Raw genomic sequence first — 131,443 nt, 5'->3', positions numbered from 1 at the left:
ATAAGAACAATTTATTAATTTAAATAAAGTAAAATGGAATAAAAAATTAAAAGGCTGTTAAAACCAAACCAAAACAAAACATAAAACGAAAACCCCACATCTACACAAGACCTGAACCACATTCACAGCTCCTAGCAATAGGACCATGCTGGTTTCAACATTCCAAGAACATTCAAATTTTTCAAAATTCCCAAATGCCACTGTAATTAGCCTAGAAAATGGAAGATGTGGGATAGTATAGGTGTGATTGCTAATAGCTCCCACCAGATGGCTCCCGAGGTTCAGAGGTGTTGCAGAGCCAAGCAGGCAGACAGGATTAGGCGCATGACCAGTGGTTCCATCACCTCACAAGCCATTAATACAAAGTACAACAAAATTATAACCTCAGGCCAGGCACCAAAGGTCATAAACACCACATCAGGGAACACATACTGCAATAAACTATGACATAACACAACTCTGACAACGAGGGCAATAGTCCTGAGACCAAATTAGGCTTGCATATGCAAGTAAGTAATATTGTTAATCCCTTTCCTAAGAGTATTTATTGTGAAGCGCAGATCCCCGCTACCTTCTAGGAAAATTTCTGACTTGCCAAGCTATCATGAAAAATTTGAAAATTCCATTACATTTGTGGCCTTAAAATCTGATCTGTGTGGATGAGATTTTACATCAGCTTCATCTACAAAGAGCTAAGGAAGTTATTTTATTATGAAAGGCATAGTTGCACAGGAAAAGTAATGCTAATGATTGAAAAAAAGTCATAGGTTTTACAGAGTATAACATGAACATCATAGCAACTATTTTACATGAGAATGAAGTAAAATGATGTTTTTCACTACAAAAAAAATAATTAAACTTATTACAAAGAAAAAAAAATAAAAAAGGGCAATTAAGTACCATGCAGTCATTCACACAAATTGACTGTTTTCTTCAGCTCAGCCTTCCTCCTCTCTGTCAGAATGATTATGTTACTCAGGTATTAATCAGGTATTTGTTAAAGATTTGATCTTTTTCTTCCATATTTAATGAACAATCATCTGGCACTGGTTGCACTCCTTTCTTGTAATATTGATGTTAGGGGACAAAGAGAAAAAAAATTCCAAACCATATTTTTGTGCATCTAGTTTTTAAAATAGTGTTCTGTTGTGCTGAGGTTTTTTTGTTTGGATTTGGATGGGTGTAAGAAGGAAAGATTGACCTTTGCCTTGTCAATCAAAACCTGGAAATCTCCTTGCAGCTTTCTCACTTCGTCCAATGAAAGTCCTCCTTGACTTAAAGAGCCAAGATATTTCTCTTGCTCATTTATAAAGTACAGTTTTATCTGCATAAAAATGCAAAAAAAAAAAAAAATTGTCTCCCCATTCATTAAATCAAATATACACTATTCACAGACATAGGGCATAGAAATTAGATAGTTTGTTGAAGTAAGTTAATATACTTAATATATTACCTCATATAGTTCTCTCTTTAAAAATTCTATCTCCTTATATTACAACTGAATTGGGCCAGCTTGACACATTGACCTGATGACAATAATTTGTTTTGCATGCTTAAAAATTGCTCATATTAATATTAACAGCCCTGCACACATAATTGTCTCTGAGTAGCACTATATGATAAACAGCTATATACATAATGTCACATAAATTCAGCTATTTAAACAGAGAAAAAAATGTTTAACGCTGTAGTTTGTTTAATAAATTCCTAAAAGTAATGATGACCTGGTCACAATCTTCCTCTGATTTTCATGCTTCTCCAAGACTCCCCAGCTGCCAAAGGCATTTATTGGACAACAGCAATAGTCCATGGACTTCCTCATCTACTTGATTATACAATTTGGTTACAAACTCCATCGTATCTCTTTTAAATGGGGAGGAAAGGTCAACAGAATTTATCTGATGTGGACTTTGTCAGAGAGTAAACTGCATCCTTCAGGAGGCATCAATCCCTATTTTTTTAATTAATATCACCACAAACAAGCCAATAACTACAAAATATATTACTTTATTCAACTTGTCAAATTAAAAAGTACCTCCTCAGAACCACATTCATTACTATGCATAATACATTCATTATTATGAATATCACACTTTCATTTGTTAAGATGCAACAGAAAGAAGTTCACCTGTTCAATTGTCACTCAGAATAAAATCAAGAAAGCAACTTAGTTCACCCAAAACATCTTGGTCTGTTCAGGACACGACCTCAACCCATAAATTTCAGGTAAATTCCATGATGCTAAAATAACTCCTACTAGAATTAATGCCCATTTATGGAAGTAAATTTAAGTTTTACATAAATTCATTCATTCCAAAACATAACTACAATTTATTATTTCCAAATACCTTAGAATATCTCCTCTTAAAATGAAAAATAATAATTACAATATCTTCAGGCAGCTTTAGCTGAATTTAAATACTCGTTAACATCATGAAAAAATGTCATATTAAGAACTACATATGTCTCTTAAGATGCATCTTACTTATCAGTATTACTACTATTTTTAATACTAGTTTTCTGTAAACACCACTGTTACTGACACCTTAATAACTACTTTACTTTTCTTGAAACAGTAGATACTAATAACCAACACTTCCACCCAGACCTACATGTATTTAATAACACAGGGATGCCATATAATGCAATGAGTAATACAAAGGATGTTAAAAATTGTTTAATAAAACATGCAGCAAGTCTTCTCTGAGTATATCATGTTTGTGTTTTTTCAATGTCATACACTCCCACACTGTGATAAGAAAAGCTGTACTGAATATTTGCACTATCCAGTGTTCACAAGCCTCTTTAGAAAGCCACTCTTGCACTTCAAAAATAAGTATTTTAATAAAATGCGAAATTTTAAATAAAGATTGTAAACTAATAATTACATGGATATCTCCAAGACTTTATTTCTCTTTTCACCTACCAATTATATAACCATACGGACACAGTCCTGAGTAATGTGCTCTAAGGGAACCTGCTTGAGCAGGGAGGTTGGACTAGATGACTTCCAGAGCTCCCTTTTAGCCTAGTCAGTCTTTTTGGGATTCTGTAATATAGTTACATATTCACCTATTCCTGCTAGTTGCTTTGGAGATAATTTATTCATTAGACTATGATCTATGCTTATGCAATGGCACAAGAACAGACAAATTCCATTTCAGATCAGAAGAAAATGTTCTTTCTTCCTTAAAAAGAAGAGGAAGAAAAAGGTGTAAATCCAGGAATTTCACTCTGTATATTAATAATAAGACTCCAATTAATTCATGCTATTCATCTCAACAACAATTACTAGCGTATTTCAAACATTTCTGATTCTGTAAGCATTCTAAACTTATTTAAGTCTCCTCACATACTGGTTATATAAATCAGTGAAGAGTCTCTGAAAGTCCGTTGCTCTGACATTGATCCAGCCACACATTAACTAGTGGGAAATTCAGGGCATGGAGTTTACTGCTTAGGAGACTTAAACTGCTGACCTGAGGCTTTGATTTTTTTTTTCATGTACTGCCTCTTCATTTGGCCTGACCATCTACTGGGAATTTTACTGGTTGTTTACAATGTCACTCATCACTGATGCAACAGCCTTCCAGAAGAAACATGCAGAAGTCTTTGTGCCCTTTAAAATCTATCCTTCTCCAAGTGCACCAGCATCCTCCTTTCTTACCAGGCTAATTCAACAGTTTCTAGATCCTGTATCAATCTTGATGTCCCTGTTGCAATAGGTACTAACACTAGAGGGTGACAGCTACCTGGAGCATAATGGAAGATAATGCTGGCCACTCCAAGCAGGCTGTGATGACACCAAGGCATTTGTAAATCACAATAAGCTACTGAATAAGGAGAATATTCTGTAAAAAACGTTCTATTTCATCATCAAGAGAAGCCTCTTTTTGACCTCTGAATGCAGGGAGACAAAGTTAACCCAGTTTTCACAGAGAAGGAAGAGACTGAAATCTGCCTGCAGCTCTGCAGTTCTAAAATCAGTATCTCAGAGTAAGGCAATAAATACTTCAGATTTCACAGACAACATACAACTCCCACAGTAGCTGAGGAATCTTGCTATGTTTCTGCAGGCAAGAGACAGATTATCGAAAATACATTATATAAGCAGCACCTGCAGAAAACCAGGCCCAAGAATGTCTGTATCCTTCGTGGAAATCTTGGCAAAGATAACAGTTTCCCATTAAGAGGAAATACCAAAGAAGAAATAATGGCACTTCATACTGCGTCCATCCATAGAAAGAAACAATGAAAACTGAATAGCTAGACAGAATTTTAACTCCTAATGAACCCTTGCTCCTACTGTTTATGCTGGCTAACCAGAATTCTGAAAAAAACCTAGAAGTTGGGCAAAAATAAGATATCTAGTCAGGTCTCACAAAGATGTCACATTTCTGAACATTTTCATTCCAACAATAGTCTCTTATGCACTAACTAGAACCAAAAACTACATCTGCAGTACTTTACTTCATCTCTCTTTCTTTTTTTCAATAACCATTCATCCCTCACTTACATCGCTGTATTAGTTAACTAATATTTTCCTCTAACATTTACTTAACTTGGTTGATTTGGCTCACGTGCACAACAGGATGTGGCTCCCTTACGTTAAGAGTACTGACAGAGAGAGAGCTCATCTTTCCTGATCTACAGCTGTGTGTTTTAGCTGGCACAGGAATATTTGAGTGGGTGTGGTTTTCAAACTCGAGGAAGAAAATGCTTTTTCATATTCAGTAGCCATATTAACTTCTCCAAGCAGTGCACAGAGCTCAATTTCCAAGCTACTAGACAGTCTGGGGTACTGCTTCTGTCCCAGGCAGCAGAGCAGCTATATTTACTGGTGCTCCACAGTCTTATCCTCATATTCTTGGTACAAAGAACACTAAACCAGTGACACTGAGAGACAGAGGACAGGTGAAGGACTGAAAGAATTTTTCCTGAAATATTAATAAGGCAAATCAAAGAACACAAAGAATCACAGCTCCTCCCTGACTGCCATATTTTGCTGTCTCTGGGTTTTTTTGGGAACCTGTGGAATGAACTGTCTTCTCATCTAGGCAGTGGGACAGACATTGAATAATCTGATACACTGGCTGATTGCCTTGAACTAATTTGGCCAGAAAAACTTGTTCCAAGTTCCATGTTCATGTTCCAAGGATCAAAGAGAGAAAGAACAGATAGGTTGTGCAGGCTTACAAGATTCCCAAACTCAGAGCTGGTGGCAAGCCCAAAAACAAATGCTGAAAACATTTGCAAGGGAAAAAACTCAGAAAGTTTTATAGTTCATGATCCATGTCTTTTATTTTGTCTGAAAGCATATGGTCTAGGCTTAGGCTGTTAATAAATGTTTATAGCCACTAATAAATGTTTATAGCCACTCACCAACAACTTACTAAAAAAGCTATATTCCTACTTACACTGTCAGCAAAAGACATCCAATGACATGTCAAGTTTAAAAAGTTCTCTTCAGCCAGATTCTGCTTTTAAAGGTAACACCTGTTTATGGCTTTGTTCTGCATGACAAACAATACACACTTCAAATAGTTCCACACAACTTTCCTAATATAATTTATGTATTAACATATCCATTCTTTTTCCTCTCATTTGACATACACGTGATTTTTAACACCTATTTCCAATTACTTTATTGCTTCATCATACTGGGAAATTAATCTTAAGTAAATCCTAATAACATAATGCTTTATCCAGAGAGTTTAAAGTTTGTTTGTAATGTTGCACATTTATGGCATCTCCTAATGCTCTTTGTATTCAAGTGAGAGCAATGAGTCACAGAATTACGGGATCATATGGAGTGGAAAGGACCAGAGGACTAAGTGCCATGGTCCAGTTGTTTCTTGAACACATCCAGGGATGCCAGGGATGGTGACTCTACCACCCCCCTGGGCAGTCCATTCCAATATTTAACAACTCTTTCAAGGAATAACTTCCTCCTGATGTCCAGCCTGAACCTCCAATGATGCAGCTTGAAGCCCCTTATCCTGTTGCTGGCTGCCTGTGAGGAAAGAGTGGCCTGGATACAACCTCCTTTCAGGCAGCTGTAGAGAGCCATAAGGTTCCCCTGAGCTTCCTTTTCTCCAGACTAAACAACCCACACTCCATCAGATGTTCCTTATATGACTTCCCTCCATACCCTTCATCAGCTCCACTGCTCCAGCACCTCAATGACTTCCATGGAGTGAGGGGCCCAAAACTGCACATAGGATTTGAGATGCAGCCTCACCAGTGCTGAGTACAGGAGGATTATCACTGTCCTGGTCCTGCTGGCCACACTATTTATGATCTTGACCTTCTTGTCCACCTGGGCACAAATTTAGCCTGCTGCCAACCAGCAGCCCCAGGTCCTTTTCCACTGGGCAGCTTTCCAGTCACTCTTCACCCAGCCCATGAAGCTACATGGGTTGTTGTGATCAAGCATTTGGTCTTCTTGAACCTCATAAAATTGGCCTCAGTCTATCAATCCAGCCCATCCAAATCCCTCTGTAGATCCTTGCTACCCTCCAGCAGATCAACACTCCCACCCAACTTGATGTAATTTGTGAACTCACTGAGAGTGCACTTCATCCAGGTCATCAGTAAAGATATTAAAAAGGACTGGCCCCATACTGAGCCTCAGGGAACCCCACTAGTAACCACCCACCAGCTGGATGTGGAACCACTCACCACACCTCTCTGGGCCTGGCCATCCAGCCAGTTCTTAACCCAGAAAAGAGTGCACCTGTGTAAACCACGGGCTGTCAGTATTTCGAGGAGTATGATATGGGAAACACTATCAAAGGCTTTGCTGCAGTTCAGGCAGACAACATCCACAGCCTTTCCCCCATCCACCAGGTGAGTCACCCGGGATCAGATTGGTTAGGAAGGACCTGCTCCTCCTAAACCAATGCTGGCTGGGCCTGAGCCTTTGGCTGTCATGTATGTGCTGTGTGATCACACTCAAGATGATCTGTTCCATAACCCTCCTGGCCCTCAGGGTCAGGCTGACAGGCCTGTAGTTCCCTGGATCCTGCTTCTGGCCCTTCTTGAGGGTAGGCATCACGTTGGCCAACCTCCAGTTGTCTGGGACCTCCTGATTAACCAGGACTGATTACAAATGGACAGGACCAGGAATCTTCCAACAGCTCCTTCAGTATCCTTGGATGAATCCCATCTGGTCCCATAGACTTATGAGTATCTAAGTGGCTCAGCAGCTCACCACATTCAGGTGGAATTTTTTGTGCATTCGTTTCTGCCCATTGCATCTTGTCCTATCAGCTGGCACCACTGACAAGAGCCTGGCTCCATCTTCTGGCACTCCTCACTTAAATACTGATAGACATAATGAGGTCTCCTCTCAATCACTTCTTTTTTAAGGGTGAACAGGCCCAGCTCCTCAGCCTTACTTTGTAAGAAAGATTCTCCAGAGCCTCAATCAACTTTGTAGCTCTCCCCTGGAACTCTCCAGGAGCTCCATGACTTGTCCTGAGGAGCGCAGAAGTGGACACAGCATATGGCCTCACCAGGGCTGAGTAGAGGGGCAGGATCATCTCCTTGACCTGCTGGCAATGCTCTTCCTAATGCACCCTAGGATCCCATTGGCCTTCTTGGCCACAAGGTCTCACTGCTGCCTCATGAACAGCTTGTTGTCCAACAGGACCCCAAGTCTTTTTCCATAGAGCTGCTTTCCAGCAGTCTGGCCCCCAGCCTGTACTGGTGGCCATGGTTATTCCTCCCCAGGTGCAGGACCCTAAATTTGCCCTTGTTGAATTTCTGTAGGTTCTTCTCTGCCCATCCCCCCAGCCTATCAAGGTCCCTCTGAAGGGCTGCACAGATCTCTGGGGTGTCAGACACTCCTCACAGCTTTGGGTCATCAGTGAACTTGCTGAGGAGGCATCTGTGCCTTCATCCAAATCACTGATGAACAAACAACACTGGGCCCAGTATAGAACCCTGGGGGATACCACTAATGGCAGGCCTCCAACTAGTTCCTGTACCACTGATCGATCATGACCGTCTAGGATCTGCTGTTCAGCCAGTAATTAATTCACCACTTCCAGGTCAGGCTGGAAGTAGTGAGTTCTCCAGTCCAGCCTTCCAGATGTTTCACAGAAGAGTGAGCTTGGTCTGGCACTGTAATGATCTGATGAGTTTTACAAGTCCCATTTTAAAGTCAGAAAACTGGACCACAGGAAGCAGAGTGACCCAGGATTGTGTCCCCCAGAACATTTTACAGCACACAGAGCATGCCAGAATTTGTTAATTTAGTCATCATTTCTAGTTTAAAATATAATGGGATGGATGGTGTTATTTGTGTGGAAACACAGACCATAAAGAACACCTGTTCAGGAAGCAATCATCTCTAAGTTGCTAAGATTCAGGATCTCTCTTCCTTAAAGTGGAGCAAACAGTATCCTGAGAGTGGTGGCTGCCTCATAGAGAGTCACAGGAAAAGATAAGAATTTCTTTAGCTCACTTTCCCACTAGCTCGCTCATCTGGAAGTGGGAGGAAAAAGGAGACAATCACAGATTTTCCAATTCCTTTTGGCACATTGTACTTATTTCCATTGGCATGCATGCCAAAGAATTCCACACACAGCTGGAGTGTACTGATTGGAGATAATCATACAAGATTATGCCAGCCACATATTTCAGTGAAAACCTTTATAGACAGATACCAAGTACTAGTCAGAGAAACACTTGCTAGTGTTGCTACACAAACTTAGCCTTTCTCTAAGCACAGTGTTTCAGGTACTTCTGACCCCTTGGATCCATCTCCTCATCAGCTGCATCTCAGAGCCTACATTGATCTTAGAGTTAATTGTAATTCTGTGTCTTTGCTAGCAACAGTCTTTTTTGAACCTTAAAACTAGGCTGGACCTTGAGATAATATTTTCCAAAATAAAGGTCCTTTGAGGCAAAAGAAATAGTTTGATTTGTTTTCTAGAGTTAAATCTTAAGTATTTTTACAGCTATTTCAGCACATACTTTGAATCTGAAAATGAACAAAATAGAAATAGTATTTGAGAGAGAAAATTAGATTTTGATTCCCTTTTTCAATCCACTTAGCCTCCATTCTACAAGGATGTGTAGTTGCTTCTACCTGCTAGCACCAAAAAGCAGAAAAAACACTCTATCAAATACAATTCACTTGAATAAGATTCACTCACTGCCACAAGAATTCTCTATGTGTCAAAGCAGTAGGAATTAAACTTGGTTCACCAGCTGATTAAAGCTCAAAGGCTAATAAGACAAATAAGGTGTTAAGTTCAGTCTTCATAGCAAGACATTTGTTGAACTCAAAAAAAGGTTCAAAATGTTTACATTCTCTCCTGAACGATCTACTAAACTTAAACTTGTCCCCCATGCTGAACTGATTTTGAACAGAGGGCTCGCAGAGGATAACCACTGAACCAAGTATTGGTATACCTAGACTGTTTCTCAACAGGCATGACAGACAGATTTTTTAAACTTGCTACATGTCGTCTTCCCCATTGTGTACCAGATGAAGGCGAAAGCTGCTGAGCTTCCCTGTGACCCCACAGAAGATCAATACAGATATTCTTTGCATTTTTACTTAATAGCAATTTGCTTATGCATAAAAGAAGAGCCTGAATTTTCTTCATGGCAAATATTGTACAGCAAAAATATACACTGAATCAGGCTTGAATTCACTATTTATGTGACAACAAGTTATATGGACTGAACACTAACAGTGTTTTGTGAATTATGGGAATATAGCAATAGAATTGCAATACAAGGCAAGTCAAACCACCTGACCAATCAACGAATTTATTATTTAAAGCTTTCTCTTTAATAGCAATGTCTTTTGATACTGCCAGCACTTTCTTTTCCTTTCAAACTTTTTTCTGGCATTATTTTACTTGCACACTTCATGCACAAACTTTAGAGAGTAAAAAAGCACACACTTTTCTCCAACAAATATTTGTAAATGCATCTATTCTTGTATTCCAAATTTGAAATGCATATAAAATATTGTTGATTAGCTATCTTTATTTACTGAAATACCACCCAATCCAAGCCTTTCTCAAAAAACTGTATGCAAGTAACACGGTTGTATTGTTCATTAAGTCATACCTGTTTGTTAAGCCAAATGCAAAGTTCCCTAAGTAATAAAACACAATGGCTATAATTGAAGTGTGAAAATCTCAGTTTTCTTTTTTAAAAGTGAGAAGCAACCTGTTGAATATATTCAGTTCTAAAGCTGAGGAAAAAAGGCAGAAGGAAGGATGGTGTGTTGCACCTTCGCTCAGAACTGACCCACAGGGACCAAGTTACTCTTGAAGAATACAAATGTTTATTTGTATTTATTTTGTTTTTCTCTTATAGGAGAATGGAAACCTGGATACAAAATGCAGGATTTATCAAATGCTACCTGAACATCTTGATTACTTATCCTGATCACGAAATTATCACCTACATCCATCAAAACACTTTTTGCTGTCTCAAGGTCTTTTTCAAGGGCACACACATCTGCTATCACTTCCCTGACTGCACTTACATTCAACATACCTTTATGCTTCGACAGCTGTCAACACTTGTCTTTGGAGCTTGGGTTTGGGGAAGCATCTTGAGACCTGCTCCATCCAGATTCCAATGCAAAAAACAATTGCATAAATGGCACTTTGTCAAGACAATGCAAAGCACTGATATCCATGTCACTCTAAATTTTTTTTGACATGTCTTTCAGCTTACACCTTCTTTATGTAGTTTTATAAACACTATGTGCTCCCAGGAACATTCCTCATTACCAATCACACACACCTCCACTAGATTAGAGTAACTGCTTCCAAATACTGCAAAATGCTCTTCTACTGCTTCATGATGAATGCTGAGATAACTTTCTCAGTTACAAAAAAACTCAAAACAAACAACCAAAAAAAATGCACCACAGACAAACAAAAACAAGATAGCAACAACAATACAGCAAACAGCTGTTCCACTGCCTGGCCAGGAGATAAAAGATCTGTTGGGGAATGGATAGTAGGGGGCAGGCTAAAGCTAGGGGAAGACTAAAGGAAAAGGGATAGAGAAAGGGGAGTGTGAAAAAGACAGGGCAGGAAAAAGTTTAGTGGGAAGGGAAGGATAAAAGAATCAGTTTGGCCTTGAAATGCAAATGTATTTGAAATGCAAACGCATTTGAAATGCATCAGCATTTGCAGACCTCTGATACCCATGTGCATTAAACATGGCCTCAGGTGGGAATGATAAAAAAATCTTTCCATTATCCAAGAGCAATATAGCAATCAGAAAATGGAAGATAGCAGTTTCCACTATCACCAAGCCTGTGATTTTTTTCCAGTTTACAATGATGACTAATATTAAGGCACAAGGTGGCGAGTTGGATTTTATACTATCAAAATATGACAAACTTTAATCTGAAAAATTTGGCCAGCCTTTTAAACCAGTTATCCAGTCTACAATCTGAGCAATTTGGGTATACATCAGTTTTTCTTTTATGTGAAGGCACCAAAGTTAATCAAATTTATTTTACATTTTTTTAAGCTAGAAGCTTGATGTGAGAAATATATAGAAATATATAGAAATTATATAGAAATAAAACAAATCCAAAGCACATCTGTAATCTACCATTGAAAATTTAGTTATTCTAAAATTCTGTTAGTATTCTTCTACAGTCTCAACAAACACTATTTGCACATAAGACTTCCCTTGCACATCTAAGTAACAGAGGTAACTGCACTTTTAAACTCTTTAAACTATGTAACATGTTACATCTACATGTATCAATTTTCATTTGGTCAGGGACAGCTAAACTTCACCCTTCATCAAAATTTTTACTCTTTTATTATGACATAAAAGTACCAGACACATAACATCCTCTTTAAGTGTCAATGGTATGGAACAGAAACAGATCTGACTCACAATATAGACTCAGTCTAAAAATATACATCAAATTGGTCTATGAAGTTTTACTTTTTAGAAAAGGAAATTAAAATTTTCTTTAAGACTATTCATACTGTTTACAGTATTTTTTTAAGAATTCAGCAAAGTCAAACCTGCTGGCAAAACCAGGATGCAAGGTTACCATTCAGGAATCAAAGGTACATTATCATGTAAGAAATAAATGTCTGGGAGTTTTTAAAAAAACCTGTTGCAAACCAGCACATGGAATTATCTTATACTAAAATTAAGATACTTCCTCTCCACACCAAGTGTGTGAATGAATAAGTAATATATATTTACCTCTTACAGTTTCCAGCCTAATATCTTATTCCATTAATCTGATTTTTCACAATATAGATACCTCTGTTTGGTCTTTCATGCTTTTGCCACTCATTACTTACCACTTAAGATTACTTCAAGGCACAAAATGTTTCGGGTTTTTTAGATCACACCCATTTGTTTGTCAGTAACTGGACATATTCATTTTGCAATACAAAAATCTACAAATTCTGGCAGGTTTTGGTTAGTCCTTTGAGTTAATCTATATATACTAAATCTTAAAACTCTGTTGTAATTTAACAGTTCAAACTTTTAGTTTGTTTTTAAAAGCATATTCTATAGTTACTTTCCAAGTAATTAGAAGACACTAAAAATAAAAGATATATTTGAATGAAAGTAATCACATACATAGGTTATAAAGGTTATAAAAACTGAAAAATCCTAATGAAAAGGGGGTGTAAAAGTTGGGAGGAAAGTGATTATCTCATAACTGCATCAGTTCAGAATCCAGAATGAAGCACTGTGATCAATAAACTTCATTATTATCAAGTTTCAGCAAGACAAGGAGAGTTTAGAACATGCCATGGAATGCAAAAGCTTCAGGCAGAGCAGAAATTCTTTCAGTGCAGAAAAGTCTTGTGTGTCAAAAGCAACTCTGGTGTTTTACTGACAGCTTAGTAAATTATTAACACACTGGTCTGCTGCTTAAAAATATATTATCTATTTTTACTAGTTGAAGGTGTGTGATCTGCAGCTTCAAAAGAGGTAGCTCTGACTCAGCTGAAACCTGTGGGCATGAGATGTAATGAACAGATAATCTGCCAAAGCAGAAGAGAGATTAAAATGAAAATAGCCAGGTTATAGAATATTGAAAAACCAAGACAGGGCATGCTCTGATTTTTTGATTTTCACAGTTCGAACATAAGAACTAATAGCCTTGAATCTGTATGTTAAACTTGAGGGTGTCCAAAGAAGAGCAATGAAATTGTTTAAAGGTCTTGAGATCAAGTCTGATGAGCGAGTGAGGGAGCTGGGGTTGTTCAGCCTGGAGAAAAGGAGGTGCAGGGAAGATCTTAATCACTGAGCCAGTCAGGTCTGGTACTTTTTCCAGATATGAAATTATAGGATGACAGGAAACATCATCAAGTTGCACCAGAGGAGGTTTGGATTGAATATTAGGAAAAATTTCCTCACTGAAAGGGTTCTCAAGCCCTGGAACAGGCTCCCCAAGGAAGTCAGTGGTGGAGTTGCTGTCTCTGGAGGTATTTCCAAGACCCACAGGTGTGGTGAGCCGGGACATGCTTTAGTGGAGTGGCAGTATTAGTTTATGGAAAGGCCGAGTCTTAAAGATCTTTTCCACTCAAAATGATCCATCTGTCCAAAGGGAAAAAAGTTAATGTTATTAACTAGCAGTTGGTAAGCAATGTTTTTTGCAGAACACAGAATGGTAATTCCCCAAAGCATACCTTTCAGGGGCTTACATTGTGAAAAGAACTTTGTTTTCTATAGTGATGGCAGCATAAAAATTGTAGGTCACATTGTACGTGCAAGTGGTACCATAATCATGGCATGTAGCTCTACTTGAATATTATAATTGGAGTCCATTTCTCCATCAGGCACTTGGAGCATGGCAGAAAGGTGTGCCTTTTTATTTTTTTTCCCAAACAAAAGGCCATCATACCATAGTGCAAACAGCTTCCTAAATATTTCACATGAAACTGTAGCTGTCAGTGAAGTAAGACCTCGAGAAAGCCTAACAATTCGGAGCGAACACAGTTGTGTTCAGGACTATAGGGAGCGCGATTTAAACAGTCAGTGATCTTTGGAAAGCCCTTGGAAAACACTGTTTAGTGAAATTGCTAAACCGGAACACAGGGGCGGTTTGAGCCCTGCCAGCCCTTTCTCTATCAGAGCTTTGTAGGTCTGAAACCCTGCCAGCTGGGACAAGACTGTTTCCTAAAACTTGTTAATCCCAACCCTTCCAGGGCCCTTCTCGCGGAAACTGGCGCGGAGCAGCCGGAGAGCCCGAGCGGGCTGCGGTCAGAAGCCCCCGCGCAGCGGGACTCGCCGGGCCGGCGCTGCGAGGCCGCAGAGCAGCGGGCCGCGCGGCGGGAGCCGGCCGGGCCCCGACCCAGAGGAGGCCCTCGCCCCCGGGCGGAACCGCAGCGGCGCGCAGCGCCGGGGAGAGGCGCAGACTCCCGAACAGCCCAGCCCTGCCCCTGCCCGCGCTCCCGGAGCCCAGCGCAATCCGACCCGGACAGAATCCCGCCTCTCTGGCCCAACGGCCCGTCCCGGGATACAGTCCCGGCTATCTGTAAAGCTTCACGTCTTTGAAAGAGCACATTTTGGTGAGCAGCAGGTCCAGTAACGCTTCTAACCCAACGTAATCTAATTTTATCCTACAGTTTGGACAGGAGCATTCTTGCTGGATTAAGAATTAGCTGGATAGCTGGGCCCAGAGAGTGGTGGTGAATGGTGCTGCATCTGGCTGGTGGCCAGTTACCAGTGGTGTCCCTCAGGGGTCTGTGCTGGGACCAGTTCTGTTCAATTTCTTTATTGATGACATGGATGAGGGGATTGAGTCTTTCATTGGTAACTTTGCAGACGACACACTGGGAGCATGTGTCGATCTGTTGGAATGCAGGAGGACTCTGCAGAGAGACGGGGGATGGTTGAATGGATGGGCAAAGTCCAATAGGATGAGGTTTAATACATCCAATCTAATCTAATCTAATCTAATCTAATCTAATCTAATCTAATCTAATCTAATCTAATCTAATCTAATCTAATCTAATCTAATCTAATCTAATCTAATCTAATCTAATCTAATCTAATCTAATCTAATCTAATCTAATCTAATCTAATCTAATAATTTTTTTCATGCAGTCTCCTGTAGTAAAATTCTAATTGTTTGCAAGCAAACTGAAACATTAACTCGTAAAGCTACTCAAAAAGAGTTTCTCTGAAACTATCGGTCCATGGATTGCTAACACATGCTGTACTCTGTACTTGTCAAGGGATCTCACTGTCTAGGCTTCCCAATTGCTCAATACATATTTATATATGTATTCAATAAATCATTAAAAGTGAGCCTAACTAAAAAGTCCAATAAAGTGAAAGAAAATACTGACAATGAGGATGTAGAACTAAGTTCATTGTTTGCAGAAAAGCCTAAGTATTCATTTCTTTACATAATCTAGATGTAGGTAGTTTCTTAAAGCACAGCTGCTTCTTATTTACCTATTCAAGGAGGTTTGAACATGAATGTAACATGAAGTGGACTCGGAGCTCAGGTGGGTCAGGTGAATGCTTGAAATGTGCCACTATTTCCTCATTAGATATGGCAGAAATGTAGTCAAGAGCCTGTATTCTCTCATGACAGCTATTTAAGTTGATAATTTGCACAAAGTACTTCTGGGTGTTCAGTCTCAGTCTTCTTTTTTTTCTGACCCTGCTGTACAAAGATTCCTACAAACTGTCACAACATCTGATTTACTGGTCACTGGCTATTCAAATTCATCATTCCATTCCTCCAAACTGGTAGTGTTGCTAACAGCTATAGGTATTAGGAATCCTGGTGAAATCTAGAAAAAAGGGCCTATTGGTCACACTCAGTGACTCCCAGAAAAGTAACTGCTTGTCTCTTCATATATTTACCACATGTATACCAAAACTACCATTATTTTCCTTCATAATAGATTGTATTTTCTTCTAGGCCTGTCCAGAGTGTGTCCAGATCCAACACTGAAGGACAAATTCATTCAGATTGCTTTTCAGATGGGAATCACCAAATGATTTGGAAATCCTAGAAGATATTAATTACATGTTTCGAGGTATGCAGGAGGGTAAAAGAGGGGAAGACAGCCACCTCTTCCTTTTCCACCTTATGAAGTTAGTTGTCTAGAAGGGCAGTCCTTGCATGGGAAGATATATCAGAGGTTAAACTATCTCTGTACTCCTAACTATTTCATATTAGAATTAATGATCATTCTAATATTAAGCATGAGCAAAACCAGTTTCTGGTAATTTCAAAATTGCCATTTAAAAAAATTCTAAATGTTTTACAGTGCTAGCCTGTTAAAGAAATAAACATTCACAACAAAAGGTTGTCACCTAATGATTTGTATAAGAATTAGAATTTCTTTTAAAAGTATTTGTTACAAAACAAGAAAGAATTATGAAATGTAAAAATTGGATTAAGATCAGTAAAAAGACTTGCAGCACTGGAAAAAATATTATCTTCTGTCCAAATTAGGTCTGTTTATGTACCCATATGGTAATCCTTATGTATAGTCTCAATATTTTGCAAAATCTTTTCTAAGTGTAATAAATAAATGATTTTCTAAATCACTTACCAAAGCAACATGATTCCACCAAAGTGATACAATTTATTGCCAAACTTCTCATTATGATTCACTATTAAAACATTTCTATAAAGACATTAGCAGAACAACTTGACTTATTTAAAAATATAGGAAGTAAGTTGACACCTTTTGGAAAGTACACACAAGTATCTCCAAACAATAGCACTCCAAAGAGTGACAATTTAAGGCACGTGATTATTTTGCAACCTTTGTTACATAAATCTCTGACTAGACCATGTATTTGTAAAACATAATTTCATATATTTCAATAACTAGGTTCACAGCTCAGAGACACAGAATTCACCTCAATGCAGGCAACATTTCTCGGTTTTTTTAACATTGCTAGATCATAATGCAGCATAATAAACATTGTTAAAAAGAACTTTATTCATGGAGCAAAGTATGTAGAAGGAACATAAAATATTTCTTCATTTCATGTTTTTGCAAGAAGGTAGGCCATAGTTACTTACTAAATAAATAGCAACTGTGGAATGCCAAGCTTTCCTTTTTCTGACAGAGTGTGTCACAAAAAAAATTTAGACAGAATTTCAGAATTTTCAGGGAAGTAAGAACTGAACTGGCTTCATCAGAGGTGAATGAATTGTCAACTGATCATTCTAATCTAATGAACCAGGGCAAAAATAGCTGATACTTACAGCTGTATGCTCAGCAGCTCTGAATTTATATTGTGTCTATTTATTAATTGCCCTTGATAAAAAAAGGAATTATAATCCACTATTATGAGTATTATGAGCTATGAGTACATTCTCAAATGTGGAAACTGGGGACATGAAAGTTTTTTCATCACATTTCAAACTGAGAAATTACAACAAAAAAACCCCATGCTGTAGAATCAATTCTACTAGAAAACCTCTTCCAGGGGCAGAAGAGCATCAGGAATTATGCAAGATATTCCCGGGAAAGGTCTCTTCACTATCAGAATGGCCCATTTTATCTTCATTTGTTCAGCTGTAGTGATGCAACATATAGGAAGTACCTAAGACCCTTGAAACAGAGGTAAGCCCTTTGTATATAGGGTCTTTCCATTTCTGTCGTTCGAAATGGTGTGATATTCCTCTGTTTTATAATACTACATCCCACAGCCCTCTCGGAAACATACAGGGTCCTGCTGACTTTTCACAGAGACTGCTATGTTTGTAAATACGGTGATGTCTCTGGATCCTCTTTTCTTTAGCCTAAAAGCTTACAAGAACAACAAAAATATATAATGTGATTTTCAAAATTGCATACTCTTGTCTGTGCAACAGTTATGTGGTAAAAACTCCCATCTGCTGATGACAACTTAAAAATGTTTCTTTGAGGTTCCTACCTTCGAGGTATACCTTTGAGGTGTACAAAAACAGATTGGTGATGGTCTAACACCAAGCATGCAGAAAACAGTCCACAGTGTGGTTATCTGCAGCACAGCAATGACCTCTGTATGACACCAATAAGAAATGAAAGTTTTATTTAAAAGCCAACACCTGATGAACATTTTGCCAATTTTGGTGTTGGTACTTCAGCATTATGCTACAAGACAGAAGGGTAGATTTTTGGCACATTGCACTTTGCCTGTAGTAACATTTGGGATCAGTCATGGTCCTTTTACATATCTATGCTAATTACTAAAATACTTGTTCCAATTACAATATCTAGAATAGCATTAATATGCTCCACTTCATCAAAATAGTATGTTCACATGTACTCAGTTTTGCAAAATTTATATTACTGAATATTATTTAATATTATAATTATTATTTATATTATTGAATTTTAACAAGAGTAGCTCTGGGTGATGAAGCTTTCCCGTTAGGGACACTGATTTGAATCATTGCCTACGATGACAGCCAGACAGGCAGCTGCTTTTGGCAGCTGATACCAAAAGAACCACTTCTCTCTGAGTCTAGTCTCTAGAGGTGTACATTTTGTATCTGTCTAGATTTGTATCTCGTATTTGCCATCACATCTCTGCAATTTGCACCAGCCTAACCTACAGATTTTGGATACAGGACAAAGATAGAAAAAGGATGTGGGCATGATTTTTTACTCATCTTCTTGGGTGTCTGGGTAAATCTCAATTTTGATATCTGACACAGAATCATCTCAAACCCATTCAAAATCTGGGTAGGTAGAGTGAAACAATCATTAATTTCTATAGATAAAGTAAAATTTACCACATAAAGCCACTGTCCAGGATCCGGTCTTAAACAATTCAGATACCTTCCTGAAGGTGACAGCTCATTTACAAATGGTTTACACTGATATTAAATAGAAAGTAGGAACACATTAGGACCACAGAAGTTGCTAAGCACTCTCCTTCTATTTAATATCATAGAACCTTTACCATTTATTCCACTGAAGATTTCAAGCCAAAATTTCAAGACTGAAATCATCCAAGGCAAAATGGCCAGAGGACTATACATGTAGTATTATACATCTGTGAGGTCTCAGTTTTCACTTTTATTTAGTCTTCATCTGAATTGGCTTTCACTGATGTCTCTGTCTTCAAGGTGATGTAGATCTAATTCATATGCAGTAAGTGTCTAGTGCAATCATAACTATCATTTGACAGAAAACCACATACAAAATTAAAGGACATTCCTAATACAAGTAGGTATATACATGCACAGTAGCCAAACTGCCTCTGTACAATACTTTAAACCATCAGCATCCTGAGTCTTTGTGGCACTTAAATCATGTGGCAAAATGCAGAACATCATCTGAGAGACCACCATCCTGATCAGCTATTGAAAGTGATACATAAATTAACAGGATAATCTAACAGTATTTGGAAGGTGTCTTCCAAAGCAGCAGTAAAAATGACAAATATTTACACTTCTGTCTGAATGAGGCTATTTAAAATAGAGCAGCTTAATTAAGAATATGAAATTAATTGCTTCTGACCATGCAAATTAAAATTCTGAGCTAATTCTGGATGTTCTTTCATTCCAGTGCTACAGAGTTGAGGGAGTGAAGTTGGAGGAAGGAAATGGCCCTCCTGGAGTACTTGATTAAATTTCAAGATTCCAGGACTTTCCTCGCCCTGGAAAGTTTTACATGAGAGTCAGTATTCCACAATTACTCAGTGACACAAATATTCAAGAGCAGGAAAATATTTTTCTGTAGCTTGCATTTATAAAAGGCACTGATCCATTTCAATCAGAGTAGACTTAGCAAGGAAGAGGCTAACCATTGGCTTCTTCTACTTTAATTTCATATAGCATAAATGCTTAATTCCATTACTGAAGCAGCAAATGCAGCCTATTCCTTTAAATGTATTTATGGCATAATAAACCATCTCCATGTCAAAAAACATCAAGGATTTACCATTTGAAAAGATTCTTGGTTTAGCCCTCCAAAAATAATAGATTATTTGTAACAGTCTATGTGAAAAAAAAACAAGGAGTCATAATTCCCTCTCGCTATGAACCCTTTCATTATGAATAAAAACTTAAAAATGTAAGTGCAGCAGAAAAGCTCAAGTGTTTCTGACATCACAGGACCCCACTCCCTTTCCATCTGAAGCCATCCTAGAGCAGATCCTATGAACCAATAGGTTGCTCTCTATTTTTACAAACACCCTTCGTTCATCTTCTTCTTTCAATTAAGTCCTGACTCACAACTGTGTTTCCTCCTGTTCCAAGGAATGTGGAGGGACATGGCAAGATGCTGGAAGAGATGCCAGCTTCTGAAGCTTAGGGTGATGCAGGGGTTTTGGCCTGTGGAAAGAACGTCGACTTTGTACACGTCTCGCTGCAGCAGACCTGTAATTCCCTTCTATATCAAGCAACATTTTCTTCTCTTGGGGCTCCTTCATGTAAGAGTCTTCCAGCCCTTCAAACATAAGCAGAGTATTCTCTTCTTGTGAATTCTCTGACTTGAAGCTAACTTCAGAACAATAACCTGAGTTTACTGTCTCTTTGTTATTCATATCTGTACCTGATTCCCAGAAGAGATCAGGTACATTTGGGTCACATGAAGCAATGTATTCAGAGACAGCAGAAAGAGATATATTCCCTCTGTTTTCCAGTGAAGAATAGTTTTGTGTCCAAGGCATTTGAAGACAAGAGGGGAAGAAGTGGAGGGGATTCACTGAAACACTTCCGTTTTGGTTTAGTTGATCATCTGAAGAGGAGTATTCTGTCATTTCAACATCGTGGTCCATATCACCTAGAGAGCATAATTAAATAGAAACATTTGTTTTCTATTTGTACACAGTTTATCTGTTAGTATGCTGGCTATTGGGCTTTGCTTTTGGCTATTTTTATGAAAATCTTATGAAAGTGAGTGGTTCAAGTTTTAGGATTTTTTCGTGAAGAACTCTACTCTGTATCCAATTCTATCTTGGACAACCTGAAGTGAGATAAATAAATTTCTTATCCTTGCTAAATGTCAGGCAAAACTTAGTTCAGTGTTTAGATGAACAACTGCCTGTTTCAGATAGTTAGGAGATGGAGCCATCGTCTGGTCACTAAGGTGTATGTTTAAACAGTCCTCAGCAAAGAAATATTTCAGAAATTTTTGAAACAAATTGTACTCTTTCAATCAAGTAGCAGAGGGTTTCACTCCAGGAAATCAATCTCTTATTGATCAGAACATATGATCAGTTTTCTGTATGCATTAGCTATCTAGAGAAACTTAACATTTCCACTCCTGGCTTCCAGTTTCTATTGTTTTTTAAAACCTTTTAATTGAAATTTTAGTATCATTCTTCTATTGGGAGAATTTTGTTAAGGAGATCATTCAGAGGACTGTTTCAGACAGTAATCAAGGTGTATGTTTATTAGCTTGGGAAATCTAACTTAGCAAAACACTTATTAAGAAACACAGTAGTCAAAAATCCAGTGATTTTGACACATCAAAGATACCCAAAAATTAACATACACATACCACTTCCTAATAATAAAGTGAATTATAAATAAAGCAATTTGATGGAGGAAAAGAACAAAGGCTTGCAAGAAAATGTTCTGCAGGTCATATGTTAATATTCTGTGACAATGTTCTCAGTGGTGAAGAAAAAGAGAAGAGAATTTTAATGTGGGTAAGTGTCAAGGTGATATGTTCCTTTTGGAATGCTGCTCATTGCTCACATTTTCAATCAGGATATTGGTCTGTAATTCACAGTCCTTTAACGAATCCAGTGTTTATTTTAAAACATCATTTAAAAAATAAACAAAGATGCATAATTAAGAAAGTACTGAAACCAAACACAGACCTACAGACCACTCCACTAAAGAAAGTGATGTGCTTCCTCAAATTACCCTTGAACTAACTTATCTTCTGAAGCGACAGAAGCCAGTACAGAAGAAAAATGGAACTACCTTTTCTACTCCTTCTTAAGAGGTTTGAAATTCTTCTTATGTCAAAATTAGCAGTATTCACTCTTGGCCTGAGGTGTTTGTCTGAACAAAGTTTCATCAAACAGCTACAGAAGACTTTCAACTTACTTTTTTTGTTGATGACAGAGGTCATTAAGACATATATTTGTGACCATGGATTCCACAAAAGTGTATTCATGATGACACTGACTTTTGTGTTTCATTGCACAATCCCTGAAGTGCCCTGTGTTCTATTCAATTACATCTGAACTGTGGACCTGACCCACCTCATTTGAAGCACTACCTGACTTGATTATAAAAATGAAAACTGATTTTATGGCATGGAAAATGTCCACACAGTAGAAGTTAAAGGACAACTGGGATATTAATTTAAACTCAGAGCCAATTTAATTTTAAGCCTCTAACACATTAGAAGCAACAAATTATTTGCTGCATCAGAAAGCTAAGCCTTTCTCTACTTTCAAAATAAGGCATGGATTAAGGCAAATTCACAGTTTAAGAATAAAGCTCTAAATGGAATTCTGCTTCTCCACAATTCTGTTCTGTAATTATCCCCACAAGGAGAATCTGATGCATTTTAGCAAATACAATTCATTTTAAACTCCTTTCTTATGTAATTTAATGGTACATCAGTAGTGTCACCGAATAGTTGCATTGTAGCAGTGGGGCATTTTTCTTCCTGGACACTGGATAAGTAATCTGGAAAAATGTTCAGAGCTAAATCAAGGCTTCTTAGCAACAGAGTCAAAAAATTTTATTCCTTTTAGGGAATTCTGTTACCAATTTTATCATCTAGTACTAACTAACCAGGAAACCTGAAGCCTTTTGAAAATGTATGCCCAATATTCTGTACTTGGAATACTATTTTCTTGGCACTTAAAATATTCAAGTGAAAACAAAGAGAAGGACCCTTATCTGCTGTAAAAGTAGCAAGGCATTGGACCCCAAATAGTTGAACAGCTCTTCTGCAGAAGGAAAATGGAAAAGTGTTTTGTTAATTAAGTCAGAGGTAAATAAAAGACATTTAGCTGTACAAAGAAATCAGGAAAGAAAGACATTTTCTGAAAGAAGAAAAAACAGAAGAGTAAGTTTATTTCTCAGGATTGATAAGAAGTCTGGTTAAAAAACAAAGGTGACAATAATCTTTTAAAATATTACATATGTGTTGATTCTGGGAGAAAAGATCTGGGTCGGTCCTCTGGGCCATCTGCTAGCAGGAAGGAATCTGTTGATTTATTGCTGAGCCGGATTGGAGTGAGCCGTCTGAAGTTGTCTGGAGAATATGGGAGCTGCACTCGGGCCCTTTGTGAGGGTACCACAGTGTCTTCACCAGATAACCATGGTGTGAACTTCATGTAGATGCTTTGGTCATCATCAGCTGAAAATACTGGGTTATCAATTCCTAAAAAAAAAATTCACTAGTGACAAATAAAAGTAATCAAAATAATTTTTTGATAATACAGCAAGATGCTTTGTAAAAGGAGAAAGGCTGTTGGAAAAAATTGGCTGATACACTGGTATGTGTGTGACTAAGTCAATACACAGACCATTGCACACACATATATACCTTGGTTATAGCTAGACATATACTGGATTTCAGTAAAGAGAAAAATTGGTTGTCACATCAAATTTGCAATTATGTTAGGGATATCTTGAGACAAAAAATAAAATCAATAAAAAAATAATCAGTCCACAAGTGTTAAGCAATAGAAAAAAAAAAAAATAAAGCACAGCATAAAATAACTGCAGCAAATTCAAATCAAATAAATTAAAAAATGTGAAAAAGCCAAATTTCACCACTCCAGAAACAGATGAGTGTGAGGTAGCTATGTCAGGCCACAAAACAGTCAAAAGTAAGATACGGGAACCTGTTCATACAGTTACCAAGTTTGACAAGCTTTTACATAAACATTTTGCATCTTACCATCCACTTATTTCTAGGTGTCTTTATACATACTCAAACATAGAATTTGTCATGAAACAGTGTCATGCATAAATTGCATTTAAGGGTGTCTGCCACAAGAGTATGGACACAAGGGTTTTTCTTCGCTGTAGGTACCAATTACACATGAAGCAAACATTGGCATGCTGAAAAAACTTAAACACAGAAGGGCTAAAGAGAAATACTAAATTTTATAACTCCATAAGTCATATGATATGGTTTCTGTTATATATAGTTATAAGCTTCCAATCTAATATTTTGGAGTCTTTTAGGGCTGGAAATCAAGGGCATTGAGTGTTCCAGAAATGCTGCAATCTGCCCTTTTCAGTGACTTCTATAAGCCTGTGAGGATCTGACAGGATTGTGAACATAAAAGTTAAAATTATGCCTGAAATAACAACAAAATTTATCACAGCAAAGTTCCAATGCAAGTGAAGGTCTTGTGAGGTAAGACAATTCTAAAATAACTTTTTCTGCTGCTAGAAATAATTAGTGACTTTAAAACTGGTTTAGGTAGTCATGTTCACCACTGCTGTCAGTTTCAAATGTGATGCTCTCCATACCTCCAGATATCCACAAATCTGTATATTAACATTAATGTTAAGCAAATATATTTTCAGATTGAACACATAAAATCACTCCATCAAAAAAAAAAAAAAAAACCAAAAAAAAAAAACAACCAAACAAAAAAACCCCAGGCTAACATCAGCATTTCTAGTACATTTTGTTATATTTGAGGGGGGGAAAAAAATCTTTGTAGTAATAAATATTTTTACCAGCAGGAGCATCTGTGAAATTTTGTTTCGTCACATTAGCCAGGAAATCAACTCCTTTGCCTAGATGCAAAGTCTCATAATCATTATTTTCTTCTGATTCAGAAAACTCCATATCTAGGGGGAAAGGAAAAAAATGCAATTTCATTAGAGATTTGTATCAGTTCTGGTAGAAAATGCTATTTCCTGCTGGTTTGATGCTGTCATGGTTATCAAAAATACATCTTTAACAAGGATTTTCATTACTTGACACAGGTCAGCATTAGTATAATGACTAGTTTCAAACCTAATGAGGTCATTGCTGCTTTTACTGCAGTAGAATAAGTTTTGCAATAGTTGCTAAACCACTTGCTAAGTCTGTCTTCCAATTAAATTTTTTTGGTGTTAAGTAGATGATGACATCTCTATGCAGAGTTCTTTAATAAGGCAATATTGAATGACCTACTAATGAGTATTCGGAAGGCTCTTACCAAGCAAAGTAGCTCTAGAATATTACACCTGGGGAGCCAACCTGTACTGCTCCTCTCAGTCAAACAAAAATAACACTCAGTAAACGATTCAAAGGAGGTGCATAAGGAAAAATATATTTGCTTGGAGCTACTGAGAAAAGATTAAATCCCTCTCTATTTTACTTGAGTTGTCTTTGAGATCAAGGAGTTACAGGCATAAACAGAGGGAAGAACACAAATCAAAGTTAGTTCAGTGGCTTTTAACTACATTTCAGTTTTGAAGTGACACGTATAATTTAAAATTGTATAACGAACATGTTAGCAATATACAAACATCTTGCAATGCCTAACACCAGTGCCAAAAAAATGCTTAAAACAGGAAATAATTTTGGGCTTTATATGCAAAATCAGCTTTTGCTAGGGGTAATCCCCAAGCTAGTCAGCTTCCAATTACACTTCCAAGCCTGATCCATGTGATAGATCTGTTCACGGAGGGTGAAGCAATTCTAGAACTGACCTCTGACTATGTGTTCCTTCCAAAGCTATGCCTTCCTTGAGTTATATCGTGCTTGCTTAGCCTCAACTCTGATTCAGACCCTTCTAAAACAGTGGACTTTAACTCAGATAAGAATGCAATCTCAGCTACTGAATTTTATATGGCTGGTGTCTTAGGTAGACATATCCTGCTGTGATTAAAAAAATTATCAGCTCTGTGTACCTTATCCGAACAGAAGCTGAAATTTCATTTCTATTTTAGCCCCTGCATTGTTTTGTTTACAGAATATAAATGTGATACTTTTAAAATGTAAGCAAAAAGGCCAACTAAAATTTTGTTCGTCATCCAGATTTCTAAAAAACCAACTTCTAAACACTACATTTAAACTTGAAGCAGATCACCACTCCAAGTTCTGAACTATAACTAGAAGTCCCTTTTTACTGTCAGATTTGCTATGGCATATCACAATATCTTTTAGTGATGCTTTACTGGCAATGTAGCTGGTAAAATTCAGTTAATGAAAACAGTCTCTTTTTACCTTTTTCCTTCAAAGCAAAGTCTTGTACTGGACTTTCTGAAGGAATGTTTCCATTTGGTATGACACTGCTATTTCTCTGAAAAGAAAGCAAAAAGTGACCAAAAATGCTAATGTCATCAGATAGCAATGGCAGTGATACCCTTTGAAATGACGAGCTCGGCAGAATAAGCCTAAAATCCATTGTAATCTTTGTTTGAGACTCAATATGGATACCACTAATTTCCCACCTACACCTGAAGTGTGTAGAGACAGGGTAAAAAGAGAAACTTTGGCTCTTTTTATACTGTGTGTTCTCTCTTAGTTTCACACAAATTTAGTTGAATGCTCCATGCTATCCTGCTACCTCTATCCTGCAAAATCTCCCCACAGTGTGTGTAGTAGCATGGTTCAGGGTCTGCTGTTTTTCAAGTGACCAGAAATCTCTCACCCAGAAGAACAGTCCCAAAGCATAGAGAAGTGCAGAATGTGAGAAGAAGCCCCTTGAGTTATCTCCTAGTTTTATCGCTTCTTGCTTAGGTGCTCTAAATTCATGAAGTTCTATAGGACAGAGATAAGTGCAGGGCATAGGACCCTTCAGAGTCCTCCCTACCCTTCCCACCCATTAGTTTGTGCAATAGGTGGCTACATCTGGGTCCTTGTGAAAGTATTTTTACCCTTTTTTGGCCCCGGTCTCGTTTGTGGATTTTATTGAGCTTCTTGGAATGGTTTATTCCTAGTTTGGTACTCTTGAAAGATTCTAAGCGTTTCCTCATTGTCCTATGGAAAATCTCCTTGTCTTGTTTGTCATCTTCACTGTGCATGATCTCATGACGACTGTACAGGTGTTTGTGCTGTGGCCAGGAAGGGAAGACAATATTCATTTACTTAGAAATACAGGTGAAAGCCCTGAATCAATGAATTCAGTCAGTGTCACAAAAATGTAAACAACTCCGTAAGAAAGGATGAACTAAAGATTAGGCTGTAGGCATTAATAAAACTCCCATTTTTCTTTTTTCTTCATGAAACAAGTCCAGGATTCTTAAGTGTGTAAGAGTGGACTGTCATTCAAAGTAAGCTTCTCCCCTGTAAGTGTCTGAATCCCTTCAGTTGATACACTTCATTTAATCGTGATCAGAACCTTTCCTGGACACAGTTCTGCATTCCACTGGCCCCAGTGATTTCAAAGGCACTAGTTCTTTTAAAAAGCCATGTTCTTAAATGAAAAATCTCACAAAGAGCCTATCTTCCTCAAGGGTGCAGATTTTGCAGTGAGTTCTCTCCTTTTGAGTTTCACTCGCAAATTTTGGTTCCTATTTCCTCTTAGTTTTAGATTGGAAAACAGTCCAACGCTAGCCTCTTGCTCTCACCTCCTGCCTGGGTTTATACAGATACTGCTGCAGGGTGTGATGAGCGAGGGTATCTTCTGTGTCCCGGATGCTTTTCCTTCTCTGCTCTAAAGCTTGCATGTCAAGGCAAACTGGTCCAGCTTTTTCTCTCCTGAAGAAAAACACAAACAGTGGTTTTTAAAATCAGTGATTACTGAAAAGGAAAAAAACAGGAAGATGAGGAATGAAAAGGAGAAAACAGGAGGAAGTTAAAAAAAAAAAAAAGGAAGAGTAAGAACTGGCTAAATGACAATGACTGAGTAAATGCCTAATGGGAAATGTGGGAAGATCATTGGTTTTTGTCTTTCAGGGGGATGTAGCATTAATTAATTTCACAGTTTACATGACACATGGACTGTTCAGTAACAGATTCATCAAAAAGTTAAGGAAGGGGCAATTTTTTTCCTTCCTTCTCTCCTTATTCTTCTGGAGCAAACACAGAAATAACATCTAGGCCTGTATATAACAGTTGGTGAACCAAAGACAAATGAAACAACTCTAGTGTGGATGTCTGCTTCATCTTACCAACCTTTACTGAAAAAAACTGTGTGTAAAATATGACGTTACAAATCCATATATACACATTTTCTGTGGAAGAAAATATTAATTAAAGATCAAAAAAGTAGTGACTGATGCCCCTGTAATTTGCATTTTTCAAATTTTTTAGCAGTGTTTCAATATCCTCTCATACACCACCCTGTCTGTCCACATTACTTACAATAAATAAGAGACAGAGCTTTCCACAGTGCTTGGGAGTGGAGTGCTGAAATCCACATTTACCATGTTGTCTGTACTTGGAGAACGTATAAATGCCAGCGAACCTCTACGTTCTCCCTGGTCATGGAAAGAAACAAGACGTATTACAGCTGTAAAAACCTTGGACAAAATGCATATCAGAATACAGATAATTTGTGAGACTGTATTTATGCAAATGGCAGAAGAAGCATGGGAGGAGTTGTATCTAGGTAACAAATAAAAACAATTTTTAAGTTTAATGGTTTCTTTACTTTGAGTGACATTATCCCAACAAACAAAGCAAAGAGAAAATCTACTCCACTCTTAGAAATTGATTTTGAAGAGGTGAATGATTTCCTGTGCCTCAATAGATTTGCAATTTTACTTTGTACAATGCTGGAAGCCAAGAGCATAGGAACATACATAAGGATGTTTATGTTTCAACACATCAATATGTTTCAACATTATCAGCAGCATTTTCAAAGACACAACATTAAGTTTTTTGTTCTCTACCAGACTGGAAGCAGCAAATATTAAGTGGTAATAGAAATCTACAAGACTATTAAAAAGAGGCTATGGCATGACAAGATGAGATATTGAAGAGATGAGATTTTCTTTCAGTTTTAAAACTGGTGTCACAGAAATGAACTGCTATAAAAGCTCTTTGCATATTTTCATACTTTTCCCTACACCTTAAGTAATCTCTTGCTTAGCTAAAAGCTATCTGTTGGATGACATTGTGGTTACACAGGCTGAAATCACACACAGGCTGTGATTTCACTCCACTGTGATTCAAAAACATCTATGGTTTTGAATCACAGTGGAGTGAAATCACACAGCAGATCTCTAGATTTTAAGCAGTAATAACCAACAAAAATCACCTCCCTTGCAGAACAGATATTTTATCTACATTTCTCCAACTTTAACTGTACTGTGTTCCCTTTACATTTTCATATTCATGGAGCAAACCAAAAATATGTTTTCTTTTGATGTGGTAACCCTATCACAGTATGTGGGTTACCAATGACATTAAGAAATACACTGTGGCCTCTGCAGGCAGAAAAGTTGAGGTTAATAAAATTGAATTCTGGGAGAACATAATCCCATCTATTTTCTTAAGTGAATCTGACTTTATTCAAAATCTGACTTTATTTCAAATAAGGTTTAATGTTTCATTCATCAATGCATCATGTTCATCATACCATATCATCAGTGAAGGTGTGTTAGTCAGAACAAGTTATGAACCATGAGTATTTTAAGTCACTTCCCTTCAGCTGCTCTGGGTTATTTTCATTTTTCTTGGCTTAGGTTCTCCCCTCTCAACTGTAAGGAATTTTCTTAGACAGAGACTGAACTTTCTTAATTCTTATTTACTATATAGATGCACCACAGCAGCAGAGTTGAACAAAGAAAAAGATATAAAATAATTTTTAAACTCAGTTTCTTGCAAGTAAGAAGAGAGTGAGTAGCTGGGGGAGGCAGGTCTTTACTTGTCCTGGAAGAAATAGCTTCAATTTCAATGTCAGCTTGTAATTCATAGATATTTAGTTCAAAAATATATTTGCAAAGTGAAGTTTTCTTTTAATGCATTCTTTTGATACATTGCTTTAACAACTTTTAAGTTGTTAAAACAATGTATCGTTGAAGAAAATATTAAATTGAGAAAGGTAAAATGACTTTAGGATTCACAACTCATAATTAATTTCTGCTGGAAGAAAATATATTGCAAAATTTCTGTAGAACTTGGAGAACTTTCAATTTATTTTTCTATTATTATCAGATCAGTAGACATTTGCCCAACAGAATTTATCTGCAAGAAACAATGTACACAAATAGGATTTGGACTAAGGTAACAAAAAGCCGTTCCCTTGTGTTTCATCTCCTAAAAAATTATTAATCTAACTTTTAGAAATCTGTCTTTACTATAGGGGATCAGAGACATTATTGGATAAAAATTCTGACTCTAAATCTGCATGTATTAGTGATCTATAAAGTCCTTTGCATCTGTTAAAGAAAGATAAGACACACTGTAATGAATCTACTGAACAGATTCAGCAATGAATCTGAACATGAGTTTCATGATCATCCACCTCAAAGTCATTATCCAGCTTTCTTCCTCTGAGGTGTGACCCAGAATCACAAGAAAGAAAATTAGTCCTTGAGCTCAGCTGGTCTAAAAACGAAATGGATAATTTGCAAAATCTCAAAAGGAAGAATTTGCTTGTCTTGTTGAACTATTCTCCATCTTCCATACTGACATAATTTCTGAATTTCATCTTGTTTTCTGAATTCAATCACCAAAATTATATGTTTCATTTGAAGGAGACTGCCTGGCTGTAGCTCATTAAAAAAATAGCTTAGCAGTTGTAGTAGTATCACTGATAGCAATTGTTTTTATTTAAATTAAAGAAATTAACTGATATATCACCTAACTGGAAAATTAATTCAATTGGAGATTATGGGCATGGATAGATTACAATTTCAAAAACCACTTTTAAAAATATTCAATTTAAAACTATCCTTTACACTGTATCAATACTGCACATTCATTGCTCTTTGAACTGAGGTGACTAGTTTCATACTGAAGAATATTAGGAACTCTTACACAATCGAGCAACATTGCTGCACTACTCCTGCAGAACACATCAGAAACTTTCTTCAAATCTCCTTTAAAAACTTCTCCTGTTGCAAGTCCTAAGTTTCCCTAACTTGACAATTCTTTGATTGCAATTGATATTTGTAGTATATTTTACCCTAATTACTGAATCATGGGGGCTATGATTCCATGGAATTGAAGTTACACTTTTTTTTTTTTTCTTTTGTGCATATTACAGTGATCTGGCAGATTGAGATTAGTAGTCCCACACTTCAGCCACATATGCACATCATTTGGAAGTGAGCTTCTTCAAATCAGATTTGTCATCACGTAGACCCACTATCCTGCAGGAGCCAGACACTGTTGACACACTTAGAAAGACAACACCCTTCCAGAATTACGGTATTTTTTCATGTAATGAATGTAGAAACAAAGTTATTCAGTAAAATGCAATAGAAACGTACGCTGACGTAAGTACAATATACTAGCATTTGGCAATCAGGCACAATATCGAGAACTACAGCTTCTCAAACCAGCAATATTGACACTCAAAACACATTAAAAAAATAAATAAAAGTACAGCTGAGATGGAAATAATTTTCCTTTAGGCATCTCCTGCAATAGATCAACTTTAGGTTATAGTACAAATTTAAAAAAAATTCCAAATGACACTAGAATATGTCAACAAGTGTTCATAAGTACCTCAGCCACATAGCTAATTGCATCCTTCAAGTTGAGCTCATGGAAAACATTAAGGATTTGGTCCCTTGATTTTTGAGCAGACCTTCTCATCAGTATTTTTCTGAGGTACTTCCTATCAAAATTGGACCACCTGATAATTTAAACAAACTGTGTTAATGGCAACAAGCAATTTTAGTTTCAAAACATTTTTAATTTAGTATAAATGATATTTTTTTAGCTAAACACTTTGAAAAAGAGGGTGAACAGTGCAATGTGAGGGATTTGTGTCTTGCAGCTTTTCAATTAGCATGTAAAGAAAGTCAAGGAAAAGCCTGCTACAGACTTATGCAGCTGTCACAAAGCATTTAATCAGTTCACTTACCCAACACTACTACAAGAGTGCTATGATTACAGTATCCCATTTCAGAGTCAGTAACACATTTTATACTTTGGGATTTTATGCTACTTTATTTTTCCACTTCTGATTATGTTTAATTTTCTTCCCTTGTTGACAAAGTAATCTGCTTTTCCCCAGGTTTATTGTAGGATAGCCAGACCAGAAAATCAATTCAGAATGACAGTGCCCTTCAAGCTCTATCAGAGGGCATTATTCATGCTACTGATGTGCTCTGCTCTGGGGATAGTAGCCATGTATTTTTTCAATTATTCACACTCCTAAGATCATCTGATAGTAGAATATCTGCCCTGTCATGTTTAGGGTCCAAAAGATTAAAGGCTGTTGTACTTTCTTGTAACTTCCTCAACACTTCATCAAAAGGGCATAAGACACCTTTGGAGACTACTGCCCAGAATTACTCTATCCATCTCGCCCGGTGGCCATTTTGAGTTTACAGCTTTTGATTCAGACTGCTTAAACCTTTTTGTGTTAAATATTATTCACATAACTGATAACTATTCCTCTTCTCTGGCCAGAACATCTGACCAGAAGGCTCTAATTCAGGTTGTCACACCTGTACCCATCAGTGAGGATGCTGGGGGTTGCCATTTCTTTGTGGAAGCAGCACTTTCATGTACATAGAGTCCAAAAGGCAGGCTCATGGTCTCATTCAAAATACATTCATCATCAAACCACATACTCAGCCATGAATCTACATTAAGCTATTCCTTCTGTTCTTAAGGGAATTACATTCTGGCATGCAAGAGGTCACATGCTAATCTACCACTTTAAAAATAGAGTTCTATCTTTGAGGCAATATATCAAAACTGGAGACGTATTTGCCTATATTATATACAGTCTACTGAAATTTATTCCCAAAAAGTAAACTACAAACTTAGACCAAAATAAAGAAGATGTCCTGTCTGTAGTGCCTCAGGAAATTTTTTTATTAAATAAATAAATGAAGAGCAAAAAGAAAGGAAGGAGATTGTCTCTATAACTGGATGGCGGTGAGAAATCCTGCTTGAGTTCCAGTACAAGCTAGCTTCAGCCTAAGAATTGTATTGTTTTGCATGATAATGTTAAACCTAATCTAACAGACTCAGCTTCTCAGAAAGAACTAGGGATGTGGTCTGCAGAAATCTAACACAACCACATGGCTTTTGGATTGGAATTGGCATGTTGAGCCAGCAAGAGGTTAGCAGGTCAAAAGTGTGACTGTTTGAACCTGTGAAATGACCTGACGCCAGGGAGAGAATGGCCTAACTTGAAATAACACTCTTAAGGATGTCCAGATTTAATGTCCTTTTTTCCACATTTATTCATCTAGGTATGGAAGTGTGTCCATCACAATGGTAAATCTTCACATGTACTTTGAAGGAAATGGTTTGTCTTTCAGCTGAGTAATTCTGCTTCTCTCTAGATGAATCAACTATAAACAGAGGAGATGGTTCAGTACTGGTTTCAGACTAATAGGCTGAAACTGTCAGAGCAATTTCAGAACATCCTCTGCCATAACTTTCACAGGTGTTGAACACTTCCTTATAGAGATAGGATAAACAGCTAGCATAGTTGTAGCTGAGGTTTTTTAGTGCCTCCACACATAAACAGTGTTCATGAAATGTAGTAGTACAAAGGAAAATCAACATTAACATTCTAGGTGAAAACTTCTACAAATGGTCAGTTCTCTAATCTTGAGAGAATGACCCCTGTATGTGAACTGAGGCACCTTCAAAGGCATAACCTGAACTATGGAAGAGAAAGGAAATATTCTAATTGTAAGGGGACAAAAATACACTGTTTTGACGTTTGCTGTATTTCCAGTATGTTCAGTATGCAACCTCTTTAACTACATTTAGTATTCTTGCTTTCGCTAAGCTCACAGGCTTGAAAAGTTATAATGTAGAGATAATATTTCCTAGCAGTATTTCAAGATTCTAAATTGCTTACTACTTACTTGTCTCTCAGATAATGATGACCTATTTGTCCAGAAATGTCTTCTATAGCAGAGAGAATGTGATCAAAGGCCTAGAAAAATGAGTGGAATTAATATCTTTGCAGAAATAAAAATCATAATTAGCAAATAGCTCAATTTATTTCAAGTTGTACCAGGTATCTATGCAGAATAATTTTATGGCTGTTATAAATTTTTTTCCCCATTTACAGAAGTATTAACTACTATAAGCTTTTCCTCAAAGGTCCTGAACGTTCTAACCAGTTCTTCATAAATTCAGTAAGTATTCTTGAATTATAAGGGTCTGCACAAGAAGGTACTTAAACCCCCATTTTAACATTCAATTTTAAAACTATTATGGACTCATATTACCATCTCCATTAAGTACATCTGCCACTATTAATGTAGGTGATTATTTCAGTTGAGCAGTTTCCACGGTGATTCTTTTTAGATGTTTCAGGAGTTCATACTCCCCTCAGAGTAGAAGTAAACACCATTCTTTTAATATCTAGGGCAAAATTTCAGAGAGTATAGTACCTGGCTGATAGAAATCTGGAGGCTTATAACTCTTGATTCAAGCAAGGCAGCTGCAGGTACAATTTGTCCTTTTTCTATGTATGGTTTTTAACATTTCACCCTGAGCATTGGAATGATTACTGCAGAATATACAGGTGCTAGGTTTGGATTAGCAGGGCTGACATTTGGCACTGTATCTCTAGTCCTGTGTCCAGTTCTGGGCCCCTCACTTCAGAAAGGACATTGAGGTGCGGAAGCGTGTCCAGAGAAGGGCAACAAAGCTGGGGAAAGGTCTGGAACACAAGTCCTGTGGGAAGCAGCTGGGGGAGCTGAGCTTGTTAAACCTGGAGAAAAGGAGGCTCATTCTCTATAACTACCTGGAAGGATGTAGTAGGCAGGTGGGTGTTTGCCTCTTCTGCCATGTCTCAAGTGAAAGGACAAGAGGAAATGGTCCTCAGTTGTGCCAAGGGAAGTTCAGATTAGATTTCAGAAAAAAAAGTTTTCCCTGAAACAGTGGCAAGCACTGGAATAAGTTGCCCAGGGAGATGGTGGAGTCACTGTCTCTGGAAGTGTTCAAGAGCTGCCTGGGGGATATGATTTAGGGGTGACTATGGTGGTGATATGTTGATGGTTGGACAGGATGTTCTCTCTTCCAACCTTGATGATTCTGTGATGTTTTATAGTCTTCCATCCTTTAACCTATATTTATATTGAAAAGTTATGTTTTCTTTTACTTCATGAAAATTTTATAATGTGGTGTGAAAGACAATTAGAAGAATTTGTGTTTCAAAATATTCTAAAAGGGTAAAGAAATCCTGGGACACAACATTCACACTGAATTAAAACTGTTGTCATTAGTCTGAAATCTCAGTATATAATTATTCTGTACTGGGCAGCTGAGTATTTTTCTACGTGTATATATATGGGGTTGTTTTTTTTTCTATGTAATATCGAAGCTACAAAGCCTGCTTTTATACCTTTTCCAAAAATTAAGTTTTTGAGAAGGAAAAATAAAAATTTTTGGACATGCTTTGCCCTAGCAATTATCAATCATTCTCCTCTTTTAGATGAAGACAAAGAAGCATATTCCATCTGTGCTGTTTCCCCAGTACTCCCAGCCCCATTGAATTCTCAAGTGAAAACCAGAACTTTCACAGGAATATCCTCTCACAGGACTCCAACCAAAGAGAAACAGCAATGTACAAATGACTTCTGAAATGTTTGAAGGATTTTGCTCTTGAAATTTGATAGCCCACTCCCTCACAAAAAAAGACATTTTCACTAACAATTTTGTTTTGTCTTAAGGTGCTCTGTAAAAATGCAAAAGATACAATGAGGTTTTTTTAAAATGTCTTACTCTGCCATGAAGTTTCTCATTCAGTTTTGGGTCTCTGTGTTCAGTTTTCTTCACTTTCAGCCACTGTACCAAAGGTTTGATAGTCAGTCCCTAAGAATTGAAACATGACAATAAATACTTGGAAGTCCTCTTAGACTTTCCTCCAGCTGGTTAAACAGAAATAAAGCACATTTGTGTTTTATTTGGTGGTTCTCATACTTTCTCAGTTGATTTCTATTCCTTCTGGAAGATAAAATAATACAGTACCCTCAGTTCCTATTACAAAGGTTTGAAAAGACAATGGAAAAATATATAATCTATAGGAAAAATATGGTAGTGGAAGAGTAGAAGTGTTTCCTATGCTACTGAATGTGGTATTTTCTCCACAAATAAGGAGTTTGTAAACACAACTGAACTTCCTGTAATACACTTCAGAAAATATTGGAAGCTGCTATCTACTGACATATTTTCATTTATATTACTTTTTTTTCATCCAGAAAGTGCTATTTTGTTTGGATGTTAAATACTTTCTTGTCCCACTGCTTGCTGCTATATTTTAAAACAAGGACTGAGGCTCAGGTAGATCAGCTTAATGACTGTATCTGCCCATTAAAAAGCACTGTTCCCTATAGTTATTCACATGAGGTGAAGGGTGTTTAATCAGATATTAACTTGGCACTATTAATACCAAGCAGCTAAGACTGAACAATTTTTAGCACAGAGGAAATTGTGTTTTGCCCCATGTGGTCCCACATGAAAACATAAAATAGGATCTTTGTTACTAAAATTACAAATTCAATTATGTTTTCAGTTCAGTGAAACAATATGCAACCTTCAGTTGAGAACTGCTTTAAGCATTCAGTACATTTGGGTGACTCCTTCTCCTTGCAAGAAGTGTGCTTGAGAAGTTAAATTACCTGGAATATAACAGTAAAAAACACAACAATGATAGTTGTGCTGACAAACAGGTTTCTGTCTTTCACTTTATCCCCATCCAGAAGTGCAACAAGAGCAAAAGCAACTGCTCCTCGTAATCCACCGTAGGACATCACCACTTGGTCTATTATCTCCAGCTGGACAGTTCTGTAGCGATTAAGAATCCACGTCTGTATAATGACACCTGTAACAAACAAATGTCAGCATGTCTAGAAATACCCTTATGGAACATCAGTATCCCAGCTGTGAGTAACAGAAATGGTGCCACCAGACTGCCTTTATAACAACCTTCACCATCTACTTCTCCCTGTTATCACTGTGTTGCCCACTTGGTGCCTTCTCATTACATCAAACCAAAGGAATTAGGTGAAGCTGCTCCTGTGAGCCAGCAGCTCTTCTGAGAGTGATGCTCTCTGGCACAGGCACTCCAGGGAAGGTTCTGCCATGTGCTGACCTCGGAAATTCTTTAAGAAAGAATAGGTTTTCTAGCACTGTAACCAGTGATATGCATAGGGTCAGTTAACAGAAACAGGTTAAAACAACACTAATTTAGAGAGTAAGTGTCATACCATTCGCAAATCACTGAAAAATACATTTAAGTCATTGTCTTATGAAGGGTTGTTTAGTTATGCTAACACTGTCTCCAGACCTACAGGTGAGATGCTGCCTGCTGCAGGAGACCTAAGGCTCTAGCTATCTCAATGTATCCCAGAAATCCCACCATACAGAGGGAAAACAGCTTCACCACTCCTGTGACTGGCATGGCATGTGTTTCCCACTGCTGCAGGCCAGGGCTGTTAACCAGTGCAAAACAGTTTCTTCTCTTTTTAAAGAACTTTGAACTTGTGCCAAGAGAAGTATCTTGTCACTGTAAGGAGGGCCTCCAGGGGAGGGGACCTTGGAAATGCTACTAATCTGACTCCTCCAGGGAATGAGAACTGCAATTACGTAAGGCCCAATATCATCCTGTATTTAGTAATTTGTCAATGTCCAAGATCAATTACTTTAGTGGGTGCTTATTGTTATTGCTGAATATTTACTATTTACTTATCATGACATCTACTACAGGATTATTAACCACTCATTTGAGGGATACAAAAAGTGTCAAAGACTAGACAGGAAAACTTTAAAAACACCTCAGGCACATTTGCAGTTACTGAGAGGCAGCTAAATGAACAATGCTTGCAGAATATTTAGAAAAGGAGGGCAAGGAGCTGGGCACTTCATTCAGCTCAGGAGCTTCTAGACAGAATAAGAACATAGAATCTAGGAAAACTGCCAGCTAGATAGATGCGTGACCTGTCATTTGAATTTATGTCAAGACAAACAGGCAAATAAGCTGGTTTAATTTATTCCCAGGTGTAAGTACATACACCAAATTGCCATGTGTGTTACTCTCCACAAGTACTTCATTCTACAACTTTTTTGCAATTTTAGCAAAACTACAGCAGAACTACATAGCTGGGCAAATCATCATTGGTATTTTGAAATGTTTGCAAACTTATATAAACCCAGTAAATTGACAGTAGGTAATCCATACCTGCCACAGCCTTATTTACTCAGTTTTTCATCAGTACCTGAGAATTCTTTCTTAAGCCAGAGAACCTGCAATGTAATTATGTATGGTCTGATATCATTGTGTGCCTAAAACCTGAAGTCAACCATAACATTAGCTTAAGACAATCTCTGTAGTGCCAAATTGAAAGAGCTGAAGGAAAGATGCAGCTGACAAGAGTCATATCTTTTGTTAGGCTGCAAATTAAAGAACAAAGTTCATTTTACTGGGACATTTTGCCAATACCATTTGCTGGGTCAACAAAGGTTAGCCACTGAATGATTCGTGTTAACTGCTGGGCTACTCACATCCTCACACATCATCAGAAACTACATCCTGCTACATTTTCAGCATATGACAGAACTTTCTGTAGAGCTTACTCTGCTACTCTAACCCAAATCAAACAATAAATTCAACTGAAATAAATTGAATGTTTTAAAAGGAGCAAACCTACAACTCCAAATATTTTTTGAAGAGAGGGCTAAAAAATATGTGATTGCATCAGCAGTGCAATGGGAGAATAGGAAGGTCACTCTCTTACCAATAACTCTATATACTGAGATGAAGACTAGAGTCAACAGAATAAAAGCCGTATTCCAAGTCCAGATTTTTGGATCCACAGCTGAAATACCCAGGAACATGAAGATAATAGTTTCTGCTCCACTGGCTAGCATTTTCATAGTATATTTTACCGTTGTAGAAGACTGTTCAGATATGTTAGCCTTAACATATTTCTGACAGCAAATGCCACAGAAGGTTATCCTAGAAAAAGAAACAATTGTTCAGAAAATATGTGTTGCAACATTTAATATTATTTCCATCTGTCTGTCACATAGTGATAAAAACCCACTATAAATTCCTAAGAAAAGATACATTCATGAGCACTTGTGGAGTCTACCCTTGGTAAAAACCATATCTCAAACATAAATGCTGATGTGACCTCAAGTGGCCTGAAGACAGCATTTCATTAGAACATAACAGAATGTCATTCTCTTCAGATTACCATACTGCTTTCAATGCGAATTTTTTAATCTTGTTTACATTAGACATAATCTTAAATTAATGATCTTTTGCAGAAAGATTTTCAGAACTGGAATACACTTACTATATCATCTACAAACATGACAAGCAAAACTGAGAAGAAAGGTATGCTGGGAATCAATGGAGACTAAGAGAAGAAAGACCACAGAAGTACTCAAGCCAAAACAGGCAACATTTAGGCAAACCTTAATGGCCAGTCAAGAGAGAGAGAGAAGACAGAGAATAGTGACATTTACACAGTGCCTTAGAAAAATATTGCTTTAGTTTCAAGTTATAGGGAAAGATGCCAGCACAAGTGGACAACTGTTAAGTTTGAAGTGCTGTTAATAACAGAGACGAAAGAGTCATGTCTGTATTTTGCAAAGGAGTTCTCATGTTGCTCAGCAGATACTGGAAAACTTGCATTCCTTTTCAAGGCTGAATGACAGGATTGGCAAACTATAATCTAACATAGTGTGAACATAGTATTATCCAGCATAAACTTAATGAGTGTCATATTCTATAGTTGTCCCATATAATTTAGGTTTTCCTTTCAATGTTTTTAAAAACCATATTCCCTTCTCATCCCCTTTGTAGGAAGTAATAAAAAGAGACTTACGCTAAGATGGCAGAAAGAGAAAGCATCTCTGCTGTGAGGTAGGACAGGTAGGAAATGATAAACACAAATCCAGGTTCAATGATCCTCACGTGCTTGGTGAAACGACTGACCAATGAGAGCAGGAACGCAAAGAAAATGCCAACCAGTGTCCCACCAAGGCTCACCACAAAGAATGACACTGAAAAACAAAACACCTAACACAACTTGAACCATAGAAATATAATGGTTTGAACTATTTCTCTTCCAGAGAGAGGACAGCAAATGACCAGTAAATCACAGAAAAAATTGGAGAACATGTCAAATTCATTTCTAGGCTCCAGGCTTTTGAGCACTTGGTATGTGGATATAGCATTCTGTAGAGAAACAAGGCTGCTTCTGTTAAGCCTCACCACTTTACTTTTATTCAAACGCACTACATTTCTTTGTACTATTTTTTCCCATGTTCTGTAAACAAATGGTTTTTTAAAAAGCATATTATAGAATATGACAACGTCACTATTGAAACATTTATTCATAAGATAATTTCGTTTCATGCAACACTTGGAATGGGAAATAGTGACTAAATTTTCAGGCAAAATTTCTTGATAGTTAGTAGCAAACATTGCTTGATGGTGATCAGTGATAAGGAGTGCCAATACTTGTATGCAATCTTGACTTTCCTGGAATGCAGGGATAGCACTGGCTGAAATTAAGGAAATGCTATTTTTATTAAATAAAAATATACTAATTTTTTTTCTTTACAAATAAAAGATATTTAGCTGTCAGGTTTGGTGTTCTCAACAAATGAACTCCACATCCATTGAGTCTCCTCAAAAGAAAAGAGATCTGATTGTGTTTCCCAAATATTCAGAAATATTTATTTATTTATTTTCTTAAGACATTTGCCTATGCCATACAAATGTGTGAATATGGGTAATAATGGAAAGAGCTGAAAAATATTGCCAGTAACATAATAAAAATATTTTGTTTAATACACTGTATATATACACCAATTGTGTGATACAGAATTCACTTCTACGCACCTATGCCTTTGAGACATTCAATCCCCGTCACATTCGTTGCACCTATCGCAACAAAAGAGTCAAACACATTGTACAGCACCTGGAAAGAAAAGTAGACTAATTTAATAATTGCTCCTGAACTGAGCCTATTAAAATAAACTCCTTAGGGGCCTCAACATTATGAAGTCTGAAATTGTGTTTGACTGAGGGAAATTCTGTCTGGAGGATGAATTTTATATTTTCTCAAAATAAAAGAAATGCACTGGGCCAAGAAGAAACAAAAATTTAAAAAAAAGAAAAAAAAACACCTCACAGCAATACATTTCTCTCTATGTATAAGAAGCATTGTTACATATAGATGTTTTTCTAAAGCATTTCTTGCTGTAAAATCCAAATATTTGAAAGATTAATTTATTCACATGCATAAGATAAATAAGATACTTGATAAGACAATAATAAAATGCTAATAATAAGATACTGAATTGAAATATGTTGTATATATATAAGTTGAACATAAGAGAGGATATAATAATTGTGCTAAAACTTCTTAAATAATTGAGTAACAGTGATTGAGCTGAAAGTAATGAATTCACCTTATCTATACCAGTGCCTAAGGAGGTTTTTATGAGTATAATTTTTGAGACATGCCAATTTAATCTGCTCTTAACTCCTCCAGTGGTGAATGAGGACTTTACTGTGGCTTTCTCAGTTTTCCTTGTTGCAGTTAAACTTGATAATTCTTATAGTATTCATGCAGTCATGGTATACAGGTTACTTTTTTCTGTAATAATAGTCTTTTACATATTTATGTCTAAAAATGCTATACTCTCCACTTTCTTCCATCTTCCAGCCTTTTCTTTTTCAAGGCAGTAACTCCACTGTTTCAAATTTCCTTATAGGCCATGCTTTCTAGCTCTGGATCATACTTGCTTTTCTGTATTTTCATCAATGAGCAATCAAACTTTCTTTTATTTGTAGACTGTTTGTATTCATTTCACAGTAACAAAATCTCCTTTCCTTCTGAAAGCCAGTGATGTTGACACTTGAGTTCATCAGAGGTTTATTTTAATTCTGGCAGTACCCCAGAAGTACTAATGACACAAATATCCAAGAGCAATTAGGTTTCTCTGGAAGCCATACTATCATTTTCAAACTCATGTGAACAGTTAGGCTGTTGCCATTGACCTTGGAGTGCTTTGCTTCCTTGGCTGCAAAAAGTTAAGTCGCTGGCAGGAGCAGGAATAAGAAATGATCTAAAAGTGAACTGAAGCTGCGCAGCAACTTGTTTGCATAGCATCTTTCTGTCTTAGGACTTCCTGGACCACTAGCACTGCACTACAAAATTATTGACAATTTCATTCAGGGGGAAAAAATTGTGTGAAAAGAAAAGGTGTGTCAATCAAAATAAAAATATCAGTAGAAATCTGGGATTCTTTTATATCTGTTACAGACTTCCTAAATTAAAAAAAAAAGAAGTTTGCAAAAAAAAATCAGAAACTTTATAAAATTTGACACAATTTTATTCCAAATTGACTCTTTGTTATATATCTGTTTGATAAACATGTGATCAAAGTAAAACTAAGGGAGTGGGCATAAAAACTTGGAAGAGTATTCTCTCTCTCTCTCTCTCTCTCTCTCTCTCTCTCTCTCTCTTTCACACTGGCTAAGGTATGCCTATAAATTATGAGCATAACATAAATATGGAGAAAAATGTATGTGAATTAAAAATAACAGCAAAGGAAGGCTTAAAATCCCTGGAACTGATTTCATTAAGTCATGAAAGCCTTACCTAAACAGCAAAGGCAAATAAAACATGCACCCCTGAAACCTGATTTAAAGTGTCCAACTCAGGACTATGTGTTTTATGTCACTTACCACCTCCAAAAAGCTTTCAAGCTCAAACATCTAATGTTTGTAAGCAAGAGAGAAAACACCATGAGCTGCAGTACAGTAGCCCATGAGTAAATACACACAGAGAGTACAGTGTTTCTTTAAAGGGAAAAATGCACTTCAGAAGAAATCCCCTTGAGTTAGGTTGACTTTGGGATATATAATTTACTTACCACAGTTACAGCATCATTCAAAAGAGATTCTCCAAAAACAATGATGAATAGAACTTCATTGACGTGGACTTCTTCAAACACTGCCAGAACAGCTACAGGATCCACAGCAGCAATTAAGCTGCCAAAGAGGAGGAAGTCCAGCAGCCCAGAGTGCAGTTCACCTTCAAAAACAAAACAAAGAAATTATAAGCAGAATAATCTCTGTATTATCAATAGCAATAACAGACTGGGATATTACAGATAATGCCAAATACGGGAAAATAGAGATGCCAAGGTATAAACCAGAACGCGTGTTACAGTGACTGCTGAAAAAGTTCTGCACTGAATCATGTTGTATCCTACAAGTTTTGTTGGATTCAGCATTGGCCTATGTGGATCAAAGTTACTTCTGGGAGAAGGACCAGTACTGGTTTGTTCTTGTGACAAGACAGTTCCAGATCTAAACTAGCTTTCTATTTGTGTGTGGTATGGTTTGTCTAACTTGACCAAATCATCCCAGGATAACTGAGAACTCACAAGATGTTAAGAGGTTCATACCAGCACTTCTGAAGTAAATGTTCCAAAATATTTCATGTCACAGGTCAAATCTCACTTTTGGTCACTAAGAACTGCTACAGTGATATTTAACTGCACTCAGTACAACTGAACACCAATTGCGGCCTCCTTACTTGCTGATAGGTGTGGTTAAGCTACTTGTTCCCAAATTAGGATTCATGAGGCTGTTAAATTGTCTGCAAGTGGACCATAAAAATAGATGAAGGACCAAAATGTACCTCAACATGTTTGTGTTGTAGCCCCTAAGGAATTTTGGCAATGATTTCAAAAGTTTTGAAGCTACAAAACTCTGGTGACAGTGTAACCTGGTATTTTTTTTATCTTAACTTTTAGTTATTACAGTTATTTTGTTCAGTTATGCAAACAGACCAAGACAAGAATTCACTGTCATTTTAAAAGTAGCAGGAAAAGAAAACAGCATAAACACAAAAAATGCTTTTCTCAGCTTCCTAAATATCTAGCAAAATCCACCCTCTTCATGAAATCAAAAGTGGAAACCTAGTCATTTTTTCCTAGGGAAAAGATTTCTGAGCAGTAAAATTCCCTTTGTGTTCATTAATGGATGGAGGAAGCAAGGTTCATTAAGAAGTGATGTTGCCAAAAATTATACGAGGAAGAGCAAAGAAGGAGTAGATTGAGAATTCATTCATTAAAACACAATCCATAGGCCCATGCCCAAAATTATCAGACATGATTTCTACAGGTAAAGAATAAATTAATCTAATTAAATGGTTTTGAAGCATGAGTCAGACAATGACAGTCAGTAGCCATAACCACAGGATCATGGCCACCCCTCTAGAAAGAGCTCTGAAAGGTAATTTTTCAAATTCAAAATGATTTGTGCTTAGAATGTAATTGAAACAGAAACCAGGTTCCAGATAGTTTTGATATACAATGGCATAGGCCTATTTACTCAAGAAAATATATATGGGCAGTCAGAGGCAGGAGTAAACAACACTCTGTTATATGTGACAATGCCCAATGTTCTGGTGGAGCTGCAGATGTATATATTCACTCAGCTTCTATCTGCCAATCAGAGTATCTACAAGGTTTCCATACAGTATGTACAGTTTCCATACATCTTAGTATGGCCCTGAAAACAGAAATTCATAGCTTGCACAGATGTATAACTACTTTATTTTTTCAAGATGATAAATAGTCTTGTTCACACTTGGACCTATGGGGCTGCGAACAAGGACTGAGCCTATCAGTTTTAGCATGCAAGTGGGGTTGAGGCAGTGACCTTAAGTCTGTGCCAAAAATTCTGAGAACAGCCTTGAACCTAAATCTAAGCAATGATTCCATCAAATGTTGTCCTTCTCAGGCAGGCCTAAGGAAGGAACAAGCCCAATGACAATAACTATCAGATATCAGGGTATAATAGAATGTTCAATTTTTATTTGAAAATAAATTGGCTCACTAAGATTGCTTATCTTTTTTATGTGTTACTAATTATAATCATTGGTACATTCTTTGAAGACTTGCAAATCTAGTAAGCAAATATTTGTGGGGAGATTAGGACACGTCTATAATTCCTACAAAACACTGTCAAGAGGCCTGTCATTTCTAAATCAGACTTTCATTTAGAGTAATAATAGCAGTTATTTTCAATTGGTATATGACCATGGCTTCTTCCAGCTCATCAGTGACACCTGACCAAGATATGTTCACTGGGCCCAGTTTAAGACTTTTAGACACACTCAGCATGTTGCAGCTATAACCTAGATTGTACAGGAAAAACTGTTCTAAGCACTAGTCACAACCACAATACTGCAAGTGTTAGCTCTCCAGTGGACAGTGAACAGTTGACTGCAATCAGCAATTACATACTTCTTCCTGTTCTGTGGAAGCAGACTGATATGACTAATGGTTAACAAATAATGTGCTAATCTTTTTATTTCAGTTCTAAAGAAGGATTTCTTCATCATTACCACCTTCTCAATTTTCCTTCTGCAAATTATTATATCTCAAGGGTATTGAATGCCGACAAAGAGCTGCTTTTATGTTTATTTATGTAGGAAATCAATGCAATCCAGTTGGGATTATGCATTCCTGTATTGATGGACAGTACTACAAATCCACTGAATGGCAAATCTAGAATTTGGTTTTAGTTCATTTTAGTTTGGAGTAGATTTAAATTTCTACATTTTAATGATATTACTTTTATCATTATTCATTTCAATTGTAGAATAAATGGAATAGAAATAAATTTAAGCCATGGACCTTCAACGAGAAGGTACTATGAACTCTTCTAGAAACTGAGCAACTCAGCATTCTTCTATCTCCAGCAAGTAACAACAGCAAGGTTTTTCACAGTGTGGTGGTTAGATCTTGTTGACCTCTTGGAAGTCAACACAATAGATTCCATGGATTACTAAGTCTGTGTCATGTAGATATTTTAGACTCCTACTCAGCTTTGCTGGAGAATGACATAGTTTGAATCGGGGACAGCCTTGTCTGGCCTTTTTCACAGCTGGAATTAGAACTCTAGTAGGTCTTCTTGGCAAGGACAGGTCCCCACAGTACACAAATAATGTTCTTTCTAAACATTAAAGTTTGCCAGACATGTCATTTTATTGTTCACCTTTATTAACATCCCCGTATTTCTCTCTTTTTCACAGGTTAGCTCTGACCTGTGGTAGGGGCTGATTTTCCTGTGTAGCTGTAAGCTCAGAGTTCTAGAATGCATTGTCACTAAAAGATTCACATATTGATGAAGTTGAACATATAACCATCAAACCCAGCTTTTGCAGTTAGTCATGAGTTGTTTACAGATTGGGAGGAGAAGAATAATTTTTTTTTCCTAAAATATTTTTTTTTTAACAGTAACTTTTCTATTTCACATGTTGTAAGGAAATAAATCCTTTCCCTTTAATGACTTATAGGAACGTATTTTTAAAGTAATTATCATACATTGTATTTCCAATAACAGGTTTTTTTACAAAATATTTTTGGTTATATTTTTAAATTGTTCCAAGCATCTTGGATATTTAAATAAAGAAATCTTTTTCCAATCTGTAGTAGAAATATCCCTGTCATATATTTTCTTTCTGAACACCTGATTTTAATTATAAATGTGATATTGTGGATTAAATATATTGCTTAATGCACAGTAAATCTCTTATCTACCTAAAAAATGTCAAAGATTTTTGCATCTGAGCTGCCATCTTTGTATCTTCTTAAAAAACTATTACTACTTCTAAAATAAGAGTTATAATAAGGTAAATATCTAAAATGTATTCATCATAGCTGTCTATATTACAAACATCTGCAATTACATAACAGGAGTCTTAAATGAAAGTAGATATTAAGTACTGCTGTTCTGTGCCTCTTCTAGCAGTCCTGTGCCCTTATATGGCAGTGTAATTAAGACAAAGTGTGTCTTGGAATCACAGAGTGGTTTGTGCTGGAAGGGATTTCTTACACTCTCCACTTCCACTACCTGGGACACCTTTCACTAGGCCATGTGCTCAGAGCCCCATCCAACCTGGCCTTGAACGCTGCCAAAAATGGGCCATTCACAGCTTCTCTAAGTTTCCCTTTTTATTGCACAAGCAATAAGAAACCCTCACTTTTTGGATTTGTGGTCTAGGAAATTGTGCTTCAGCCACCCTTTCAAGCCCCTTTGGACTGCTCCCATTAAAATGGCTTCCTTTTATTCTTTTTTTTTTTTTTAGGTAAGACATCTGCTACTTCATTCTGTAAAACTTCTAGATCTTCAGTTACAGACTCAGAAAATGCAAAAGAGATGTGTAGATGGGTCGTGCATATATACTCACTCAGTAGCCACTTAATATTGGATAACACTTACTATAAATAACACTTAATTGCATTCATAACATTAAATGCAGTAATAACATTTATTATTAAATAACAGTAAAAATAACACATGATACTAAAGTTGACCTTCAGGAGGACACTTTCATTTCAGAGTAACTTTTAAGGTTTCTACCGCAGCAGAAAGAAACAAGCCCTTTAGTGTGTATTTTTGTCCAGATGTCCATTAGAGAAAGAATCCTGAACTTTATCTTGAGTGTGCACACACATTTAGAGCAGGACAATATAAAAGACATGGATTCAAGTAGTTTTTATACTTTCCTTAGGGAAGATTGTTCCCTAAGGAAAAGGTCATTCTTAAATTTGATAAAGATATTACAATCTGCTCCCATTAAAATGGATTTTTTTCTGCTGGAAAGAGTTGTTACATTGTAACTTATCACCCATCTTACATGATATACAGTGGCATTCATAATTGTGTCTTTACAGATCAAACTTACCCATTATTCCTGTCAGATAGACACCATAGAGAGATAAACCAGTTGTGGCAGCATTCCAAACTGTCCCAATGACAGCATACAAAAGGATGGAGCCAAGATTTCCGAAGAACAATCTATTTGGCATAAAATATCCAGCATCCAAAACAATGGGGGGCAGCAAATAGAAGAAAAATACAGTTGGTGTCAGGGAGAAGGAGGCAAGATGATCTGCTGCCCATACAATGCCACCAAGGAAAAGACCAAGGACAATCAGCAGAGCACTTTCTGGAACCACCCGAGTGACTTTGTGGGACAGGTGGAAAACTGCAAGGAAACACAAAAACAGTGGGTCAGAAATTAAATGGAGAAAGAATTTGACCAACAACTGTTGTTAGCTGGCAATTTTGACTCCACAGAAACTTTTTACTTTCAATGTGATTAGACCCAATATGTGCATGGAATTTTTGGGAAACAAGACACAGAATAAAAAAAAGTAGTCAATCTTCAGATTTTATCCAGCATATTCCATGACATTTATATCTTTCATTGGGTTATCTTCTCTTAACAATATCTGTCTAGAGCAAGATGATGTTTTGTGCAAAGCAGTAAGTGCAAGGCTGAAAAGCAGTGGAGAAGTCCTGGAAATGTGTGACATTATGGTTTATTTCTGTAACTAAAAATATACATCCAGCCTCCTAATTATTGTCTTTAAAAATTATCAGTTTATCAAAAGGCTTATTGGAAGATATGACAAGGATGCTGCAAGAAGAACTAGTTTCAAGACAACTCTTTTAAAATATATAAATATTCTGATAATGTAGCCTGCAGCAGGAAAAAAATGAAACTTATATCATGGGAGAGCCCTTTTGAGCCTTTTCTTAAAGACATCCCTAATAAGGATTTCTCATAATTCAGAGGCTTTCTGAAGGAATTGAGGTTTAGTGGTTCCTTCAAATATGTACTTGTGGGGAAAGGTTCTGCAGTAGGCTGCTTTCTTTTGTAAAAGGTGTCACAAAATTTGCATGTTACAATAGTCTGCAAAATCTGTTAATAAAGACAAAGAGTATATGGTAGCTATCACAGCAAAATACATAACGGTATGGTGTGTTCAAACTATTAAACTAGCCAATTATTAGAAGGAGGGAAAATTACTGAGTTCCATAAGCAAATCTAAAGAGACAGAAAGATGGCACAACCAGACAGAAAAAACATACTGTTCAAGGTGACAGAAACACAATTAAGACTGCAAATACATGTGGCAACATATATTTATAGTGCATTTAATAGGTATCAGATAAAAGAAAATAAAAAAGCAGAGAGAAGAACAGAGAGAAGTCTACAAAGAAAAATAGAACATAAAATAGGAGGAATAGGCAGAAATGTTTGATAATAAGTAAGGGTGGTTTAATTGACTGTCTTGGGATTTCTGTAAGCTTGCCCTTCAGTTTATCTTAAGTAATGATGTGTCCCAGATGGCCTGAACCCTGGTACTTTGTGAAACTGACCCGATAAATATGTTTACTTACATAGCCTTGTGTTGAAAATGCGAGTTACACTTCAGGAAGAAAATTTTAGTAAAAGCCACCAAGTTTCTCTGGTTTGAACATCAGCTGTGTTGAAGCTGTTACAATGCTAATGCAATTTAGCTAAGAACTAGCTTGGACAAAAATCCATCATTGTGAATTCCAGACTCTTAAGCCATAGTAGAAGAATCTTTCCAATGACCATGTCGAGATCTTAGACCAGGTTACTTTACTGAAGGACCATTGTTTTTCTTCCTATCCAAGTATTTGTCCTTGTCAAACATTTACTAGTTACCTTTTAGAGTGTTTTAAGGGCCTCACTCCTGAACTGTCAGCTTTTGCCTTGGCTGCATCTACACAGGCACCATCCATCATTACAGCAGCCCCACAACAATGTTCTTCCTTAAGCTATAGAACCTTCATGGTCTCATCAGAACAGAAAACATAAAAGTGACCACAGCCTCCCTATTCCAATAATGAGTATGAATGCAGATGTTCCTGAGTGTTTGCAGACAAGACTTGTAAACATGTTGGAACACAGCTAAAAAAGTGGGATGGTATTAATACAAAAGCAATCAGACATGAAAACAAACTGCATTCAGTGAAGCTGATTAAACCATGCCAGCTTTCTACGTCATCAGTGTCATGTAATGAAGAGATGAATGACACTTCACAGAAACAAACACTCTGGTTTTTCTGTTAAGTTTCCTCTCTCTGTTATAAAATCCCTTGGGCTTGCATTAAAAAAGAAGAGAGAGGAAATTAAACAAAGAAAAATAAACTAGTTATTATTCCATGTGTACAAATTGTGGCATTTACCTTCTCAAAAATCCTTCCTACTAGTCATTCTTGATTCCTTGAATTTTCAGTCAGTGAATTATCAACTAATTTATCACCTCACAGAGAGGGGATTATCTCCTTATCCCTGAAAATGAATGTTGCTGAGCTAGTCTTACTAACCAAAGTCTGTTTTTCCTACGCTTAAGTTAGCAGATAAGCCATGACTACAAGAAGTTAAAGTTAAAAATTTTAAATGAACCTGTGAAGACCTTGCAGAACTAGGCATTTGGAAAACAATGCCCAGCAAAAATTTCGTATTTTGTAGAATTCTCCCCTTTGCAACCAAAACCAGTTTTGAATGCTAGGAAGCCAATCTGATTTTGGTTATAACATTGTCTCCCCCTAAAAGTTGCATTTTCCCAGTGAATCAGCTCTGTCTTATCTGTCTCAGTCCCTTTTAACTCCAACCCACTGATTATCTGTGCCAGATTTTAATATTATCAGCAATAAATTCTTCTACTCTGTTAGTTTAAGGATGCAGGCCATGAACAAGAAAGTTATTGCATGAATGGGGTCTAGAGAAGCCTCTTTCCATTTTTGCGTATGGCCCAAGCAAAATCTGAAAACCAGACTGTATTTGTTTTAAAATAACTGCTTAGCTAACTCTTCAGACAGATAGCATGCTATATGATTAACAGAAATATGTCTATAAGCACAGAAATAAATAAAAGGAAAATACCACAACAGGAAAATACCACAGCTGATGAAATACAATAAAGTAGCTTTGGACTGAGATGCAATTGGAACTTAGATTAATGTTTGAGCTCATATTTGCACCTACACAATTATTTTTTTTTCTGGCTATGTGTATGAAATATATTTAATCAGGACTGTACATTATGAGTAGTTATTACATTTGTGGAAATTGATGGATAGGTTAATTCCAAATTCATTCCTTAATGTTTATTTTTGTAATTCATTATTAAAGAATGTCTCTGATGTATTCTGAGACTATTACAAACTCATGCAATGATAGAACTTCCGTTTCATAAAGTTTGCCTTTACTTGTCTAAAAGAGATTCAAAAACTGTGTTCCCATGACAAAGTAGAACTGGAAACTTTAATTACACCTAAATGTCTAGCATGACTAGGTATTTCACCTGACTGAGGAGCAAAATACAATCCAGCAAGGTTTGTAAACTCCTAATGGACAAAATGTTTAGCTTGATTCTGATGTGAAAGAAATTTCAACTATCAGGAAGGAGGATAGCATGCAGTGCTGCTCAGATAAATTACTGTTACAGACCCAGAGATAAAATTGTCCACTTTCACTGCTGTTAATATGTTTTAATGAGGAGAGGGAAAGGATAAAGGAAGAACACCTGTAGACAATTCATGGCATAAAAGAAATAACCATGCACAGGGCAATTTTGTGATTTATAATTTTTAACATTTTAACATTTAGCATTTGGAATTCATCTACCTAAGTCTAGATATAGTATTAAAGAAAAAGTTAAACATCTGCCTCCCTTCCAGTACAGGCTATACCTGGTGTGAAAGTGGGTTGGACTGGCTACTGAGTAAACTGGGTTTAAATTCAAGCTGAGCATCACCAAATTAGAAGTTTTCTACAAAATTAAGAAACAGTTGCACAGTATAAACATCCTGTGATTTTTTTTTATTTTTTTTTTTAAGATGCTTCCTTTGAGATCCAGGAAAAGGGCCTGTGGCATTTAAGCTATCTGATGAGAAAGACAAAACAAATTAGCAATCTGTGATGTGGTGGCTGGAACCACTATCTTTTGACACAAAGAATGAAACATACTTTAATAAGTAAATTGGGATTTATGGCCTTTTATAAATGCAGTAACTTAGATTAAATCCTTCAGTGGAATTTACAGCATTCAGTGAATTATCTCTTGCTTTCTAAGGCCATCTGTGACTGGTTTGGAAGATGTGATTCAACAGAATAAGCTTATTCTCACTTGCTCAAAGAAATGAAGTCAGGAAGACTGGTTAAAAGAAAGAAAAAATTAATTTAAACATAATAAAGGAGAGATAGTGTACAATTCATCTTCAAGTTGTAATGTTTGTAGACACCTAAAAAATTTTCTGAAGTAGGGTTTTCACTTTTTTTTTAATTATCTCTAACAAAACCTTTAATTTGTAATCAATACTGATTTTTTCTTATCAAAAGAAATATTTTCATTTAGCTAGAGCTAGGATGTTTTTTGCATTATTTCCAGCCGAAATTAACAATTCAAGATAGATTTACAATTTTTTGAAAATACATCACTGCAAAAACAAAAATCTGAAAGTACGTATTTAAAATACTGCTAAATTCCAGGAGTTATGAAGTCATTTCAACACTATTTCAAATGAATAATTACGTTTCTATTGACTTTGATAGTGTAAAATCAAGTCTCTGAAAACAATGAAATTATTTTTGCAGCTAGTATCACTATTCCAGTGAATCACAAAACGTACCACACATGCACAGTACACAACGTGTCATCCAGAGAAATCAAGAACTGACCTATAATAATGATGATAATTCTCTGATTATTTTTTTCCATGTATCTTTGGACAAAATCCAAGAACACATAAAATAATTTAGAAAATTAAAATATCAGCCCATCATTTCTATAGTTTCTGTGAAAGCATAGATATGAATCCACAAACATTTCTAAGCTCTTCCTATCAGCGTTAGTGGCAGGCATGAGGTCTCCCATATGCATTTTTACTAGTGGTTCAAATATGCATTGACACTCCCTTATTAGTCTTCCAGTTTTTATTTTTTATATTCTATTTTCCAGTTCTGACTTTTTAATTTTCACTTCTAAAGTTGAAGTTCATACTCCATCAAGCCATGGGTGCTTCTAATTGGGGCTCCAAGGCTTAATTCTCTGCAGCTGCTGAAAACCATGGCTTGCCATTGACCAAAGTGAGAGCAAAACACAGCAAGCTCCTTTGTGTTTCTTTACTTTTCAGGGATGCAAATAACAGGATCTCCAAGGCAGCACACAATAAGAATTTTTTAATAGCACGAGAAACTTCTTAAGAGAAGGCATAATAAATTACACAGAAGAATATTCTACCCAAAGAGAACTCTTCCCTCTAAATACCTTCCAGTAGTTGGACACTGACCGGCAAGCATGAAATTTTTGTATCTTGCCTTATGCACCTGTTCACGTTCTCCTTAGCATTATAAAGGAATTCAATACAAAAACTGTTTAGTTCTACCATTTTTGCAATTTTTTCAGTGGTGCGTTCTGCAGATATATGTTATTATTTAACACCAAAAAAGAAAAACAACAACAACAAAACCAAAAAACAAACAAACAACATTCCTGTAGCATACCTGGAGAAAAATCTGGTTTATCTTGCCTGTATAATAGCTCAAAATAGAGTCAAATATCAGTTTGTGACCTAAATTGTATCAACTGTAGCTGGTCAGTAATGTAGTTCAAAAGAATCCATTGCTATTATGTTGGTCTACCTGACTAAGACAGGGCCATACCCTCTAAAATATAATATACAGCATGCATTTTCAAGAAAGGATCATTTTGCTTCTCCCATGCCTAAAAGTCATGGATCCCTGGGCACACTCTTGCTCAGTAGCCCCACACCTTAGTTGCAGCCATGTAGTGGGTTCACAGCTCACTATGATCAACTGCATCTGCCATACCAAGAAAGAAGCAGCAGTACTGTAGAAAGACATACAGCCAATACACACCCCTGCAAGAGATTGCAGCATTCATGGTGTAGGAACTGTGTGTAGATGCTGGGACAAAGAAAATTGTATATTTTCTATGTTTGTTTTTTTTTAATCTCCAAACTCCTTTAACATAGTAACTTTAGATTAGATTAGATTAGATTAGATTAGATTAGATTAGATTAGATTAGATTAGATTCAATTGTTTCCCATTAAACTGTTTGAGTTAAACTGTAAGAGCCCTGACATCTAAAAGGCAGCTGAGCAGTCACTGTTTTAAAATTACTTCTCACTCTTGGCTTACCAAGAGTCTTATATAATCACTGACTTTAATTGGCTTCCTCTGGTGTGGGCTGTGGTCCTCTCATGATACTGAGGGCAGTGTATGTCAGTCCCATGTCAGTCCCAGTCTGAACATCACCTCGTCCAGTCTAACAGTGAATTTTTCTCATAAAATGGACAGCACAAAATCCTTAGCAAACTTATCCATTGCAAAGGTTTAGAAAATTGCTTAACAATAATGACCATTTTTTGTTTCATTTTTAATCATGTGGGCAATTTTTAAAAGTAGTTCTCTTCAATGCTACAGTTAATTTTTTTTCTGTTTATTGGGAAAATTCATTTATACTACCACTTTAATCTCAAATTTCTCCAGACGTTTTGCTGATAAGTCTAATCTCTACTTACTCCACTCTTTACTAAGAGAAGGTTTTTGATACCATTTCCTGTTTAAGAAGTTTTACTTGTTTATAATTCTCCTATCTTTTATTATGGCTCCCTTTACTTCTCAGCTGTCATGACCACCTAGTAGTTCCTCAATAAACTTCCTGCACATGCTATACTTGATTTCTTTATACTCTCAGGTCTTCCATTTTCTGCTCTATCCATGTAATTTTTATTATTTTTACAGATGCACCAATTTTGCATCCTTCAGTGCATTGACCTCAGTTGTACTGGATCTCTTAGTTAACATGTCTTTCATGACTTGACTTCCTGAGTTTCCTACTTTAGCAAACACAGCATTTCTTGCCTGCATAGCCATAGGCACACCTTTCAACTAATTACAGCTGCTTATGTAGGCTGCACAGAGTATCTGGGAATTATCATCAAGAACCATAAATACTAGAAGGGCTATTTGGCTATTTATCCAGACCTTCATTATCAAACCATCATATTTAATGATCCTCATCTCAGAGGATTATTGCTCCAGCTAAGTCTATGTAAAGGTACACCACCAGCCCTCATCACAGAGACTTCATTCTGATTTCTAACCTGAACTTGTTCACAGACATTTTATGTACATTTTCTTTTGTGGAAGTGATATCAGTTTTCTTAAATGGTTGGTTTTCCCTAACATTTATTTCCTAATTTCCTATTATATGCTTGTCCCTGGTTTTTGAAAGTAAACCACTGCTTTTCAGTCTTCAGCTCTGTGTATTTCAATCTGAGTTCACCTTTGTGGATTCAGAGCCATCAGAAATATAGATTGCATTCTGCATGAGTCATAGTAGAAGCAGGTCCAACAGCATTAATAATTTCCTATCACAATCTATAGTTCAGCTACATCCTGGATTCTTTACACTGGTGACTCACAGTCACCCTGTATTCACTTTGTACAGATGTACCTCTCTTCCCCTTGCCATTCTCATGTCAATTCATGTCATGGTCTCCGAGTTAAACTGGCCTTGCTATTACTGTATTGCATACCTTCCCCTAGAACTCAGAATTTTATTTTTTTCCTTGTACAATAGCCAGATCTATATGAATACTGATAATGCCTGCAGAAATGAGTAATCAGAAACCTTCAGTAGGAAGGCCCACATCTGTGTAGTGGTCAATGAAAAAAAGAGCAAAACCAAAGCCCTGCATAACACCTGTCAAAAACTAAACTCTAGTGACTTCCTCTGGCTGAAAAATAATCCTCTTATAGTTTAATACTTTTATCTCATCTTTTCTTTATCCACACAGAAACTATTTTACCTTGTCTTATCTGCAGATGAATTTAGGTTTAAATTAAAGAAAAAATATCTTCCCTTGTGTTCTAAAAGTGGTTCAGCTGAAGCAAAGATTAAAAACATTAGGGAACTGCATTTCTAGTTTGTCCAGGAAGTGTTTGGGCAGACTTGTCAGAACTGAAACTGATCATTATTATTCTGTATTTGCCGTTCTAATCTTTATCAACAGTGTGCTCAATTCTTTTTTTCCTGCTCAGAGGACTGATAGCATATTTGATAGTCCTTTGGATTCTGTTCTGTGGACCTTGCAACAACAAAACAAGTGTTGTGAATTGATGTTGCCATTTTGAATTGTTTATATACAACAGGCAAAAATGTCTTAAGTAAACAGATTTTAAGGATTTCTTCTATCAATATTCCTTAGACAGACATTAAATTATTTTATTAATCAGTACCTTATGCTTTTACCCAATGTAGAAAAACCATGAGAGATTTATTGAAAAAAAATTGGAGTTATTTTATACCTGAAGAAACCCAAACATGTAATATACATATATTGTACAAGAGGTAAAATCCACTTTTAGTGTGACATCTTGGTACTGCCTTAAAATATACTACATGAGCATGTCTATTAATATTATTTATACTTAATCTTGGTCATATTTGTTCCAAGCAAGGCACAGAAGTCCTTCATATGGAAGGACTGGTTTGAGTTTGGTTTAATCCAGCTCAAGAAACCTTGCTTTATTTGTCGCACAGGTAATGGTCACCATTTACAAAGTGTACAGCATTGTAATGAGCTCATTAAGGAGGAAATTTTAGGTAGCTGGTCTCTGTAGGTGAACAATTAACAAAATATGTTAGCAATTAAAAATGTAACCAACATACAGGTCAAGGTTCCCAGCTGATAGGTCATAACATAGTAAGATTGCCTCAAGCCAAACTCAAAGAAGTGTGTGAGTAAGCAACTATTACCTTTATAAGCACTTAGAACATAATGAAGTTTAAACAGTCAGGGACAGTTTATCATAATTATGCTAAATAGTTCTTTTTTGAGGGGGCAGTCCCACTGCAGTGCAAGTGTGGTAGCAATTGGCCCTTATGGAACTGAACAGCACTGAAAGAAAAATGGGAACAGTCAAAAATATTTCAAAATGAGAGCAAAGTACACATTAGAAACACCTTGAAGTATAATAGAGGATATAAAACAGGACAGTAAAAGAATCATAAAACTGCTTCACTTGCTATGTAAAGGTATTATAATTAAGTTGCAATATTACAACTGCCCCAGCTTTAAAATTGTCTTCAAAGATTCACTGAAAGCTATTGACAGATAGTGAAAGCTTTTTTTTTTTAGTTTTAAAATACCAAACTATTTTCCAGTAACATGGGTTAAATATAGAAATGCCAAGAACTCAGCTTCACACTATGAGTTTTAATTTTTTTTTCCTTTCAACCTCCATTTTAATATGATAAATTGATTGAAACTAAGACATGCTCATGGGAATGTTTTGGCATCTGCTCATACAGATAAAAAACTGCACGGAAATAGGTTACTAGTAATATGGTTGTTCTGTTGTATGATAAATTGTGTAAGGAATTACCAAAGCCTGAATAAAAACAATAATCAGTTCTCTCTTGCTGAGGTCTACAGTAAATGAAGAAAAAGAAGATGAGGAAGAAATCATTTAATGAATACCAATAGTAGGCTGAAACTCTGAAAACGTCCTTATATGGTAGAGACTTTCTCTTCTTCCCCTGTACTGCTTCCAGCAAGGCATAGTAAGGATTGTTGCTGCTAGGAAGGGCATGAGGGACGCAATTAAACCCTAAGGGCTAGGGCAAATAGCTATGAAGGGTGCTCCAAGTCATGGGGTAGGAAAGCACTTTTTTTCAGGCGCTGGGAGTGTGTCCCTCACATTCCACCCTGGTAAGGTTTTAATTAATACAAGTGGTATAGCATGGAATTACAGTGGAAGTATTCCTGATTACAGCAGTAAATTAAATAAGCATTACAGTATTCAAATTCACTAGCGATGCCCACAAAAAAAAAAAAACAAAAAAAAAAAAAAAAAAAACACCCTTATGTCAAGTAGCTCTTGCTTAAAACTGAAAATTAATTTGAGAGAATTAACAGAATATGCCAGGCTACTTTCCATTGAAAGTAAATACTAGTGCACCCTGAAAAGCTTCAAAGTTTTGCCAGTCATATATTGGAAGAGAGTCTCCAGCAGCTTGATAAGAGAAGAGTTTCATGGTGGACTGCAACTCCTATACATAATTTCAGAAACTCAAATATATTGTTTATATGTGCCAGAAATTTGGTAATCTCAGATTTTCTAGGTGAGATTTTTTTAACCAAAAAGTTGGAAATACTTTTAAGATAAGCATTCCCTATTGACATAAGGTGTCCAGAATGAAACAGATGGAGTCTCTTCCCAAGCTCAACACAATTCAACAGTGTGCGCCCACAGCCCAGAAATCCACTTGTATCCCAGGCTGCATCTAAAGCAGTATGGACAGCAGGACAAGGGAGGACATTCTGCCGCTCTACTCCGCCCTGGTGAAACCCCACCTGGAGTTCTGCATCCAGCTGTAAGGTGCCCAGCAGAGGAAAGGCATGGACCTGTTGTAACAGGTTCAGAGGAGGCAACAAAGTTGATCACAGGACCGGAGCACCTCTGCTATGATGTAGAAGACAGAATGGGAGAGTTGGAGTTGTTCAGCATGGAGAAGAGAAGGCTCCAGGGAGACCTTACAGGAACCTTACAGTAGCTAGAGGGCGACTGCAATAGAGCTGGAGAGGGACTGTTCCCATGAACACATAGTGAAAGGACAAGGAGAAAATGGCCTTGAGCTGAAGGAGGGTAGATACTAGGAAGAAATTCTTAGCTGTAAGGGGGGTGAGGCACTGGAACAGGTTTCCAGAGAGGTTGTGGACTCCCAATCCCTAGAGGTGTTCAAGACCAGGCTGGATGCAGCTGTCTTGGTCTAGGGGAAGATGTGTTCGCCCACACAGGAGAGCTGGGACAAGATGATCTTTAAGGTCCCTTCCAACCCAAACCATCCTATGATTCCATGATTCTCTAATTTTTTAGGGCTTTGGAAACATCTCAGTGAATGGTTGATGATCCCAGAGCTTTGTCAGAAAATGGAGAAGTAAAAACTTTTGTCTTTAAGAGTGCTCCAGCCATAACGTGTCACTTACCTGTTTCTCCATATACTATTACGGAGAATACATTATGGAATTTACTTTATGACAGAATAGCTGTTTTAACATTAGTAGTGCTAGTTAGAAAGAATATAGGAAAGAAGTGAGCAAGGTGATCTGTGGGAAAGAAAGAGGCAACAATTCTCATGTTACAATAGCTACACTGTACTCTGTCTATTAAGAAAACATCATTTTCACCAATCAAGCCTGTAAGTTTCTGGGTTAGGCAACAGAAAACAGAATTTGTTACTGAATGCACTCATTGCTGCCCATAAGAAAGTAAATGTGCTCAGAAATCCAGATATGTGATTTATTTTCCCTTGGACTTAAGGGCAAGATCCATTTTAGTTTATATCACTCTAATTTTATCCTGCAAATGGCTCTGAGATACTGCTATCATTCAATGTGCTTTAGCTTGATTTTTGATTTTTGTCCTTACAGCTTCTCCAGTTAAGTAACATGTTAACTTTCATACCTTCATTATCTCATTTGAGAGGTGATGTACATGATGGTAGCAGCAGGAAGAACTGTAGTTTAATTTGGGGTCTTATACTGCAAAATGTAGCACATGGAAAATGATTTTGATGTTTTGAAGTGCAGTAGGAAGGTGGTACAACAGCTGGTTTTTTCAGTCATGGATTTGTGTTTTGCAGTGCATGCACAGGCAAAATAAGAAGGGACAGTGTGCAAAAAGAAGTTCACAAGGAGATTAGTTTAACATTACTTTCCACAATGGAGAAATAAAAAGGAAGGGAGCAAAACAACTGGCTAAACCTGCATTTGAAGGCCAGCTCACAACTCAAATATTTTGGGTACTTAAGATGACTGTTTATTACAAGAAAAAAGAAAGGTAGAAACCAGACACAAATCCCTTTCTAAGTAAAAAAAAAATCCCAGAATGCCACATACATAGACTAAGTATCATTCTATTGTATGATATATAGTATAAAGTCATATCAATGTTGATTTCTTGTCATTGTAAAAGAATGTGCTTCATATAGTTAGATCCTTTCCAACATGGCAAAGATTTTGCATATATTCCTAAAAATATCTGTGCAGAAATTAAACTTTGGGAGCAGTAAGAATCCAGTATGAAACAAATATTACTAAACTATCTACGTTAGTGCCTCTTTTTTACTTTTATTGCCACATATAAAAGAATTAAACTTCAGTTGAATCCTAAAGTAGTTACGATTTGAAGAGACCTTTGAAGGTCATCTACTGCAATCCCCCTGCAAAGATCAGGGACATCTTCAACTAGACCAGTTGCTCAAAGACCTGTCCAACCTGGCTTTGAATATTTCCAGAGACTGAGCATCTATCACCTCTCTGGGTAATCTGCTCCAGTGTTTCACCCCCCTCATCATAAAAAATTTCCTTCTTCTATATATCCTGAATCTTTTAGTTAACAACAATTAGTCCTAGTCCAATCCCAGCAGGCCCTGCTAAAAAGTCTGCCCCAGTCTTTGTTTTACCCTCTTAGTACTGAGACAGCAATAAGGTCTCCTCAGTGCCTTCCCTTCTCAAACAACCTGAATGCTCTCAGCTTGTCTTAATAGGAGAGGTGCTCCCACCTTCTGGTCATCTGGGTGGCATCCTCAGGACCTGCTCCAACAGGTCCCTTTCCTTCCTGTGCTGAGGAGCCCAGAGCTGGGTGCAGTACTCCAGGCAGGCTCTCACCAGGGCAGAGCAGAGGGAGAATCACCCCACTTTGACCTGCTGGCCATGCTGCTTTTGATGGAACAACAACAGGAAGCAACAATAAAATAAAACAAGGAGCAATACCAATGCCAGAGCAATAAAAGAAAAACGGTGACTGATTCACAGATTATTGTCTACCTGTCACAGAAAACCCCTGTCAATACCCTGACCCCCTTCTGCCTCACAACCCAACCCAGAGTGGGAACCCTCCCACCCTCCCCAGAAAATGATTTAAGGGGTAGAGAATCACCTCTTTGCCATGCCCCTCCTGACTGCTGCAAAAATTAATCCTGTCCTGGCTGGATCCAGGATTCTGTGTTTTAGGCACTACAGCAGGAAACCTACCATTGCCAGTAGTATTTCATCTCCCTATAATCAGAAAGCATTTATCATATGATGGCATATTGACAAGATTCTACTGACTTTCAACATATTGGGGTCCTCCAAAATACAACAGACAACGCATGCTAGACCAGGCAGCAAGAGGAAAATGTAAGATCATTTGCATGGGTCTTTCCTGATACAAGAACTTCAGTACCCACACACAAGCTGAATTTCCACTTGCAGTGGCAGGTTTGTCTTGGATTGCTTTTAATCTTTACTCATAAATCACAATAAACAGAAGGAAACTTCATACTTCCTCCTGCTGGTTTTACATCCTCATACTTTCAAACACCAAACAGCATTTTTCAAGTGAACATGCCTTAAAAATTATGGTTTTTAGTAAGGTCAATTGTGCTGTGTTCCTTAAGAAAGGCTAAAGAATTAAGATGCCTTATTGAGTGCTTGAAAGTAATAATTTTGGTTCAAAAAAATTTGGCTTATCCCCTAATTACAATTTTCTTCAGTACAAGTATTCAAGACATGAAAACAAAATATTCTTCCGTTTACTGAAAGGCTAGGGAACATAAGGTTCAAATACGATTAGTGTATTGTGTATTAAGGAATTGCTGCTCTCCTTAAGTCCATGGTAAATGTGACAGTCCATTTCTTTTAAGCTCATGTAAATTGTAATGACCTCACCCTCAGATCAGAGAATGTCTGAAAATTGATTGAATTAACCTGAGCAGAGGAGGGGGCAGGTGAATTACAAAATTTTATTTTCAACTGACTTCTGTGATGTATTTATCATACTGGAAAAAAAAGAATTTTCTGAAATTGTGTTCTTTATTTCTAACAAAAATTTTGGAGGGTTGTTGACTCTTTCTAAATTTTGTAACAGAGAAAGTAACAAAACCTGCCTTCCTTTTCCAGGCACTTCTACTGCATAAGTAGTGTAAGTTTTCACTGGTACAAGTTTCAGTCTCTATTAAAGACACTACACAACCAATTAAATATCGGGTCTGAGTGAACTACTAACCTATATTTTATTCTTGCCTTGAATCATAAGATTTTGCTCCATGCAGCAATTGGCAGATCCAGCTTCAAATATCCCAGAACATTTATAGAATTTCTGAGAGCAGGTAGAAAGACGGCTCTCTCATTTCAAAGAATACTTAGCATAAAAGTGAGCTGAAAAAATTGATGCTCAGTGATTTTATGCCTATTCATCTTCCCTAAGAAATGCTGCCTGTACAGCAGATACACTGTACTCCACAGGATAACATGGAGAGCTACTGGATGAGTCCTCCTGAGGACAGATCGCCCAAGAGCAAAAGCAATCCTCTCAAAGCTCTATAGAGCAAAGTCGCAAAAATCTTACATTGTTAACTCATGATAAGACATTATAATTAACAGACATCTTGATAGAATCTGTCAGGCACTAGTTTATGACAAAATCCTTTCAATGAATAGAAAATATTTTAACAGAAAACCTTTAATGACAGTCAAATGCTTATCTTTGTGATAACAAAGCAACAAAAATTGAAAAATTAATTAATACATGTATCGGTTTGTTAGGCTTTGAATGTAAATATGGAGATTCTTTTTGCTGTTTTTCTTGTTCTTTCATAATCTAATTCCAATGTTTTTATGCTTATGTACTAGCATCCTCACCTGTATCTTCCATTCTGTCCTTAATTGCATATCTTTTGTCATACTTTTTCATTCTTGATCAGGGCACTGCTCAGTTCAAAAATGTTCATTTTTTTAGATGTAGACTACCTTTCTCAATTCATTACACCAGAAAGATTGTGCATGCAACTTCAAATACTTTTTTGCCTATGAAGTTATTAGTAATTTATTTTCTACGTGGCTTCTATGGTAGCAAGTGAAACAATGGAGAAACATAAGAATAAACACAGCATTTAAGCAGTTCTACTTAGAAAAAAAAAATACACTATCCTCAACTAGTGATCATCCATAGCAGCTGATCTGACCAAGTGAGTTCAAAATATCTTTATCTGCAATATTGTGTCTTGACAAAATACCAGTTCAATAGTTGAAATGTCCTCCTATCCAGAGTCAGAGTTTTCACAGTCCTTTGTGAAATGATGTTAGCTAAATGAGTATAATTTTGGGAAGGAATAGAAGACCATTATGGCTATAATTTAGGGTCCTTTTTTTAGAAGGACAAAGGCAGTCTTCTTGAAAAAAGCCATTAAAAATGGACAAACTGAGAAGAGGTTGTAAAGTGCCAGTGCTGCAAGTGGAAGATACAGAAGTAATAGCCGCATAGTACAGAGGAGAGCCACAGAGGTGTGGTTTTCTGGCATACAGCTTGTATGCAGAAGAGGAATTTGTAGGAAACAGGGTACACTACAAACACCACTTCTGAGTTTACACATGTTCCTACTGACTCATTTAGCTGCTGCTTGAGGTTAGTACTACCAGTTAACAGATCTCACTGCATGTTCCCATCAAGTAATAATTATAATTCCCATTAGAATATCAGTTCATCCTGGCTAAAATAAGAGATGAAACTCACACTGTATCAGGTAAGAGAAGGCAGAAGCGTGAGTGACATATGAGTGAAAGCCATTCATAACAGAAAACTGAAGCCACTCTGATCAAAGAGCACCTAGTTTAGAGGAGAGATAAATTGTGCAGGTACTTTGTCATTCCTTTATTTAATTCACGGTGGCATGACCATGTGGCCACTATATGACCACCTTGTATTCCTCTCTTCTCTGTAGTGTGCAATTTTGTACCAGCTAACCAAAGTGTAGCAATTGCATACAGAAATGTTGCTTTCTTTGGCCGGCCAGGATGCAGATAAAAGTCCACCCATGTATGACCACTGCTAATCCAAGGTTCTGCAGATCTAACTGACATAGCACCTAATTCGGTAAACAGACTCATGAGGGACAAGAAATATCTCTGGAGGAGTCAGCATAGTTCACTACATGAAAGTGCTTGACTAACCTGATAACAATAAAGTGATGCACATGGAAGATGAGGGGAGAGCAGTGCCTGACGAGTTTCTAATGAGCCGTCAATAAGGCCTTTGACGCTGCCTTCCAGAACAGCCTCTGGCTGTTGCTGTAGGGGCTGGATGGGCTGCTGTGGGGTGGATTGAAAACTGGATGAATGGACAGACCTTGAGGGTGGTGATCAGTGGTGCAAAGTATAGTCGGAGGCTGGTAACTAGAGGTGAACCCCAGGGGGTCTGTACTGAGTCCAGTCCTGTTTAACATCTTCATTAATGGTCTAAATGACGGGGCAGAGAGTACTCTCAGCAATTTGGCTGATGACACAAATTTGGAGGAGTGGCTGATAGGCCAGAGAGTTGGGCTGCTACCCAGAGGGTCCTTGACAGGCTGGAAAATGAGCTGACAGGAACCTTGTTAAGTTTGGCAAAGAGAAGTGCAGAGTCCTGCAACTGATGAGGAACAACCCACCACACCAGTATATGTAAGGGGCCACCCAGCTGCAGAGCAGCTTGGCAGAGATGTGAGGGTGGCCAGACACTGGCACAGGCTGCCCAGAAGGGTTGTGGAATCTCCATCCTTGAAAATAATCAAAAGTTTTCTGGACGTTGTCTGCTCATGGCAATGAGCTGTAGGTCACCCTGGGTGAGCTGGAGCATAGGACCAGATGTTGCACTTTCCAACCTCAACAAGCCTGTGACACTATTATTTTATGATTTTGTGAACACTATAGGAGACCCAGTATCCAACGGTTTTCCCCAGTTCACTACTGTCCCGAATTCATTCCCAGAATTAAATAGGATGGAATAGCTTAGAGCCAAAATTATTTCAACAGAAAATCTGGATATTTAATTCAAACCAGGTCTTAGAGCACTTCAAACTCTAGACTGTGCATAGACAGAAGAGAAAGCATTCAAACACTGCTGGAATTAATATTTTAACCACTTAAACCACTAAGTAGCATTTATTAACTGAATTTCCTAAGCATATATCTAAGCGGCCAAGGTCTGAAAATTTACATCTAGATATTCACCAGTTTGTTGTTTCACTGGAGTAGTATTGTAATATCTCCAAACTATCCGTATATTTAGTTTTATGTATGAAAGTACAGCCGTTAATGTATCAATATTAACATTAACATAACATTAACACAAAGCTATCTTATACTATCTGGTATCACCTAGTCCCTGGAATATTGTTATATCAACAAACCAATGAAACAATAATCATTTTAATAAAGGAGCTAGCAAGTCTTTCCATCAGTTTACAATCTGTTTATACCTGGGAGATTTTCATTGTGAAATTTCACTGTCTCAAGACCTTTACTGGTTTCTTAATGTTTAACATTTTCCTCAAACCTTAACTTATGAAACTGGCTGAATCTATAAAGACACTAGTTCAAACTTCCCCCCCCCCCCCCCAATTTTTAAAAAAATGTAATTGAAGCAGAAATAATCAAAACCACATGTTTTTGAAAATCAATCTACAATCTACACTGAGATTTTCTTCCCTGGTGTGTGACTACTGCTATTTTACATTTGGCTTTGGCAAAAACAAAGGCATTTTTTCTTTCAATATATAAAAGCAGAACTTCTCTCCTAGGCACATTTTAATGAATCCAGAATTATTGTTTCTATTTTCATTTAATGGAAGGAGAAAACTCTCCAGATCCAACTACTTCAAACCCTTGTGATTGTGCAGGCCTTTCAGAATACCTTCCAGTTTTCTTCTTCCATGAATGAGCATTAAATATTCGCGCCTTAATTAAAAGTGTTTCCACTTGATGTCTTGCATTCCATCTTGGTCAGCTCTTCCTTGTCAGGCTGTAGTTTCAGTATTTATGACTTTACAGTGCTTTACATAGCAACCAATTGGGTATCAAATCACTCCTTCCACAGGGGTAAATACTCTGCAAATTGCTTTACAGAAGGAAACAAAATATTGCAACACAGCCAATACACCATGCTCTGTGGTTTACCACGACTGTTTTAATGGTCTCTAGTTTTAAATGGTTGCCACTTGTCAACAAACCGAATAACAATTAAAGACTCTAGTTCTTCAGGCCATTAGTCTAACTTCACTGCTGCAGAGAGAAGAGAAAAATCAGAGACATTTTTGTGAAAGAAAAAGAATACTCAGATAAGAAATATTTTTCTGTTACTTTGGACTCAACATTTAATCTTGGAATAGAGTGAGCCATACGATAGAAGAACCAAGTAATCCACTAGCCCATTACTTCAGAGGAATTAAAGCGCTGGTAAATAGGGGAAACCCTTTTAGTTGGATTCCAAACATTTTTTAAAGCAAACTTGTGGTAAAACTACTGATTTTTGACAGGATTCTGGTTGTACATGTCAAACAAAGTAATAATTCAGGATTTCTAGTACAGCTTCCCTGCCAAACATCACTAACACACAAAGGTCCACAAAAAACAAAGGGGGGACCTCAGAGCTTTTCACTTGAAGAACTATTGTACACCTCCTTCTGTACACCTAGAAGGATTTGCTGCTTGGTCTTATGTCTTGTGGGGCTGCGGTCTGCTGCATTATCCCATAAGAGATTTACAGTCACTTCGGGGGTTTGTAGGTCGCTCTTGCTAATAAGTGGCTTGAGCTCTGAAGACAGTAAATCAATGGTTTCAACAATCCTAAGACTACAGTATTAAAAGGATTCCATTGTTCTGCAGAGAACGCCGAGCACTTTGCACACAGGTGCCTGAAAGTAATTGATGGCAGAGATCCTTTCTTAGGTATGCATGCCTGAACTGTATTCAGTTCAGGGCCATTCTCAAAATGCCATTGTTTTCTTATGTAATTCACACAAGTTGCCATTGTATATTTGCTATTTACCAGGGCATGTAATCTGAATCTTGTCAAATTATACTGTCCTGATATCTTCTTCCCTGCTCTAAATAATTAAGACTTGAGACTTGCAAGACTTGGAGGGGGTGGGGGAAGAAGATAGATGTGTGTTACAGGGAGACAGGAAGTACAGGAAAATTATGAGTAAGGCACAAGAGTAAAATGGAATTAAAATGTGGCAGTCACAGATGATAAATTTAATAAAAATATGGCTCACACAGTTGTTCCTACCATTGGAAATCCAAAGCTATTATTCAATTTTAGAAATATTTTTTTCAGATGCCTAAAACTTATGAAATGTTAGATACATAAGGTAATTCTTTAAAAGATAAGAGATTTTACACTACTTAACATTTCTAGCTCACAGGTATTTTGAACAGCATGTTGGAAAAGGAAATACAGCATCGTACAAAAATGAAGACACCACAGATATATAACAGTTGCCAGCACTGTTTACAAGAAACAAAATTTAATAGTGTTTCTATGACTATCTGGGGAGAGAAAATGCACATGCCTCTGTTCTAAGTGTGCTAACCTGTTTCAGCTTCTACTGACTTCATAATAAAGGTAAAAGAAGCATTTTCCCCTTCTTATCTTTGTCAGGATATGAGGTAAGATAACCAACTCCAGGATTCTTAAGTCACTGTCAATGACTTCAGTCAATGTAAAGACTTTTTCCATATTATCACTTGCTAATGAAAGCAACTTTTAACAAGATCTACAATCATGAGGAGGCTGGTAGTTTAAACTTTGCAGGATCTGATGATATCATCACCTTTGAATCTCTGACTCCATTTTCAGTTAAATACAGCCAGTAAAGTTCTGCTAAGCACCCTTGAACATTTTTTCTAACTGTCATTTACTGAAGAATTGTCAACAGAAGAGCTAGTCTCACATTTTTTATTTTATTAAAATAATGCCTTAAATCACTTTCTCTACATAACTGACACTTTCCAGTAGCTAGAGTGCCAGGAGGAGAAACTTTGGAGTCAAATGGGCTTTTGTTATGACAGTTTGCTTTGGAAGGAGGGTTATTGATTTCTTCAAAGAAAATATTGCCCCAGGAATCTAAATTAGATGGGTGGTTAGACCTGCCTTTCACAGTTCCTTCCCTAGCCCATCCCTAACATGCTTAAAATTCTCCACAGCAATTGTTTGTGTTAAAATATTCTAAAGAGCTCCTTTCTCAGTCTAGTTTGAGACAATGTGAAGGAGCCCTGGCATGCAGAAACTGGATTGTTTGTGGGGATCCATATCTCTAACCTTACAGATGCATTGCGCTCTGAAGCTCGTGTCCTCCTGGGGTCTCAAGAGCTGATGGACTCAACAAGTCCATCTGACACAGTATCTTGACCAGCCTTCTCCTAAGTGTTTGCTCGCTGTTATTGAAGCATTTCTTCCCCCTCCTCCAAAGCATTGTGGCATTCCTGACGACAGATTTACCAGCTGCCCTGGATTCAAATTTCACTCCCACTTTTTAATTTCTTATATAAGAGCCTTTAGAATTTGTATGCAACTACACAGAAATTAAGAAAAAAGAAAAGCTTTTGTGACATTCTTAGACTCAGCATAACCTATACTAAAAAAACAGTTGGCAAGAGGCTTGACTCAGATAATGAAAAGGCTGTGTACCCTTCCTCATTCCTGTTCATAGTCACTTACTCTCCCACTATTTCTTCCAGTTGCTTATCTGCATACACTGAGCAAACCCAGGAGGCCAGACAGACAGAAAGGCTGCTTTGTAGGGCTTTTTTTTTTACTTTGGGACAATTACCTATTCTTCTGTAAAAATGTTGAAAAAATGTTATAAAAATATTAGAGTCCAGAAAGGGATTTAAACTGCAAGAAGGAATTTCACAATTTCCCTAGTACAACCTCCAATGAAGATATAAGTACAATCTCTCTTTGTTTCCTAGGATTCTAAACAAGTATAGAAACATGTACTAGATATCCCTCTAGGAGAAAGCTTTTTTTTTTTAATTGACATGGCCTGAGGAGTACCATCACAAAATTGTATACAATGTTCAGTGTTAAAAAATTATTCTCTTAGGCATTTTTAGCTTCTGAGCTCATTATTCCTTCCTTTCTTCAACTTGTTTCCAAAGTTTTCTGATCTTCCACCTGTTTCTACCTCTTTCTGTAGAGACTTTCCTGCTGGAATGTTGTTTGTGTCTTCTATGCATCTACAAAGTTTATTTCCAAAATGTTATCCGTGACAGACATATAAACAGTACATGGCCAAGTCAGCTTAGAAAGAATATGAGTCAGCTTAGAAAGAATATGAGGGTCAGCATACAAGTATCTTTCATCTTAAACCAGAACTATATTGTGTAAGCATGTTGTTTAAAAATGGTACATCCTTTACCTACAGCAGGAAATGTCTGTACTGTCTGTAGCTATAAATGCATACATGTGTGCATTGGAGGTTATTCTTTTTCAGTGGTATTGCTTATTTCATGTGGAGCACTGAGACACCAGGACGTGGACTCCTGAAGTCCACTAGGAGGGTCCTCAGCTGTACCTCATGTACCTTCTTCATGTAGATAAGATGATTTTCTGGCTTGGATTTACAAATGTAAGTAGTTTATTGGCCCTATCCCACAAGGATACTCCTCTGTAGTATAGTAGATAAGACAGCCTACCAAAAGAGGAAATAAAGATCATTAGCCAAAGCAGAACATTGTGAACCTTAAGAATGTTTCACTTGAAGTGGAAGAATGAAGAGTTGGAATATTTCAGATGAAGAGGGTCAAATCAAATAAATTAGAATATGTTGAACAGTAGACCAAGATGCATCAGAAGTTTCATGGAAGGCACAAATTTTTTATTTTCTATAATGCATGAAAGCCAATTGTATGAAGACTCTTTTCCACAGTTTCATTTGTAGCAATATTTAGAGTTAACCAAAAATAGACCAAACTAAATAGACCAAACTAAAACTAAAAAAGCAGTTTCCTTCTCCAAAAGCCCAAAACACTAGGCACTTGCTCATTCATTTGGGATATTTATGAGATTTAACATACAACAGTTCATGTTGCAGAATACTTGGTACATAACACGAACATCAAGCCCCAGAAAATCTGCAAAAATCTCCTAATACAAAATGCTTCTCCCAGTCATATAACACCATGAACTGAAACTTGTTTTTTTACAAAAACCCTGAAATTCCACACAAACAAAACAAATCTAAAAAAACCCTGAAAATAACAAAAACCCAAATAAACACTAAACTACTAATGCTATTCTAATTCAAGAGAAAGCAAGTATTCTCATATACCTTTATCCCCAGGTACCAACTGCAATTCCTAGAACACTTTCTGCTGACCCAATTGTCTATCATCCATCAGTAAAATAACTCCCAATCCCTGTAGCCATGGAGAAGTGAGCTTGCATGTGCAAGAACAGCTCCTCCCCTGCTGAAAAACCCACAGCAAAACCAGCACTTTCACTCCACTACAACTGGCCTGCTTCAGGTAGTAAAGAAACCCAAGGACAGATGTTCTATATTTTCTTTCTCAGTTCTTTTCTGTCTGCTTTTTAAATATGTAAACTTTCTTTGATGCAGCACAGGACTTTTGCAATTCAAAAACTTCTCATAGATTTCTGACCTACTTTCCAGAACCCTTGAAACACCAAGGCAGACAGAAGGCTGAAAAGCTAATTTTTTCAGTTCCCTTTCTCACAGACTTACATCAACACCTTCATGATTTCTTCATTAAGACGGTGTTGAACAGTGAGTGTACATTCTTGCTTTTCTGTGTGTTATTTGTGACTGGTGGGGAAAGCAGAGACATTCATAGGGTCTCAGGGGAATACAACAGTTATCCATTGCTTCTTCAGAAACTATGTCCAGAGAAGTATAGGATCAAAAATACAAAAGTGAAGAGAGAAACAAACAAAGCTTGAGAGCTGTGGGGAAGAGAAGTGATGGAGTGATGATAGGTATGATCAGCTAATAAGTGACATGCTCTGTGCAGCTGTGAAAGAAGTACAAAGAATTTAAAAACAATCAGCACCACTCAGCTCTTGACAGTAAGTGCTTTATCAAGAGTTTATATCAAGGACTTCATGGTAAAATGGCTCATATTAATCTCAACTAATCTCAATCCAGGCCATTGCAATTTAAATATAGTACAATCTAACTGTCCTGTTCTTGGGTTCATTGGCTTTAGACACAAACTGATATGGCTGTGCACCACTAATATTACACTCTACAACTGGGCCACATGTACAGAACAGCAAAGCCTAAATAGCACAGGGCCTTAATAACTATACTTACTTAGAAGACTATCTCAAAAAGAAGGCTCAAACAAGCAGCCTGTTTATTACTTTGTTCAGCACCGTTTTAAAGGTACTCAGTGTTGTGAGTTATTTCCTGTATATGGTTTCCCCAGCTTTCTAATTGCTATAATTCATCAGTAAAAGTCAATTAAAACATAATGTCTGCTATGTAATCTAGGTGATGCAGCAACTGTCTGAAGACAAACTATTTGCATAGCATAGTCAAACAAGTTCAGATAAAGGTATTTAGTTATATATCTGTGGTTGATCAAGTAAAAGCCGAGATGCAAATACTGCTAGATAATTATGTACAATATCATCCCAACTTGTAACATACTACTCCTTTTAAAATACTTTTTTGGGGTTTGGATTTTCCATCCAGGTCTTACTATGCTTCTCTTATGTGCTAGATAGAATATACCTAAGTATACCTTTTTACATCTTTCATTCTCTGTGGCATGAAAAATCTGTGGGATGTGACTCTGGTATACCAAATTAGTATTAACAATACAAGTCCAGAAAAGTCTTCAGTACGATTTTCAGCTGACCTTCTGAGATGAGACTGATTATAGAAAAGATTTATTTTAAATGAAAATGGCATTTATAGTGTCAGCCAAAGTGGAGGTGTGTTTTTAGATCCAAAGGCAAAAGATCTGAAAGTGATAGCATCAATCAAGTAAAATACATTCTAATTAAACAGTGACTTTTCTCGTTCAGCAAACTGCATTATTGATACAAGATCGCTTTTGGAAAAAGTCACAAAGTTCAGAACACAAGAGCTGGAGCATTCATATAAATTAATTTTAACTACATGGATGTTAGGCTAAGTCATGGCTTTTCACTTATTCCAATTTCTTGAAGAAAATTCTGGGTGCTCTAAAGCTTGAATTTTTTTCAGCTACATCAGATGGACTGAAGTGTTACCTTCTCTATAAACGATGCTCTTTCACTAATCCAGCAATGTACTTCAAAGCAGAGAGCGCTAAGTTCATATGTTCAGTTTGCACTGGTTATTTTTGATGATACCAACTGATATAGCTAACAACGACAGGCAGGAGAAAAACATATCATAAAGTGCAATAGATATTGTGTAAGCAGGAAGGCCCGATTTCTGTTTCACTTTTGCAAAAAGTTTTTTCCTGGGAGCAAGAGTAATGCAAGGTCTCAAGGAATTGAAAGGGTTTACAAGAAGTCAGATGCAGAATCCATAGTCGTGGGCGGTGAAAATGAACCAGGTAACCCCTCGAGGCTGGTGAAAATCACACTGCTAAGGACCGTGTAGGGCAGTATTATGAAATCAGGACAGAGTACAGTAAACCCCCAGAAAACGGGTCAGCGGACCTATGATAAGCTTTCTTCATTTACGTTGGGTGGGAGAAGGGCAAGGGGGAAGGGAAAGGGAGAGGACACGTATTAATATGTAACCTCAGACTCACCGATTTTGGCCAAGCTGGCCACAAGTATCCAGAGTGCAATGATATACGGCTCCTTGACGTGATCCCATTTGAAAGAGACGATGGCAAAGCTCTGGTTGCTATTTTTATGGCTTTCCGAGTTTCTCTGTCCCAGCGCCGCTGGGAGAGCCATCAGCCCCAGGAGGAGCGCCACTCCAGATACCTGCCTCATCTTCAAGCCACACAACAAAATCCTGCTTCCCCTTCCCGGAGAGATCCCGCCTCTCCGGAGGTCCTTGGGGGCGAGGTCCTTGTCCCTTCGCAGAGACGCGCCCGACGGCTCCGGACGGCGGGACAGCGGCGCGCGCGGCCGGCGGCGGCAGGCTCCGCTCCGCTCCGCTCCGCTCCCGTCCCGCGCCGCCCGCCCCAGGCGTCGCCTCGCGCGGCGTGGCAAAGGACGGGTCAGGGGCTGCGTGCACAAGCAGATGCTTCGATCTGGGGTCCCGCTGCTCGCCCGCACCTGCCTTTATCAGGCTGTTCCCGATCGGGCGGAGGCGGAGCCTCCCGCCGCTCCCGCAGAGGCTGCCGTGCGGGGACGGCGATGCCCTGACTGACAGAGCGCCCGGGGGTCGGCGGGCAGCTCCGCTCGGCCGCGGGGCCGGCCGCAGGCTCTGGGCTGTGTCCGTGCGGCCGAGGGCAGCTGGGCAGCGAACAGCAGCGGCCCGGAGCTGCCGGCGCTCGGAGCCGGGGCTGGATCGCTCCCGCGGGCATGTCCTAGCGGAGCCCAGGGTGCGCGTCCAAAGCGGAGCGGGTGCGCGGGACATGCACAGGTCTCCGTTCGGGAGCTTTGGATGCTTTCGTATCAGCCTCTCTCCCTGAGCCTCACTCTCTCGACAGGCTGTCACAGAGGAAACGCACTCTTTTCCGCTTCTTAGCCTCGAGTCCCCTTCTGAGCTCGATCTATCTCACCGAGGGCACAGCGGCACTTTTCTCGGACCAGCTTTTCCTTCTGTCCACCAGAGAGCACCTCTTCCTAGGGTGCTCGGGGAAAGGACAGCATGCAATATTCGGCTTTCCGCTTAGGTCTGCTTGCAGCTGCTTGTTACGATGTGCTGTATTTAAAAAGCTACCTGTTTTTTTGTTGTTGTTGGGTGGTTGTTTGTTTGTTTGTTTTGGTTCTTTGGGTTTTGTTTTGTTTGGGGTTTTTTTTGTTGTTTTGTTTTGGTTGTGTTTTGTTTGGTTTTTTTTATGCTTACACCGTGAGACCTTTTAGAAGGTTCTACTCTTCCCCCTAAAGCCTGTTTTCCTGCTAATAACATTTGCCTGCTATCCTGCTTGGTCCATGACATCACGGGACCATGGTGCTGCAGGCAGACGGACCCATGATAATCATCACCTTGCACCTCATCATCCTTGTAAAAGGACAGCAAAGCATCTTGTTCCTGACGGGCAGAGCTGAGAGCGCCCTTCCACAGACCTCCGCAAGGGAACCGCAACTCCTCTCCGCTCTTGTGTGCTCCAAAACAATCTGTGTGCAGTCTGCTCCTTCTGTGACTCTGTGGAAAAACACTACCTTTTTGTTTCCCTAACATAACAGCTGGTTTTATCAGAGGTAAAAAATGAACAGGACTCCTTTAACTCCTTTAAAATTATTGGAAGACAGAGAAATTATTTTTATTATTTCAATCACTAAGGAGAAAACCTACACACTTTTTCATAGTCATCTGTCCTGCACAGACACTCTATAAATAAATTAGCTAATTAATTAAATCTATACATTTCCATGGAATGTTATTGTCATTATTACCTCAAAGCAAGTGCAGGCCCCAAATTGGACCAACTGTCTTCAAACAATGAAACACCTTGGGGATTTTCTTTCCTTCTTCGTTATTTATGTGAAAGGAAATTATGTGGCAAGTTTTTTAAGTGGGAGCAAATCTGAAGACAGAATTGGCAACTCTTTTTAGGAAGCATGACAGACAGCAATATATCTCCTTCACATTCAGTAAATGTTGCAGACAAAGACCTGAAGAATTCTTCAGTGTCTAACAACAAATTCTATCTACATTTCTTTATCTTTTTCAGAGCATGACTTGGGCACCTAAATGTTGTTTAGAATTTGCTCCTAAGTTGTGTGACTGTTCTACAAGTGGCTGTAGCCAATGCCTAAGTAACATTTTTGTGGATAGCCAGTTGAGAGAGAAAACTGTAGCTGGAAGTAGGTAGCTGCTGATCATCTGTGTAACTTGTTGCTGAGCCCCGTGGAGAGTATTAGTTCCTAGTCATTAACATGAATTCTGTTTTCTACTATTAGGAGAACCACAAACTTCAGTAGAGACAAGCTGTCAGCAGTGTTTTTACTGTCATAACTTATTCCAAGTATCCTCATACCACAATTAAACATATCAGCTGCAGCAAATAAAAGGGCACCAATGCTGCCAGTGTTCCATCTTATATTCATGATTCTTCCCAAATCTAGTTCCAAAAAATGCTGACCGATTAGAAAAAATCTTTCTATTGAAAGTGCTGAAGCTAGCCATGTTGTCCAGATGGTTATTATTAAATGTGTCATAGACCAAGAATACCTGCAGCAGAGCTAGAAAAATGAGAAAGCCTTCTCCAGCGGATCTTCTCTAGAGATAAGCAAAGGCTTGGAGGAGCAGCAGTTGAGATCATGCCTCTGATTGCCTGTAGGCAATGTTCTACCCATGACAACACTAACCAAAGTTACACGCCAATTCTGTTTGCTGATGGAGGAAACCAGTATTAGAGAAAAAAAGTTGTCAGTATCATCTTCTAAAACCAAGGTCTAAAACACTCTTAAAATGCCAACACTGTATTTCTTTTAAACAGCAAGAAGTTAATAGTTCAAAGTGTACTTGTGACTGCTTAAGGATTTTTTTTAAGTTGGTGGCTATCAAATGATTGTAGATATCAGAGAATTGTTGTGTGATTCATTAATATTTCAGCAGGACACAGAGAGAACAGAGGAGGGGACTGACAATCATGAATTTCCTATAGGTACACCAATGCACGTACAATAAACCAAGAATCCACTGAGTATACATGAGCTCATGTACAAAATATGTAATTGTACAAGAATACATTTGCATATATGTATTGATTATCAGAGTCCATTTTCTTGTATGTTCTTTATGGAAGCCCTTACATAGTTTCCAATAACCTGACTCTGTATCAGTAACAAAAAACATTGGTTGAGTATTGTGCTTGCAATAAAGATATCATATCACACAACAACTGATACTTCCTGACTTCCAGAAAGATTGCACAAGAAAAATTTCTACTTACTGGAAAAATAATGGTGTTGTGTTGTGTCCTGAGCCTGGTTTTTTTTTTTTTGTTTTTTTTTGCAAGAGACTACTGAACTCCAGCATTGTCATTTCTGGAAATATTGTGTACATAATGGCTGAAAGAAAAGAATTATGAGTATCTTACTATAAGTGTTATACCTTTCACATGATCTGTGTCCTGTAAAGATTTTTTCAAAGATTTTTTTTTCATTGTCCTGGCAATTTTTTCAAAGCTGAGGTAAAAGACAATTTCAGTTAAAAAAATCCCTAAAATTGCATCAGTTTTCTCCAGAAAGCACTCACAGTATTTCAGTTATGATAATTTAGATGTAGAAGCTACAATTAACTTTTAATATTAGCATTTGCCAAAAATCTGTTTAAGGTGATATGAAATTAAGAAGCACATCCCAGTCAATCTGAGAAGTCTCATGAAAGGAAAAATAAATTAATAAATAGCAAATATTTGGCAAGTGAAGCATGAAAAATCTCCTGATGCAACATGAACTATCATAAATAACTTATTATCACTACTGCCTTTCCTCAAGAAAATGCACTTTTTAATATTAATGTCTATTAAATGCATAAGCAAGTTAAGATTTGAATGGAATATAGTTCCAGTATATACTTTCATGCCATAATGCCAACTGTATACAAAGTTAAATAGAACAGTAATTATTGTGAATGGCATTGTACCAATAAAACTGCACAATTTGGTGAAACTTAATGCAGATGAATGCAGAACCACACAAATTTATAGTGAATTTACTTGATTCAACAGCTGACATTATGTCAACCGCTCTCCAAGCAAAATGAGTGCCACTGAGCAAGTTAATGCTGCAAGGAGTTGGAAAAATACCACTGGCCTAAGTGATGTTGCAGAGCACTGTGTTACAACATTATAAATATGAACCTCTGAAATTACATTAGATTAGAAAGTATATTAATTCAGCCCATACACATTACTACCAGTTAAGGTGAATAAGATGAAGACTAGGGTGAGAATGCATTAATCAGGTAGTTGGAAATAGATTTGGCTGGGAAGTAGGGTGGAAGGGGAAATTAGCTGAATTCTTCATGATTCTTTTCAAGACAAGACTCACTTTAAGGATAGCAAGTGAAGGGGATTCTTACCAGAACCTTCATTTTTAGTCTCAAATATTTTTCAAATTGGAAGATATTTTAGGCAGATTGTGAGATTTTGTGTGTGTGTGTATTATTGTTATTACTGTTTTTAATGAACCCCCACATTTATATTAGATTAGAAGCTAATCTAGTAGGAGTGGGACAGTACGAATGATAAACTGACACAGCCTAGGTCCTTCACTAAGGAGAGTCCCCTCCATAAGGTATTATATCTGTGTGAGCTTTCAGTGACATGTACAGTGAAAAGGGAATGGGACAGAAAAAGGAGTTCTTACATATCACCAGATACCTGATACTTCTTGTCATCTATGTTCAGGAAAAAACTCCACGTATTTTTATAAAATGTCATGTGTATTAAAAGTACTCTTTATTTCAGTTTTAATTTCAAAGCAAATTCTTCTATTGTTTATGAGTCTTCTTGGCTTGCTATTAGTCAAAGATGGCCACAGAGATTTCCACCTGTGACAGTCTCCATCTTCCACACTTTCTGTCTCATACGCACCTCATTCCCATGTTATTGGCATCCCACTCGTATTTCTCTGTTCTTTGTTCTCCATGTCTCTGCTGTCTTTCCTTTTTATGCATACCTTCTGTCTATACTCACCAAAAATCCCTAATAGTGAGATCTAAGGAACACTCAAAATGCAATTTGTGTATGATATTTCAGCCCAGTACTTAAGATATGATTCTCTCTATCCATTCCAATTCAGCTTTGTCATTTTTCACCACATATACCCTTCTAGGTACTCACATCAGCCTGACCAACACAAATGTTTATACTAGACACAAGACACAAGTGATTGCTCTAGCCATAATGAGATTGTATTTGCTGATCTTTAAAAACCATCATTTTGTTTTATGCTAAAAAAGCTGGGGGGAAACTGGGACAGAAATTATATCCACAGATTTCAGAGGTCCACTGGGGAAAGGAAAATAAAGGTGCATCTCAGCATTGTTTCTGTGTACAGGTATCCAGCTTCCTGTAGCTTAACCTGAGAGGAAAAACAAAACAAAACTAACAAAGATTAATTTCTTAGGAAAACTAGAAAGACTCTTAAATAACAAAGGCAGCTAAGTAGATCATTTCACCAGGATAATTTTACACTTCTTTCTTATGTTTATAAGTAGGCACTGATGTTTCTTGGTCTTAATTTTTGGCTGATCTACAGAGAGGGAATCTTTCCTTTTTTTGATTCTCGATATACCATGCCTCTGTGAAATACATCATTCATGCCTCCCCTGCCTAGCTAAATGTGTGCATGTTGATGTGAAAAAGTTCAGCTGATTTCACCTAAAGCTGTTCCAGATTCAATACACCATTCCCCAGTGCTCCTGGCACATGGATTGATTGCTTAAAATCACCTGTGACACCTGCAGGTGGAGACACCCTGACAGTGTGTCCTGCTGTCCCTGCCCTCCATGAATTACATGCTGAGATCTGCTCATCTGGCAGCAGCCACTGCCCTGCAGTCATTCATGCTTGTTTCATCTGCTTGGCCATGGAGTGGACGTAGGCAGTTTAACCAGTATGTGAAAACCAGCCACATAAATAAACTTATCTCCTTCTTGCAATCCAAGATAAAGCTAATTCCAGCAGAACGTGGTCTGCCTGGGCTTGAGGGCACTCAGTAACCTGTGAGGACAGGGCTTCCTTAAGCATCTTGGATCTGATAATAGTTTAAAGCTATTCCTACCTTTAATATGCTTTCCAATGTCAGTATGCCCAACCTAAGCCTCCCCTCTTTCAATGTACATAAAAGAATTTTCCTCTAAAATATTTCTAACTCTCATGACAGTTGAGATTTTTTGAGTGAAAAATTTCATGTTTTTTCTTTATCTAAATTGTGATAAATGGAAAAGTGAACCTTGGCTGAGGAGCAGCAATAATCTTGTAATAATTAGCAATTCCTTTGAACTTAAATCACATAAACCAAAGAGTCAAATAACTAAATTAATTACGATGCCAAAAAAACCCCCCAAAACTGCCAACACAGTTTATGGCTTAAGGTATTCATTATGGCAATTTTATCAATAAAAAAGACATAAATGGCAGAAGGTACTACTTTCTTGTTGACATGGTCTTTAAAACCTGTTGCTATTTAAGAACAATGCATTAGATGTAGTGCAGATTTTTGTTAGTTAATCCCAGTTTACTAAAATCCAAATATTTAAGTGGAACATACATATTTTATGAATCTTTCCTTTGGAAGTCTTCACATGATGAGAATGGTATTCTGGCTAAAGTCACAGAGAAAGGAGAAACTTCAGAACTAACATCAAGAATCTGCCTAGTTTAGTTCAAAGACATAACCTTGAATTTCATGTATTTCAGGTCAATGTCCTGATGATGACTCAGAAGATTTTAACATGGTTCTGATTTTATTTTATTCTGCACCAAAGCAAAAAGAATTGCTAAAACTTCAATTTTTGAGAAAAAACCCCAAAGATAACTACTTTTCCTCCAGTTTGGGTTATTAAAAACAGTTATTATATTATTACACAAATCTTCACTAAAAGTTACAATCAATTTGGAGAAGTTTGCAGGTGTTATTTCAAATATCAATTTAGAAGAAATGCTGTACTTTTGCAGTCCACTGGGCAATAGTGGAGCAGCATGAGAAGAGACAGTCTGTCGCTACTGGTGTAAAAAGTGACAGAGATTCTTTGAAGTCGAAGGGCACTCAGTTTTGAATTGAGTGAATCTGAATTGGATGGCTGCTTATCTAACTGAAGTTCCAAAGGCCACAAGGTGCAGAGTATACATAGCATGCACTTCCACATTACCAAAATAGCAGCCATAAACTAACTGACTAAGGTCAGTAAATGGGTAAGTAAACAAACAAGAAGAAAGATGTTGTCCAAATATGCAAAACAATTTAACACTATAATATTTTATAATTAATTACATCACTCTGTTATGACAAATTTTTTGGCATCTGGAAGTCTTGATTAGAAATATTATTAGTGGATTTTCAAGAATACTATTTAGAATCAAAACATGATAACATTAAAGTGAAAACAAGAAAGGAAATTATGAGAATGTTACTCTCATGAAACTGCACAAAATATTAGGTAGTGGATCCAGGCTTTGTCAGACTAATTTATTTTAAACTGCTTTTTTCTACAAAGTCTCACTATTGGAAATACAGAAAAATAAGCTGAATAGTTGCAGAGAAGAAGTATTAGTTTCATCTCCGACATGAAAATAAGAATCCACGTAGTAAAAGCATACTTTGGGAAACCTTTCTAAATTTTAACTGTTGTACCACCTTGTTGACTTTGTTTGATATGATGACACAGGCATGCATCCAGTTTTGGGAGCTGCTGGAAACTTTTTTCCTGGGACTAAGAGTTCAATCCTATCACTTGGCCCCTGGATGCACATTCTTACAGTTATCCTTGTATTTCCTTTTTGGACCTTTTGATAAGCCATTTCTCACTGCAGTGCTGAAGTGAGGTGACACTAAAATTAAAGATAATTTTTCTGAAAGGCCCTCACTAGCTTAATCTTGGCTCAGGACACCATCAAATTTTATGAACTGTACTCTCATCTTAAAATGTGAAAAGAAAGCCCATAGGAACGCAGGTAATACTGAAGAGAGATACATGATGATGCTATGAAGAGAGATACAAGATGAGACTATGAGAGCTGCCCTGGTCACTAAATCCAGTCTCCTGGGACTACAGGCACCACGTCGCATATTTCCTGCATACATTTGCCACACATTGTCTTGAAAACCTTATCTCAAATGATTTCTGCTGGTTAAGCATATTCATATAATTTCTAGCATAAACTTAATCAGAAAGCTCATAACTTATTTACTCTTGTATATTGTCGTCTAACACTGTTTCTTTTTCTGTCATTTTTACCCTTTAAAAGGGTAAAAATACACTTGAAAAGAAGTATTATTTAATCCTTCTTGAGCAGAGCCAACCAGGACACACACAAATGAAGTTTTGCTAAGCTTTGTAGGCTGGCAGCAATACTTCCTCATCACAAAAATAAGGCCTGAAGCACAAGTGAATGGTATTTGTTTTCAATGGCTACATCCCAGAACTTATCACAATGCTCACCTTGAAATCCAGTAAAATAGGCAAGTCCTACTCTTTTCCATGGATTCCAATGAATGAAGCTATAGCTAGCTGATTATTGTATTGCTATTGCATATCTTTCTTTTTATTACATTAAAATTACTTGAGTCCTCAGTATCACCCTGTCCTGTCAATACAGTCTTCCTCTATATGGATGGTGACTCCAAACTTTGCATTATCAGCAATCAGTTGTGGATGCCAAAAGCACTAATGAAAATATGAAACAAGATGGGCTGCAAATTGTAGGGTTGAGGTATTCTTCTTTGGGCCTTCTTCCAGCCTGATTCTACTTCTGCTTTTTTAATAGTTGTTGTCCCCACAGATCCTTGCGGTCTACAAAAATAGCTTAGCACCTTGACAAGATGATCACTGAGAATGTGGTGCATCTCCATCAAGCTAAGGTAAATATTGACATGTCCCAAGCATATTCTCTGCAAGAGTGGGAAACCAGGATCACACTGGGCATCAACCAAATTCTACTTTTCCCTGTGCCTCTTGTCTCATAAATGTCTCTTAATTTTTCCTTCTCTGAATCCTAGAGCTCTTAAGTGTCTATCAAAGCAAGCCTCAAACATTATTTTAGAGATCCAGATAAATTTATAGACTTACTGTTCTTGATATTAATATGAATATTAAGACAGAGTAGGAAACTGTGCATAATTAAACTTTTCATTTTTACTTCTGCTGATTTATGTTTCACTTAACTTTTACTGTGAAAAGAGGAATCACTGAGAAGTACAGCTAATGTCCCTTATTGAGATTCAGTTAAATAATTTTAAAACATTTGAAATTATGATCTCAATATTCTATGCACTTTACTTATCTCTCCTCTTAAAAAAATTAAAATTTCCTTAATCTATTTTCACATGCCCTTTTTTACCTTCTTTTTTAACTTCTTGTTTGAGAGAGGCAAAGAGACAGGGAGAATGCCACTTCAACAGTACAGCATTTTGTATCTGAGGAAATCACACAAGCAAACAAGTTTTTACTTCCCTATTGCCTTATACAACACCTATGACAGTCCATCTATTAGGTCAGGCAATAAATCTGGGTTTATTCTACATCAGTTTGCATCACCTTGCATCATCCTGTTCTGTCCCATTAATCTTGCAACAACAATCCTTATCCCACTCCTCCATGTCAGAGCAGGGGTGAAAATAACCACGGCCATGTTGAGGCAACAAGTACCTTCTAAAGCAATCAAGTAAGCAAGCTCAGCATCTTTAATGCACTATAAACTGTTGTCCCATATAGATGTGAATACTAGCTGTATTTTGAAGTTCTCACTCTTCAGCTAAATCTCTTTAAAACCTCAACAATGACATATTTGTTAATCAAAGGACACTATTTGATTTACTGGTCTTACATGCACAGACATCTCAAATTACTAGGAGAAATGCTGATGTCCTGATTTGTATGTTTTGTTCCTTTGGGAGAGTCTTTATATACAACCTTAGTGGCATTAAAAAGCAGACATCAATATATAGGTAGTGTAAGATAAAAATGTATCTCTCTTCTACATCAAAGCTTATGTGTTAATTAATTTGGATTAATTACTAATTACAAAACATAGTGCATAAGGGCACTGCAGCCTTGACTACTATAGGCTGATCACCAAATCTAAGGATGAATGAAACTGCTTGTCATATCTATTTATTTTGGTATACACAGTCTTTAGATAAGATTGAATAGTCTGGATTATCAATGGTTGTAGATCTACAAGAAATATTAGTAAACATCTCTGTTTCTCATTTTTCTCTTGAACAAATGTGTTTTCTTTCTCTCACATAATAAATTATGGTAGATTAAATTTTGCTATCTTTATATGTAAATAGGTTTATCATAACTTAGCTGATGGTATTAATATGGGGCACTATTCCCAAAATCATATTTGCTTTTCAGTTATATGAATGGAAGTATGTTTATAATGATTTGTAGGGTGTGGGAGAGAGGAAAGAGGAAGAGGCCTAAATGTATTTCAGCGGAAGTATGTAATTAAAATTCTTTTAATATTCTCTAGACTACAAGCTAAAGAGAAAGAAGTAAATCCCACTCAACTACTATCAAAGCACCTTCAAAACCTGCTGGCTGCTCAAAATTGTAATAGGAATTGGAAAACAATGTTCAAACAAAACTCCAGGAATAAACACACAGTTTCCTTCCAACAAAAAATACCAGGGGCATAATTATCCCACTCTTGAACTCCTTACTAAGCAACAGGTACTTGCCACTGTAAGAGAACTCAGTGACTGGTTTGAATCAGGGTGATCTTTCTTATATCCTTATGTTCGTATCTCATTTAGCTCTAGCAGTGGTGTTTATCAGTAACATTTAACATGAAGCTTCATGACCTAGAAAATAATCTAACGAAGGAAAAAGAAGCTAAACAGCATCAGTTTCTCATTACTGGGGAGGTTTCTGAAAGGTCAGAAAGTTTCTGTAATTGAAAGCAGTATTGTATGAGCAATACAGTTTAAAAAAAATTAAATCGTCAGTAGGGGTTGAGTCTAGAAAACATTTTGAATTATTTAAGCTTTATAAGCAAGATGAATTTTTATATAAAATTAAGAGACATTAAAACCCGGAGAGCTTTTATTTTTGTAAAAAAATTAAAATACAAGATTTATATTTACAGACCAGAGCATTCAGTGATTTTATTATTTACTTGAAAGAACTGACTAACCTCTTTGCCGCTCCTACCTCTAATTATAAGGATCGTAGTTACGGACTGAGTGATTTTTTCCTGTTCATGAGTTTTGAGTTTATTATTCTTCAATTTCACAGAATATTTCCTTGTTCCTGTTATTGATAGGAAGAACAAAAGATTCCGCTGTCTTGTTTCCTGTGTTTTCTACCATGTGTCTTTAGCATATACACTCTTACTCGCTTGTCTCTTAAACCATATAATGCTTTGAAGCTTTTCTTTAGATGCAAGTATTTTTTGCTATGCTTCACAGATTCCTCAGTGTGGCTTCATTCTGAATTATTACATCAATATTTTGTAGTGAGATACAATTTAATTTAACCTTATGCTATATACCTCACTAAAGTTAGGACCATACTCACTTCAGCATTCCCTAATGAATGGAAAGACACAGGCAGTCCACAGGGAAACTCAGGATATTCCAAAATAAAAATTAACTTATTTCTGGAGATGCCTCTTAATGTTAAAAGTAGGGTTAAGTGGTCTATTCTCATAATTCAGCTATCTCAATGATACTCTTATTACGTGACAAGAATGTGGACTGAAGTGAAAGACAGCAAACAAAATATTCCAAATAAGATTGTAATTTCTCTTTTTATTCTCATTTTCCTATTGTTTTAACTAATTCTATTTTCTGTTACATGCTTGCCAGGATTGTTTCATTTGTTGTTTTGGGGGGTGGTTTTTGAGTTACCAAGGAATTATTACATAAAACCTGTCCAGAAGATGATAAGATTTACTTCAGAATTTCCCGAGTGGTTCCTCACAGTTATGTCTTTCCCTGACTAGTTTCTGTAACATAATGTCACTTGGATAATTTAAAGTGTATTAAATTGGAAGTTACTACAATTTAAGTATATTTGAACTTGAAGCATTTTTAACCAAGGAGTGATTGATTTCAATAGCCTTAATTTCTACTGTTTCAAAAATTCCTAATTAATTGCTACAAAGAAAACCATATCAGTTGAAAACATGAAATAGAAAGCAGTATTTGCAAAGCTAAAATCTCTTTGCATTTTCATAGTTATATAAAAATTACTTGTATTTTCTTTTGAACTGTTGAGAGTATGATCCTATTTTAGATCAAATAAGACATTGCTTTAGTTTGCAAACTAAACTGTAGTCCTCGGTAAACTCAAATTTTGGCAATGTAACAAGTGCAACAACAACAAAGCTACATCTACTTGTTGTTCTTCCTTGCAGCTTTGAGTAACTTCCCATATATCAAACACAAAGCCTAATATAATCTTGGTCATTCTTCTCCCTCTTGGGGGTCTTTGTAAATAGTATTGCTTTAGGAAATTGAATACAGTAACTACCCCACCAAAGATATCACAGAGGAGTGGGAAATACACACTAAGCAAAAAGATGTTTACCTGTAGGACTTCTTTTTCCTCCTACATGTTATCCCTTTGAAGCTATATTGTTACCTAGCATATTTGAAATGTTTTAGCAGAAAATGAAAGCTCCCAATAAAAAGAAAATTCAGACTTTACTGTCATGACATTTCCTCAGAAAAAGTGTTTTATTGCACATAATTTTATACTGTGTATATATAAACACACATATATTCCATCATGACCATTAAAATTCTTTTTATAGAAAATACATTTGAAAGCAGATTGATAGTTCAGGGCAGGAAAGCAAATTTTGCACTTGGGACTCTGTGAAGACAGACAGCAGTATTTTCACTTGTAGCCTTTGGCAGTCTTTTGCTTGGGATCATAAATGCATCTGGAAATTAGGGCTTTTCTCTAGTGGTTACCTCTGAATTTCCCTTAAAAAATAATCCATGTCATATTTAACTATAAATAACAAAGACAGAAATGGTCAGCATGTATAAAGTAAGCATTCTATTGAATTGCCCTAAATTTTTTTTTAAAAACGGAATTAATTGTTTTTTATTCTTTTCCTGCCATGAGTGTTAGCTTTTTGGTATCTACCTATTAATAAGATAGATTCTGATTACAAACTTATACCTGAGTAGGAAGGACCCAGATTCCATTTGCATTTTCTCCAGCTGTTTGTAAACATTGTGGGATAACTTGGTCAGAAGCTGATTGCTCTGTACTGAGTTAATTTTTGCAATCAAAATTGATTAAGAATCAAAGTGTTCCAGTATTATGCCACTGGATATAGTAGAAAATGAAGTTTTCCTGTTATTGATTGTAGTACACAGGAAAATAAATGAAATTTCACTGATCAATAGGAACAGTAATGTTTGGAAAACAAACTTCTGTTATATTAATTCCAAATGTTGCTCCCCCAACACATATCACATAATTCTCACAATTTATGATAGGCCTCTAATTAAGTACAACTTGTTATTCTGGTACAGTACTATGTGAAGAAATAAGCGAGCTAAGATTTAGCGTAATACAGAATAAGTTATTTTCAAAATGTTGCTGCCCGGACTATTAAAACAGTCCATTCTGAAGCAGGTTGAAGAACAAGGATTTGTCAAGTTCCTTGAAAAGCAGAGTTTGCTTACTCTTGTTTACATTTGGCTGGAAAAGGTCTGACATTCTCTTCAGTTACTTGTATTCTCAGAACCTGAAGCTGTAAGAAAATGCCCTGGTGCCTTGCAGTCGCTCAAAGAATTTGAAGTTCGGTAGCTACTATCTGTTTTCTTCTAAAAAATTAATAATCAGAATTGACAGGAGCAACAATTTCTCTGTGTGTATCAAAACCTGTCCGCAGGATAGACCCCATCTGCGGACTGCCCAGAAGCCTCAGACCCAAGAAACCTACACTAACACTTCATGATCCCCAGTGTGCAGAGGCACCTTCAGTGCCCAAGGAAAAAAAGCCAACAGATGTTCTTTACCAAGAAATCAATATTTCCTGACAAATTTTTGTTTTGCTGTAAGGTTTATTACTAACTGTAGTATGAAGAGGACTTACCATTGAGTGAGAAGTGTCTATGAAACTTCCTCAAGAGATCCCAGGAAATGAGAACACTGCATGTTCCTCTCTACTAAAGAAAGTTGAGGTGTAAGCTTATTCTTTTGCACCTCCTCACACACTGAAAAGCTGCAGCACATCACCTATGAATAGTGAGATATCTCTGTGAGATAGGGATGCAGAAATGATCACAGCATCATAATTTAACAATTCAATAACTATGGTACAAAGTAAGAAGTAAGAACTTTGTTGCCGTTTCAGGTTTTGTCAGTCTGGATATATGGGACTAACTGAATATAATTATTCTCACATTCATGTTATGAATAAAAAAAGTTATCAATTTTTTTAAGGTTGCAAAGTTAAACAAGTTGAACCAATTGCTGTTAAATTGAAGGTTACCTGCATGTTGCAGCCACCTATTGTTAAGAGTTCTTCTTCAATTATCTGTTAATGGTTGGTGATTAGCCATTGTACCCGCACTCATGCTTGCCAGAGGTGACACCAGACCCCTGCAGGTAGCAGGGGCAGAGTGACATCACAGCTAGTATGCAGATGAGAATGCATTTCACCAGATTTTCTAACGTTCCAGGAAAAAAAAAAAAAACAAACTAAAAACAACGAGCTAGCATGGAAGTAAGAGACCTAAATGACGTCTAAGGATGAGCAACTTAATCCAGTATCTGCTAAGATCCTTTTACTTCTCACCCTACCCTGAAAAGGTCTTAACTAGAAAGAAGACCTGGAATATTAGACCGAAAAAGCGGAATCTCCTACTCTCCTGTGAGGACAGAAGCCCCAGCTCTGCCTGCAGACCAGTGGACACAGCTGCATCACCCTCCTCCTCCGTGCCACTCCTGGGAGCCCCGGCGGCATGAGCGTGACCCGTCGGCTTCTCCCCACCTGAGCTGATTCTTTTTAATAAAGGCATTAAAAAGGAGAAAGATCTCCTGCCCCATTTATTTCAATTCATACATCCCAGGTTTTAGAGTAGTTCTTAGCATGAATGACCCAGCTTTTGCTGTCAAGATGTAGCCGCAGGATGGTCATTTATAAAACTTCTAAGAGTGAGAGGAGATACAAATGAGAGAAAGTCAGAAACCTGATTTTCAGGTATTAAGGGAAGGTACACTATAAGCAGTGTGACTAGTGAAGAAAATTGGAAAAATCTGAGATGAAAAACAGGGACAGGATGAACACAGAGCAAAAGAAAAACACTTGCTTGGGACAGCAGGAAAATGGCCTGAAATAGGAAGAGGTGTGTGTGGTGGCCTAGGGACCATGGTTCTGGCACACACTTCATGTCTTGATGACTGTCCATAATTTGATCTCACTGGGAAGCAGCTTTATACCGATTCTTGTACCTGGAATGGCTCTCTAGCCTCTCTAGTAGGTCATTGATGGTAAATTTTGCAATGCTAGAGACTGAAGCTGAGAACAGAGGCAGACACAACAGGCAGAAATGGTTTTTGCCATTCCCTTCCTTTAGCTGTAATATTTGTGATACTGTTGTCCAGTTAATTACAGCTGAAGGAGCATATCACATTATCATATTTTGATGGGGGAGAGAACAAAAAAAATCCTCCTTTTTTGGTTGATTTTTACTTTCTTTACTTTTTTTCTTTTACTTTGTCATTCATGTAAATGAGGAGGTGAATATCTCAGCAGATTTGATGAATCCTGCTATCCATGTAAACTCTCTTCAAACCCAAGAAATCATACTTCCTTTTAAAGGTGCAAGCAGGATTCAGTAATCCAAAACTAGTCTTCTCCTAGGAAAAGTTGTATACTACTTCTGATATTCCACAGGAAGAAAAGTCTTCTTCAAAAGTCAACACATACATATTTGATTTTTTTTTTTTAATATTAATTTGAGCTTACTACAACTTCATTATTTTAAAGAGGGTGGATCAACATGCTGTTTTATGCTTCTGTTTGCATTACACAATAGGCTTTGCTGACTGTTTCTTCTACAGCTGTGGTTTTTATCTATAGCTCAGGAGCCCATTAAGAGCAGCTGTTAACGAAAGCAAGATAGTTCAGCCATCCCATTCACACACATTGTATTTTGTGAATGGTTTACTTGCACTTGGGATTTCTCAGCTGGTTTACTCATAGCCATGAGAACACATCTTTAGCAAGCATTGTTGTTTAAACTCCTTTTAGCTGCCACTCCCACAATAGTTCAAACTGCATATCTGAGTACCACAGCTATTCAACAATCTGGTCTTTTGGACAGAAAAAATTACCTGAGTAAACGATTTCTAGACAAGAACAAAACAAAAACAGGACAGCATCAATTATAAAGGAACTAAGACAATTAAAGGATTAATTTTGTATTATTATTAAAAATTGTAAAACTGAAAAATGAAATCACAAAAATAACATTAGAAAATTAAAATTATCCTTCCTTCTACTACTCACTGATCAAATAAAAAGGGGTCTTACAGCATAAACAATACCAAGTACAGATATTTGCTGGTCACTGTTCACCCATCCATTTCAGTCTAATGGTTTTTCTTTTTAAAACTAGCTTAAATTTCCTTAGGCAAAGCCTGCACTACGTTTTTGCTTTTCCAGATGCAAACTTTGTTGCTCCTAAGACTCCTCCTATTCAACTGACATCTCCTATTCATCATAGTCAGGTCAGAATTTTGAAAAATAGCACTAGATAAAGCAATTACTGTCACTGAAGAAAGAGGGGAGGGTACATGGTCTGCTACAAGAGAAATGAATTAGCACTGAGTACCATTCAATTAAATCTTTTTCAGTGGTAATGTTTTCCACCTGTTGCTGTAATAGATTAAGAGCTCAAACAACCACAATCTAAGTCAATCTATCTTTTAAAACAACTTTAGATATATAGTATGGAAGTATTCTAACTAGACTGAGATTTTGAGTGAATTACTTCAAATCAAGTCTTTTGGCTCCAATAAGCCTAGACAAATAAAAGCACTTTGATGTTGGTATTAATGTACCTTTACTTAAAAATAATGTGTAAAAGTGTTTTGACATATTGTAGGTGTGCTGGGAGAATCTGCAACTGAGGAGGATAAACTTTTTCTCAAACTGCAGAACAAAGAAATACTTTTACATTTGCGAAAAGAAAAAGGAAACACTGTTAGAGAGAAAAGCCGCATAGCTGCTTGTTTTAGAACACCATTTAACACCAGCACAGTATCAGGCTGTAGTTTCTGAATCTGTTTGTTGAATATGAAAGCAACTGCCAGTGTTCTGCATCTCACTGGGATCAGCTTGCTGAAGTGAGCCTTCACCTTGCACTGCTCCAGGGCTGCTCCTTCTGGCTTCCAAGGCTGACAAACTGGATGAGCTAATGCTGCTCAGAACTCTCACTGTATCCCTGCACTGTGCTGCTCAACACATCTGCTTCCAGCAAGGTTGGGTGCAGACAGAACTGTACACCGGCACAAGCACAGTCTATTTATTTGTGTCCTGTGCTGTATTTCATCTCTAGTGCCCATATACCCTACTTCTCTGAACCACTCATTAACAAACAAGTGGGAGTTACTAGTCAACATCTATGGTTGTCTTTAAAATATGCCCAGGAGGAAAACACTTCAGTGCATTATTTCTACAGGAACAGAAGTACACACAAACCAGACAAAACACATTACTGCAATTTCTTAAAGCTAGTACCCAGACTCTAGAATAAAGATCGGCAGATGCAATGTGTTCTTTCAGTACCCATTAGTAACTGGTCAGTAACTTCCCAAAGGAGGACATTAAACCATAGTGTTTTTGTTGTTAAACCACATTTATCTGTTACTAAGGCTCTTGTGGAGTGAATCACTTCTAAAAATTACTCCCATTTTGTAGACACACACTCGTCCTTGTGACAGGATTGTTAACAATTTACAGTTTCTTTTTGTGTGGGCTTCTCTCAGTATTTCAGCAAATCTGCACAAACCGGTACACAAGATATACATATTTGTCATTTACTCCCACCCTTTTATATTTGTGGGCAGACTTGCTATAAAGATCATTTGCCAAATGGAGGTACTTGTTTAATAATTATTCTGACATCAAAGTGAGACAAAGAATAAGAAATTGCTCTCCAGCTGCTGTTAAAGACCAATGCATGGATATCCCCATTAGGGACAAGTCTCTGTTTGTGTATTATTACCTACCACTGTGCAGAATTATTTACCACATCATTATCTTCTGTATTTCAGGACACTGGAATATTAATGTTGTCAATGAATCAGGGAGTCCTATTGGCCACAGCCTGTCATTAACCAGGGGGAACAAAGGGCCATTTTATGACCTTTGGCTCCTACCTGGGAATCTCTCTCTGAGCAAACTAACTGAACACGTGGAGGCTTAATAATAACTTTCAGGAAGTTACAGGATGCTAATTTTCATATCGATTATATCTATTTATATCCTGTAAGTTCCTTAATTGCTAGTATCAGAAGACATGACATTATGTGAAATCTTCTCCAGCCTACTTCTCACGAAAAATACTAACAATGTGCCCCAAAGCTTAACAAGTATGCCTGGTAGAGATGTGCAAACTGAAAAATACAGAGTATTATCTCCACTGCTTTCAGTGACCATCAGTTTAGGACATCCAAATTGCCAGTGACACTGCAGATATTAAGACATAGGACTTCCTAATGCCATACAAGCCATATAGTAGCTTTGAAATACAGAATGAACAGGACAAAATGAGTCCTGAAGCAAGTCATATGCCTATGTGTGCTTCCTAATTTCAGGCAGACATATTTTTACACAGTAAAATTCTTATAATGTAGAAATGCCCCACAGAAACCTTGTAGAAAATTATGGCAAAGGAATAATTATTACTGAATACTCTAAGCAAGAAATAGCATGGGAAGAATGCATTCACATTAGTTTTGAGCTTTATCTGGCCACATATAGAGTCAATCAAAAACTCCTAGAAGGATTTACCCCATATGTGATGTATATAATTGATGGCACTATACAATGACACTAAGATATACTACAACACCCACCTTAGCAGCCAAACTGAAATCTGAGAAAATATTGGAAAAGTCAAGATATTAAATTATATTTAGCCTCCACAACCACATACATATAGGAAGCAGAGCAGAATTGAAAGCCCATCAGCCACACCATGAATGCTTTATGCTTTTATTTATGAATTCTACAGGGAATATGTCTTAGAAAGGGAAAGTTTTCTGCAGCCCAGGTTACCACCATCATTTTGCTTCGGCTATCTGCCTCTTTGATAATCAAAGTTCAGCCACCTCTGGGAAGGCCAAAGCAGCCAAAAAAAAAATAAATAAAAAAAAAAGCCATGAAACTAAAATGGCATCTGCACCTTTATGAAACACCAGAGCTCCAGAAGCCACAGCATTTCACCTACAACCAAGCGCAATGATGCAAATTTGATTCAGGAATATCCGAATATTGGTCAAGCTTTGCTTTGCACTCTTACAGCAGAATGCAGAGCCACCCCTCCATTTCTTGGCTGACTGCATACATCTAAGAGCAGAAATAAAAGCCTGAATTTGCTTCCAAAAGATACCTTTGGGCACAGCCCTATGCAAAGGTTGGTGCTTAACCTTCCAGTGGGAGTCACAGGAGGTTATACGTCCCAGTGCCACACCTCAGGGGCCAAACTTAAATACATTGTTTCCTCATTGCTGCAGGGGGGGTAATAATTTACTACTCAATCAGTAGCATTGCCCATCATCTTGCAGCACGTGTGATGTGAGGCTTAGAACATGCTTCTCTTCCATGTTTTCTGTCTGTCCCTATGCTCTGAGAAGGTTGTGAATGTTTCCATGGAAGGCTGCCTGCACACAGAAAGGAATACAAGTGTGTAGTCTTTTGTCCACAATTACTTTTTCAAGTGCCTAGCCCAGATAAGTCACCAGAGAACTGAATCTCCACCTGAATTTATATAGACATTTTCCAGAAGACCTGGCATTTCTGTATGGTACTTATTAATCTTTTCTATATAATTTAAATTTACTGCTTCTTTGTAATTCCTATTTTACCTAGCTGTGGGCAAAGGAATAGAAGCAAGTATTTACACCCTGGAAAAGGGTGATCAAATAAGGCTTGGAGGGAAGAAAAGCACACTTGCTCTGCTCCTTTTATTTGTTTCATATAAATAACCTCAAAAGAATGTATATGTTGGACTTGATTTTATTATGTGTAAAAATAGTCAAAAATAGTTTGCAATATTTTAGGAATAAATAATTATTGAAAAATAAAAGAGAAAGCTTATCAAAGGTTGCATACTGCACTAGAACTCATGAAGGTATATACTCCTAGAAGTATTGATTTAACTAAGGTTTTTTCCAAACTTAGCCAAATACCTTAGTTTTTGTGTTGATGATTCCTTGCTTTGTGTTTACTTTGAAACTCATCAACTCATAAAAATTCTGCTGCCATGAAAAAAAACTTGCTTCTATTTTACCAAAAGACAGTGAAGGTGCTTAAATTATTTCTATTAAACCTGAATTACTTTCCCCTTTTTAATTTTTTTTTTTAATTTGTTGTAGTCCACTTGCATTATCATCTCTAAGGTTTAAAGGTTTAAACTAATTTGAAGAAAGGAAAGCAAAACTATTCAATTAAGTTTTAGGGCAAAGAAGTCTTACAGATACACATCAATTTTCCTTTAAGAAAAAGCTGACTTTAGACTCCCTTTCTATAATTGATTGACAGGGCCAAACTCAGCTAAAGAACGGGTTTCTCTGACTTGTTCCTACTACAATAAGTTTTGATAGAACTCAACACCTGCCACTAGTTTTAGAGTTTTTCATTCTTCTGAACTGCACTTCCTTTACAGACTTGCAGAATATGTTCCTGGACAAAAATCAGCCCAAATACAATGGGATTCAAAACTATCACTGCTTCTAGTCTCTTGTGATAGCCCACTTGGAGCACTGCCTTCAGTTCTGGGGACCTCAGAAGAGAATAGACATGGATATATTGGAGTGGGTCCAGAGAAGGACCACGAAGATGATCACAGGGACAGAACACCTCTCCAAGGAGAAAAGGCTGAGAAAATCTAAGCAATTCAGCCTGTAGAAGAGAAGGCTTTGGAGAGAGCTTGTGGCAGCCTTCCAGTGCCTAACTGGGTCCGACAAGAAATCTGGAAAGGGACTTTTTACAAGGGGATAATGGTAGGACATGGGGTGATGTCTTTGAACTGAAGAAATGTAGATTTGGATTGGATATTAGGAAGAAATTCTTTGCTGTGAAGGGTGGTAAAGAACTGGAATAGATTGTCCAGAGAAATTTCAAATACCTTATCCCTGGAAGTGTTCAAGGCAACCTGGTTATGGAAAGTGCCCCTGTTCATAGCAAGTAGATGAAACTAGATTATTATCAAGGTCACTTCCAACCCAAATTATTCTATGATTCTTTTAAAGCCCAAGTAGTTTCTGAAATTTTGGAATACTGCTCTTGTCTCACCTAGGTGTGGCTCCCTTCAAGGTGCACTGTGTTCACTCACAATTATACAGATGGTTTTAGGCCTTCCTTGTTCTTTCTATTGATCTTCTTCATTCTCTTCCTTGTCTTGTTCTTATCCTTTGAAACTTGAAATAGCTGTTGAGGTAAATAATGCAGAGGGGGCATGAAATCTCTAGTATGATATGGCAGGATGTGTTGAAGTTTTCACCTAACAATACATGGAAAAATATATGGTCTGATATTACAATTTCATTTCGTTCTAGATCTGTAAAAGGAATAAAATTGTTATGAATAAGCCTGGCTTAGTTTAGTCATATATACGCTTATATTTGTACCAGAACAAAATATACTTCAGACTGATTGAAATTGCTGTTTTATCTGTCATACAGACTTCATGACAATGGGAAACCAGTACAATTATGGCAATGGAATAGGTATGGAAAGTTATATATAGGTATAATAGTTATGAAAGTGATTTGTAATCAATAGGTGAGGACAGGCTTTATAATTAGGTAATTTAGAATCTTGTTTTTTTAACAATTTTTTCTGTAGACTGCTGATCTCCATTAACAACAATAGAGGAAGGACACTTTTTATTATTTATTTTCAAGAGCCTACCAAATTAGCTGAAGTGGGAGAACTTACAAATCTGGGCATTGCTGGAGTATGACCATTCTTAAGAAATGCACCTTTAATTGATCCAGTTCTGAAACTTTTTAATTTCTCAAGTGAAACACTGACCTCTTTCTGAATGCAAAATGTATACAATCCATTACTATTGTAATTCATATGCAATTAGAATCAAAGAACAGTTTGGGTTGGAAGGGACCTTAAAGACCACCTCATTCCAACCCCCTGCCACAGACAGGGACACCTTTCACTAGACCAGATTGTTCAGAGCCCCATCAAACCCAACCTTGAACATTGCCAGAGATGAGGCAACCCAGATTCTCTGGGCAACATATTCCAGTGCCTCACCATCCTCACAGGAAATAATTCTTTCTAATATGGGGAAAAAGTCCCTCTCCATCTTCACATAATGAAAGGCTGATCAAAGCTTGCTCTGGAGATTTCTCTCCTCAGGGCTGAACAACCCCTCAGCCTATCTCTTTAGGAGAGCTGCTCCAGCCCTCTGATCATTTTCATGGGCCTCATTTGGACTCACTAGCACTAGTTTTGTTATGCTCATATCAGTGACCAGAAAAAAAGTATAAAGTAGTCTTTATTTTAGTGTCTAATTCATTCCAGGTATAAATCTAGATACCGAAAGTACAGTTGGATGAGTGGAATGTTCTTCTATTTATTTGTCTTTCTACAAGCACCTAAATTCTTTCCCCATACCAGACTTGGTACATGACAGGAAGTAGTAGATTAAACTTTGCCTGGTCTGATAGCACACAATGGACTGGTAACCTTGAAACCAAGATTCCTCCATTAGGTAGATCATCATATCCTTGTTCAAATTTCAGTAAGACAGAATTTTCTTTATTCATTTGCCATCTTGAGATGAGCAGATGTCAAACTCCAATCATTACTGTTCTGCTTTAAAGCTTCTCTCTTATAGAGGTATAAAAGGGAAAACATATTGTCAGGGTATAATCACTCTGCTGGTTGGTTTTTTTTTTTTTTTGGGGGGGAGAGGTTGAATTAAACTACCTGAAGTACATGAGTTTGGAGAAGAAGAAGAAGAAGAAGTAAAATTCAATACGGAGTATATTGAATTGACAGAATATAGTGCTTTGGGGAAGCACCCACAGCTACACTTACACTATGAAAAAGGGCTTGGTGTAGAAGAGGTTAGGACAGAGGGAGAAAAGACTGAATAAAATTATAAATATAATTTTGTATTTTATGCTAAATGTATGTGTTAGGTTGCCTGCAACAATTAACGTGTTGTATTGCTGACAATTGTCACACTGCAGGGAAGCTGGATGTCTCCATGAAGGACTATGCCTGGGAAGCAGTGGGATGGCAAAATAAAGTGGTGATGAAGGAAGTAAAGTCTTGCTGGCAAGAGATTTTTTTTCGTATCTAAGATACTGAGAATCTGGGTCACACAGAAAGTGAAATCAGACTAGGATGAGGTGTTTTAAAGATGACTTTAAAAAATTCTTTGCTAAACTTTTATTTCCAAATATCCAGACATGCTGTCCCTAAAGGGATTTACCTACAAGTATTGGAATTCGACCTGTAATTCCACCCATGGAAACAACAGTGTTCCATATATTCTTACCTGGCTATCTGCCCTACAGGATAAAAGATCACACCAGTACACAGTGGGACTGGGTCAGGCTCAAACAGATCTGTCCAGCACATTTCAACATAAATTTACATCCCTCTGTAATATCTGCCTGCTCTTCCTTGCTTGCTAGTGATTTTTCTAAAGTAAGGTCAAATGTCCCAGAGTTCTACTTAGCTTATCTGTCACTGTCTATCCAAATGTCTCACATGTAAGTGGAAAACATACTCTGTAAAACAAACCTTATCTTATAAGCTCATCATGAAAGAAAATTAATAAACATGATCAACAAGGGCTCAATCTCATTTGTACAGAATAGTCCAATATAGGAATTAACTAACTCATTAATTAATGATGTTTCTAACTCAGGTATTCTATAAATCATAACTTGTAACTTGTGAACAAAGTAGTTACCTAGCTGATGGTGAGAATGCTCATCCTTCCTCCTTCCCCATGATGCAGGCACTCCCTCTATTCTATCAAAAAGCATGAAAATTTTGGAAGCCCAGCTGCTGCTGAATCCACCTCAAATTTTTGGGGGGTAAGCTGATGTATTTATACCTTCCAGTTTGGAAATCTGGTCTATTTCCATGCATTTTTACTGGATTCTGAGGAAACTTCCAGAAAATTGCTAATGCAAGGATTCTGCAGGAGATCATAAACTGTGGGTGATAGTGGCTGCACAATTACCTTTATCCATTTCTGCCCAATCATACCCTGCCTATGTGTTGCCCTCATTCTGAGCTAATGGCATGGCCTTAGCATGAGCTGTGTGACAGCCAAAATTTGAGCAAGATTTGAGTGAACAGTCACACTCTATTTAGACACATTTTTCTGATCATTATTCTGCTGTCAGTGATTGGGCTACTCAAAGAAAAGTCTATATATTTCTCTACTTCAGACATGAAAATGATTTGTGAAAAAAAATTAAAAACAAAAGTTCTGGAGACTATTTTTAGAAACAGAACTCCAGCAGACATTCTTCGTTTTTTCTGGTAAAGTGTATTTACTCTTTAGAAACAGAGTCTAGCAATATGCAGCCTAATGGCATTTAATTCATGCCTATTTTCTTTACCAGTTGGTGTTGGTGAGTGCAATACTTGCAATGCTATATCTAGTAGGTGTAAATATGTTTAAAATCCATAATAACTGAACAGTTATGTGTACCTTTCCTGCAGAAGAAAAACTGCATTCAAACTGGCCAGTTCAAACTGGCCTGTTCTTAATAATGATTGCACCATTCTGCAAATTTTTTTTATAAATTCTCAAGCATGCAAGTTAAAAGAATGAGAAATGTGCATTAGAGCACATCTTGTCTCTGCAGAATCATCATTGCACTTGCAGTCTACTTGTATAACTAAATATGGGGTTTTATTACAGGGAGCCAAATCAATATTTTTTTCAGCACTTGAGAGATCTCACTTCCTTTACCTCCATTTTCCTTGTCTAATCACAAACTGTTTTCATCTTCAGTTAATGCTGGCACTTGTTTGCTTACATTGTGAACTTATTCAAGCAAAACACACATATTTTTGCTCTGTTAGTGAATTGAGTCATCTTAGCATGTGATCAAAGAAATAGTGCCAAAAGCTGGGAAGAGGCAAGTACACAACTGAGAGCACAGAGAGAGAGATATCAGCTGCAAGGTGACGCCAGTTTAGACACACACAATCTCCATGAAGACTTACTGAACTTCTTGTGGTGGGCAAAGTTATTACTGGAGCTAACCACTGTGTTGTTGATTTTACTATCACACATCATGGCTACATAGATTTTGCATTAAAAAATCTTGTCTAGATTTGGAGAGAATTTGTTTCAATTTCTTTACAACAACTGCTAACAGCAAGTAAGTTGATCCTTGACAGTTTATTTTGGAATACACTTCATGTACTATGTTGATAATTTTTCCCTAAAAAATGGGAAAAAACTTGTAGTCATTTGTGCTGATTATAAAGAGCTTAGGTGGCGAAAAGCAGAAGGAAAGAGCTTTTATTGTTAATGGGACAAACCGTCAAAATAAATATTCAACATAGAGAAGCAGAGTTACACAAAACCACCAAAGCACTCATCAGCTCCCTTGGCTTATTAAATAAATGCACATAAAATACAACAGTTAATAAGATATTCAATAAGTGTGCCTCTTGAAGTATTGACAACAAAATTTTCAAAAATAAGATAATGGGCTAAACTCTTCTTTTACCTTCCCATAGGTGACTTCTTAAAGCTCAATCCTCTCTAAGGGCTTGAGGTCAAGGTCAACCTTTTATATCTTTTAAGTGCTACATATGTCAGAGTATAGCACAACTACTGTACTATTTTCAGGGCAAAGAGCAGAGAACAGACCTGTGCTGAGCAATGAGGAGATAGCAGACTGCAACCTTAATAAAATTAAGGTAGGCTTTGCCCTTCCAGGATTGTGATAGCTGAGTACATGCTGTTTCTAGGGAAGAATAATTACTTATTTACCAGCACTGACATGAAGAAGCATGTTCCTTAAGAGATGCATTCCAGGAAATATTTGAAGCCTGAAATTACAAGCAGATTTGGATTAGTTAGGGAAGTTTTACACTTTTATTCCATATCCTTCTGATATGTATGCTTAAAAAAACAAGATGACACAATATATAAGCATTGCAGTATAGAATACCTCTCTGCAGCACAGGGAAAAGACTTTCCCATATATTTATTCTAATTGCAAACTAACTGGCTAAGGGGTCAGCATTATGGCTACCTCAGTGTAAAGCTCTGTTGTGCAATTATTCTAACTGTGAAGCAGAGAGAGTAGAGTCTGACCAGATGCCAGTCAAAGCTCATATTTTTGTATGGCACTGTAGACACATCAGCTTACTCAGAACTAGCTGCAGCTTCATGTCTAAAGCTGCCCTCTGTGATGGAGACATACCCGCAGTTTCATGTTTTGGACAGAAGGGTCTGCTTTACCATCCAAGTAAGGTTCCATTGCACAGCACTGTTATCTGGAGGAGCCTATTGCCCACATAACAAGCCATTTATTAAGCACACCATGGAAAGCACCATGTTGCAAGTTCATCTCAGCTTGCTGTTTGAAGCACTACAACCCAAACACTTAAAAAGTCTTAAAGGAGTCAGGGACTCACTAGACATGAGAGAAATCACGTTGCATGTATTTACTGGTAATAACCAATTATTCAGGCAGCATTAACTTACTCATAGTTGAGATAAAGCAGATAAATGAATGGGCACAGCATTTCAAACAGTTCTAATATTCCACTAGCTCAGCACATTACTTGTTTTGGTAAAATACACGAACCATCAGTCCATTGGAAATATGAGCAATATAAACTGAGGAGGCCTGAAAGCCTACTGGGGAGACAGCAACAGCAATCCCCTGGAGAGATCACCTTAAGTTCTGGGCATTCCTTGTAGCTCAGGGTGAGGAAAGAACCTTCCCCATAGTGTTCCGCAGCACTATGTTAATTTGTCCCAATTCTGTCCTCCCCATTGGCCTGTTAGCCTTCCCTACCCCTTTTACCATTATATGTTCATGTTCTAGTAAGTTCTCCACTCCCTGTAATCTCATTGGTGTGTAATCCCGCCCATCAACCCTGGCATTCCCTATTAGTCCAACACTTTTTTTTTTGTTTTTGTTTTGTTTTAGTTTTTTTGTTGTTTTGGTTTTTTTTTTGTTTTTGTTTTGTTTTAGTTTTTTTGTTGTTTTGGTTTTTTTTTTATCAGAAGGCATTATCCTGTGAAGTCCTATAGCGTGGACTTTCAGGTCTATGGAATTCAGTCCATCAATATCATCATATTCAGATGTGTGAAGTGACTTGTAGGGTTTTAACCACCTGATAACAGAATATTTCCATGGAAAATTGCCAAGTTAATACAGGTTTACATCTCCTCAGTATTGTTTAGCATTGTTGCAAACTTTATGAATAATTGAAAAGACAACAAAAACACCAGGAAAACCACTCCAGACCCAGATTTTGGATCTATCTAGTTCACTTAGGAGAGGCTACATAAAAGGAAAAATAGCATGTTAGAAATAACGGACCAGATTCAAAACTAGTCAAGATGTGCTCAAACCCCAATAATATCATGTCTAAAAGGAAATCCATCAACAGCAAAAAAAAAAAGTTTGCCAGGCACTAACACACAAGTAAAGACACAGCTCAGATGGCACATCAGGTTTAAAAAATTCAGTAGCAGGATTTACTAAGTTATTGTTTTATGCAGGAGAAATAATGTATATTATGTTCAATATATTTTGAATACCATCTCTCAAAATGATGCTTTTCTCTCATAAGTAAACTGAAGTACAAGTAAAAGACATGGATAATCTTTACACATTTGCTGGCCAGCTATTTTTATTTACTTTTCTAGAAAGTACGTGAGTTACTAATAGTTTAGAAAGTTTTAAGATCACTTCCCATTTTCCTAGATGAATTGCATTATACTGCTCGCCAACACATGAATCAACAAGAATGTGAAGTTCTGTTTCATGATGCAGGTTCTAGCACTATACATACAATTACTGGCAACAAAATTTTTTTAAGCTTGAGCAACATATTACTTTTTAAAATTGAACAAAATACTTCTTGCAAGGTTATATATATGCTACGGCTTGTAAATGTTCTTCTATAAATGACAAGCTCTTCTGAACGCGAGCATTTTCCCATTCGTCATCTGTACACATCACATCATGTTTCAGCCAAATTTGCATTACAATCCAATTAATAATCAAAGTTTTTAAAAGTGATCAATAAAGACACTAAGTGCCTGAGTGATATGCTTCTGTCTCTGCCTATGCCTATATTTCATTTAATGTAAAGTCCCTGCGATAAAAAATGTCTATGATTGCCATGATGAGCATACTCAGACCCTGAGGTTTTACAAAAAGAGAAACTGAGTGATACTCTTACTTAGATCTTATATGGAATTTGTTAATACGTTGTGGAAAGAGATCAAAATCATTATAATTTGCAAATCAGGATACAATAACATAAAGAAGATTGCCTAAATTCACTGACTACCTCAAAAACTGAGCTGAGAGCAGATCAACCCTGCTTTCTGTCCCTGTCATTGCTTGAGAAACTACAGGTCCTAAAGAGGGATGGCTGCATTCAGGATCTGTCTGTGGTCTTAAGCAATGCAGAAGCATATCCCTGTCATTTAACTTGATGCATGACACGTGACAGGAATCCCTGTCACCAAATGCAAGTGAAATTGCATCCCTCTGCCATTACTATGCACCTTAGAAGAGCAAGCCAAGATATTCTGGTAAGGTTATGCCAGCTGAAGAACTGCCTAGAACAGGAAATTGTTTTTTACTTTTTCTATAAAAATGCAGTGCTTCAGCCAGCTTTCAGATGTGGATGAATCCTTTGAAGTCTGAACTTAAGTATGGAAGCAGAGGTGCTCTGTCACAGTACACACAATAGGGGAAAAGCTAAACTGTCTAAGTGACCTAAGTGACAGCAGAGCTGTGGGACCTCTAACAATTCTAAGAGATAAAACAATTTACAAAAAAGTCACCATTGTTCTCGGTTTGCTGATGATGTAAACACAAAAAACCCCATCTGTAAACACAGAGAAAGGATTTCCCGCAAGTTAGATGGGGTATTCAAAGCTTGCATCTGACACAAATTGAGCCAAAAATGGAAGACTTCTTAGGACCTTTAGACTCTTCTACAAGGGGATGTGCCTGTGTCTCTATGTGCGCATGTCAGTAAAATCCTAAGTGCTTCCTATTTCTTAATTGCTGCAGGGGTTATGTTGTGCTATTTGCACAACAGCAGTTTCCTGTTACTAATATTTATGTATTTTCTTTTTGAAAGTATTAAAGTCAGGAGCAGATTTTACAATCTTGGTTTTACTGTCTGAATCACTGAATGTGCTGTCGATTGTCACTAGATATTAGTAAATTATATTTCTGGTACTAGAATGTAAAAACATATTCATGTGGGTATTTTAACTAACATACACTGTGGTCTCAAGAGAGTACCCTGTAACAATTCATACAGCTGGCAATGAAACCTCAGATCAGCAGAAGCTGGTCTTTGCAGACTTGGCGATGATTAAATGCAGTTCATGTGGAAGTTTAAAAATGCATTATTTTTCAAGGTAGCTAAACACATATTAAGTTGAACTAAATTGTGTACTTTAGAAGGGCTTTTAGTAAATGGGAATGAGAACTTCCTCAAATACATGATTTTATAAGATGACAGCATAGTAAGGAAGAACCTTATTTAGCAAAGATGGCTTATCAGTTCCCCCTTTCTCAAAACTCATGCCTTCTGACTGCAGATGACCAACAAATTTCCAGCACCACAGTTCATCAAATCTCATTGTGGGTGGAATGTTGTCATTAAGATCCCAAGTTTCTGCTAGGAGAGATGTCTGGACTGCTGGATCTCGTCTGCTCAAAGTAGCAAATAAAGAAATTCTGATTCAAAACCAGACATCTGGCAGAGAGAAATGCTCATAAGATTTTTCCTCTTGTTGAAGGATGGAAAAATAATGGTCAAACTCTCAAGTTCTCATGAAAAACTCTGTTACCAGGTTTGTTCAGTGTTTCTATAATTATGATCTTGCTAAAAAATGTTCTGCTAAACAAAGATCGTTTGTTCAAACTAAAAATCATACATTTCACATCAACATAGAGATTGAGAGAGACTCTCTTTAAACCCTAATGTAGTTCCAGTCAGTGTTGCAGCATTGTGAACATGTGAGTCTCACAATTAAAGAAAAGCCCTAATTTCATTATAACTCAAGCAAAAGCCCTTGGCTGCTTTTTTAACTAAGTGAATTATTTAACTAGTTGAGTTGAACATCAATTCAACTTTTTTTTTCTTTTTTTCCTTTTAAATAAAATAGCCTTTTGCTCTACTGGGGAAAAAAACAAAAGCAGGAATTTTCCTTGACTCCTGAAAGGATGCAGGTTAATGACATGTCTAAATACCTGACAAATCTACTTTTTCAAGAGTCGGCATTTGCCTGAAACTTGTCTCAGTAGTTTCTTTGCTAACAAAATACCATGCCCTCACAATTATATTAACTGATTAATGAAACATATTTTTTAACTGAGGGAAATACTCCTTTTTCTCACCCTTTATTTCATTAAGTCTCCAACTGCTGTCAGCTGAGCTGTTTTCACTTGTTTAACACCTGCTGAATCTACAATCAAACTGAACGCACAGTCCTGAAAGACAATGCTAATCTCTGAATTATCTCAAGTGAATTTTCTGTGATCAAGAAAAAAACGGGATTAGATAAGGCTCCAGATCCACTTGCAAGGATTGTAGGAACAAAACAGCTGCTCTGCCTTAGGAATTACCAGTTTCCTGAGCCAACCTCAAGCACCTCCAGAGTTCATGACAATGAAGGAAGAACAATACAATCTTAATTACTCTTCAAGCTGATCCCAATGTGTTTGAATAGGTTTTTAAAGAACTATGTGACAGCAAATAGCACAATTAACACATATATAGTGCTAAATGCTGAGTGCTTCCATCTACTGAGACATGCTGTAGAAGAGAACAGCAGATTACTTCTAGATTCATCACAGGACCCTTGTCTGCCCCGCCATCACTCACAGATCACAATTATTTGCTAGTTATACCCCATAGAACTCTGGTATGTTCATGCCCTTTACTCATCTTAAAATATACTAGAGAAAAACTGAAAAATATTGTAAAGTGTTTTTTGCTGATAGAATTTTCATTATCTTTCCACACCTTGGGGCTAAGTGGATGCACAGAATGACAGAAAAACTTAGAATCACAGAGTCACAGAATATGCTGAGTTGGAAGGTGTTATAGGCAACAACTAGATCAGGCGAAATCAATAATTTGAGAAAGCCATTGTTATATATATAGATAAAATTCCTGCTGTTCAGAATATGAAATGAATATAGGTTATGATGTTTTAGAAGGAATATATATATATAGATGATTTAAATTTACATGCGGATTCCGAGAAATCCCACAGGCTATAGGAAGACCACAGACCATTGCAAAATCACAGTCTTAAGCAGTCTTAAGGGAACTAATTTGCAATCGAAAGGGCCTAGCCAGGATGGGGACCACCTGCACATATGGGAGATCAAGACAGTGAGGACCATTGAGAGAATTGCCTCCAAATGCAGCTATTGCTGTCTGCCCGGAATTGTATTGTACAACACTACACGAAGGAAGGAACAACATACATATGCCTGACCTGTGTTCATTGGTCGACAGGAACTGAATTATTCAGTTCAGCTCAAAGAAAGGAGTCCACGTGAATATGCCCAACCTGCGTTCATCGGTGGACAGGAACTGTACTCTTCAGTTCAAAGAAAGGAGGCAGCATGAATATGATTTACTATGAAAAGAACAAGAGGAGACCCTGCCTCAGGCCAGAAAAACAGTATAAAAACAGACTGTACCAGACCGCAGTTGTGAACTGTGGGGGATTTGGGTGCGATAGAGGCCAAATCTGTTCACCCAGTTCCAATCCTGGGGTCGGGCTGTCCTTGATTGTTGGCTGTCGGGACTGTATATCGGTCGCAAATAAATCTTACTTTTATTTTTATTAAATTGGCTGTATTGATTTTTACCTATAACAGCCAGATTAAAATAAAAGGGGAATAGATTTTATTTCGTGAATCGAAATACAATCTCTGTCAGCCCCAATCAAAAGGACAGCATCGAGCCCGGGACTCGACCCTGGGTGAACACAGGTCTGACCCCCTCTCGCATCAGATCTGTGAAGTTCACAAAGTCCGCTCTGGTGAGCTGTGGTTATATACCGTTTTTCTTGCCCGAAGCTAGGTTTCTTTTGTTGCTTTTTCTTCGAATATTCATACGGTCCTCATCCCCTGTCTGGTGCTAGAAGAATTCTATCTTTGAGTAGACAGAAAAAGTGTCTGGGGAAGGATTCGAATATTCATGTAGTACGCTGTCCCCCTCTGGTGTTGGAGGAATCCCGTCTCCTGCTTGGACAAAGCTGTCCTGGGGAAAACAATGCCGCGTCCCTGAAGGGAACAGAAATATGTAAAATACAAGTTACGGGAACCAGCATTCACATGCTAGTCTAGAGCTGTCCTCACCAGCGCCGAGATTCGCTCAGAATTTCCGTAGGACCTACTCCCTTCACTTGCTAATTTGGACTCTTGTTCCATGAACACCTGTGTGTGCTACAATCTAGTGAGGTAACCAGTTTCCCAACCCTTGTGTGAGATTTTCTAAAAATCTGGGTGCTTTTTGTAACATATTCTAAAGCATAATTCGATATACATATATATATATTCCTAAGTACGAATATATTTATTACATTTATTTGAGCACGAATTGGATACATTTATTACAGAAGGGAACCATCAGGATGATTGAGTCCAACTCCTGGCTCATGATGAAGACAGAGGCAAATAATGCATTAAACACTTCTGTTTGTCCCTGTTTGTGAGAGGGCCATCCTTAACAGTCTTTTGCTGTTAACATATTTGAAAAAAACTCTTTTTATTGCCCCTCCACAGTTCATCTCTAACATCATCACAGCTTCATCTCTAACTAAGCCTTGACTGCATAAATTTTCTCCCAACGCTGGCAAATAGCATCCCTGTATTCTTCCCAAGTCACCTGACCTTGCTTCCACTGAACATAACCTTCCTTTTCCATTATTTTCAAGAGAAGATCCTTGTTCAGCCAAGCTGTCCTTCAGCCTTGTTTGCTTGACTTGTGACATTTAGGAATTAACGATTTTTTATAGCATGAAACTACTCAGAGCTGCCATAAATTTTTTTTTTTTTTTGAGGGCAAAGAAAAAGGACCAGAATGATTTTTTCAAATTAGTATAATGAAACACTTCTGTGGCATTTTTGCACTCATACCATTCCAGCACTAAGACATAATTTTTAGTTCCGATTCAAACTAAGTAATGTTTATTACACAGCCAATCTTCGGAAAATAAGAAATTCTGTCTTCCCTGGAACAGTATGTTTGTTCACATACTCCACAGTGAGTGTAAAGCTCACAGTAAAACAAGCTCAGATGGGATGAGGATAAAAAGTATGAATGAAAAGGATAGGGAGTGTTCATAGAAACAGCTCTGTAAACAGATTTTAGAGGCTTTATATAGCAACAGGAGCTAGCTGACCACTAGAAGCCAACTACTACTACTTGGAAGCAGTAACTTACTTGCTTATCTGAGCAGCCAAATGATTTACACATAAAGCATAGATTTATACACCCAGAGAAATGTATCATCTCCAGAACAACAGCACATTCCAATAAAGGTTACATGTATTCTAAATATTCCTTCCAGGAAATCAAGACTTGTATGCACATGAGATAAATACTTATCTAGGGTGGGAAAAGTAGTGGATAACTTCTTGGTGTCTGCCAAAGCTTCTGTTTGTGTTTCAGGAACTTGACATTACCAGTGTCAGGAAGGTCAGACAGCCAGCTATGTAGAATGTGTGTGAAAGGACTAGTCTAGAAGCCTGTCATGTTTTTAGTCCAACAACAACTTCAAAGATACAGTGTTCACTAGAAATATGTCATTGACGCTGAAATATTCGTCCAGACTGGCAAGTTGCACAGGACCTAGAATTGATGGAGTTGTAATAGAGCAGGGTCACAGCAAATCATTTCGACATCATGGGCAGCTTGCCAGGTCTTGCCTAGGAGAACTTTTGCTTTCTACAGGCCTATTTTGAGCAGGTGCAAGGAGAGGTTTTTTTTCACTTCTGGAATCTTGGTCTTTCATTCTTATGAATGTGGCACTGTATTACATCTTGGTCTTACCTATATATCTCATTACATGTCATATCATGTAGGTGAATTTTCCATATGCAGACCGAACACTGGTATACCACAGAGGAATATTTTTCTCTGTTTATGAACATTGGGATGTAGAGTTAAAAAAAAACCTCAAACATTTTGACAATCAATAGACTTCTTTGATTTAGAGAATGCCAGCTCTGTAAAATGATTTGGTTTTGGCTGAGCCTGAACCAGGCTTTCCTTTGCAGGTCATCCTGATTCACAAGTTACTCTCCACTTTGTATATGTTGGCAACAACTACCTGTGTTTATCATAATTTGCTCCTGACTGCCTTTCTTCACTATAAAAAGAAATAGGGTAACAGAACCAAGTGGGCTATAAGACCAATAGAAGGGAAACTTTGCTAATGACAGAGGAGCTTCAAGTTTGAATGAATTTGTCCCACTGGGCAGTGGGAGTGTGCACAACAAGCTTTGTACAAACCAAGTCAGACAACAAAAAATGAATAAGTCCAGCACAATGGTCACAGACGTATCACATGGTGTCGTGCTCCATCTGCTGTGGTAAGCATGACAGAGACAAGGTGGGTCACTGGTGAGAAGCATCCTGTAATAGGTCATTCCCATGTGGATGCTGCAATTGTAAATTGCACATCCCCAGCAAACATGGATTTGTTTGCTCCTACTGTTTCAGGCACAGTGCTGAAGATTTGCTTCTTTGAGTGGAGAGATAGAGAGGAAATAGCAAAATTGTGCTGGTCTTGCCTTCCATGTTCCCTTTGCTGCTGGATGTGTTTTGCAGACGTTCCGGAGAGCAAGTAAGAACCTTGCAAAGGGAGTAGAAGAAAAGCAAGCCTGGTAAGTCAGAAGGGAGAACTCACTAAAATGAGACAAAATCAAAAATGAGGAATGTATTGCACTCACATACTGATAGTAATTTCAGCTTTTCATCAGTATGCATTTTTTCATAGAAGACACTCTTAGGAATGCTGCATGTCTTCTTAGCTCAGTGTACTGTTTATTATAGTTTAATCAGATTTGATAAGTGTTACCACATTTAATGTTTTTTTTCTGCACATTCATGCAAGTTTGTAATGCAGACCTTGTAACAAGGTTGACATTTCTGTGTTATTTCAGAGTCTTTGAATATGTTATGATGATGAAATAAAAGGAGGATCAATGATCCAAAACAGTCATCAAGTCTTTTATTCATCAGATAGCAATACCAAAAAACTAACTTATCTTGTAAAAATATTGTAGTAGGCTTTCATAGCACTGTGCAGATTCAAATGACTACTTCGGTATGTATGTGAAGAAGTTGTTGGCCTTTGCATCATCATTCATTACCCCTTTCTGCTCCCCACTCTTTCTTTTGCATGGCATTAGAGTTACAAGGAAAACAGGAGAAAAAGTTGCCTTCCTTACATGCATAGCTACTCCCCAGGTGCGATATGAAGCTTCACACTGAAAACTGGTAGCCTTGCCAAGCAACAGAATTTAATGACCACTGATAAGCTGGAGGCTTCTGTGAATATTGTAAAGATACATATTGACAGTATATTAATGGAAAGCTGAGAGTTACATATAGCCATGATATTTTATCAAAAATCCTTTGCTTGGATTTTTCCCTCCTGAGGAGCTGAGGGCCTCAGGAAAGAAATGTAAACAATAATTATCTGCTGCTGTGGAATGCGACAGGTGCATCTGTGATGGGGGCATGTTGGTTGTTTTTAATTAATAGACAATCACAGATGCAGCTGGCTCAGACTCTGAGAGTCACAAGTCTGTTACGCATTCCATTTTTGTTCTTTCTAGCCTTCTGAAGGATGCTTTTCTCTCTATTCTTCTAGTATAGTTTTTAGTATAGCATTGTAATATAATATATATCATAATATAATAAACCAGCCTTCTGAAACATGGAGTCAAGATTCTCATCTCTCCACTCATCCTGGGGGCCCTCTACAAAGCATTCACCACAGTTACTCTTTGATCCTCTCAAAGATATCACTCACCCTTCTCTGTAAGTCTGTCTTTAAAACTGTCACCTGAACAACACTCTTTTCAAAGATTCAGAGTGAACTCGGCAGAAAGGAAGAGATGATGAAGCACCATGATCTGGGATAGAGTGGGACACTGTTTCTTCTAATGTGTACTTAGAGAAGTAGGGAAGTGCCAACAGGTCATATGCTGTACAGCTGAACAGAAGCCAGGATGCAGGCAAGGTAATAGGCAAAGCACTTAATCCATGAAACAAAAAAAGGCTGGAAAAATGTGCCATTAACTTATTTAAACCTCCCTACCCTCCTTCACTGAAGGTGAATATCATTGTATTAATTTATATTTACTAGATTTCACCCTATTCATTTTGTCCTCTGCTTGTGATTCAGGTTGATTCTTCAGTTTTCCAGGGTCTTCTAGTTCCCCATATGTCTGTAGGGGTTTTTGAGATGCATTGTGTTTGACATTCTCATGTTTGTGTTACTGAGACGGCTAATGCCCAGTTACCAAGATATCATCAAACTTTCCATAAGAACACCAGATCACTTATAATTCTTATCCAGAATATACTTCTGAGATATTTGGCAAAACCAGATTTAATCCCATTTATTCCTTCATCTGTATAATGGTGACTTGTTTATACAACTGCAGATTAGTTTAAATAATGCAGGTTTTCTCCAAGCTTCTCAGAATATGACTCCATCCAACATCATATATGGCAGATGAAGCACCAAGAGCTTTGGTTTGTGAACTCCTTATGAACTCAGCACGACCACATGAAAGTCTTCAGGTTAGTGTTTAAACAGCACAAAAACAATTTCTATAATATGTCTCCAGGACAGAAAAGGCAACATGGATGGACAGAAAACATAGAAGCAGCAAAATAAAATAGAAGAACAATGACAGGTTTCGACAGTCTTGCAACATGACACGTTTTGCAATGCAGAATCATCCATACTGATTTTGGCACAATATTATTTTGGCACATAATATTATTTGAGTAAAATTCCAATCATAAAAGCGCAATTTAATGTCAGATAATTTACAGTAAAGCATTTTAATCTGAATGTAAGACATTGTAAAATTAATCAACTCAGAGTAACCCACAATAGTTTTCAAATGTAGGCATAATCCAATGACCTCAGAACCAAGCACACTTTGAGATTTATTTGTCCCTGACTCTTTGTAGCGCTGTAATAGCTTTATTAGTTTTATACTATGACACATTTCTGAGCAAATCAACAGACTCAAAAGGAAAATACTCAGAAAAGGTTTCATGTTCAGATACAGCAAAGAGGTGACACACTTGTAACAGACACAATTATAGATCAGTTGTGTGTTAAGTACCTGCATAGGAACATCTGGGTTTTACTACTGTGTGTTCATATAGTGCACTATGATGGTGTTCATTCATCAGCTGCTACTGCCATCTACTGGAAAAATTATTAAAACACAAAAATTACATTATACTGCTATCAAGGGATCTGGAGTACAATATCCTTTCTGGAAATAAATTCTCAACAAATTATTGCACATGAAAACTGCTTCAAGGACATTATCAGGGACTGTTACCTTAGATCCAGATACATTACAGGTATGAAAGTATAAATGAAAGAATTTTAGCTTAGTTCAATTTCAGAACTGTTTTTAAAGTTTGATTCTAAAATACTAAGTGTTTGTAACTGTTTTCATGCCAATGCTCTGCCCCACGCAGCTGTGCTGACTGCTACTCTGTTGCCTATAATCCCTGTACTTGCACTTGACTTGTGACACTCAGAATCTAAATTTATACACTGAAATGCTGCAAGATCTTAAGTATCTCATGTTACAGTATTCCCAAGGAAATCAAGTTATTAATTTACTAGTTGCATGACACTCATAAATTAGTTTCTTTCTAGCTATAAGTGGAAATTTTCCAGCTATTCTCCAGTTTTACACATAAGGATCTGATTTTTATTTTTTTTAATTATTGGATTTCTTGATTGTTGCACAACACAGGGTACCTGTAAAACCTTATTCTGAGATTTAAGAAATTAATTTATGTGACTTTACTTTTCAAATGTAACCATTGTTCAAGATAAGAATGGTGTTCATCAAGTCCAGATTCCTACATTTACAACAGAAAATCCTTGCCACAAGGACCACATGATCCAGGCATTTTTTGTGCAACTGATTCTGGGTGACATTTCTTTCTAACCACCTATTTCACAATTTCAGTAAGAAATATTTTTCCCTTCTCATTCTATCTCGAAGCAATATGGCACAAAATGTCTTATGACCTGCTTTAGTTTCTTATGAATAGCCTTAATTAGCCCACAGCTTCTGTCAAATTACTTCAAAAAGGGAGTAAAAACTGTGGTATGCTGCTGATTTGGATAACCAACTCATTTGGATTTTATCTAGTAGAAATATTTAGAAAAAAATGCATTAAAATACTCCAGTTATACCACTCCTTTCTGGTTTTTTACACTTCACTCTTCAAAATGTATTCAGTCCTTTAAGCAATTTAATAAATTCTGACTTCATGTTCATCAAAGTATATAGAATTTCATTAGCGGTTATCAAAGTAGAGTATTATCTCTGGCAGGCAACTGAAATTGCCAAAGAACTCAAGAGAGAAAATACGAATGAAAATATATAAGGATTTTATTGATTTATATTTACATACATCGACACACACATATACATATAAAATATAAATGTACATACTAGAACTGAAGTCAGAATTTAATGGAAATTGGTGAATTCTAATTTCCTGTATAATTTCAGTCATGAAATTCAGATTTTTAAGAGATTTTTAGATGAATTAGGCATACTAAACTTACAGAAATAAAAAAAAAAAAAAAAGAAAGAAAAAGAAAGGAAAAAAACCACCCCACTTTGATTTTGAACTAATTCTTTACCACAGTGGAGAATACAGATCTGAACTGAGAATTAGTGCCCAACATTCCAGATTTCTTTCTCTCTAGACACCCAACACAACACAGTAAGCTATACACTTGGCTTTGCAACTGGAAGAAGATTTTAGAATTCTAAAATTACTTCTCAAGTCTCTAAATTATTTTTTTGCACTGTATCATTGACCTGCAAAAACATCCCTTTTCATTGAAATGAAGGTTAATATCAGTTGAGTCAAGGAAATATATTGATACTTAAATGAGGAAAGACCAAGACAGCTGGGATTTAGTTTAGCAGAGAAGGCTCAAGGGAGATCTTATCAAGTGTTTATGTATATCTGCATGGTATATAGAATCACAGAAAGGTTTGGGTTGGCTGGCACCTTAAAGATCACCTGATCCAAGTCCACTGCCTTGGGCAGGGATACCACCCACAAGATCAGGTTTCGCAGGGCCCCACCCAATCTGGCCTCCAACAGTTCCTGCAGTGGGGAATTGACAGCTTCTGTGAACAACCTACTCTAGTGCTTTACCACCCTTTGAGTAAATAATTTCTTCCTAACATTTAGTCTAAACCTGTCCTCTTTTAGTCTAAAGCCATTGCCCCTTGAGCTATTATTGGTTGCCTGTATAGAATCACAGAATCATGGAACCATAGAATGATTTGGGTTGAATCGAACCTTCAGAGATCCAATACCACTCTGCCAATGGAAGGGTCTCTCTTACCAGATCTGCTAGCTCAAAGTCTTGTCTTTCTCTGTCTTTTTATTACCCCCTTTATATATTGAAAGGTTTCCCTGGAACTTTTTATTCTCCAGGCTGAACAATTTCTTTTTTTCTTTTTTTTTTTTTTTTTCCTTCCCCACAGGAGAGGTGTTCCATCATCCCTCTAATAATTTTCATATCCTCTTCTGGCCCTGCTCCAATAGATCCATGTCTTTCTTGTATTGAGAACTCCAGAAGTGGGTGAAGTACTCAAGTGGGGTCTTATGAGACCAGAGCAGAGGGGCAGAACCACCCCCTCAACCTGCTAGCCATGCTGCTTTTGATGCAGACAAAGACATGGTTGGCTTTCTGGTCTGCAAGTGCACATTGCTGGGTCACGTCCTACTTTTCATCTACCAGTATCTATCCTCACATCCTTCTTCACAGGCCTGCTCTCAATCCCTTCATTCTCCAGTCTGTGTTGATATTGAGGAATGCCCACATCAAGTTGTAGGACTTGGCCTTATTGACCTTCATGAGGTTCACAGAGGCCCACTGCTCAAGCCTGTCAGGGTACCTCTAGATGGGATCCCTGGCCTCCTGCATTAACTGCAGCACTCAGCTTGGTGTCATCTGCAGAACTGGTGAGTGAGAATCCCACTGTATATAAAGCCAGACTCTTCTCAGTGGTATCCAGTGGAAGGACAACAGGTAATGAGCATAAACTGAAATTCAGGAAACACCATTTAAACATAAGAACAAAACCCCTCATTGTTATGGTGAGGTCAAACACTGGATAAGGTTGCACAGAGTTTCCGTCCTTGGAGATGTTCAGAAATGACCAGACAAGGTATTAAGGAACTTACTTTAGCCAACCATGCCTTGAACCTGGGGGGATGGGGATTGGGCACATGGTCCCAAGAGATCCCTTCCTTGACATGCAAGAAACAACCTCACACAAAGCAAGAACTGGCTCCTAGTCTGGTATGGCAAACCTTAGAAACAGACACAAGAGTGAATTCCATTCACTTACACAATCTTCAAAGCTGCTACACTTTGTAGCATGATTTTATGATTATGTAGTGTCAGATAGTTTTAGATGCCCTTAATCTTACTGTCTTTCTTTTTCCAACCCATATTGGTAACTGTTTCCTGAAACATGAGATGTCAGATCAAAACATTTTAATGAGTTTGAAACTGAGGTAACAAACTTGCAGCTGTTTTAATGCTAATATTTTCAATCCTCAGATTTTTTAAAAAACATTTTGTAGACGTTTTTTAACCGTACCCATTATCTTCCAATTCTCTCTTTTTCATCTGGTCAATAAATCTGGGGTTCGGATCTTCTTAATCTTCCCCCTAAATTAGACTCTTAAAAGAAAATGTTGTCTTTTATCTTGAATACAGTGTATTTTCTAGCTTTACTATAACTCCATTCAGAAATTGATTTCCTGGAGGCCTTCCACAGGAAGAAATTCTTTGGGGCACATTTTTCAAAGGTAAAAACAGCAGGTAAGAAATCAATCATCAATAAAAAATATTGTCCATTGGGTCCCACTTTCCAGCAATGCCTTTGGAAATTTCCTTGCATACACTTACATGAGACCTGCAAATGAATGTTAGAATAACAGACAGAGATTAATTTCTAATGGCTATGCATCATTCTTGATGGCGGAACAAAAAAATAGCACTTCATGAACTGCAGCTGTCCTGAGCAGAGGGAACATGAGCACAACAAACAGCCAGTTATTTTGGGGCTAAGATAACTGACATTAGAATGAGGTGTTCAGATGGTGAAAATTCTGGTATGTAGTACTGTGTTTGAGTCTCTTCATTGGCAGTATAAGGAATCTGTTCTTTTTTTTTTTTTTTGCCATAATTTATTTAAAGTAGATAATATGTTGCCTGCAATAAAAAATTTCTGACTGTTATAGACAAACTGTCTATACTGCTTTGAAAAATCTAGCATTTAGCACTTGGTTCAGAACTGTGTATGCTTGCAAAAACACATTTCCACCATGAAAAAAAAAACCATCTTCCCAATGCATAGAAATACATTACAATGTCTGAGTTCTCCTATGTATTTGTTGGAGAAATCCTACTAAAGATAATATAAACAATTCCAGACATTATCATATTAAAACTATATTTAAAGATAAACTTTTGAACACTGGCAAAACATCAAAATACTTTATCCTGTGCTTCCTTCACAGAACAAGCATTAAAATATTTTAAAATCTGCATTATTTATACAACTATGATAAATGAAAAAAAAATCCCACTGAACAAAACATTATTGGGCAGCTTCCAGCCGGGGTATGCCTGGTGGGCTGCCTTGGCCAGGATAGCTCAGTGGTGCTCAGCACAGTATGTCCAAGCTCCCAGCCGCAGGCAACCTTAACAAGCTCAAGTGATATTAGCTTTTTGTGATTATCAGCTCTTTGTGATTTCAGCTCTTTTGCTTGCTAGGTGCCGCAGCTGACGCCGGGAGAGAGAGGAGAAGCACTGTGTGTGGTTCTGAAGAATTCTTTATTGGGATCTTCCACAAAGGTTCTCAGTGACAGCTCTTCTACTGAACTGGGCAGAAGTAGGGGTTTATACACCTTACAAGGGTTTTGGAAATTATCCAATAGTAAGGGTCAAAGGAAAGTGACCTATAGGCTTACAGAGAGATAAGCACAAGTCCAAAGGTGGAAGAGAGGGGCTTCTAAGGTCCAGTCATCATGCCTTGGCATTTCCTAGCTCAGGCTTCTGACCTCCAAGGAGCCATTGCAGGCGCTGGGCATGCAACATGGATTAGACACATTAACCCTTCAGTGTATGAGCAGAATGCAATTTCCACACATATGCAGGAGACTTATTTTTCTGAGTCAATCTGGGGGAAAAAAAGAGAACTCTGCATAAAATCACTTTCTTTTCTTGTGAATCTTGTTTTTTCCTATCAGCAGCATTCAACTGGTACTCAAAATCCTCTTTTAACTGTTTTCTTGCAGGGACTTCTTAGCAGCATTATATGAAGTGGGGTTTGTTTTTAATAGGATCCATCAAATAGGATTTGGATGTCAAAAAGATTTTGGGAAAGTAATGTTTAATTTCTCCTGGTTAATGTCCAGTTGAAGGTACTCTGGGAGCTAACTATACTATTTTAAACTTGCAAGAGTAGCTTTTGTTTTAACAAACTTGTATTGCAAAATTATGTAGTGGTAGAGATAAGTTACTGTTCTCTCTATGTCTAAATAATATTAATTTGAAAAATATTTATGATCTGCAAATTTCTTAGTTTTCATATCCATTACTATGATGAACTATGGAAACATTGAACATGAAAAATAATTATTGAATTAGCATTTCCACTGATGAAAAATCAGATGAGCTGCATTGCATGCTCAAGTATTGCTGAAAATCAGGAGACCTGTAGAGGAAAATGCTGCTGACTACCATACCCAGTATACTTGGTATATTCACTTGTAGCCATTACTTTATAGAATCTTTTCCTCTCATTCCTGGCAAAATTTGTATGGTTAGAATAAAATGGGGGGGGGAGAAGGGGGGGAGGAATACATCTAAATTTAGGGTGAATGGGCAATGTACATAGTAAATACACTGTCTCTTTTTAATCCACTTTAATACTTACAGAACTTGAATTGAGAATAACATTAGAATAAAATCTGGGCAGAACTTTGACAGATGTATGCCAAAAGCCTCCTGTCTGACTTAGTCAGGATAGACAGTGGTCTAAAACCGTTCAATCTCTGAAATTTTTCTTTGACCATAAGAAAAGAGAAGAAATCCTTCCCAGACCTACTAGCAAAAAAAGTGTCAGATTGTTTGCTTGAAGGTGATAACATGAAAAAAAACCTGACTCTACTTTTAGAAGTTATTTTAAAGGCAATGATATTTATTTGACCCTGCTGCTTTTCAAGTTTCACCTTTGAGTTTTTGTCTTGCACACTAATCTCAAAGTAACTAATAATGGCATTAATAGATTGATGAGTATATTCTGTTAGCAATAAAATACTATCCAGTTTTCAAAAACTGAACAAGAACTGAACAAGCCTCCATGCATAGTCAGCCATATATTATAATGGTGACAAAATTAGGCCTTAAACAGCTAACATAAAAAATGGCAGGTAGCCTAAAGTAGAGCAAATAAAAAGGTAAGATGATTGAGCCACAAAAAGTCTTATAGGGAACAACTATGTTTACTATGAAAAATGAAATGAAAGAAAAAATATTTTAAAAACATCTCCTACTAAGAAGAAAGAACATTAGGAGACAGGATGGAAGGAAATGGCATAAAGCTGTGTCAGGGGAAATTCAGTTTGGGTATTAGTAAAGAGCTTGTCACTGTGAGAGTGGCCAAACACTAGCACAGGCTGCCCAGGGAGGTGGTCATGGCCCCAAGCTGTCCGTGCTCAGCAAGTGTTTGGATAGCGCTCTGACATGCTGTTCAGCTTTTAGGCTGCTTTGTGTGGATTTGGGAGCTGGACTTGATGATCATTGTGGGTTCCTTCCAAATCAAGATACCCAATGATTCTGTGGGTTTGGATTTGCTAGACAGGTATTTCGAGTGACATGAGTATAATCAAAATAAAGGTGCTATTTAATGTATAGGAATTAAGAGAAAAAAGCACACAAGTCAGATGTTTAATACCATGATGGATATTAATGTTGCAACTACTTTGCTCTATTGAGTCTGTTTTCTTCTTTCTTCCTAACATCCCTTAAAAACCATAAACAGCCAAATATACACGATATAACCTGCACTTCAAGTTATAGAGGAATATAGCAATAACCCATCTGCACATTAACCTAACTACATGCATTCTGGCCCTCTGTCCCAATTCACAGTACCTCTACAGATTTTACACTTAGCAGTTCTTAAGGCAGAAGATCATGTGAGAAGATCAGATCTTGTGAAGAGATTTGGTTTCTTTTCTATTTAAGAAATTCACCACTACTCAGACTTTTTGTCGGTTCTTTATCATTAATCCAGTTCCCTTTAAACCAACAGAAAGACTCACTATTTATACTGAAAGAAAATAGATTCATAATCAACATGATGTAAATATTTTGGGAGGATCAACAGAGATAAAACCAGTTAGACAATCAGTGCTCCAGAGAGTTTGTCTTTATATAATTTTTTTAAAAGGCTGGCAGTATGGGCAGGTAAAAAGACAAGACTCTTTCAAGGCTGAATATAGTAATGCAACATGGTTACAGTTTAGAGGACATTACAGACTTCTTCACAAACACTGGGTCTAAGTTTGCTGTTTTAACCTGAAACTTTGTAAAAAACTGATCTGCTGCATTCACAGACTATACACATACCACAGCACAAAATGTCCTCACAACAGTTAAAAAAATTCATTAAGGCCATCAAGTTAAAACATATTTTATTTTCTGTCATAATGCAACCTTACACCAAAATGTAATTACTTTCTCATCACCAATAAACAAAACATTTCAAGTGAACAGTTCACAAGGGGTAGCAGTGCAGCAGGCACGCGTGCCGAAGGGAGGACAAGCGCAGGGATGCCGCATTGGCTGCGGCCAGCCGCAGTTTGCTGGTGGGGCTGGAAGCGCTGTCCCAGGCCCGGCAGCCTCCAAGGGCGCAGACCGGGCCGCTCACGTTTCCCGCCCGGAGCCAGGGCCGCGCCCGCGGCCCGTTCCCGCCTGCCCCGACCCCGGCCCCGGCCCTGGCCCCGCGATCCTCCCGAGCCCACACGCTTCCCCGGCCCGCACGGAGCCCAGCCCCGCTGCCCGCGCAGGGCCGGGCGGGCGGCGGCTCCGGCCGGGAGTGCCCGGGAGGGGAAGCGGGAAGGAGGGAGCGCTGTGGCCGAGACAGCCCCTCGCAGCGGGCCGAGGCAGAGACGAGTACGTGCTACTCCAGTGCTCCCTCGGCTCCCGCTCGCTGCAAACCTGAGCGACCGCAGTTACTGTAATATGGGAAAATTTAACTGGTGTCGCTTTCCCCTGACCAACAATTCATGCATTGATAAAATGACACCACAGTGGTTCATGTCAGCAGACCATTAAACCCAAGTTTGGGGATTTGGTACCACAGATGAATATTTAATCGTAAGAGCTGTTCTGTGTTTTGCCTACAAATGTAGCAAATAAAACGTGTTCCCAAACAGAAGAAAATACAGATAGCGTTTTGTTGGTCAAGAGTCGCCAGGAAAAGAACCCAACCACACCACAAGAACACACTGATTTTTATCTGCTGTGTACACCATTCGCCAGAATAGTTATAGTTTGCTGATTCATTAAGTCCCTTGTCACCTTGCATTTTAGGTGGTAGTTTGTTTTGTGTGCTCAAGGGATATAAATCTCTACAAAATCAGAATGTGTAAATTCTTAGTCAGATGTACATATATTACATAAAATACAGCAAGAGAGAAACATACTCTTAAATTTTATTTCTTAATACAGTAAATTAAAAGGTAGTTGATACATGGACGTGTTTTGTTTTTGTTGTCTTTCCTCATTGCGCTTCTTTCTCTTTTCCTCATTTCTAGTGCTGTATCTTTCTACTTTGCACCATCTCTAGTGCTTATTATCTCATGCAGCATTACAATTAATTTGGTAATCCAGAAAAAAATTCTTGCATAATTGTGGTTTCATTGTCTGTTAGTCCATGAAAATTTATTAAATTACTACCAGAGTCAATGCAGAATAAAGAAGCAGGAGAACATACCTGGAAGGAAGGTTGATATGGGAGAAGCAAGATTTAAAACTGTAGGCTGTAGGTAAAAAACCCTCAGGCTGCCTTATCTTCTTTAAATATGCCAGAAGGCTTGGAATTCCTACATACTAATTTCTATTGGTTCCCAAACTCCTTTCATCTGTTTGCAGGTAGGGCAGCAGCTATTTGTTTTGGCTGAGCTGACATCACCTTTACCTCTATTAGCAGATTATAGATCATAGAACCACGGAATGGTGATGGTTGGGCCTTTAAAGGATGACCTTTAATGCTCATCTACTCCAATACCCTGCAAGAACCAGGGACATCTTCAACTTGACCAGAGCCCTGCCCAAACCTGGCCTTGAATGTTCCCAGGGGTGGGACACCTACCACCTTTCTGAGCAACCTATTCCAGTGTCTCACCACCCTCATCATAAAAAATGTCTTGCTTATAGGTAGTCTGAATCTACCCTCTTTTAGTTTAAAGCTGTTTCCCCTTTCCTATCACAGAATGCCTGGTAAAAAGTCCCCATTTTTCTTATAAGCCCCCTTTAAGTACAGAAATGCTGCAAAAAATTCTCCCTGGAGCCTTCTCTTCTCCAGCTGAACAACCCCAACTCTCTTTCTTCAGAGGAGAGAGGTTCCACCTCTCTAATAATTGCTGTAGTCTCTCTCTGGAATCACTCCAACAGGTCCATGTCTTTTCAGTGCTGAGGACCCCAGAGCTGAATGCAGGACTCCAGGTGGGATCTTGCCCCAAGCAAAGCATCTCTGAATCACCTCAGTTTACCTGCTGGCCACACCGCTTTTGATGCAGCCCAGGATGCATCTGACTTTGAAAGCTAACTTAATTTAGATATGCCACTGACATGCTTCAGTAAATTTTGAATTATTTCTTGAACTTTGAGTAATGTGAAATACGAAGTATTTTTCATAATTCAGTGCTTGAAAACTAAACAGTTTTTGAAAATGATGTAATGCTCTAACATCCCACGGTACTTGGAAACATTGGAAAAGCATTCATTTGGAAAGCATTCTCAGATACAGCAACTAAGCTTATTAAGGTGTATAAATGCTTCAGAAAAGAAAATGCTACATGTGGAGTTAAATCAGGGGAGGGATAAAGGTAATGCCTGATACACAGACTGAGAGTAGGAGATCTCAGTTTAGAAATATATTCTTTGCTTCTTGTATCCTGGCTAGATTTTACTCTGGATGCCTTCTGCACTGTATTAATACCTTTTCTTTACATTTGTTCCTACAGAAACACTGTCATAGAGTTCAGCAGAGATAGGCCCAAGACCACCGCAAAACCCAGGGAAATGCACAACCCACCTTCTCTCTCATAAATTACCTCTACATTAAAAAAAAAAAATAAATTATAACTCATATGACTCATCTAAAATGTTCTTTGTGGGCAAAACCCTAATATATTTAGAAACCAAGGTTTTATTGTTCCATAGTTTCTTTCCTAAGGAAGATCAAACTCAGATCTGATGTGTGTTCTCCCTGTATATGAGAGTGATTTAATTCACATAAGATGCACCTGCTATAAATACTTGTTTTCAAGGAAAAGTTGGAAGCATAGAGGTTATTTTGTTCTGCACAGTGATATGCAGGGTATTGAGCAAGGTCTGGTTTCATATTAAGTGGCATTTGAAAGACGTAATAGTTCTTTCTAGCATCCTTTTGCAATGCTTACCATGTAATTAATATTACTAGTTCTGCCATTTAAGAAACCACCAAAAAAGCCCCTCAAACATCAACAAGAAATTAAAGTTTCCTATTTTTGTTTAATACCAAATTCTTGATGTACTGCAGAATAGCTTCATCATGCATTTTGTATTAATCCAATTAAGTATTATAACGTGTAGAAGATATTACCCGCCTTTCTTATAAATATGCTGAAGTTATGGATGTTCCCAGTCATGCCCACACCTGGCCTGCCCTTTTGCTCTGAAGTAGGTGATGCACCATCCTTGCTCCTTTCTCACAGGAGAAAATTACTCCTTTTTGAAATTCTTTGAAAAAAATCAATCACCTGAAATCCCTAGATCTCTCTCATAATGCATTGGTTAGTTTGGAGGTAAGGATGTTGGTTGGTTGGTTGGTTGGTTGGTTGGTTGGTTGGTTGGTTGGTTGGAGTTTTCTTAACAGCTAGGATTAGGAAAGATGTAACCAATACACAGCAAGTCTTGAAAGCCTATGGAAGACAAGGTTAGAACAGTGTCAGCTGTGCAGAGCAACATTGCAATAGTTACGTTTTTGAAATGAGGGTCTTTCAGTGCCTAATTCCAGTTAAAACATATCACTGTAAATAAGGTGGTGATTCCTGAGACATGTATCCTAAGAAGTGGGTACGTTTCATGCTGAGGTGGTAATTGTACTTCTGCACTTGATCCATCAGCATCTAAAACTTATTTTCCTGTAGCTATTCAAAGGGCACTTCAGAATGCATGCATGGATTTAGTCTATTTCAAAATGAACACCCAAAACAAACCAACCTTTGGCAGTAGTCTGAGTGAAGAAGACTTAGAGCTTGGATAAGTATTTCAAACTTTTTTTCTTTCACAAAGATTATATTGCACCAGTGGGTGTCTATGCAGAAGGACAAATTGCCTCTACATGTTGAGCTGACAACACTTGGCGGAAGTTCTCTTTAATAGCAAATGTGATTTCACAGGAAGTCAAACACAGTAAATCACAGAACTCTGGGTAACATCATGGGAATCCCAGGTGCTTCACATGGGGATCCAGAATATTTGTTTTGATCCCATGATGATTTTTTGCCTTTTTAAAAAATACATATTTTATATACCTTTTTTGTATCTTCAGCACTCTCAGCATCATCCTTGTAATTCTTTAAGTCTGATAACTTAGCATAATCCTGGTATTTTGTTAGACCAAACATCCCAGAAGTCTCGCAGTTGGAGGCTGGAAGGCCCTATGATGTCTTGAGAAATTAAAGTCCTCTTTAAAGTACATCCTGTAAATTAGGAATACACCCCTCCAGGGGGGAATTCTTCCGGATGGGGAGATATCATGCTATTCATTCAAGCCTCTCATTGAGGAATCTTTATTAAATATGCTAATTTGCAAGGTCTATAAAACTGTATGCATGACCTACTGGGGATGTGCATTTCGACACATTCCACCTTGGCGAAGTGGTGCACCATAAAGATCCTTATTAAATACTGAAGTAAAATCCCTTTACCCCTTAACCATGTCTGACTCTTAAGTTTTAGGACCAAGGAAAAGGCACCAGTTTCTGTTCTAGAGTTATTTTAGTTACTTAAGTCTTTTTTACTGAAAAAAATGGCATCACTATATTACTACTTTTGAAGTTTTTCTGACTCAAGTGGGATAGCAATTAAGTCTATATGTGAACTGAAGCTGAGCAGTAGTGTCAACAAAACAAATGTATCTGCTACTTCCTATCACAAACACTAAGACATTTGTATAGCTGAAGGCTAAAAGAAATGAAAAGAATTTATATATATGTTTGAAAACCAAAAAATACCCCAGTTGGTTATCTTTCAACCAGATCAGCTTTCCAGTTAACTGTAGTGATATAACACCTGACTTATTCAAAAGATATAATATAAAAAATGGTGTAAGAACAATTGACTGGAAGTGGCAAAGGAGAAATAGCATTTAGGTTTCACATACTGCTTTAAAACCTGGTTATCATGCATTACACTAAGATTTTTTTTTTTTTTTGGAATTACAATGAAACTTGCCAGTTTCACTTCTACTTTTTATAGTTTTTCGCAGTGGTAATACAAAAATAAAACCATTCATTTTTCCAGGTTTGTGACAATGAGAATATTTTCATTACAAAAATGAGTGAAATTAATGCCTTGCTGATGCAGCAAAGAATAGCTTTTATTCCTGTATCCTCCTTGTCATGGCAGAGATCCTACCTCACTCCCTGATCCAAGGCTCCTGGCCACACAGTCCTGCACATTCCTTTGCTGTCCCTCTGGCACTCATCAGACAATTCTTCAAGTCAGTTCAGTTCATTAATCTATCAGAGAAGAGTCTTCTTTTTCCTGATCAACTTTCAGGGTATGTGAGCTTTTCAATCAGGTCATCTTGACACGTCACAGTCTCAGGTTGATCAATGTCAATATTAAAGAACAGAATTTGTAATTCAGTCTTGTTTCTCTTCTAACTTTATGCACATCTAAATTAAAAGGCTTTTGCTTTGGGCTACTCTGGCTTCTGTAAAATACCAAACTTTATTACCCCAGACTCTATTCTGGAAATACAAAATTAGTTCAGTTGTTTTGAAGTAGACATAGAAGTAAAACTCATGAAATACAAAACAGTACTATATTTTGCACTTAAGCTTTTATATTATTGTCCTATGAGGACATGCCTTGATTAATTCACAGGTATTCACAGGTATACACAAATCTCACAAATTGATGGTGTTTTTGAGGAGACAGCTTTATTTCTTTTTCCTTGGAAATGTTGTCTTATCTTGTGCTCACAGTAGCAGTAGCAGGGAAGAAAACTAGATTCTGTTTCCCCTGGGAAGCTGGACTGTTTTTAATTGTCTTTGGAGCTGCAAAACAAATTGCCATATTACTGCTTTGTAAACTTCCATCTGTCATCCATATTGTAGTTTATTGCTTTATCACTGATCTCAAAGGCCACAGGGAAGATAGCTACTTCTATTTATAGTTACTAGTATAACTAACACTATTGACTGACTAAACAACATAGCAAGAGGTATATTTGGAGTGGAAATCAACTGTGACACCTTCTTAAGTTTTCCATGACTTTTGTAAAGTTATTTTTGTACTATTTTTGCAAGTAAACGTTGTTGTTCAATCTTCCCTGTTACCAAACTTCAAAGCAGACAGTTTGCATGCTTACCTTTATATGAATGAAATCACTTCATTTCATAGGTAAGACTAAGTTAAAGGACAGTCATCATATTCAAACAGTATTCAGAAGCTTTCCTAGTTGTACATGAAGTACCAATGCTATTGACATTAGTGATCAATTTTGGCCACATGCCTAATGCCAAAAATTCTTATTGTTCAGTACCAACCTAAATTTTCTACATGCCTTGCTGTTGCATGTTGCTGCTCTAATTTGTCATGCTTTCTTTATATTCCTAGATATATATTGTAAAAGTAACATAAAGTCAGCAAGTTTGTTCCTAATGCTTTCTTTATAGCTCTAACATGTGCTGTCAATGGGAGATGTATAGTTCATAATTGATTTTCTCAAAACGACCATTACAAAGTAACCTTTTCCTGACACAAATTTAAAAAAATTAAAATCCTTCCTCTGAAAAATGACTAGATTTACATGATTTGTCAAGGTTTTGTGTACAGTTACAATGTCAGCATCGATTTAATGTCCTAAAGTGCTATCTTGAATGCACTTAATTTTTCATTAACATTTATTACCCACTTCAGTATTGATTCATAACATTACTGAATTAAAAGACAGTTTATCAATCAAATCTGAAAGGTTTTGTGGCATTGCTCACACTTCCTGACTTGAATACTTGTACAAGTCCTAATTTTATCATTTCCTTTTGTAGATGATTGTCCAGTGAGTGATAATTGAGTGAAATGCATCTTTGGTACATTTTAGTACAGAAAATACATTAAAATTAGGTTTTCCTGAGCAACAGAATCAAACAATTGAAGGTACAAATGCATTAATTGAAACGGTGATATTGCAATGCTGTCACAGAAGTTTGAGCTTCATTCGAAAGTGAATAGTTAGGCGAGTTCAGGAAAAACCTGTAGTGAAACACAACAACCTACAAGACTTCATTTGACATTTGAATTTTGCCTAAACATTTTGGAAAGATAATTACAAATATAGTACTGCAGCCTTGCAGTGTGGTGCAGTGGTTACATACAGCTTCATGCTTCAGTGGCTGGAATGTTTCTGGTACATCACATGTCTCATTTAAAAATAGCTCTCTCGCAGCATGCTCAGCAGCACAGATATAGCAGAGACATCTAACAAGTCTTGTCAGTTTCTTGCGCGTTAATTCACTTTTGGAGGTGCCTTTTCAGTTGGCATCCCATGTCATCAATTAGTCTCTTGACATTCATACATCATTGGTGGACTCATTAAGACATTAATTTGCAACACTAGCATCCTATGTTTCTGCTAGCTTGTCTGGAAACATGGAATGGGTTTGCAAGCATTTTGGGAACTGAGTATCTCTAGTTAGCATAGAGGAGAAAGTATTTCTGACGTATTCAGAATGGATCTGCTGTTTGAGTGTTCTTTGGTTGCATTTAAATTTCCATTCTGTTGGTTCTTTGTGTTTATGTAACTGCATATTGTTCCTTTAAGTGCCCCTTTGTCAATAAAAAACAAATTTATTTATGTTTTGAATGTTAGTTTTGGTACTATCATTTTGTTATGCCAAGATACAGTATTAGAATATAGTAATTACCATTAGAGTAATGTATTTCTGTGAATTTTAAAAATAACTTAATCTTTTTTTTTTATATATGTATGCTCACATAAATACAGGTACAATATAATTTTTAGCTTGCCCAGTGTTTTCTACTTCATCAGTGCTCTGTTATCTCCTTCTTACCTAGCATACTGCAGTTTCCTGAGCTGTTCTCAGGCAAACCATGCTGCCATTAACTGGTCTAAATTAGCAGGCTTATTTTAGCCATCTGATTATAATTGTGGAGATGGCTAACTCATCAGGCTTTTAGTCTTACATTTTAAAAGCTCTCACAATTATTTACTTGTAAATAAAATAAAGGCTTTACATCATTTTTACCATACCTGTCACTGTATGAAATACTTTTATCAGTCTCCTTTCTGTAAAGCTATGGGTAGCATATAGAAAGTTAAGCAATATAAACCTTCTCACAAGAACTTGTGTTGTCTAGTTTTATTCAGTTGAAATGTCTCTCCAGCACATGTTGTATGTAGAACTTGCTCACACAGAGAAGCCATAAACTCTAGTATCTCTATTCTTGCTCATTTTAGGAACTTGTCTTTCTGGATATGCAGCCAGAAAATTGTGCAACAAGAAAAAACCCCTGTCATTTACTAAAATTACATTCCTCAACGTGCTCAAACTTAGGTGTCTAAAGTGGACTCATCAACTTATATTCAGGGCCATCACCTTCAGTTATAACTGGTTTTTTTATATGATCGTGGGATTCTATAGATATCTTTAAAAAGGTGAGTCAATAGAGCAGGTTATTCCAAATAAATGTATTCTGGGTAAACTTACATTACTTTTCCTATTCCAATCCCAAAGCAACAAGATAATTTCTAAATTGCAAGGAGTTTCATGTTCACAAATGTGTAGCAAATAAAAAACTGGACTTGGCTTACTGTTAGTAAGGAACTTAATAAAGCTTGAGAAGTTGGCAGACATAATTGAGTTCAGCAGAGACATGCAGAGAAATGCAAAGTGGTACCTTGGGCAGAATAAACCCATGCAGCAGGTGCAGGATCTGACAGGTTATGTACCAGCTCTGCAGAAAATTTGGGCTTTTCCTGGGTAATGAGCTGAACATGACTGCAATGCAAGTTGGACTTTATTAATGAGAGCAGATTGAGAGAAGAAGTTATGTCACTGTACTCAATGCTTATGAGGCAGTACTATATTCCACTTTGGGGTTCCCCATGTAAAAGAGAGGTCATAAGACGTAGCAGTCCAGAGAAGATGGTATAGGCTAGAACATACACTAGGAATAGGTTGAGAGATATGGCTTTGTTTATTCCAGAGAAGAATTGGGGAAAAGTGAGCAGGAGGAGAATCTAATTATTATCTTCTACACAGGTGCATATGGAGAAGATGAAACCAGATTTTCACCAACACAGACAGTAAAATGACAAGAGGCATCTAACATTTCCATGGCAACAAAGACAATTCCAGCTGGACATAAAAGATGGATTTTTTCTACTGGTCAAGCACCTAGAGATGACTTTGAAATATGACTCAAGAGAACACTGTGCAGCAGCTTTCTTGACATTGAAGTTAGAGAGCTCATTTAAGCATAAGTTGGACAATTGAGGATGTGCAGAGGTCCCTTACAGCCTGAGTTATTTTATGATTTTAACTAAGATACAAGCAAGTTGCATACAGTGTAGTATTTTAAATCTGACTTCTTCTCTGAAGATGGTGTTGGAAAATTATCAAATACATAATTGTCTTTCATTTAAATCCTATTCTGAAGTTGTAATATGGATCAGTGGAGTCACATGCAGAACTGTGGTGAAAAATGACACAGATTGTAAGTCAGAAAAAATTCTGATTGATGTCTCCATTTTATAAAATGGAAGTTGCAGCACAGAGATGACCAACACAAGAACAGTCACAGAAATTTCTGACAGTGTCTTTACTGAAGATAAAAAGGCTGCAGTCTTTCGTGATTTAGTCATTCGTGTATACCTGTGGTGGGTGGCTGGCTAAGTTTTGTGCATGCTGGCCAAAACTGCCTCTTACTTAGCAAGCAGTGTGCGTGAGAGTGCTTCTGGGGCACAGGGAGGTAACGGCTTAAGTAAACATAAGGGGTACTGTTGTAGAGGAAGACACGCACATGTGTGTACAGAAGAGTATCTCAAGCTAATATGGGATATAAAGGACACATATCCTGTGGTGGAAATGACAGGGAACAGCCTTCTCCTTCCTCCTGTGTGATAGGAGAAATGGATGTGACCTTTGGGTTTCAGCACAATGTCATGCATTAGGTATTTGATAGTTCACACTCGCCCTGCTCTACTCTAGCAATATCATATTGTGCAGGCTTTAGGACAAAAGGTTTTGTCTTTTTAGCAGTAAGATCTGGTTTTCTTCCAGATGTAGTCATTGAATCTGCATAGAAATGCAAGAAGACTTTCACTGGCAAAGTTAAATTTGTTTGTATCCTGGATTTCTCATTGAGGCTTTTTATCAAACATTTTAAACTTTGATTTTGGGGTTACTTTTGATTCTTTGTGATGACTTTTTTTTTTTTAATTGAAAACAGTTTCTAGGTGTCAGCTAGGTCTCCAGAACACTGCCTGTCTCTCCTATGCCTTGTGCACCACCTACTGGATTCTTTTTAACATCCTGCCAAAGACTTATCCTTTCACAGATCCACGAAATACAGGATTTACTTGTTTCCAGAAAGAAAACTCACAACCCCATTACTGGGGTGAAAAATGTGTCTTAACTTATCACAAATAAGGCTTAATTAATGTCTCCTGTTCAACATCCAGTTGTATTTAGCAACATCATAAAGTGTTCTTATTTTAACATAGGGCATCAGTAATCGTAATTAATGATCAGTAATCATAATTAATGGCATTCTGGTTGGTGTAAAATATCTGAGGAAAGCAGCTACTTATTCAGTAATTAAAACAGGAGTTATTATATGGTCTACTTCTGCAAAGTAGTAAAAATTCTGGTTAAATTTTTTGGTTAAAATGAAATTTTTAAGACAATCTCATATTACTTCTAGAAATAATTAGAAACACACTTGGTCCAAAATAATCTCAGGTAATGTTTAAATGATATCAGGCTAGGGTCCAGGAGTATGTAGAAGCCCAGACAATAAGGGGCTAATGTGTATGTCTCAAACACCAATAACCAGACAGCCATGAGGTTTTGTGCCAAGAACAAGATTTGCTTGGAGAACAGGACCATGTGGATGTAGAGTAGGGACAAATATTGTTGTTCTACTCCCTGGAGGCACAACAAACAAAAGACAGCATCAGTGAAGAAATGGGCATGAACCAAGGGCCATATCCAGCAGGAGGATATGACACCACCCAAGACCCCTGTGACCTTCCAAACTATGTCCAGATAGGTCTGAAAGAACAGACTGCAAATGATAACTAACTTGCATAGAAAGCAAGAAACCTGTCCTCAAGGCAGGCAAAACTGATCTGTAAAAAGGTACTTGCATCAAGCCCAGGCACACACCCCCAGGACTCTGCACATCCCATTGGCCAAAGAGATGATCTCTCTAATTCTCTTCCCCTCTTTAATTCATCTCTTCCTTTCTCTCCTCCCTCTGACCCTGCCCCTTCACCCAAAACCCACTGCTGGCTTACAGAGTAGGTCAGGGACTAACACATCAATTTCCATGCCAAGTGTTTAATTTACTAATAAAACTTTGTGGACCCTCTGACTTTTGTCGCTCCTTTTTGACCATGAGCATTTTTCAGTCTTGGGTGCTTCCTTTCCCATACAGTGGGACATTGCAGAGCAAACAGACAAGAAAGTGAGAAGAGCAGAATGAGACACAGCTGAAGATGAAAGCCATTGTCAAGTGCTGTTTATGAGGATGATGAGAACGAGAAGGCGGTAACAAGCGAAGACTGCACATAGGACAAAACGCTGTGATGCGTTTTAAGGCAGACAAGATTTACTTAAGTAAAAGATTACATCCTTCAGGATGTCTGTCTCATGGCAAACAGCTAAAGCAGGATGCCAAAATGAACATACATCATCACTTGTTGACATACTCATACTGCTGACAGTACCTAAGAACAGAGATGGAGTTTCAGATAATGGGAAACATTTTATACAAATTTCAATATGTGTATATATATCTAGATACATAGATATGTTTTAAATATAAAGATATAAGAAATTTTAATCTTATATTTAAAAAACTGTATTTACTTTTCATATTTTATACTCCATCTGGTCCAGTGACATCAACATATGAAACCTGCTCTCATTGAATAAACGTCAGTGTATGACTACAATAATTTTTTCCATTAAGAAACTTATAAGAAATGTTCCTTTAAAGAGTTTGCTTTGTAGTTAAAGTTCAAATTAGTAGTACTAAAATAGAATAAACCTACTAAAATACTACTGAAATGAAATATTAAAAAAATTAATTTAGATGGGGTAATGAACAAAACTGGTTGCTTGAATTGTTTTAATGTAAAGAACTTTAATTTCTATCAAGAATTGGCAGACATACAAATGCCTTGAGACTCAACTTGAGCAATTTAATGGGAGCTATTAGCAGTTAAGAAACACAACAAATCAACATTTTTGTAACAATACAGGCAACAACAGATGTCAGTACTATTGCAAAGAAGGAAAAGTTGTTTCATGATGGTAATGTTGATGGACAGAAATCCTCCACGCTTAAAATAAACAAAGCCAGCACCACCAAAAAAACCAAAATCGGTTCCAACAAGCTGTCTATGGCCGACCAGGATGAAGGGCTGCTAGTAGCAAACATGCATATATTTAATGGGATTCCCTCCAGACAGCCTACCCAATGGCTAGTGCCTAGATCACTATTTTCCCCTGCAGCTGGAATCTGGACATGCAAGCCTATGAAGATCACAGCTACACTTCATCTGCTGGTACTGTCCCATGTCATCATTCCCTTCCCAGCTAATGCACACATTGGATCCCTTGAGTTAGCAGGATTAGATGTGCAGCCAGCTGAGAAACTATCCCACAGATTCTATCATCTCCTGTGTAGAGACACACACCATCAGACCTTGTAGCCTCCCCAGCAGTTATTAGGGACTGCCTGGTCCCTCTGGTATGTGGTTCCAGCCATCTCAGAGACACATATATATCTGGCCCAGCCTTCTGAATGCTTTGGTAACTGAGCTAAAGCCCCTGCTTGCTGTCAAGGTTCAGCTCAGTATCTGCTGGCAGCCAAATGGTGCTAGACACGCCCTCACTTGGCCCAGCTGCTATCACCCCAGGCATATGGGTTCCTGTCACCCACAAACCCCACTCCAGTTGCTGGCACCACAGGTAACACTGGCTATTGTGACCCATGGTATGACTCCAGCTGGTTAACAATTACACTTCTATAAGCAGATACATACTTAAGCACAGACCAGAGAATCCTCTCACCCAAGAAAATAGTTAGACATTTAATTTAATAAGACAGGGCAGCTGGCACTTAGGAGTTCCAGGAGATCACCAAATAACTGCATGGACCAGGGACTAGTCCCTTATCCCTCTGTTTTCCTGTGCTTGTTCCTCCCCAGACCACCTACATCCCTGACTTTGGTTCCTTCCATACATATTCACTATTGTTGTGGAGAAGAGAAGGAATTTTGTGGACTGAGAGGGGATTTAATGAATACTTACCAATAAGTATCTGACCTTTCAATGTTCTTGGGTTAGTTCACATTATTATAATGTGAATAATGGCTATTCACATTATTAATGAATCAGTGCAGTGAG

At 37.4% G+C, this 131,443-nt stretch overlaps 1 protein-coding gene across 2 annotated transcripts; it reads right to left on the bottom strand.

Moving 5' to 3' along the window:
• Positions 1 to 16,595: 16,595 nt before the first annotated feature.
• Positions 16,596 to 73,631, bottom strand: SLC9A3 (solute carrier family 9 member A3). 2 transcript variants are annotated; one of them, XM_039712250.1, is made up of 17 exons: positions 72,455 to 73,631; positions 47,705 to 48,007; positions 42,873 to 43,033; positions 40,831 to 40,909; positions 39,809 to 39,986; positions 38,711 to 38,931; positions 36,596 to 36,798; positions 35,700 to 35,789; positions 33,830 to 33,900; positions 31,497 to 31,626; positions 28,182 to 28,297; positions 27,446 to 27,575; positions 26,753 to 26,929; positions 26,100 to 26,175; positions 24,620 to 24,733; positions 23,060 to 23,303; positions 16,596 to 20,732 (listed from the first exon to the last, which is right to left on the bottom strand). In XM_039712250.1, the coding sequence occupies exons 1-17, from the start codon at positions 72,642 to 72,644 to the stop codon at positions 20,729 to 20,731; spliced, it is 2,487 nt and encodes an 828-aa protein (XP_039568184.1). In that variant the 5' UTR covers positions 72,645 to 73,631; the 3' UTR covers positions 16,596 to 20,728. The 2 variants fall into 2 exon arrangements, with proteins under 2 accessions (XP_039568184.1, XP_039568183.1); XM_039712249.1 differs by lacking the exon at positions 16,596 to 20,732 and having other exon boundaries at positions 21,583 to 23,303.
• Between the last annotated feature and the right edge of the window lie 57,812 nt (positions 73,632 to 131,443).

This window comes from Passer montanus, unplaced genomic scaffold (genome assembly GCF_014805655.1).
Source record: "Passer montanus isolate IOZ18808 unplaced genomic scaffold, ASM1480565v1 scaffold26, whole genome shotgun sequence".
Classification (NCBI taxonomy): domain Eukaryota; kingdom Metazoa; phylum Chordata; class Aves; order Passeriformes; family Passeridae; genus Passer; species Passer montanus.
This window is presented reverse-complemented; position numbering and strand designations above follow the sequence as displayed.

Coding starts and splice junctions, on each gene's coding strand:
- SLC9A3 (XM_039712250.1), bottom strand. CDS start 72,644: ATGAGGCAGGTATCTGGAGTGGCGCTCCTCCTGGGGCTGATGGCTCTC. Junction 48,008..72,454: donor GGCCAGCTTGGCCAAAATCG/GTGAGTCTGAGG, acceptor GTTTCCTTGCAG/TTTTCCACCTGTCCCACAAA. Junction 35,790..36,595: donor TTTTTACTGTTATATTCCAG/GTAATTTAACTT, acceptor TTCAATTCTTAG/GGACTGACTATCAAACCTTT.